Below are 131,831 nucleotides of genomic sequence, written 5' to 3'. Positions count from 1 at the left end.
GGTATAATGGTCGGGCGGGGCTAGTAGGACGTTGTAGCCCCAACTCCAGCGGAGCAATTGGCCGAGCTGTTGGAAGATCAGGAGATAGAGTATGCCTCGGGCTCCGACCTCCTCATCGTTGTCGTTGGGTACTTTGTCCCAATGCAGCCCTTTGAGTGTTTTGGATAGAGATAGAACGAGCGAGATAGGGAGAGAGTTCGAGTTGCCGAAGACGCCCATGGCGATCAGAAAATTAGCTTGTCTCTTTTTGAACTTCATCACTCTCCCAATCGCCCATGCGCATGCGTATGATACCAACGTCTGAACAACGAATATTGCTGGGATGATGGCCAGATCAGCCAGCTTGTCCGCCGTGAGCTGCGAAGCCAACTTTGTGAAAATCAGGCATGGTGTGAACAGCATGACATTGAGGTTGGCCATCATTTTCTGAGCCTCGGCATCAAACATGCCCTGTCGTGCCACGATGTACCCCGGCAAGCTGACGCACACGACTTCTAGCACGGCTTCAAACACAAGGAGGGTCAGGTGGCCGAAGCTTGGGTGCCCGGAGTGTGGAGCCGGCTTCTTAAGCAAGTCGATTACATTGTCGGCAAAGGGTATCTGATCCCGCCGAACCAGACTGCTGAGAAGTTGGCGATTGTAGATCGAGGTCGGACTGGTGAAGTAATCGGACAGAGGCATCTTGTGGCCTTGACAGACGCCTCGAGATCCGCAAGGGAGGGGAAAGTCGGGGCTCGACAGAGGACGGATCTGAGGAAGAGACAAGAACTCGGCTTGTACTCGATTGGCAGGTCGCTGTGTACGCCCAAACTGCTGGACACTGATGCAATCTCCTGACGGTAAGGCAGTACCAGCTGCAAGCTATCGCGATGAAGTCGACCCGGAGGCCGTGCCGCGGAAGAGGTGCAAGCAACGGTGCTAAATCGATAACAACAGGAACACAATCCACAGGAAGAAAGAGATTCACAAGCAAAGATACACAGCTGGTCAAGGTGAAGTGCGGACGGCGTCGAAGGTTGGCAACACGGTCATGGCGTACACGATGCACGGTGGCATTTGATTGGGGCGCCCGATGCTGCAATCGCTGTGCTGCGCCATGATGAACCAAAGGAATTCGTGGCTGGGCCTCGGCGTCATTTCCCAGTTGGCTTGCTTCTGCTTCAACCAGTTTAACCTGCGCCACAGCGTCCAGCTATTGGCCCATGGCACCGAAAACAAGTCTAGCACCCTTAACACGTGATCATCTGCGTCGAGTGTCTTTCACTACTCCTCCCTTCGACGTCACCAGCGCTCAAGGTCAACTTCAACTTCACCACGGAGGTGCGGAGTAGTCGTACCCAGTGCACCGTCGACCCAGTTAGGAACCGACGTGGTTCCCCAAATGCCATGTGTCCAGGTCCAGCAGCCAGTGAGTGAATAAAGAGGCAGCTACGAGCTGTTCCTGTGCCAATCGGATGGCTACCGCTGTCTTGAGTGCCGACACCGAATACGAGAGACGTCGATATAAAGCCAAGTACGAGTATGTATTTCACAAGAGGGAATCATATCACAACGAGATCAACTTCCATTGTCACCTCTATCTGTCTCTGTGTAGTAGCGTTTCACCATGCGTGCCATTCATCTCCCTAGTGTCCCTTCAGGACAAGTCCCTCCGTTCAACTTCCCAGACAACCCGGCATCCCCCTCTGATCTACGATACACAGCAGCCGGTTATCCAGAACCTGTCTGCCCATCATCAGCCTCAGAACACATGTACCTGGTCCGCGTGCTCCTCACAGCCCTGACACGAGGCGAGCTCACGTGGCAAGAAATCCTCGACCCATCGCGCTTCCAACCCCACGGCGGCGCAATCCCCGGACACGACGTCGTCGGTGTCATTGAAAAGGTGTTTCCATCCTCCAAATCGTCCGCAGAGGCAAAGTTCTCACGCGGCGATCAGATCTGGGCACTTCTGGACTTTGACCGCGACGGCGCTGCCGCAGAGTATACCCTCGCCAAGGAAACCGAACTCAGTCTGGTGCCAAAGAAGACGCATGCCAACGGTATGTCCGACGAGGAATAGGAGGAACGACTTGCGACGCTCCCCTTGTCAGGGCTCACGGGTTACCAAGCTCTCTTTACGTACGGGGGACTTCCCCTCCCGACAGCATCGACAGCCGCGCCGTCGAAGAGAGTCCTCATCCTCGGCGCAGCAGGCACTGTCGGCCTGCCTACGCTCCAACTCGCAAAAGCAGCCAACATGACCGTGATCGCCACAGCCAGCGCCGCCTCCTCCGACCTAATCGCCTCGCTTCTCGACCCATCAACAGATACACTGCTAGACTATACGTCTCCGGGCTATGTATCCGTTGCCTCCTCTTTCCGCGCCCTGAATCTTCCGCCGGTGGACCTAGTAGTAGACTGCATCGGCGGCGAGACACTCTCCTCCTTGCTCCTGACAACAACGCCGCCGCTCTCCCCCATCATCCATCCCAGTGGAAGCGTTATCACAGTTGCCGCTCCCCTGGAAGTCCACGGCGGGTCCACATCTGCACAGATCACGAAGAATTGTGCAAGCGCGGGCGTGGCTGCTGGGTTCTTCGTCGTCAAACCTTCGGGCGAGCAACTGGACACCCTCGGTGGTTGGGTCAGGAAGGGAAAATTGACCGGCTATGTCCAAGGAGAAAAGGCATTCCGGCTGGGAGATGGAGAGTTAGCGATGCAGGTTGCGGAGGCAAGGGGCCGAAAGGGTGGTGGGAAGGTCGTGGTCAGGGTTGTCACGCAGTAAATTCTGGGAGACAGGGATGGCGGACTTCGCGTCAAGAATCCATTCTTCACTCAAAATACAGCTGACAATCATGTCGGTGGGGAAGCGCTGAAGGCTCTCCTCGAGGTTGCTCGTGAGCTTCAATCAGAGCAAGTAAATAGTACCACAATCCGGTTCAACAAGCTATTCGTTCCAAGATCGAGTGCTCGTATCGAATGGGTAGAAGGAATAGTGGCAAGGCTCAGCTCGTTCATCGGAGCCGGAACCGAAGATGAGTCAGATAGCAGGTGTGCATCAATAGATACTTCAAGGTCCACCCTTTCTCCAGCATATCCGTATGTCCATGGCAGCCAGTGCGGCCCTGACTGCCCTGGCCAACGCCCAGTGCCAGTACTTTTGCCCCCCAAAGGAGCGCTCGCCACCAAGATAACGCCGTGTCGTTAGCCGTACAGACCATTGCACTTTTACACCCTGTAACTGACGTTCACCTCCAGAAGCACCCGCAGCAACTCAAGGACTCAAAACAATAGGCCACTTCTTCTTGTAATCGGGCGTGAACGGAGCAAAGCACGTCGAATCACCCTAAGATCCTTGCTTCGGGTCTGGCCCGCTCCCTGCCTCTGGTTCTCCTTCACCTTGTGCTGGTTGTTCGACAATAGTGGCCTCGGCGTCCCCGTCGGCAGCCTCTACCTTCGCCACGGCCTCCGTTTTAGCCTCGGCCTCGGCATTCGCCAGTTCTCGCTCCATCCGTCCTTCTTCTCGGGCTTTGGCGGCTTCATCGTCACCAATTACTTCTTGTTTGATGGCTGCCTCTTCGGCCGTTGCTCCGGTAGCTTCAGGTTCAGTTGTTGCTGGAGGAACATGCGGCGCGGGCACAGCAGTGGCGCTTTCATTTTCGGCTTCATGGGTTGTGGTTTCCGCGACTGTGGCGTTGACTGCGACCAGCGAAGGCTCTTCATCTCCCGGAACCGGCGGTGAATCGGGAGGGGTACGTTGCTGCTGTACTGTACTAGTCGCTTCCTCCATCGGATGTGGCAGCTCGTGTTGGGCTGCCGTAGCCGCGAGGATATGGCCATTCGGTGCGTCGGCGTCCCCCATCTCGACATCCACATCATCAACTGCTGGTGTGTCGTGGACTGGTGACTGAGGCCCAGCAACCGCCGCAGCACCGTTGACGTTTTCGCCGTTCTGGGGGCTGGGAGTCGGTTGCCCGATTCTTTCTAGATCATCATCCACATTCATCTCGTCTGCTGCCTCATCGGGTAGGCTTGATGCCTGTTGCGGTGTGCCCATTCCACTGCCTGTCTCGATACCCGAATCGTTGCCGCCCACATCCATGATGTGGCGGTAGTTTTGCATGACGCGTCGTTTTCGGCTGCCTGATGGGCGACCGTTTCCGTCTATCTCCATTTCGTCATCTTCGCTGTCTGATAGTTCGCCGTTCTTTTGTACGTATTTATCTGCTCTGCGCTGAGTGCGGCGCTTGTCGGTATTCTCATCCTCGTCGAGATCATCCAAAGCAGCTTCTTCATCATCGTTCATACCAAGCGAGTCCCGGGGAACGTCGGTCATTTGTACCGACGGGGCATGCGCGGTTCGCTTCATATTTTCAAGGACTTGCGTGAGGATTTTGTCCAAATATTCTCTCGAGTTGGCGTTGTCCATGTTGGATGGCCGAACATCAAGTTCATAGTCTGGGGCGTAGTACTGAGGCGGCGTTAGCAAAGATTGAATGGTCACCCGTGTCCTTGACTTACCTCGTAGTAGTCGTTGTATGGAAGGTTTGCTGTCATTTGCTCCCCCACCAGGCAGCCGGTCTCGAAAGCCCAAGTTCTTGCGACGTTCCGCATCGTGTAGCCACCTCCTCCAAGGATGAGGGTGGGGAGGTTGAAGGACTTGACAAATTGCACGCAGTTTGCATGACCCTTCATGCTAAGATTAAAGCAGCCTAGTCGGTCACCAGAAAGAGAATCACCTCCGCATTGCAACACGACGGCTGATGGCTGGTAGTACTCCATAGTGGCCCGAATGACGGGCTCAAAGATGCCTTTGTACGAAGTATCATCGATTCCGTCTCGGAGAGGGAAGTTGACAGCGTAGTGTTTGCCCAAACCCACTCCAATATCCCTGAGCTCGCCGGTACCGGGGAAATATTCGCCATATTTGTGGAAAGAGACAGTCATTACTCTGTCTGTGGTGTAGAAAGCCTCTTCCACACCATCGCCATGGTGGACATCGATGTCGATGTAGAGCACTCTCTTGTGGAACCTCAGAAGCTCGATGATGCCGAGAACAATGTCGTTGACATAACAAAACCCAGAAGCCTCTGATTTCTTTGCGTGATGCAGACCTCCAGCCCAGTTGATGGCAATGTCTGCCTTCTGGCGGTTCAACCTGGCGGCGCCTTCCATCGAACCACCCGCACTGATTCCGCAGAACTCGAACAGGCCGTCAAAGACAGGACAATCATCTCCGACGTTGTACTTTTGCTGCTCTTTCTGGTACGAGTCCATGTTATCCGGGGTGACTTTCGCAAGGAAATCGATGTACTCGTCGGTGTGAAACTGGGTCATCTCGTACTTGGAGGCGGGCTTCGCGCGGTAGATCTCCATCTTCTTGTAGAGGCCATAGTTCATGACCAGGGAATGAGCAAGCCGTATGCGGTGAGGCTTCATGGGATGGCCCGAGACATATGCGTAGTTGCCCACGTCCGAGTCGTAGAAATAGGCGACTCTCTTCTTGTCCTCGCGCTTGTGGTTTGGAGCATCGACTGGGGCGAACGCCATGCTGGCCTAAGCGCCGTCGAGGCGAAAGATCAATAGAAAGGACGACGCGGAGGGCGCGCAGCGAGATGGAGAAGAAGCGCAAAGAGGATTCCTTTCAGTTGCTCAATGGTGAGGGATGGCCAGATGGTATTCTCATGGACTTGCACAGACAATGGCACGCTCCTTCTCAGGTCGGCGACTGCGTTGTCCTGCTGGATTGTCCCGAAGCCGCACAGATGAGGGTGTGAGCAGGTGAACCGAGTTGCGAGTCGCGACGTGAACCGCAGGTTGAAAGTCCTAGAAGCTGCTCGGGCCCGTCTATTTCTTGTCTCCAACGCTTGTCACTTGGACCTGCGGTGCCTGCGGAGGAGCACCAGCCCCAACCAGCCAGTGACGAGCGGCTCCAACGCCGCTAGCCGCTTCCATCGTGGTGTGGGTCTTGGAGATGTGGACGCAAGTTGGATGCGTGCCTGGCATTGCATCTGCATCTGCAGCAGCTGTTGGTTTTTAAAGGTAGTTCATCAGACACTGTGGTCAATTCGCGGATTGACCAGAAAAGCGTAAACACTTGAATTACCACAGATTCTTTCCAACTACGGCTCAGGCGGTTCCAACCTAGCTGCGTTCCGAATCTACCGATTGATCTCTGCCACGGACTCACCTTGACCTGAATTATCAATCTTGGATTCCTACAACACACAGTAAAACCCTGCCCGTCCTCCCTCAAGGTCGCCTTCATCCTCACCCTCACCTCCGCTGCATCACGATGGACCGCTTCAACCGCATGCTCGCCGCCGCCCAAATCGGCCAGCAAAGTGGCGGCGACACCAACCTCGTTGACAACTCCGAAACCGTCTACATCTCCTCCCTCGCTCTGTTAAAAATGCTCCGCCACGGCCGTGCCGGTGTACCCATGGAAGTCATGGGTCTGATGCTGGGCGAGTTTGTAGACGACTTCACCGTCCGCGTCGTCGACGTGTTCGCTATGCCTCAATCAGGAACGTCCGTCAGTGTCGAGTCTGTCGACCCGGTGTTTCAGACGAAGATGATGGACATGTTGCGCCAAACAGGTCGGCTTGAGACGGTGGTGGGATGGTACCACTCGCATCCTGGGTTTGGCTGTTGGCTTTCAAGCGTGGATATCAACACACAACAGTCCTTCGAACAACTGACACCTCGCGCCGTCGCCGTGGTGGTCGACCCCATCCAGTCCGTCAAGGGCAAGGTCGTGATCGATGCCTTCCGCCTTATCAACCCGCAGGCTATCATGATGGGTCAGGAACCGCGACAGACGACTTCCAACCTCGGCCACTTGAACAAACCCTCGATCCAAGCACTCATCCACGGTCTAAACAGACACTACTACTCGATTGGCATTCAGTACCGCAAGACGGGGCTTGAGGAAAACATGCTCATGAATCTACACAAGGAAGTCTGGACCGAAGGGCTGGAGCTCCCCACGTCATTCAGCAACGAGCGCAAGAGGAACGAAGAGGGCTTGCAACAATTGGTGCATCTAGCAGAGGGTTACGAACGACGGGTACGGGAAGAAAACGAGCTGACGCCCGAGCAGTTGAAGACGAGATACGTGGGCAAAGTGGATCCGAAGAAACACATCGAGGATGTCGGCCAGAGGTTGATCGAGGACAACATCGTGGCTGTCAGTCGGCAAATGATCGACAAGGAGGCAAGCGTGGCTAAGAGGCCGATGCAAGCTAACGGCAATGGAACGCACATGCATGGCGAAAACGAGGAGATGGAAGTTGACGAGGACCTGTAGGAGCGCAACCGGCACAGCTCATGAATTACTTGCACCAGGAATTGTAGGCAGGAAAGGGCACGGTACGGCATCGGTGGGCGCAGGCTTGGAATTCTATCGTCGGGATGAGAACCACCATGTACGGCGTTGGCTTCCTCTAGAAGAAAGAGCTGTCTTTCCAGCACAGCCACTTCGAAATACCGACCGGCGATGCCGGCGATTGTAGAAGAGACCTTCGTGATAAAACCTGCTAAGGATCGTGTGGGGATTAAAATTGATAATTACTGGAAGAACATCCGCTTCACTCCTGCTGGGGTGGCAAGAGCCTTGGTCGGGCCTATGGTACATGTTTTGCCAGTTGATTCTGCTTCCTTGCGCAACCGGGTCACTAAAGGGCCGGTCGCCTCGACACCCGGATTGCCGTCCATCTCAATGTGCGTTACCTGCGGCACGCACAGCAGCACGTCGCGAAGGAGGTCACCGCAGAAGTCCGTGTAAAAATCCAGCGACACCCGGTATTTCTCGAACATGGGCAAACTCGGGTCCAGCTCGACAAAGACCTTGAGCGTCTGGACGGCGGAAAGCCTGGACAGGCGCTTTGCCAGCAATTTGCTCACGCGCCACGATTTTGGCGGACTGGTCCAGCTTGATCCCACTGTCACCTCCATCTTCGTTAGCATGGCGCGATACATGGGCCGCAATTCTTGGATAACGGGTGCAGGCGTAAAATCCTGGAGAGGAAAGATGCGGAAGCTCGTGGTACTGTAGAGCACGTAAGCAGCTTCCTGGTGGGTGCGCTTATTTGTAGCCATTATTGCGGTTCGGCATGGTCTCAGCCGACCGTCCACAAGGCGATAGCCTGGCTTGCTGAACAGTATCAAGCGGTAGATCCTGTTACGGATCTCTGCAGGAAGGTCGAAGAAGGGAAACGGACCGCCCTCAAGCGTCAGCGTCCCCACAGTTTTCACGAGCGACGCAGCTTCAGTCAAGGTGCTTCCGTTCTGCTTGTCCTTCCTAGAATATCTCTTGCCATGATCTTGAGGGATCGGAAAGGCGTTGACGAGGCCATCCTTCCACGACGGCATCGGAGCTATTCCTTGGAAATATCGCAGCAGTCGTAGAATGTAGGGCCCAGGGCAGGACAAGGATGGATGCGCGCACAGTTCAGCGCTCTGAAACTGGCGCGCTCATACACTCATCGTGATGGATGGGCGGGCAAAGGGTGTACCGTCCTTACGGGGCGACTGAAAGATCATAGGCGGGCCTCTCGTGCGCTCTTGAGGAGGACGGCGTTTGTGGTTTGTTCTGCCCAGCTAATACAACTCCTCGAACATATGGTGTATGTCTGTGAACGGCGAGTCAAATTTTCCTGGGTTGAATATCAACTTTCTTATGAAGAAGAGAAGAAAGAGAAGAAGAGAGAAGAGCGAAGAGAGAAGACTAAGTGAGGAGGCGAGAAAATCGACTCCGCTTCCTGCCAAGCGATTCGGAGAAAGTGCAGTGAACAGCATCCGAGCCGCAGTCGAAAGTTTGTCGTGGTCTTCTTAGCTAGGGCTTATTCTCTTCGGCCTGACCATATCGCATCTTCATCACTGCCTATCGAGCACGAGTGGATGGAGAGATGCTCAGACGCGCAGCCTTACCTCTCCTGAGAGGGCGCACTGGCATCCGGCCTCAAATCCTGCAAGCACAGCTGCAGACCCAGTTGCGATACTACGCCAAAGGAGATCGTCCGAGGGAAGCAGGATACCAGGTGCCCGGGAGCACGAAGCAGCCGGTGCAGCAAAAAGAGCCTCTACGAAAAGTCCCTTTTGTTCAGTCCACGCCCTCTCCCAACGCCGAGCCAGATGCGTCACGAAACCCAAAGCCGCATCCAGAAGCCACTCCATTCGGCGAGGATCCTACGCGAGACCTTGACGATGTCTCTCAGTCAGTATCCAGAGCGAGCGGCCGGTCGTTGAGGCAAGAAGATGATCGCATCAGCGAGGCCGAAAAAGACGCGAGCGGACAGCAACCGACATCTACATCAGAGCCACGAGAAGTGGATCAGGCACAGCAGCCTCTGCCTGATCTGACAAGGGGCATTCCCTCCACGTTGGACGCGGAGTTACGCAACGCCCAGTCAAGACAGGCGGCTACACAAGGGAGCAGCCTTAACATTACTGAAGATCCTGCTGAAGAGTTACCGGCTGGGACGCGCGGCCGCGACGGCGGTGACGTACCAAGAGAAGAATATGTTTCATCCAGTGACCGGAGGAAGAATGCGGCATTCAGGTACATGTACATCATTCTGGGCTTGGGGATCGTCGGTGGCTCCGTCTACATGGGCCGCAACTGGGCCGACGAGGAGGAGGAGAAAAAGCACCAAGACGCGCCGTCGGGCTGGGGTTTCACATCTTTCTACAACCGCGTCACCGCTCGCCTGGGAGACATGATGAGCTATTATCGTGATCCTGTGACCACGAAGTTACTGCCCGATGAAGACCCGGATCCGAATTTCCGGTTCCCTTTCGTCCTGGTCGTGAGCTTGGAGGACATGCTGGTGCATTCGGAGTGGACTCGTGAGAAGGGATGGCGGATAGCGAAACGGCCGGGAGTCGATTACTTCCTGCGCTACCTCTCTGCTTACTATGAGATCGTGCTGTTCACAAGTCAGCCGTCCGCTGTGGTCGATCAGGTGATCAGGAAGTTGGACCCTTTCTCCATGATTCGATGGCCTTTGTTCCGCGAAGCGACCCTGTACAAGGACGGCGGGTACATCAAGGTGAGTGTGAACTTATGGCGCCGACGACAGTAGCTGACCGACGCAGGATCTTTCCTACCTCAACCGAGACCTCAAAAAGGTTATCATCATGGACACCGATCCCCACCACGTCAAGCATCAACCCGAGAATGCCATCATCCTACCCAAGTGGACCGGTGACCCCAAGGACCAAACACTGGTCCAGTTCATCCCCTTCCTCGAATACCTGGCAACGATGGGTTTTGAGGACACGCGTGAGGTGCTAAAGTCGTTCGAAGGCACATACATCCCTGCCGAATTTGCCCGGAGAGAGAAGCTTCTCCGGGCCAAGTTCGAAGCAGAACAAGCGGACAAGGGCAAAAAGCGGCCAAAGAAGACACTCGGCGCCCTTTCATCAGCCCTGGGAATATCCAACCGCAGTCCAGACGGCCTGGACAGTGCCGAGGACGGCAAGATGCTGTGGGATCAAATCCGAGAAAGGGGCCAGAAACAGTACATGGAGCTTGAGAAGAAGATCCAAGAGGAGGGTGCCAAATTCTTGGCCGACCGCGAGGCAGAAGAGAAGAAGTACCAGGAGGAGATGTATAAGAGCATGAAGCCCACGGGCTGGTTCTCCGGTCTGCTAGGAGGCGGACAGAAAGAGGCAGAGAAGTGAGGCGATTTGATTCCTCGTTGCTCAGTGGGAGGAGATGTCTTTCTGTAGGCTTTGGCTTCTCCCTGCAGACGACCTCCCCGTATGATGTACAAACAATTGTGGATATTCACGGCGACCAGCGAGTCGACCACGGGACATGAGACTGGGGAGGCCCTCAAAATCAGAACACTATCTCCCTTCATGTACACTTTAGGATTTTTGGTGTCGGCAATAGACATGGCACGAATCTGATCGTGGGGTTTCTGATTTCCAGAAGCCATAGCGCTTTTCCACAGTCTCCTGAAACTCGTCCGTGTCCTAAAGGAGTATATGCGCCAGCCAGCGTTGCTCTGTGTGTGACGAAGGTTGACGATGAGGTAGCAAGTGTTTAATATCGAAGACGCGCGGACCATTAGACCATAGTGAGACCCGCTTACACAGTACGAGGTACTGCGAGAAGACCCGAGGATTCTCTCCCTACCTAAGCAGTATCGGACTGAGCGACCGAGTACGGCGTGTTTGTACCAGTGTACTTTCTACAGAGTTCCTGCAAGGGCACATATCGCCCGAGCATTGCATTTAAGCTCCTTAGAGCTTCTAAATAAAGAAGTCATCTATGCACGCCTCTGCTGACCTAAGCTTCTTGCGGTGACCCCCAATGATTCAAGTGAACGTCTTTGCAATGCCTGAAGGCACAGTATGTAGGCGATCCGACGGCTCGCGTTGGGGCTCTGGAGCCCGTACCATTGGTGGTCGTTCTCGCTTCAAGGCATACAGTACATGCTAGCAGCTGGCTGCCGGAAATGTTACGCTAGGTATGCGAGAGGATCTCGTGGAGAGCATCACGTTGGCAGTAATTAGAGGTGGCTTAGTGGATGGCGGTGCCCCTACGGGCTAGAGTCACGACTTGCAGGCGCGGTCGGCACGAGCGGCTACCCAAGAGTTTAGGCCACTAACAGCTGTGCTAAGATTCTTTCCCAGCGCTGACAACCTTGAGCCTCTCAATTCGTCTCTCATCATCACCTTAGTATCGAATCGAGGACGTTCCATGTCGGCGCCGCCCATCTCCCACGATAAACACAAAACGATCTCCACGCCCTAGCACTTCCTCTCGTCAATTGGTGCGTCAACTGGGGAGCGGCCCGTGGCATTCGCGACAGAAAAGAAGGGATTGTTTCCTTCTTCCCGTCGCGAACAAACGCGTTCATGGAGGCATGGAAGATTGAAACAATCACCATCATGTCGAATCTTTCGAACCTGTACTAGTGGCGCGCTCATCAACACCGCGTGGAGACTTCAGCAGTAATGTCGTCCGGAGTGAATGTGCACCCGCCATTGCAAACTGGTTCGTCAATCTCACACGAAGATGATATTCCGCCTCAGCCACTAGACCAACACGAACCTCAGTATCAGAATGGCCTGGGTCTAGCCTTATCACATGACCGGTCCGACATTGATAGTCCTATCCAGCCGCCAGAAACGATCCGCCCCGACTCGCAAAGTAAGCCTGCCGTCGCTTTTCATCAGCTGCCGATCGAGGTATTAGAAAGGTGTGTCTCCAGCATTCCACCATTTACTCATAGCTTGCCCGGTCTTTGTCCGAAGGTGGCTCGCTAACATTGAGCAAGGATACTATGGATGGTCGACGCCAACGTCTTCGCATCTTTGGCCATACTGAATCGCAATTGGTACAAAGCGGCACAGAACCGAGAACTCTACGCCCACCATCTATCTCGATGTCCATCATACGCCTTGTCCAACACGATCATCACCGGTCCGTTCCGCAAATTTGATCTCTACCGCCTGAAGACCAAGTTCGCTGCAGAAGTTCGCCGCAACCTGTTCGAAGCATACTTGAGGCCGCGCCAGAGTCTTGTCAACTTGATTTCCGTGAATGCAAGTTCTTCTGCCGCCTTGCCGGGTGCGGAGGCATTCCGGTTTTCGTTTTCTCCCAATGGCCAGACGATCCTCGCCCTCAGCTCATCGAGGATATATGTGATCGATCCAGTCACCGAGCCTATCACTGTGCGCCATGAACTCAAGACTATGAGACGGCCGTTAGCTGCGTCAATCACGGATGACGGCACAATCCTGGCCGTCTTGTCATCGAAGCATCAAGCCAACGTGTACCATCTGACAGCAGAAGGTGTCAAGCACGTGCAGGTCTTGGTCATGGATAACCCGCCGAGGACGATTGCGTTAGCTCCGGAGGGCACGGTGCTGGCTGCTTCTTATGAAGGTGGGGTTGAGGTCTTTTCGCTGGCTCCCAACGCCTTGTCGACTGACCGACGAGCTGTTCGAAGTGAAGGAGTTGACACCCTGAACTTCTCTGGCGACGGGTCGATGCTTGTCGGCAGTACTCAGAGTCTGGAGGAACCGTCAGCTGTGGTCATTACTGCTCCATTCTACACCGAGAACGACCTGCCGCCAAAAGAGGTGCACAGTCGGATGTGGACGACCCAGATTCTCTTTCCTCAAATCAGCAGTATCTGCAGCCACGCTGAACTACTGCAAGGACACACCGAAGGCGATGCAAATTGGATCTTTGCTTATGATCACACCCTCATGTCGTACAGGGCAGTGCGGACCGATGACACCAGAACAGGCGTGGCCTACTTTTTGAATCCCGCAACGAACCGTCGATTCAGCTTGCCAGTCCCATCAACTGCTCCAACCGCCACAGTGTGTGGGACCCTCGTTGTCGCTGGGTTTAGTGGGAGCGGCCTCTGGATTTATGGAGTCCCCGAAAAGCTTGACGTTGCTCCGGACATGGGCTCTGTCGTGGAACGTCATGAGCACCGTCTGCAAGGCAGAAACTTCCCGCTCACCTCTGCAACCGGTCATGTGGAGCCTCTGATGGCGTATTCGCCCTCGGTATCTGGAGGCAGTGATGATTTTGAGGATGACTCGCTTGCTGCGAAAGTTGAGTGGCGTGAGAGCTTGTTCGTCAAATGCCAACACATTAGGAGTCTGGATGGTGCTACTGCAGCAAAGTGGGTGGAAAGGTGCGAAGATAGACCGTGCAGTTTCGGCGGCAAGAGATTGGTTGTTGTGGCCCCTGGTGGCATCGACCAGTTTGCTGAAGAACTCGGAGATGAGACCATGCCCGTCGATGGGTCCCGCCTCTCGATCTTGGACTTCGATTACTCGCCATCTACAGGTCCCGACCGTGAAATCACTATTGAGGTCGGCGAGAAAGAACCAATGCTCCTTACTGAACAAATTGGTGACATGGAGATCGAAGTTGCAATGGAAAGACGACGAACTGTGAGAGAACGGGCAAGAGGGGGAATCAGGGCACCTCTGGGTCGTTCAGCCACTATGGCCTCGGCGAACCAGGGCTCGAGGCTCAGGAGTGTCTCCCAAGCGTCTTCGCCTTTGGATATCGACGCTCAAATCGCTCTGGCCAATGCTGTACCGCGCGCACCTCAGCCCGCTCAGCAGCCGTCACCGAATCTGCATCGCGCTGCCACGGCTGCTGGGTTCTCTACAGCTCGATATCCTCCCCGGCCACCTCTCGCGCAGCAACAGGCTGGGTCCCAACCTCAGCAATTGGACGGCTGGGAGACACCCCCTCCGCCCTATACCTCTCCGTCTCTTCGTGGCCACACCCCGGTGCAGTTGGGCTCGCCCCTTATCCAGGCTCGTCCAATGGGAGTGACGCCTATGCAAATGGCGGGAATCCCAGAAAACGGGCACGTCACGCATGTACATCCAGGAATCGGCCACGGCCATCCCATGCACCACCAAGCACAATTCGCGCCTGTCCCGATGCACGTTCCCCCTCAACCGGCTCATGTAATGCCGCAGAACGTTCTTCCTCCTGGCCGCAGTGGACCTCAATATCAGGCTTCGGTGCCCACATCGAGACCCGACCTGGCATATGCTCCAGCAGCTGACACATTCAAGCCTCCGAGCCCCATCTACCATGGTCCCCCTGCAGGCGCAAACTTTGCTCCGACAGCTTCAGAAGGCTCATCGAGACCGGTGTCTCATGAGGGCCGGATATCGCCCTACCAACAGACAGCGGTGTCCCAACGACTACAGAATCCTGACCATTCAACTCCCGCCAATCTTACACAACCGTCTCACAATGCGTTCAATGCAGCTCAAACACAGCAACCTTCCTCAAGCTCAGTCACATTGACAGGGCCGAATCTACAAGCCCGTCTGCAGCAGCCCGTCCCGCCAACTCCGCCATCGTTCCAGCATATGTCTCATGTGTACGACGATACAAGTCTACCTAACGCGCAGCAATTTGCAGCCCTCCCTGGCACTCAGGCAGGTCCATACGGTGTGGCGCCTCCGACAGCCGACCAAATGGCCAACCTGAACCGTCGAATGTCCAACACGACACGAAAACCCGTGGCACCCATCACGACCAATGGTGCTCCTTATTCAAATTCGGCGAGGCGTGATCTCAGTGGTGGTTCGGGTGTACCGCCATCGCCACCTCCAGGTGCCTGGGGCGCCGCCGGTGTCCCCGGTTCTCCCTCGTTCAACCAAGCCATCAACGCTCCCAATGGTCTAACGAGGGACAATTCGAGAGGAAGTGGTCGGTCGATACCTATTTCTGCGTCTACGCCAAACTTGCATGCTGCTCCGTCAGCCCGTGCTCAGCGACCGGGGATGGGCAGATTAGACACCATCGACAGTATATCCAGCTCATACGGACCCGGGGAACCAGCTCCAAGATCGCTCAGTATTACGCAGCCACTGTCCCAACTGCCGCAGTCGCAAGCGCCACACTATCCATACCATCAACATCTACCACAGCAACAATTGCAATACCAGCAGACGCAGAATTTCCAGCCAAGGGCTTGGACGGGCGACAGTGACGGTGTCAGCCCGATCCAGGACGGCGGTCGACGAGTGCTGTCCGATCCCACGCTGCTAGCCTCAAGCAAGAAGAGAGGCAAGCGGAAGAAGGGCGAAGAAGTGCCACCACGGAGCCAGACCCCCAATCCGACCAGCTCGGGGGGAGTGAAAGAAGCAAAGAAAAAGGGAAGTAGATGTGTGGTCATGTGAATGCAAAATAGATGTTCAAGCAACGAGACGAGCAATGTGAAGAGTGATGGTGATGACCAGGTAAAGGCGCGCTTCTTGGAACACCACTTGTGGACCCGTCGGTCTTTACGTCTATTACTCTGCTGGGGAATACAGTGCGGCAGACATTTGCGTGGCAAGAAGCCTTTCAGCTGCGTTGAGCGAAGATTTGGGTTCAGATCCTTCCCCGACAAACGTATATTTTCTATTATATCGCAAATTTTGGGTAGGCCTCTATGGGACCATGCATGCATAGCGCGATCAACAACGGGGAAATTGCAACATGCTCTCTACTTATCCTAGGATGCGTTGTCGAAACCCTTATCACCCGGTGCCTCTCCGAACCCTTTCTAGGAGGAGAGCTTCGGCGTGGTGGCCCCAGTAGCTAGCTCACCATTTCAACGCCTGTTCCCATTTCTGGACAAATGCCTCGACGGCGCGCACGAACGTCGCGACGTGCTCGTCCGCGAGCATGATGTTGAGTGCTACAAAGCCGCGCTGCGCCATGTAGATGCCCTGCTCGAGCATGTGGTGATAGAACAGTCCTCCCAAGACGTCGCGGTCTGGTCCTGCGAAGTGGACGGCCATCAGACTTCCCACGCCCTTGACGAACATCTTCGGCGGTCGCTGCGGATGCTCCGCCACGTGCAGTTCGTCCGCAATGGGAGCGGCTGGCACGGTCGCGTCACGCAGAATGCCTCTATTGGAAAGGACGTCCATGACTTGGCTGGTCAATTTCTCGCCGAGCCCGTTCAAGGCGTCCACCTTCTCCGCAGTCAATAGCCCACAGCCCGCAATTCCCGCGTTCATGGTGAACACATTATTATTGAAAGTGCCTGGATGCTCAAGCTTGCCGGTCCTGGGATCGTACAGCGCCATGATGTCCCGACGTCCTCCGAACGCCCCGAAACTCATGCCACCGCCAATCCACTTCCCCAGTGTCGTCAGGTCGGGCGTCACGCCGGTCTGCGACCCGAGCCCGTGGTAGTGCAGTCGCGATGTCATGACTTCGTCAAAAATGAGCAGCGCGCCGTGCTCGCTGGCTAGGCGACGCAGTATGCCTAGGAACTCGGCAGAGCCTGCGTAACAGCCTCCGGACCCGAGCATGGGTTCTACCAGGATCGCGGCGAGGGAGTCTTTGGGAAGTGACTGAACCAGGGCCTCCGTGCCGGCGACGTCATTGTATGTGCTCAGAACGAAATCGTGGGGCAGGTTGATGGACGGTTTCCCCGAGGGCGCCCGTCCTGAGATGGTCGAGCCGTGGTACCCCTTGTTGAAGAGCAGGACTTTCTTCCTCCCTGTGAATGCCAGGGCTGTGGCCAGGGCCATCATATTCGCCTCCGTGCCCGAGTTGACGAATCTGACTAGGTCGATGGAGGGGAATCGCTCACACACGATCTTCGCTAGCTGGGGTTCCAGCGCGTTGTGCCCGCCGTAGTTCCATCCGTTCTCGATGGCCGATTCCAAGGCGGACCTGATTACCGGGTGATTGTGGCCATAGATGGCAGCGGTGTACTCTCCGAGGAAATCAGTGTAACTCTGCCCGTCGACGGTGGTGAGGTGGGTGTCCTGGCCGGAGGAGATCGTGAGCGGAAATGGTGTGGTGTGCAGAACTGTGCGAGTGTTGCCGCCGGGGAGATAGTTGCATGCTCGATCGTGGATCTTGAGCGACTCAGGGTGTGATTTTGTGTACCGAGCGTGCGCTTGCTCGAGGGCCGCGTTGAGGGAAGTGGTGATGGTCTCTGAAACAGAACCCATGGTAGATTTCGTGCGAACAGCGCAATGGAACTGGAAAACAAATCAATTACCTCTTCTATATGAATATTGACAATGAAACATGACAAGAAGAATATCACTCGAGGGGTCAAGCTGAAAGTGGTGGCTCAATTAAGCATCACACGCTGTCGAGCGCCCTTTGATCATTGATAGCGGCGTTGAGAGGTCGCTGTCCCTCGCAGATCCCCGCATGCTGACGGGCGATTACTTCGTACAGTAATTAACTGATGAACTCAGCGTGCGACTCTCTTTCATTGGGCAGCACAACAGAAGATATCATGATCGCCGTTGGAACTCAAGAGTGTAAACTTCTAGCCTGACTTGAGAAGAATGTGGCCTTCGCGGGCGTTGTTGTCAGCAAGGCGTCACGTTGATACGAATCGCTTTGAGGGACAAAGGAACAGGAGAAGTCCTGAGAGCTTCTCCTCAGGATTGCATGCAGCTGCAACAGCTCAGTCGTCTCATTGGACACGGACTTCAAAGCGGCAGGCTAAGGTCACCTTAGGGATAGGTGAAGGTGAAGGTGAAGGTGAAGGTGAAGATGAGCTGAGCGCGATGTGTAAATGGCAGACGGATACTCAGCGTGCAGGTGACGGCCAGATATTTTGACTGCAGCTTTGCGGAAGTCGCCATCTGCTGGTCACATAACACATGAAATGCTCCTTGTCTGCAGCCAGGGTCGTACACAGTAGTTTCTCCATCAGCTCGACCTTCTCTGGCTTTTTTCTCTGCTTTGGGATTCATCGCTGGCGATTCCTCACCAAGCTCTATTTAGCTTCATTAGCTTCTCGATTAAGCCTCTTGCCCACCAGGGACCGATCCGGCTACTTGCAGGGCAGAAGCCAAGCAGACGATTCCGCCCAAACCATGGGTCCCTCCGGAAGACGAACTTCGGCCTTGAAGGAGTCGCTGCACGCTTCCCCGGATGGCCGTCGTATCTCAGCCCATCCTGAGGACGAAGGCGAAAGCGTCTCAGCTTCACACCGGCGGCTTCGCGAGCATCCCGCCCACAAATCTCATGCCGCGCTCGACACCCATAAAGCGAGTACGGTAAGTACGCATCGGTGTCCAATCCAGACTGTTCCGACGCTATGTCCCCTGCCGTAAAGACCTCATCGCTAATTACGTCCGTTAGGGCGTGATTTGGACGACAGAACAAGCTCAAAAGCACGGGTTCTCTGATGAGCCGGAGAAATGTACGTCGATAAGGCCTCTCGTGGCTGTTTGATTACTGGCTCGATCCTAACAACGCACAAGGGGCGAATCTGGGTCAAGGCGCTCCAGAAGTCGGTGACATTGATGGTGTACGTTGTAACAAATCAATCTCCAGCTTCAGCCTAGCTAAACGGCCCCCAGTGTTTCCCTCGGCCCAAGTCCATTCCCTTGAACGACAACTCAGGAGAATATGGCCCGACAGCCGGCATCAAGTCTCTGCGGACCGCAGTGGCGAACCTTTATAACCACGACTACCGACAAGGAAAGGAGAGCCAGTACACATGGGAGAATGTTTGTATCGTGCCGGGTGGTAGAGCTGGCTTGATCAGAATCGCTGCCGTGCTGGGCAATGCGTATCTCGCCTACTTTACCCCCGATTATTCAGTATATGAGCAGGCGAGTATTTCGGTCCTGCGCGTACGTACATGCTAATGAATCCAAGATGTTGGGCTTGTTCCGGAGTTTTGTTGCCATCCCTACTCCGCTGTCCGCTGCTGATGGATACCATGTCCATGCCGATAAGATCAGGGAAGAACTCGCAAGAGGGACATCGGTGATGTATGATTTCCAAGAGCCTCAGCGGAGCTCTTCTACGTCGCTCATGCTGACACCTCCCAGCTTGACCTCAAACCCTCGCAACCCGACCGGCCACGCCCTGCATCCCGAAGAACTCTCCTTGATCCAGGATATCTGCCGCGATAAGGCGACCTTGATCTTCGACGAATTCTATTCCGGCTACCGTTATGACACAGACTGCGACGGGAGCACTATTTCAGCGGCGTCCAACGTTATTGATGTCGACCGCGATGATGTGCTCCTGATCGATGGCCTGACCAAGCGCTTCAGGCTACCAGGCTGGAGGGTCGCATGGATTGTGGGACCCAAGGATTTTATCAAAGCCCTCAGCTCAAGCGGGAGTTATCTCGACGGCGGCTGCAATGTGCCCTTTCAGGAGGCCGCGGTTTCGATGCTCGAGCCCGCACTGGTTAGAAAAGAGATGGCGGCATTGCAGAGCCACTTCAAAGCGGTACGGCGGGCGTATCCCCTTAATTGTAAAGCTGACTAGTACTGTACGGTGTACTGACCATTTGAACGATTAGAAACGCGACTACGTCCTCAAGCGACTCGGCGAAATCGGGTTCAGACTAGGCGATCAGGAGATCCCCGAGTCTACGTTCTACATCTGGCTGAGCTTGGAAAAGTTGGAGCCTCCGTTGCCGAAGAACTCGCCAATCGACATCAGCAACGGGTTGGCTTTCTTCGATGCTTTGCTCAAAGAGAAGACGATTGTCGTGCCGGGCATCTTCTTTGACCTCAATCCAGCAAAGCGGCGCGACCTGTTCGACAGTCCCTGTCATCATTTCGTCCGAATCAGCTATGGGCCGACAATGGAGCGATTGCAGATGGGTCTCGACGGTATCGAGAGGGTCGTCAAACGCGCTAGAGGCGAATTTGGACATTCCGACAGTGCGGTTGACGATGAACCCGATCAGAAGAGCAACCAAAGACCTGTTCAGTCTTCAAAATCGCAGGCAAACAGCGGCATAACGGTCAAGGGGAACGCCACGAGTAAGGACGACATCCGGGACGACCAAATGAAACATAACCGACATATTACAGATGATACTAGAGGTTCTAGCGATGATACATTTAAAGTTACAGGCTCTGGACCCATCCGACCGATCATGGCCTCTTCAACGCCTTATCGAAGATTCACACTAGATAGCGATTTGCCATAACTTTCATGATGACGGTCAATACTATGAGACACGAACGTGATGTTCTGCAGCTCCACGCTATTATCGTCCCAGCCTCTCATGCGCGTTATAACGGAGCTTTAGGGGGGCTCGGTAGCTCTGGTAATTTGGGCGTCGGCAGCTTCACCTTCGGTACCCCGACTTTCGGTACCTTGACTTTCGGGAGTTTGACTTTAGGCAGCTTCACCTTTGGCAGAGATAAATCAAGCCCTGAGGATCAGTTCCTTGGTTAGCTTTTAGGACGTCTTCCTTACAGAGTGGGGGAGGCGATAGCTTACAGGAGTGCCAATGTGAGGTCACCGTGGATGCTCGCCTTGAGCTCGATCTCAATGTCCAGGTTCAACTCTATGCGCAACTTGAGGCCGTCCTGATCCATGGGATCCTTGCCGCTGCTGTCCTTGGTGTCGACAGGTTGTGCCGTCTCGAGCGGTTGCGTGGGAGGCGCCCCACGCCAGGGGATCTCTCCCCGAAGCATGCGTGCGTACGTGACGGGACCGGTCATTGACTGTGACGGTGGCTTTATCCGATCGAACGGTTGCGCTTCGGTAATGTCTCGCGGGTCGGGGTTCTTGAGCCATTGCGGCTGGTCTCTCTGCTCGGGATCTCTCTTCGCCACCTGCGTGCCGGGATGGTCTTGGGTCTCTTCAGCCTGCTCGTTGATCGAGGCCATCGACTGCGCAGAGGCATTGCCCGACTGGCTCTTTGCCTGAGCTTGTCTCTGTCGCTGGTTTTGTCGCCTGCGCCGTCTTGATTGTGACCTGGATCGAGACTCGTAACCTTGATCATCTACATCTGTCGTCGACACCTCTGAGTTGCTGCGGTTCAGGCCGGGCCGAGGAGTTTTCTCCGGAGTTGGTTGTTGCTGTGGCTCTGACATGGTGGTCACAAAGTGATAGGGAGGTCAGAGGCAAGAAAGGATAGGGGAAATAGGCGGCTAGCAAGTAGGCGAGTTGATGCTGAGGGTGCAAAAAGGAAACACAAGTTAAGGTCGAGAAACTCGCATGCGAGCAAGACCCTCGGCCAGGGAGAGAAGACTGGGAAAAGCAGTCAAGGTAGCAACGACATCATCGTGACCAGGGTCTACTTTCCCCAGACCTGTTTGCGGTTAACTGCATCGGTCACGGGCGTGTGCCGCTTCAAGCGGCAAGATCGTCCGACTGTGATCAGAAATTGGGCGGATCAACGGCTATCTCGTCGATGGCGCCATGGACCAAGATTTTGGACACTTCGAAACGTGGGTGGCTTCGGAAGTTGGAAGGATCCCTGTTCAGTCTGTGGCACTCCCAGCCACAGGCTCACCCTGATTCGAGGACCGGAACGCTCACGGCCCCGTCTGCCACAGCTCAATCGTGGCGCGCGACCATGGGTGCGGGGTGTGGCGTTACCATGACGTCGTAACAAGGCTGGATAGTGTCGACACTCTGTGATACTCGTGCTTCAATTTCTCGGTAAGCAAAGATCAAAGTGATTATAGCGAAGTCCGTTCTAGCCAGAATGCTGTGGCTATACAATGTCACAAGTCCGCTTCAGTCGGCACAATTCTCACGTTGACGCGATGTGGAGTGATTGAGGCCCCTCGTCAATCGCTTATTGTGTACCGACAGCCGTCGATCTCCGACCAGAGTCAGACAGGGCATCGACGATCGAGTAACGGTCGGATCTGTTTTTGGCCGTTACTCCTCCCAGTTCGGCTGACCAGTGCGCGTAACCTGCTATCCGACACATGGCCCCCAGCCACAGCCCAGAAATGGTCATCCCTCACCACTGTGATTGGTCTACTGGCGAGCTGAAACCTGTTCACCTCGCTCGGGTCCCCCAGCCTCGACGGAGATCTTTTGCACAAGTTGTGGCGTCAAGCACATGGCTCGCGAAAAGCAGCAACAACCGACGTCATCAGCATGCGCGTCCGAAGACAATCGGTGCTGGTCTTGCCCCGAGTTGTCCAGCTTCTGACGTCTCAGTGGGGTTGAAGTACAATTCTAGGTTCTTGCCTACTTTTCTTGCAGACTCCGGGACGATAGACCTGGTCGTCTTACGTCGACACGCTCTTTTGTCTGCAGCCTCCCCTTCTTCATCCTCTCTGGGACATCTCCTTCTAAACTCTCAACATGTCGGAGCAGGAAACCAAGAGCACCGAAGAATCTCAAATCGGCGGAAACCTCGACGCCGCTGGATCTGCCTCAGGTGCTGCTAGTGTAGGAGCCAACGCTTCCTCCAAGAAGTCGGAGGAGAAACGAAAGCCCAAAAAGCTCGGCCAGAAAGGACAAGCGAACGGCGACAAGGGCGACGCAGAAGCAGAAGTAGACGGCGGTACAGACGAGCCTTCAACACCAACGCCACAACCAAAGATGGAGCAACAGCAATCTCGCTCCAAATCACGACAAAGCCGAGGCCGCGGCTCCAGTGCACCACCTAGCGATGTCGACAGTGCGTACCGAAGCGACGTCTCGCAAAAAGGTGGACGACGGAACCGCAACCGCAACCGCGGCAAGACTCAAGCACAATCACAAGCTCAGACGCAGCAACAAGGAGGCAAGGGCGGCGGCCTCCTGGGCGGCGGCGGTGGCGGCCCTCTCGATTCCGTTGACGAAGTCGGCGACACAGTAAATGGTGTGGCCGACGGCGCCGGGGACCTTGTGAACAACACCGTCGGCAACGCCCTGAGCAAGCCGCACGAGGCGGTCGGCGGTCTGCTCAAGTCGGGCGGCAAGGGGGAAGAAAAGGACGGCGAAGACCCGGGTGAGAACGAGCAGCTGAGATTACGACTTGATTTGAATTTGGACATCGAGGTGCAGCTCAAGGCTAAGATCCATGGTGATCTTACACTCGGCCTATTGTCAGTACCCCAACATTGCTTCTGCGCCGCAAATGCTAACGTCTTATAGGAACTAGTGCTTGATTACAGCCGAGAAGCTTCCTCAACATATCCCGCTATACCAAGCGAAGTTTGTTAGTGGTACCGATGTGGCCAGAGAACTGGAGAGGGCTCGGAGCGGAGTTGGCAGTGCTCAAGGGCAGCCATGGGTCTTGCTTCAATCAGAATGGGCCAGGTGCTTCTTGGGATGAGTTACGGCGTACCAATTTTGCATCTACTTCGAGTTGCGATACAGGTCCATGTATGTAATAAAACAGTGATGATCATGAAAGTTAGGAGTAGAATTGTTGTTGCGGATCTCGACTTCGTGCTCTCCCTTTCCAACGCCAATTGCCAAGCCTGACCGGATTCTCTGTTTAATGTGGTGCTCATCGGGTGGTCAACCACACCATTCAACTGACATTGCGAACTCGTTCGGATGCCATGTCGCCTGGGTCTTCAAGGCTTGAGACTTCTGCGCCCACTTGCTTGCCATCATTTGGGAGCATGCGGCTTCACAGTTGTCCGCATTTGCAGCGCACAGATTTCCCTGCGGCCTCAGTCCACATCGGTGCTGCATCATGACCTTGATAAATGGCGCACCTCAGCAGCCAACCATCCTATATCCGACACGATATATGCTCTTTCTACTGCGCCAGGTCGAGCCGCGATAGCGGTGATACGCATATCGGGGCCCTCGTGTCTTGATATCTACCACCTGCTTTGTCCCCGCCGGCCAGCACCCAAACCTCGAACCGCAACCTTACGAAAACTGTACGATCCTAGCGATCCAGATCATGTCGAGCCTCGAGTCCTCGATACTGGCGCGCTTCTCCTATTCTTTCCAGCGCCGAACACAGTGACTGGAGCGGATGTGCTTGAGCTGCATGTCCACGGCGGTCCAGCCATTGTCCGATCGATCTTGAATGCCATCTCCAAACACGGACGATCGTCACGCGTTCGAGACGGCGCCATCAGACATGCCGAACCCGGCGAATTCACGAAGTGGGCATTTTACAATGGAAGACTGGACCTCACACAGGCCGAAGCACTGGGCGAAACCCTCGCGGCCGAGACGGAGCAGCAACGCCGGCTGGCTGTCAGCGGCACTGACGGCGGACTTGCAAAGAGATATGAGGAATGGCGTACAATGCTTCTCTGCGCGCGAGGCGAATTGGAGGCTCTGATTGACTTTTCTGAAGATCAGCACTTTGACGAGTCACCTGCGGAGTTCATGTCCTCGATCTCGGAACAAGTGGTCGCGTTGAAGAGACAGGTTGAGTTACACCTCCTTAACGCGTCCAGGGGGGAGCTGCTGCGCAACGGTATCAGCATTGCATTGCTGGGTGCGCCAAATGCAGGCAAAAGCTCGTTGCTCAACCGCATTGTGGGCAGAGAGGCTGCGATTGTCAGTGCCGAAGAGGGCACCACGCGTGACATTGTCGATGTCTCCGTGGATCTCAACGGCTGGTTGTGCCGGGTGGGCGACATGGCCGGACTCCGCTCAAAGGAGCAGAGCGTCATTGGCTCGATCGAGCAGGAAGGCATTCGCCGGGCCAGAGAACGTGCCCTCCAATCTGACGTGGTTGTGGTGCTGCTGTCGATCGAAATGGACGCCGACAGGAAGCCCACCGTCTCTATCAACGGGGAAGTCCTCGAGGCGGTGCAAGAATGCCATGCCACGGGGAAGACTATTCTGGCTGTTCTAAACAAGATTGACCTTGTCGTGGACCAGCCTCGCGCAAACAAAGAGGCGGCCAGAGACCTGCATACACGAGTCTGTCAGATACTCCCTATGGTACCTGCAGGACGTATATGCATGATATCCTGCCGACGCGCATCAGATGATCCCACCGCCTCCGACCCGGACCCGGGTAGCATTCAAGCCTTCCTCACCGTCCTGACCGACGCGTTCAGTGAGTTGACGACAGCATCAACTGGGGAGATACGAGACAACAGAATGACTGCAGCGGAAGCGCAGTCGTACTGGACGGCATCCCTTTCAGTTACGCACCGCCAAAGCACGTACCTATCAGAGGGCTTACGTCATCTGGACGACTTCCTCTCCCTTGCTTGTTACCCACAATCACAACCGTCGCAGGCGCAGTCTTACCTGCCTACGGAATCGGACGGCACGATGGAATTCGCCCATTCGTCAGACCCCAATGGGTACCACGGTGATCGCCACAAGAATCTCGACGCGCCAAATATAGTATCTGACCCAGACGCACATGCACACGCAGATGATATCGTTGATATTGTCACTGCCGCCGAACATCTCCGGTTTGCCGCCGATTGCTTTGCCAAGATCACGGGCAAGGGTGAGTCGGGCGACGTGGAGGACATTTTGGGTGTGGTCTTCGAGAAGTGAGTAAGCATGTTTCTTTCACGTTCTCGCCTACTGCATCCCCGTCTAGTTCCGTCGTTGTTTTTCACCGTATGGGGAAACTTCTGTGCGGCAACTTGTTGGAAACTTGAGACCGCAGTTCTGTGGCTGCACTTTGATTCTGGGGTATCTGATTCTCTATGTCTGTACAAATTGGGATGGTTCTGTTGATCCGCATTGAGCTGTCTTCGCCCACTGCAACTGGCCTGTCCGACTCATATCCCACAATCCCCGAATATGTTCAAACGAATGAATTAGAGACAGGGCTTCCCAAACGGGCCCCAGCGCAATGCCTCCTCCTTCACCCCCAAAACATTCCACATGCCCAATGATACTGCCAAAAATGCTCGATTTGTACTGCGTTCCTGCGCGTCACAGTCCAACCCTTGTTGCTTCCGGAGCAGTGTTGAACCGTGTTTCCACTTAAAAGAACCCCAACGCCAGGGAAATGCCGCTAAGGATAGGTGACGGGTATGTGCTGATTACTTGTGCTGTACAGGTTTTGTGTTGGAAAGTAAAGCCGTTGAAGAAGAAACCGCTACTCAAAGGCCGAAGGGTGGAAAACGAGTGGGTCGTGATCGAGACCTGGATCACCAGAAATGAGAATGTTGCAGACGTGGAACACAGTTCCATGGGTGCGCAACGTCGTGAAGGGGAACTTGGGTGTATTCAGTTGTAGCCGCCACGGCCCTGCGCGGCTTGCTGTCAGTTGTATCCACCGCGACCTTGAACGGGCATGGGAGTCCTGTTGTACCCGCCACGACCCTGTCGGTTGTATCCTCCGCGGCCCTTCTGGGGAGCAGCCGGGCTGTTGTATCCGCCTCGTCCGATGGCCATAGTAAGTGCGATTGTGGTTGGGGTAAGAATTACAAGGAAATTGATATTGACGTGTGCTTTTTGTGCTCCGGGGTTTGGTGTTGGGCTCTGCGGAAGGGATGGGCGTCGCAGACTCTCTGGGAGTGGAGCAGACAAAGGAAATAAGGAAATAGACAACAGGAAATAAGGGTCGCTGTCGGGGAAGTAGAATGGCTTTGGGACGGTCGGTCGGGCCTCAGGAAGCCTTGTTGCAGAAGATAGGAAATCGCAGAAATAAGGAAAAGTATGGCTATTACCTCAAGTCTGGGTTTGTTGCTGGATGCTGAACTGGAAAATAGCCGTGCGTGAACAAGGAAAAGATGCTAGAAATAAATGGGATGAAATTTGCTGTCAAGAGAGTGTGGTGTGCTGGTGGAGGGAAACATTCAAATTCTTAGGGTGAGGCATCAACCGATATATATCTTTCGAGACGGCATGGTGGCAGTAAGTCGTAGTCGTCAGGGCCATATGCGAACTGGACTGCGCACGAAGAACCAGATCCACACCGAACCGACGCACTGGTGTGGTTAAGCCCAGAAGGGAAGGGTGAATCGATCGGTGAAGGGGGCCTTCAGTTGCGATCCGGGTTCCTGAACGTGCGATGAGGTAAATTTGGGGGCTGACGAGGCGGCCACATAGGCGACCAAAGGCCCTGATCCCAGCCAGTTTCGTAGGGCTGACGGCGCGCACAGAAACGGAGAAAATGGACTTTTGAAAGAGTGACATGTGGAGCCTCAGGCAGTCGACACCCCTGCCCGGTTGATGGGCCTTAAGGTGAGCCTGGCGTGCATTGCCTCTCGTGATTCTCCCACTCCCTGCACTGACACGAGGTCCTTTGCAGGGGGTCTTGAGCCATTCACGTGGAAGATACGCTCCGGAGGCGTTATGTTGCACTTGTCAGTGGGCAGTGACTGTTTTCCAAGAAAGTGGGTCGCGGAGTCTTGAAGGTGTGCTAAATTCGACGATTGACTCGAGCGGAGAGAGACCGTGGGTTTAGGGCTGCAGTGACGTGCATTAGCCGGCACATCCGAACGATGTTATAGGTGGAGAGCGAGCAAATACACCGCTAGTGCTCACCGCGAACACGAGTCGCATGGGAGGCTACCGAGCGCTCTCGAATCACAGACACTAACTGCTTGGATAGGGTTTGCAACGTCCCGCCTAGCTGGATCTCTAAAGAACCCTTAGTGGATTCGGTACCACTCGCCCAAGGCGCAGTTCAGCGACAGGAGAATGATTTCTCCTTTTGGCCAGGGAAAGTGTCCCTAAACCACCTCGTCTCGATCGACTCGTTCAGGCAACAGTCTGTTACATTTGGAGGAAACAAAATATCTTTGAAACGCCGCTCACGTATTCGCACAACCAGTCCGCCAGCGGATGCTTCCGCCTTGAAGGCTACCTTCCGAAAGATACGACTCACCACTCAGATCCGTTCAAGATAGGCTCGAGCTGTAAGGCTATTGAACCATCGAGTCACGGTTCTTGGCCTCTGAATTCGTAGACTCAGCGACGTCGACGTCACAAGAACCCTGTGCTGTGCTGTGTTGCGTTGCGTTGTACCACGCCGTGGTTCGCCGTCTAAGAAAAGGCTCTTCTGACCCGCACATGTGGATTACTTTGCGATTCCACACACAGAATACCTCGAATGATGAAAGTGATAACCCGGTACTCCGCACCCAACAGCGACGGACAAGTCCTTGGTGGGGACAGGCATTAGAGCCATATGTCATGACCCGTTCTGGATCGCATGGCTACTCATCTCGCATCGCAGCAGCGTAGACGAGTGGTTGCGTAGCAGTCATACGAGTAAGAAGAGCCGAGAGACCGATGGCTCACCGAACATCGTCTAGCTGAAAGTTCCTGCAGCGGCGCAGTCTCCGGCAGTGGATTAACCTTTTCTCCGGCTGGCCTATGGTGTTTTCAGCACGCTCATCCCGACAGAGGCGCGATCTCCACACCGCGAGGCAGACTCCATCGTATGGCCGATGATGAGCACCGACGTCAGTGCTACGGCCTCCGAATCGCTGCTGCACACGAGAGTGTTGAGTGTTCACGATTTGTGGCCTGGACGTTGAGTGTGGAATCATGCCTCCACAGAGACCGAGCGAACACGTGGCTCTAGAAATAGAAACCGGAAAAACTGTGGACCCGTGAGCGCTAAACCACATCTGGCATCCAGCTTCGATCGCTTTCCAGTTCGAGTTGACGCGCTGACTGAAAGATGAGCAATGAGAGACGCGCTACCTACGAGGTACGGTGCATGCACACCAGATCAAATCGAATCACTGTACCTCGCCGCGTCCTCGACTTCCCGCAGAGCTCCTCCATGAATCAATACTACACAGATCAAGGACGATCCGTCGATCTTGCCCGCTGAAGCTCTTTCCGCTCGCTGGATGCTTCCTGATATCGCAGGGCGCACCACCAATTACCGAAGTCACAAAGGGCAATTATCGATGCATATCAGATTGCACTTCGCACGTATCTTCGAACCACATGCTGGGCAGCCGGCCTACCTGACTGTATAGAGCGCCTGACAACCCTGGGCCAAATAATGTCAGCGTCTCTGCGCTTATACACTTCCAGACACCACCAGGAGGGAGCAGCCTATACGGCAACTTCCCATCGCGACTTGGTATGAGGCCGGTTCGCCTTGAATAAACACTGTCTTGTTCTGGCACGCCATTGCAAGATGCCTTACCTCAAGGTCAATATCCGAGCCCTGTCGATCCGGTACGGCATCCCGGTTGACTGGTGGTGCCAGCGATTAACCCGTTGTTGGCGGGCAACCTGGAGATCATTTGTCGACGAGAGGCACCTTTTAGAGCCAGGCTGTTCTCAGCCGTAGGTTCATCGGCACACCATTGGCAGCCAGGCTCGCAAAGCGAGAGGCGCCTGTGACAGGGGTTCGTGCCAGTCATCTCTTTGATCCATCGAAGGGGCCTTTGCATGTGTAACTCATACAGGTGCACATGAGACGAAGGACGTCAACCTCACATCCCTTTGCAGAAAAGCCAGCGACGTCGGAATTAGACGCAGACGCGGCAGGAATTCAGGCAACACGATCTGCGGTATTATGCCTCGCCGTTGTCCTACAGTGTCAAGCGCATCATCGTCCCTCTCAGCTTCGGAGCTACGGTATATCAGCTCCGCTCGCGGCAGTGCATTCATGAGCCTTGTCAACCTGACATCCGAATTCCTCGTATGATCACTCTGATTCGTTTGCAGACGAGGCCACCAGAGCGCCAGGAACTGTCTCCTCCATTGAGCGTATCTTGCCCTTCTGCCGCCGTTTCGAAAGTCCAGCCAATGTAAATGAAACGCATGCGAGTCCTAGCACTCGTTGAGGACCTTGCCGATGAAAAGGTAAGAAAAGCTTCAATCACCTTCCAGACGCGTTCGGCTCCCCCGTTGACCACGGCTGTAACATGAAATGTATGTTGGCGGCGGCAACGGCTGAGGAACCCTCATTCTCTTATGTGGAAATAATTCAATGAGGGAGTGATTCAATGAACTAGGCGGAACCCGGACGCGGCTTGTTCCTGGACGTGCTCCTCCAAGCCTGACTGGAAACCCTGGATTCCTAACCCGTCCTCTGGAATGTGACACGCTCTTTCGTCCCAAGTATTCGACAGGCCATACAATAACATGGCTTCCTGCATTCAGATTCTGCCATCTTTCAAACTTTGCATTCTGCATATCACCGTCCACTGACCGCAGTCATTCCTTTGCCCTGTCGGCTCCTTTCGTCGTTCCTTTCGTCCCAAGATGCGAGCCTGGAACGTCATCCTCGTCGCCACAGGCGCAACAGCCCAAAGCGTCAGCTATATATACACTGCAACGTTCACAGAGACGGCATTGGAATTTGTCACCTTCACGACATGTCCCTGCCCCACAAGTACACCAGGCTTGTCTAGCTTTCTGACGACCACGACTCCACCTCCAATCACGACGACATCATATACCGGCGGCCCCTTACTTCCCTCGGACACTGTCGCTCCGTCTCCACCCATCCCGACATTTACCACCTCTCCGGCGGGAATACCGAGCGTCTCAATTTCTCCCTCCTCGACGACCAGCTCCTCGGGGATCCCAGTGGTGACCAACGACGCGTACATTGCCACAATCCTACGCCACCACAACATCCACCGCTCAAACCACTCCGCGGACCCCATGGTCTGGAACACCAATATGGCGGATATTGCGCGCGAGATTGCCGAGACCTGCGTCTACGGACACGTCACGTAAGAGAAATTGCCATTTATGCGCAGCGCACCATTCTCTGCTTCTGTGGACCCTTCTAATTTCGACGTGTAGCTCCGTCGGCGGCGGTGGCTACGGCCAGAACATCGGCGCCGGATACCCGCCCACACCGCTGGGGATGGGCAACTTCATCACCGAGGGCCTCTACAACGACGAGGTCAACAACTACGTCTACTATGGCACGGAGCCCGATGTGACCACGCTCAACCAGTGGGGCCACTTCAGCCAGATCGTGTGGAAGGGCAGCTTGAGCGTGGGCTGCTACACCGCCGACTGCTCGAGCGGAGGCTTGACGAACGCGGGCCCGCCCATCCCGCCCTACTTTACCGTCTGTAACTACTCGCCGGCCGGTAAGTCCACTTCTTTCATCTCTCACAATACATACTACCTGAATCGAGCGGGCCACGTGTGGACAAAACAGTGTGGCTAACGGGTGTTCCAGGAGACGTGCTCGGATCGTTTGCTGCGAATGTAGGCGTGTCGATCGGACTGCCGGCCGTGCATGGTGATTATTGATGGTTCGGAGACGCATGACCAAAGCCGGGAAACGATACACGGAACAGGGGGAGATAGATCGGGGCCATCGCATCTCGCTCTCGTGGCTAGATCCTCAATATGGGGGGAGGTGCAGATGCCCTGCAATTTTACCTTCGAGGGATACATACCTCACCAGCCTACTCCGTATTTGCCCTAGGTGCTGTGCCCACGCAGTCCTCGCCTGCTACCGGTTATACCCGGCAAGTACCGGGAATTTTTACATACTCTACAGCATGGATTAGCACAGAAATGCGCAGTACAGAGTGGTAGCTATTCGATTGATGTGCGTGTATATCAACTTACCGGCGCGGAGGACAGAATGCGAACTAGTAGACAAGAGTGCATTGTCTTACACGGATCGGATCAGATCAGATCACAGTGCATCTTGACCTTTTCGGACCACGGCCTGTCTCTTCCCATCGCGCTTGTTGAACTTGACGAAAGAGTTCGAATGCACCAGCCGCAAGCTCGGCCTTCACCGTCCAGGAGGTTTCGTCGTGTTCATGGCCTTGACGTCAAACATGCGGGAGAACTGCGTCACAACCTTGCATACCTCCAGCACCGCCGTCTTTCGCCCCGTACACATCATGGGCCGCGGCTGAACCAGACTTCCGCCTGGTCGCAGCACGCCCCCGTAGCCGGCGGCGAATCGGTCTCCGGTCCAGCGTTGTCGGAACAGGCCTACGTCCTCGCCGTAGATGCGAGGTCTGTACTCGACGGCCCACTGTGAGATGCCGGCTTCCGTACGTGCTAAGAAGAGTGGCTTGTAATATGGGCTCCCGAGGGGAACGGTGCAAGCAAGGGGACGCCCACGATGGGATGTGCCCCTGGAGACTTCTTGAAGAGGACATCCAGGCAGGGGATGTGTCCTTTCATTGGGTCGTACGTCGCCAGCCTCGATCTCTCGGCAAAGTTCGGTCAGGATGCGGGAGTTACAGGCCACGGTAAGGATCATGGCTCTGAAAGTCCCAGCTGTGGTGTCACCCAGCAAGGGCGACTCCCATTGCTTCTAGCTCCAGCATTGGTCTCGCGGTATGCTGACCCTCTTTGCCGGGGCGGTCGAGGATTCACCGTAAGATGTCAGGCCGCGTGGATTCACGGCTTTGGCAAAAGACCAGCTTCTTATGCATCAGTTTTGGTGATACTTGTCGAAGCTGACTGGCACGTATACATCTGACTTGGCCATAGGATTCTATGCTTGAAGGGAGCTGGAATAGAGTCTCTGTCATATCCAAAGACATCCTTCGCCCAAGCCGGCTGGGGGTGAGGCGAGCCTGACACAGAAGCATACGGCATCAAGGCGGATAGCTGTCCCAGATGAGACGTTGGATTGGAGACCATGATAAGACTCTGTGTGAGGTATGTGAATCTTTTCCAGGAAGCTTCGGTGTCCGTGGGTGAAGTCCCCTTAATTCCCGATGGCGATTCTGGTATCGAGTACTTGCCAAGATGGACGCCTTCGTCAGTCAATCCCTAGCGAGGACAAAGACCGTTGACAGGAGAGCCAGATCTCTGCAGCCGGGGCTTCTCTTGAAGGTACCCCCAAGCCAGACGACTCACGTCGGCTGTGGTGCCGTGATTCCCGGAAGGAAAGCGCATTAGTACCCCGACTGATAGGAAAAGGTCCGCGATAGTGTGACATCGTGACCATCGTCCTCTGAAATCTCGTCATTACTCTGGGTCTTATGTTTGTCTTGCATGCTGGTGTTGCCCTTGTACGACTTCTGAAAGTCACGAGCCATCTCGCGATCTTTCTCTGCCACAGCGGCCATTTCAGGAACCCCGCCTTCGACAGGTGGCTTCTCATGATCTTTGCCATCATTGAAAGATCCCACTTCGCCGGAGCTGGACTGGTGGAGCTTCTCCTCCTTCGATTGTTGAGCTTTCTTTTCCCGCTCATTGCGCTCCGTCCTCCACTTCATCCCCCAGAAGTATACGGCCCACAGCATGGGAGAAGTGAATATCAGAAAGAAGGTCAGGAAAGTGAAGGTCCATCCTCTGCCCATGGCGTTAATCATCGGCAAAATAGCAGCGGTTGCGCCTGCTCCCAACCCGCACCTAGCGAGATTATTTGCAGCTGTTGCCGTTGCCGGGGCCTTTGGGTAGAAGTCGACGAGCAATGTACTCGTGACGTTGAACGCCATCGACATACTGAGGCTAGTAAAAAACAAGACGACGAGCAAGGCCGGGAGTGGTCCGTTGACATCCAAGATCCATCCGAATATACACACAAGCACCGCGGTGATGTAAGACGCTGGAATGGCGATCTGTAACCTTGCTTTTTCTATCGGAAAATTGCTGAGGTCCTGGTTTCGGCCTTTTCTGATCTGCACCCCCAGCTTCTTGCACCAACGAGCGAAGTTGCGATCCAGTAATTGCCCGTTAGTCAACGCAGCGCACAAGGATCCGAATCCAAAAGGGATAAAGCAGAGACCGATCTGAAGCTCGTTGTACCCGTAATTTGCCTCCAGCTGCGAGGGCATCGCTGCCGTGACGTCGTAGAAAGCTGCAAACAGGAAGGCGTTATACCACAGCAGGAGCGCATTCTCCTTGTCGAACATGACGTGAAGAGATCGCAGGGGATTCGGAAAGCGGAACGTCTTTTTCTTACCCAGGCCAGATTTGGATCGTAGTTCCGCCACTGACTGCTGGTCGTCGGGCCGAAGCTTTCGTGCTTTGCGGATGGCAAGATAATTCATCAACGACATATTCCAGCCCTTTGGCGGGATCGAACCGTTGCCGACCTGATTGCGTGCTACGAGGCTATCAGTACCAGCATGTCTTCCCGCACGAAGGATCACATTACCTGTTTCTGGAAAAAATATGGCAAAGACACACATGAAGGCCGAACCCATGATCATTAGGAACCAAAAGATCGAACGCCAACCTAGAAACTCGGCGAGGACACCTCCAATGACGGGACCGATGGCTGGGCCGAGTAGTGATCCGGCTAGAGTGAATCCCATATACTTGCCGCGCTCGGCAGGGGTGGCGACGTCAGCGACGACAGCACTGCACATGGCGATCGTTGCGCTGGAGCCAGTGCTCTGGAAGCAGCGTAACACGAAAAGAGCCGCATAGCTATTCTGCAGCGCAAGGCCGATGTTCGCGAGGATGTATATTACAAAGCAAACTGTCAATCAAGTTAGGCCGAGCATTTGACTGCGTGCTTGATGGGCGTACTAGCATATGCGGGCCGCCGACCCGCAGCATCGGCAAGGTCTCCAACAAACGTAGGCGCCAGGCCTTGAAATATCTGTACACAGGTTCATCAAGGGTTATGCTTTACCGGATAAGCAGAGCGTACCATGTAAGATGTCAAGGTCAAGTTGATCAACGTGTTGGAAACATGCAAGTCTTTCGCCAAGGCATTCAGCGCAGGGAAATAGATCTGACCCGACACAGGAGAGAAGAATCCAGCCCAAGACGCCATGAAGACAATGAATATCTTCTGCTGCTTCGTAAACACCGAATATACTGGTCCCGGTTCGGTCGCCGTTCGTTGGGCCACGACGGCATCCGCAAGCTCTGTTTGAGCAGTCGGTATCCTCTCGAGCGAGCCATGGTCTGAAGAGTCTCCAATGCTGCGGTGTTCCGACGAATGCACAGACTGTGAGTGTGACAGACGGGTTTCCGTCACCCGCTCATGGTTGTTCTTGGGCGTAGGGCTGGTGTGTGTCACCGAGTCCTGTATCTTCGGGACATTATGATCCGCGTCAAAACGATCTCCCGACATCAAGGGCTAGGCGTGCGATCGCTCTAATCACTAATCTTCCTCGATTGGTGGGTCAATATGTCGTGTTTCGGCGGGCTCTCTACTCGATTAAGCATAACAGACAGAGCATTCGGCTAAGACCTCGAGTCAAGCGCGGCGCGAAGAGGGGAAAGGGAAGTAGAGAGTTGTGGGAGAGGGATCGAATGCCGACAATAATATCATAACCACAGTGAAGAGAAGGAAAAGACGAGGACAGCAGGGGCAACAGCCGGTTCCGGAGACTGCGAGGATCTTTATCGGCCATCGTGCAAAAAGACGAGCTCCGGCGAATTGCAAACAAATGATGATGATGGGAATTGCTGGGGGGTATGAAAAATCGCACATCGCCCAGAAGGGAGGTCGTTACTGCTGTATGAGCACTGTTATTTCTGTTGTACTGACCGGTCTCTCGCCGTGGAAGTTTGTAAATACAAAGGTTTTTACAACACGTGTACTTGGCCATCACACCTCATTGTACTGCCCGTTGGTGCCGATGATCCGGCGGGCAGACTCCGCCCAATATGGCCACCGCTTGTTCTCCAATCTTCGGCCTTTCTCCAACCGCCATCACAAACGCGTTGCTGCTCGTTCACCGCCCAGTGCGCATATCGGCGCGTCGACGCCGATTCTCGCAGTTCCCGACACATCAGCAGCAAACCGCGTCACGGCGACCACGTAATGCACGTTCGGAGTCCTTTGCAGATGAATGCAGAACCATCGGTCCGCTTCCGGTTCCCACGTCTCCACCTTGACCGCTGGCGATAAGACGATCCCAGGGCTGCGAGCACAGGGAGGCGCACGGGCAAAACCACAGACCGCAAGACATGGCCACGCTCCGGCACCAGCGAAACCAGGCCAGTTGACATTCTACCCTGCCTACACGTTCAATGCCTCGGCGACTTGGTCGAAATGGGTGAAACTCACCTGTCACGACGTCCACACGGTGCTGAAACCAAACGACGAGTTCTCGACCGTCACCACGACGACTGGCAGTGACTTCGATGTGATGAGTAGGACGTACGGACGCAAGGAACAGCCGCTGCTACTGTTCTACCTCAACCACCCGATACAGTTTGTGCAGGTGATTGGTGTAGTGGTTGTGCTAGACGAGTATTTCGAGAAGTTCTGGCTGCTTACCGTAGACGACGGCAGTGGAGCGACGATCGACGTTACGTGCCCGAAACCGGAGAAAGACAAAGCGCAGGGGACGATTCTCATAAGCTTCAAGCACGGAGTCGAGCCCAACCCGACGTCTGCACGAGATGATGAACAAGTCAGCGCAGAACAACACCTACAGACCACCATTTCCCTTCTCCGAATCGGGACCGTAGTTCAAGCGAAAGGCACTCTCACAACCTTCAGGCAAACCCGCCAACTCTCACTTATCCTTTTGAACGTCGTCCCCAGTACCACCCACGAAATGGCGCTCGTGTCTTCACGCTCACAATTCCATGCCTCAACACTTTCACGACCCTGGGTCCTCTCTCAGAAAGAACAGACTAGACTATGCATGGCAGCGCAGGGTGAAAGAGACGAGGCAGTCGAGGTAGCGAGAAAGCGAAGGAAGAGAGAACATCACAAACGGGCTAGGGAGGAGAGGCATCGGAAGGTTGTCGAGCAGGAGTATGCGCGGGAAGAAGAGGAGAGGGAGAAGGAGGCGGAAGAAGCGAAGAAATGGGGGGACAACTTGAAGAAATCTCGCCAGAAAGCCCCAACGCCTGAACAAGAGGTCCGGATTACTGTTGAGTGATTGGCGCTTCTGTTTGCTTCGCTATCAGCACATCTTGATCATTCTGCATTGGGCCCATTGTATAGAGTGGCCAGGGGGCCATTCAGTAGAGACAGACTCCGCGCAGATGACGTCCTTCAAGCTGCCAGATGCGTCTCCACAAACAAGTCGTCGCATGACGAGAATGGCTCGAATGGACGTCGAGGAAGGGCTTGTGAGACGGGTCGGGAGATTATCAAGGAAGGCATTATTTGAAGAATAATATTTGAATTCTCGTCAATGCACAGTACAAGAAGGACATCTCGAAACTCTCCTCTCCCCCTTGAACAGTGCGTTCGACTGGACTAGCAGGATTCTCACCAAGACAACGGGCGCAACCTCCAAAATCGATGCCGCCTGACTTGACTCCCAATCAAGACGGACCGGCAGCACGTCAGAGTTCGCCGTTGCTTCGCGCTCACCGAACGCTTGTCCCTCGCCTCTCCTTCATTGTGACTTGTCCACCAGCGACTCCTCCACGCGTCCACTGGCTCTAACTTTCTGTCCGCCGTCACTCCCAGGCACTGAAACGCAAGGTAACTCCACCCAGCCAGTGGATGGGAAGCCTTTTCTTGCCGTACTGAAAGTCCAAGTCAATCGAAACGCACAATGTATTTCTTGTGGATTAAAAACACATTTCTCTATCCCGCGTACTCGCGCTCGAGACTGAAGGTTGCGAACTTTACAAATTGGATCCCCAAACCCATAATCGCCGAGATCGCGGAGGAGAATCAAGAGAATTTTGGTGTTGCTCTGCAAATGCTGAAACAGGTGGCAACTCGCCGGGTATCAATGCACATCTTCTTTTCTTCTATCCATCCCCAGAAGCGGCCGTCGTTCAGATATTAGTGACTAGTCGAATCGCATTATGTTGTACACACGTGGTTGGTCGAGGGGTTTGGCTTTCACTCGGCACTTTTGTCCGGGGATCTCGACCGTTCTCGTTCGATGCTCGGCTGTGACTTTTGCGTGGGAGGAGAAGCTGGATTAGAAGGAGGCGAGGCGGGTCCATCATTTTCAAGAGCGGCAAGGGCACTGCCAAATTTGTAAGTTGACTGCAAAGCATGCCTGTCGAAGCAGACTTACCTGAACGCATTTGTGCTGGATTCGTCCTTCTTCTCTTTCTGAGCTGGAGGTGTCCCAGTACGACTGCTCGTGGCACTGTCATCAGCACGACCCAGCAGCCCACCAGGTCCGAGCCCACGACGTCCACTGTTTGTACGTCCACCCATCAGGCTCGGAGGGCCACCGAGGCCGGACGTGTGGCTGGGATTTCGAGCGTTGCGGTTACCCAGTCGTCGCAGGTCGTCGGTACCAACGCGATTTGAGTTGTCTGGGGGAGGCACTTGCCCGTAGCTGAAATTTCGTGCATCACCACGGCCCATGGGCATGCGGCCACCACCACCGCCGCCACGGCCACTCTGAGCAGCGAGTCGCCTGAGTTCGTCTTCGCGGGCTTGACGTTCAGCCTCCTCTCGGATCTCGGTAATGGTCTTCGGGCCTTTGTTGTCTGCCTTGGAAACCCAGCCCTTGGCTCGCAAATCCACCACATCCATGAGCATGAATCTGAGGCGGCTGGGAAGGTCCGGAATTGCAATCATCTGGTTGATGCGTTCGAAATAGAGATCCATGCGACCTTGTGCCTTGCTCTCTGGGTTGTCGAGCTGTTTGCCGACTGTTTGCAGCAAGCTGGTCAAGCTCTCGATCTCAGCTTCATCAGGGGTACCTTCGTAATCGACAAGCTTCTTCACACATTCGTGCATGATACGCTCGGTCAACATCTGCAACTTGAACAGTTCACCGATGAATTTGACGAGACCCAGGCCACGACGCTTGGCGGCCATGGCAACATAATACTCGTCAGATAGCATGGCGGCTTCCTCTGATTGACCTTCTGGCTGAGGGGGCAAGTTGACCTTCCAGCCACGTTCGAACTCTTCTTGACATCGGTTGAGCAGATACTTTCGGAACAGATTGCCGCCGGTCACGACGTTGCCGTTCTTGTCCTTGATACCCTCGTCTCTGATATCGGCGCTCATGCTCTCCAACATCCGTCGGCAGAACTGGGCATACATGCCTGCCCAATGAGCTTCATCAGTGGCCTTCTCGAAGGTGAGTTGAATGACTTGACGTAGGGTGCGACCGTCGGTCTCGTGCTTCGATTGACCAGAAATCTCGAGAATCTGATCGGCAATCCTGTCAAACTTCTCTGGTGTCATCTTGTTCAAAAGCGACTTGGTCTTGCGCTGGACCATTTCTGGGTCCATGAGGCCTTCACCACCGAGCGCAGGACCAGAAACCATAGTTTGACCGACGCTCCGTGGCTTCCAACCGGTGGCTGATACCTCAAGTGCGCCGATGTTCATGCCAGCGGTAAGAGGCATGGCCTTATTGTCTTCTCCATGGCCCTTGCCACCTTGTTTATTCCGTTTGCTCTCCGCGCGAGAGCCTCCACGGCTTGCGCCACCTACACGAGGAGATCCAGGGATAGGACCGAGAGGATTGTTGGAGGGCGTTCGCCCCATGGGAGGTGCCATCTGGCCACCCGGACGACCGAATTGGGCGAAAGGATTACTGGCTATCGCTCCGCTCCTCAAAGCAGCGTTTGAAGCAGCGAACCGCTGCTCCGATGTCGTACCGGGGGGTAGTGTTGGACGGTTCATGCCACCAAAGTTGCCCATGGGCCCAAAGTTCATGGGAGCGGGTCCACGGGCGGAGGCGCTGCGACCTCCCATGCCAGAAGGAGTTCGGGCTGATGCGCTTGGTCGGGCAGAGGCATCTCCATCGCCCAGTGCTTCCCGGATGCGAGCATCCCAATCGAGAGTTGGTTTCTCCTTGAAGACGCTCTGGAACTGAAGCAGGAACTCTTTGTTGTATTTGAAGCCGCGATCAGCCGGAGCATTGGCATTGAGTGCTGGGTTTGGGGACGCAATGTCTGAGGGATAGACGACTTTCGAGATGTCGTTGAGCTTTTTAGCAGACTGCAGTGCTTTCAGCGTGGCGCTGGGTTCGGGGGGCTCCACAGGCTTCCTGGTGTCGAGCGTCAGCTCGGCAGCCTTGGCACGACGTCCAGGTGCTTTTCCTGGAGGAGGCATTGACACATCCGAGACAGGCGTGGCAGTGCCGCTCTCAGCAGGGGTGGCGCCAGCGGGGCTTTCCGTAGATGCAGGAGTACCAAACGGATTGCGCTTGAGCTCAGCAAAGAGCTTCTTGCTATCGTCGTCTCCCGACCCTCCCTCAGCCTTCTCCTTCTCACGAGCAAGTTCTTCTTCTTCGGCCTTGCGCTCCAATTCCCTCATGTTCTGCTCGTAGGCGGCGGCCTCTTCTTGTGCCTTCTTCCGCTTGGCCTCGCGTTGAGCAGCCTTTCGCTTGTTGTACTCTTCTTCACGACGGAGTTCCTCGGCCTCTCTGGCGGCTTCTTCGGCCTCCATCTCTGCGGCGAGGGCATCAAGATCGATTTCATCTTGGTTGTCTGCCTTGGGCGGTTTATCTTCGGATTCAGCTTCCATGCGCTTCTTCTCCTCTGCCTCTGCCTTACCCGCAGCCTCAGCTTGCTTAGCGGCCTCCGCTTTTTCGGCAGCCTCCTTTGCTTCCTTCTCGAGCTGTTCCGCCTTGGCACGAGCTTCGGCTGCTTCACGTTCAGCCAGTTCGGCGGCTTCTTTGTCCATTTCCGCCTTTTCGGCCATTTCCTTCTCCAGTTTCAGTCTGGCTTCGTCTTCCGCAATCTTTTTGGCCACTGCTTCTTGCATAGACTTCTTCACCTCCTCGGCGGACTTGACGTTGACGCTCTCTGAACGCGTGTGAGCATTGTCAGCAGCGCTAGTGGTGCGACTGGGAGGTGTAGGTACGGACTGAGGCGGAACTATGGCGGACACTGGGGTGGAGGTAGCTGGAGAAGCAGGCGGCTTATTGAAAGAGACGACTTCGCCGGCAGTATTCTTGATAACAATTGCTGCACTTTTCTTCGGGGGGAGGGTGAAGGCTTTCTGAGAGGAGACGCTCGGAGCTCTGTTGGCAGTGTGAGGAGGGCCAGTCGGCGCGGGAGTTGACGGCTGTTGGCCAATACTTGATCCAGGTCGATCAGGAGCAGATATCTGGGATGATTGTCTCGACATGGAGGGAGGTGGCCCGCCTTGATTGCTGTAGGAAGGCTGCATGCTTGGCGCTCCATACATACCCTGATTGTATGGTGGACGGGGGGACTGCGGCTGCATGTTGTAGGGTGGGTTGAACTGACCCTGCATCGCCTGCGGGTTGTACATTTGCATCTGCTGCATGTACATTTGTTGAATGCTAGGATCAGCTTGGGTCATGGGATAGGCCTGCGTTCTTACAGTCAGAACTTGCTCTTGAAAACGTTCAAAATTGCCCGACTCAGGTGATAAGTCAGTGTAGGGAAGAGGTGCATTGTGGAGAGCTTGGACAGGGGCCTGCGCAAGTTCGGGGGCAACTTGGGCAGGTTGAGAAATCGCAAGATCGGGGCGATAGTGGTCAGAGGCAGGATCTCTGCTGAAGAAAGGCGATCTGTCCTCGTGTCCACCTCTACCAGGGCCTTTACCACGACCAGCTCCTCGAGCGGGACCGCGGCCTCGGCCTTTCGTAGGCTTGCCCCTGTCTCTTGCAAGTTCTCCGGTGGGTTCTCTTGGAGGGTCACGAGAAGAAGGAAACTGCGGGTGGTTCTTTACATGTTGGGGTCCCATAAAATATCCATTGGGCTGTGGCATCCCGGGCTGCACCATGTGTACCTGTCCTCCCATGTTCGGGGTCCCTGGCTGAGCGTTGACGAGCGCGGGGCTTCGGGTGCCCATGGCGGGAGATCCTTGATAGGGAAGAGATTGGCCTCGACCTCCTTGGTAGCTGTTTTGGAACGGGCGACCATTTGGCGGAGGCCGAAATTGCTGCTGGGGGGAGTAGGGCGCAGGCTGTTGCTGGTAGTAATTGCCTCGGCCGCCGCGGCCACCTTGGTAGCCTCCACGGTGATTGTTGGGTCCGGCTGGGGGAATTCCGGGACCGCCCGCATCACTGTGAATGGATTGCGAGGAGTTGCGCCTCATGTGGTCCTGCTGAGGTCCGAATTGGATGGGTAGGGGTCGAGACATAGCCTGCAGAAACGCGTCAGTGTGTGTTGGTATAACAGGAGTCGAGCTTACACTTGGATCATTGTGATCGGTCTGTCCAAATGTATATGCATGTCCTTGACCATTGAAGCCCTGAGGGGGCCGACCTCCACTAACGGAAGCGGGCTGGGGGATGGGAGAGGGAGAATTGGAGGGTGAGGTGGCTCGAGGGTTCAGCTGGCCGACACTTAGATTTGCCGAGTTTTGATGTGCCAACGAAGGGGGTGTGCCCATCGCAGGGGACCCCGCTGGGTTTTGCATTCCCATCGCACCGAACTGGATCGCAGGCTTGTTCTGGGGACCACCCGGAGCACCTCCGTTCGCCGCAAAGCCGGTGACGCCAGCAGGTGTGACTGTCATCGAGGGCTTGCGTGAGTGATCGGGAAGAGAAACACCGCCGTTGACAGTAGGTATGGCAGGAATCGTAGGGTTTCTTCCGTTTACGGAATCACTATGCCCATGCGCGGGCGGAGCGCCTCCAACTGCTGCAGACATGTTGGTGGGTTCCGATGCATTGGGCGTGGAAGAAGAGGCTTTGGAGGCGGATGGGAACGAGGTTCGGCCTTGGGCAGCCAAATTCGATCCGGTCGCGAAGTGTGTAGCAGTCGATTGTTGTTCGGAGGGATGAGGTCGACTCGCAGAGAGATCTTGAGGATTCGATGTCATCAGAGGTGATGAAGGTTCTTCAGGCAGCGATTCGGATGTGCAAAAGCAGACGAGGAGGCTGAGACGCTGCAACGGCAAACGCGATGGGAAAGGTTCCGCGACTGTCGAAAAAGGGTCTGCAGAGGTTTTCCACTACGAGGCGACTGTCTCGAGTGAACGGAAGCCGCTCTTGTGCTTTTGTGGAAGAGGTTGGGGAAAGAGTTGTGTGAGCTTCTCTTTTTCCAAAGGTGAAGGCAGTGCAGAGAGGAGAGTTCACGGCCCAGGCAGAGATCCGACCACTCGGGGAGGGATCTTCGTGCGAAGGCGCCGAAAGAATTGTCCTGCTGTAGAGGAACAAGGGGGCACGACGATAGTGTCGATGCCAAAACCACCTCACGATACGCGAGGCGCAAATCAATGTGGTAGCAGCGGTGGTTTGAGCAACAGGGAGAGATGCGCAGTTGGAAAGGAAGGCGCTGCTCCTTACGGGAGAAATTTTTGGGTGGCTTGGCAGTCACCCGTTGCAAACTGGAAAGTCACTACGAACAGTCAGTCAATCGACAGGCTGATCCCGTCCGTCACTCAAGCCGCCGCCACGATTCCACCACCGAATGTTACTACAGTATTGCGCAGGCCTACCAGCAGGCTTCCCAGTTTGTCGTGCACGAATAGTCACCGAACTATATCTTCATATTCACAACGTTGCTGTCATGCGGCTGGCACACGACCGTAAAGGCTCGTATGACCGCGACGGACTGCCTTGCAGCCGAAATAATTAGTCACCCCCTTACTCCGTATTTGCTAGCCCTCTCTCTGTCGCTCCGGCCATTCAAGCCGACATTCTGCATGCGACTCGTCCCATTTGAGGCATTCTGTGCCATTAGTCGTGGAAGGAAGCCGTCTACTCTGCTTCCCCTCGCTCTGGCGCGCATGCGATTACTGGCAATTCGGCACCGGGCGCTGGACGAAGCACGGTTACGAACACATAGGCGAAAGGCCTATTTCATTCTAGCGGAGTTCATGACGCAGTGGGCAAGGCTCATTTCATTCAGTCTCGTCGAGCTCCGTCACAAGCCCCTGTCGAGTTTCAGACATCAGCATTTTCGAGCTCCAAGTCTGGCTCATTCTCCCTTCTTGCGTGCATTTTCGCCTGCCATAGTCCCTAATTCAGACAGATCCTCGCCAGGTCAGCGACCGTCGCCCGTTCGTAGGCCACCCGTTCGATGTGCTCTGAAGACTCCATGTGGCAATTGACGATCGCAGGCTAATCAACACATCATTCTCTCGGCACAAAACGCATTTTGGGGCTCTCTTAACTCCGCACTCATTGCCACATGTCGTGTGCGAAGTGCCGTGAGGGGCCTCGGGTCATCCACTGAGCGCAAAGAAATTCGTAAAAATGGTTGCCGAGAATGAACGCTTTGGTATTACTTGCATTCTCCGAACGCAAAGGGATATGCAGGTCGTCAGCGAGCAAGTGGACTTCTCAGCCGTTGCGGGGAACGAGACGAGCCTGGAAAACCACAATCACCGGCGCCTCTTTCTAGCTGGACGTTGCAGCTGAGGTGTCTCGCTCGACCCGAAGATGAGAACTCCCTCTGAAAGTGCTTGCATAGGGCGTAGCCATGCATGATCCAAGATGCCCGAGCACCCTTTGGCGTGGAATACCGTCATTCATTTTATTCTGTCATGAACATCAAGGAACTCTCGGCCGTCCAAGCGCCACGCTGAATCCTCGAACACAAAGAGCTGTAACCAGAAGACTTCCTCTGAGAAGGTTCAAGCTTTGGCCGTCTTCCTGCCCTTCTTGGCATTCTTCTGGAATGCTTCTTCTGGCGGCTCATCCATGTCCTTGCGCTTGCCTTTCTTCGATCCACCGCCGTACTTCGCCTCCAGGTCGTCGAGGAAATTCTGGGCCCTGCTTTGCTGGCGTTGCTGGATCAGAGCTTTGAGTGTATTGTCGTCGCCCCCTCCTTTTCTTGACTTCTTGCTGGCGACTTCATTTTCAAACAGCTTGTCCTCGACGCCCAACTCGCGAGCAAGTTCCATTGCCTCTGCTTCTTCCTTTTTAGCATTGGTCTTCCGTTTCTCTCGGCTCTTCTTGCTCTCCTTCGTAAACCGGTCGTAGGCTTCCACCTCGCCTCGAGCGATGGCATCCTTAATGATGTTCCTGAATCGCTGCTCGTCAGCCAACACCTCGCTACACATGACGCTCTCGAAAATGGCGTCCATGTCTCCTTCGTTCTGTGCATATGCTGCCAGCACATCGTCTCTTTCTTCGTCGCTACCCTGGTACTCCTTCTTCACCTGCTCAATCATCTCGCCTCTCACTACATTCTCACTCTGTTCGCGGAAGAAGTCGACCCAGTTGAAATCATCATCCTCCAAATTCGCGCTCTCTGCAGTGCTGCCTGTAACGTCGTACCGTTTGCGTCTGCGCTCGTCACTCAGGATAGCATAGGCAAATGCGATCTCCTGGAACGCTTTGTGAGCGGTTTCTCGGTCTTCTGCACGGGCTTTGTCTGGATGGTGCTTGAGCGCCAGTTTGCGATAGGCGGATTTGATGCCATCGGGTGTAGCGGATTTCGAGACTTGTAGGACTTTATATGGATCGACAGTGGGGGGATCCTTCACCGCAAGTTCTTCCTCTCCGTGCTCTTTATCCTCTGGTGCAGCCGGCTTCACCTCAGGTTGAGACTTGGATTTAGCTTTCCGAGGCATGTTGGGCTGCTGGGAGTGTCACATGAGCAGAGTCTAGCGAAGCTTAATATCGAGGCACTGGGGAGAGGGCGGGGTGAAAGAGGAAAGCAGTATGCTAGTGCAGGAAGATGGAAGCGAAGTGAATGTACGCAGTCAAAGCGCTCGTTCGCAGGTGTCTAGATCAACACCAGTCTAGGGACCGAAGCGCGTCTCAACACGCTACCGAAGAGCGAACGTGACAGGCGTGAGGATAACGTCATCGCCGAGCCTTGTTATCCCATTCAACCTCACCTTCCACCTCACTCTGCATTCAGTTTTCTTGACCATACTCGTCGAACATATGTCGGCGTCAGTTTCAGTCCCGAGTCTTCTTGGGCCACCCCGCAGGCAGGGTTCTTCCGGTTACTTTGGGTCCCGAGGTCCCAAGACTCCTCCATCCAAAGCTGGTTGAGAGTACGGCTCGCCCAAAAGCCTCAAGGTCTGCGAACGTGCATCGAGCGTGCGGCTGAGAGCACCATTGGCCGGAAACATTGTGACAGCGCTTGCTCTCGAACGCCTCAACTGCTTGCAATTAGGCCACATCTACTTTCAGCACGGCAGATGCCCCTCACGATTTGTCCCCAAGCTCGTACACGCTGAGCTTGAAGGTCTTGGCAGCTCTTCGCGACCAGTCCAAGTAAATCAATTTGTGTACAAGCAATTGATTTCATACGCTTGCATCCCCGGTTGGGTCTTGGCCTCAACGCGCTGACAGAGCGCTGACTTATTGCCCTCAGACGTGCGGAACGATGTCTCCCTAGCACCATCGCCACGGGGTAAGTGGGCATTGCAAATGTATTTCTTTGAAAGACCGTCTGCATACGAGGTGCGCTGATTTTAGAATGTCGCTTTTGAATACGCTCATGACTAAGAGCTGGTTCCTTTGCCATGAGAGACGTCTATCTGCTACAATTCAACTGCTCTTTATAAGGTCATTAATGGCGAACCCGTCCTTTTCCCCACAAGTCATCCATGACCGACTCAAAGTCTTATCGATCACTTTTCCGGTGTAGAAAGCGGCGTACAATGTCAGAATTAGCGAAGCGATCTTCAGGATCAGAGTCGCCAAATACGCAGTGCCGGAACGACACGCCCTCGCTGAGGCGAAGGGCAACACCTTCCCCAAACCACGAGCCCGAGAACAGGTACGACAGACGCTTCGCCACGGGCCTGGTGGCTGCTATGGGGTCCAAAACGCCTTCCCCCAACATTATGTTCGTCCCAATGTCCAGTGAACCGGGAAGAAGAGCTAAAATACGCCCTGATCTTCGAGCTTCGGCAAAGGCACATGTGATGTACGACTACAAGCGCAGGACTGCCGAGAAACGTCTGGCAGAGTGGAAGATGTCAACACCGAAGACTTATTCGCTGGGACCAAAAGAGCCCTTGGTGGAAGCCCCGGCCTTCAGCCCTCCAACATCGGTTCCAGAACAAGTTCTGAGTTGGCAGGTGGTGGAATTCCAGACGAAGGAAATCCAGTCAAAGTTGGAGGCGAAAACTTCCTCCAAGAAAACGACCCAATGTGAACGAACTGGTCACTCGTCTCAGCAGATCTCGTCGCCTTCATCATTACAGCCTTCTGCAGCCACCGTCTTCGATTCCGAAAGAGCGCCCATCTTTACCCAACCCCGTGGCAGCAGCTTGTTGGATGTCTTCTATGCACTCCCGATCCAAGTCCAACCGTGGGACGAAACGCTAGTCATCCGCTGGCTCCACTACGACCGTATTCCCTGGTGCCCTGTCAACGGCCAAAGCCAGTGGATCCCGTTTGTAACACAGTCCCCGGTCCTTATACACACGAATCTGTATTGCTGGGGCATGCACTGGCATGGAAAGCTCACGGGAACTGACCAACGCATCTTCCTCAGCCAGAATCCACGAATTCTTGAACATAAGATCGTTGCCATTCAGATGATCAATGCATCGCTCGAGTCTCAGCCGACCGTTTCTGATGAAATCCTAGCCGCAGTGGCCATCTTTATCAATGTCTCCTTGCAGTTTCTCAATCGGGATGAGGCCGCAAAGCATATGGTGGGTTTGGAGACATTACTCAGGCTCCGAGGCGGGCTCGAAAGCCTTTCACGTATGGGTACGATTGGCGTCCTTCTGCAACGGATGATCAGCTGGAATGATCTCTTCTTCGTGGAGCTTTTTGGAGGTGATCTCCGTTTCTCCCTCCTTCCGCGTTGGGAGGAGGCGTGGAAAGCTGTATATGAACCTCTCATTGCCGATCCAGTGACCCACCTTGAACCGCTCCAGGCACGCTTTGCTGGGGATCCCGCTTACGAGATCATGTCAGTCTTGCGAGAGATGCAAGTGGTCTGCTACGATATCCTAGCGCGGCCACTGGAGACATTGACCGCGGCGGAGAAGACTCTGCGGCATGACAACCTCTTCCGCTTTGAACGTCGTCTTTGTCTTGCCACGCGCATCACGTCAATGCCACATCGTACACAGATTGGTCCACAGGAAAACAACAATTCCCTGTGGCGAGCAGTCGCCTATGCCGCGTTGATGTATGTGCATCATCACATGCGACCGGGATACGCATTGCATTTGGCACAATTTCGAGCATTGTCCGTGCAGCTTCGTGGAGAACTATTTTCCACGAACGCTGAGAGCTGGGACGCCGCGCCAGCGTTGCATCTGTGGGTCCTCGCCGTGGGAAGCTGGGTGAGCCAGAGGGAGGACTGGATTTTGAACATGCTTGCAGAGGCGTGTCGAATGCGGAAGTGTGTGACTTGGAATAGGTTTGAAACGATGATCAAGCTTTGTCCGAACTTAGGACCTGCGGATGATGAGAGGTCTAGGATTGTCTGGGAAGCTGTAGCCCGGTTACTATAAGCAGGAACAATGCAGTCGTGGAAGGTTCAAAGCTCGGCGGCGGCAGGATGTACCTGACCGTTTCAACGGCAGGTGGTTGTCTGACGAAGTCCACTTACCCGAACCGTTGGCTTGGAACCGGTAGACTGTCCAATTCGATGGTCGTCCGTGCTTCGGTTCTCGTGGTCTCCCGGATCTGATCTTGCAAGGTTGCGCGTCGACTCACCAACGAGTGTCTACGGCATATATGTCATCACGAATTGGGCTTTATAACTCGAAGTCTCTTTGGTTTCATTATAGGCGGGCATCTCTTTGCGTTGCCCTTCTTGATTTCGGTCTCTAATCTGTCTCCGCTTTGGTCTTCTAGGAAGGAAACCCCGTCTGTGCCCGTGACCACCAAGTTTCAAGTGAAGCTATTCACTTGCACACAGCACGTTGACTCCTATTCTCCATGAGAGAGTGGTGGTTCCGATGGCCCCATTGTGTAAAAACACCTCCTGCTGCGAGCCTTTATCCGTTGTGTACACTGTATATATCTTGCATCTGGGACGTAGCACTCCTCCGCCGCACTGCTTTGTCTCGGATGCGCTGCATGAGAGGCGAGACAGTCCACGCGTATCGCCCAGGGTACTAAGACACCGCGAGATCGCGCGGGAGCACATAGCCTGTCCATGTAAACCGGTGGGTGGTCGGTCGGCGTTCTGGCAGTGCTTCGGCCTCGAGCGACCTTTTACTCTTGCCGACTTCCAAGCTGACGTCTGGGGCTTTCTGCAGTCGTGGAAGGAGGGACCGTCCATTCTCGTGCTAGTGGTGTTTGGAATGATCCACCGAATATGGTTGACAGCGGAAGCATTCTAAGAACGGTTCTCTGCCCAATAGAAAGAGACCCTTACTTATGTGGAAACCTGTGTCTCTGAACCCGGCTGGCAGCAAATGACCTAGTCAAACATGTAAGAAGGCCGCTCCCAGCCGCAGACGTGTGAATGCGTCGGCGTTGACCTTCAGGACGTCTGCTCGCGGGCAATCCGAGTGTGCGGCCGCTTGGGTGATTTGTACATTTCGCAGAGCACCTCAGCCAAAAGTACTCCATATCACTGCAATCGAAACCGCCAGCACTACCATCACGATCGAGGCAATTGCCGAGCGTGGTGTGGCCGAGGGTTGGCCAACCAGGACGCCAGAGACACTCGAAAAGACGCTGGCGGCGCCCGAGGTCACGGTAGAAAAACCACCGCCCACCACGGATGTTACAGTCGAGTACACCCCGCCGCCAGCGGATGTTATGGTTGAGCAAACAGCTCCGCCGCAAGGATTGTGCGTCGTGATAGTGGTCACACTGGTGCTCGGTTGCGTCGTGATGGTCGTCACGCTGATGCTCGGTTGCGACGTGACAGTAATAATGCTCGGGCTGTTTGGGACGGTGCTGATAATGATAACGCCTCCGCCGCCCGCAGTGGTCGGAGCCGGAGTCGGGGTCGACGTTATCGTAATTGTGGATGGTTGGATTGTGGTCGCCCTGATAGTTGACGTCAGACTCGGTTTCGGTGTCGACGGAGAGTAAGGCGAAGATCCATCACACACTTGGCCTGCTGGACAGCAGCCCGGCGTCCCATCGCGGTTTTGCCAGTAACAGACGTTGGGGTAAGGACAGCATAGTTGCTCAAATATACTGTTGCCTGCGCAGTATGGATTTTGATCTGTTCCACAGGAATTCTGAGAAAGAGATTGTATCACCAGGCCTGAGAGAACAGTCAGTAGCACGAGGAGCATCATGCCGGCCACACAGCAACGGGGAAGGGCAGATCGTTAGCCATCTCAAAACGGGGAGGCTGGGGATTATATCTAATGGGAAAGACCCGGAGCAGCATGGAACTTGGACAGCGATGTGCTTAGCTACTGTAGGTCAGCAGCTCCAGAGGTGGAACAAGGCATAGCTCTCGGATAAACAGCCATGGTCCAAGGTTGATGATGATGGTTACGACTGCGGACGCCTTGGAGCAGCTTGAAGCTTGAAAACGGACGAGAGCGTCAATGGTCAGCAGCCAATAATGAAGCTGAACAGGCTTGTTCTAAGGGTGAGCCAGTCTGCTTGAACACGAGGTGCTGTAAGTAGCAGCTCTACTGCATGATGCGTAGCACAAGCACCACACATTACCACCCATTCATGACAGGCCAGGTCGAGCTTCACACAATGCGGCCTCGGGTGGCCCCCACCATACTGTGTAGGCATCGCGGGGCTTGATAGGCTTCGGCGATAACAGCGATAGGCGTCGCATGCCCCACAAAAGGAAACGGGCGCTGCCAGGCTGCCTCAATTACGCAGGCGGCGGATTCCGTCTTTAAGTACCTAGGATACTCCGTAGCTGGCCTTACGCCGTCGACAACGTCGCCTGTCAGTATTAAACCCGCACCCAAGCAGCCTTGGTCATTCCTCTGAGCCCGCAGCAAGCGACTCTGTCGTGATGTCCTAGGCAGATCTACCCCGGCATGTGCCTACCCTAAGCTTCAAGCACCAGCTGCTTCTTCAGACCCTCCTTTCCCTTCTTGAAGCCCCGAGTCTCGGCAGAGGCTGTGCAGGTTCATTTATTGGCCGCTGCCCTGCGTCCCGCCTCCGGCCAAGAGCAGCTGCCCACTGCAGTGACTGGGCCGACGTGATGATTTGATCTACCAGCGAAACTGCGAGCCACTCGCTCGCTACTCGTGATGCGGCTGCAAGCAATATTGTCGGTCACAGTCAAACTCTACTTACTCCCAGTCTTTATGAGCACGCGCCATCTCGCACTCTTGCTTACCGTAAGTTGTTGCATGTAACATCTTGACACTTGCGAAAAGGAGGCTTCCACCTCGTCATCACAGGGCCCCCGTGCGGAGAGCTCATCCAACCCAAACATGAGCCGGCCCTCGTCGAGGTCTCGAGCTCCGATGAGCATGGAGGCCCTCTTGGACGAGGAGAACCGAGAAGTTCTCGCGGCCCTCGATCGAGACATAAGACGTGCCTCGAGTCCTGTGCCCAAGTTCAGACCGATGAGAACCGCGACCCCTCCTCCACACGTCCGCAGTATGCTTGATGTCGACACCCCTTCTCCTCGACGCAGCTCAATAGCCGGAATCGGCGTGGGAATCACAAGTCCCACATTTTCAAGGAAAAGTGGCAAAGAGCTCGATCCCACCGACCCCAGCAGCTGGACCTCTCCCCATTCCAGCAAACCAAACTCTCCCGTCCTCACGAAAGCCTCCCCCATCATCACGCGACAGCGAGACTCCTCAGAAACTGATCGTCCGATCGGGCTGCCTAAGATAGGAACAGACGACAAGCGTGGTTTTGAGCAGAATTATCAGTTCGATCTCGCGTCGATCCCCTCCAGTGGTCCTGTGTCGCGTTCACCCACGAATAGCAAAAGTCCACGCGGAGGCTCACACGGGGCAGGGCGCGGAAAGCAGAATCTTGCTACAGCTGCTGCCAGCCATTCGAGATCTCCCTCGTCCCCATCTCGTAAGCCAGAAACTTCCAAGCCAGGACTTCTCGGTCCTAATAGTCCACCCGCGCCGTTGACGACGAACTCTGGCACCGTAGTGGATGGGCAGGCGCACCTTCGATTGACCCAGGCGAAGTCGGGTAGTTCCTCGACGCTCACCAACGACTCAGAGGACCCGGGTAGGGTCACGAAGGACGACGCGAGTGGTGAGGACGAAGCTGCAGATAGCGAGGACGACATGAGCAGTGACGAGGACGAGACTAGAGGTCGGTCAGAAAGACGGAAGCTTTCCTCTAACGGCAGTGCACCGGATGTGAAATATCCTGCTTCGAGCGCTACGCCATCACCAGAGGATGTCAAACGAGTATCACATTCCCAACAGTTTGTCAAGTCACTGCTGGAGCCATCGATCTCCATCACCAGTCCGAGTGGGGAGAAATTAAACGATGGTAAGGGAGGGACAAGTACCCCAGCCAGACGGTCGTCGGTGGCGTCCGCAACTGACGACGAGGATGACGAGGCGGCAGCTATCAGGAAGGCAAAGTCGCTAGGATTGAACGAGTCTCAGCTTGACACAACAGTCGCTGGTCGGCACGTGCAAATGGTCCTGCGCGGCAATTGGGCTCAGTTCCATCAGGAAGCGGAAGATGGAAAACGGGCGACCAGGCTCTATCTTCTCTGCTCCGATCTGAGTGTCGAGGCAAGCTATGCGATGGAGTGGGTGGTGGGAACGATGATGAGAGATGGAGACACCCTCCTGGCCATCTACGCCATGGAAGACGAAAACGCTGCAAAGACGACCGAAGCCGAGAGAGAAGTTCTGACTGCGGAAGGGAATAAGGCTGGTAAAGACGCTTCAGATGTCATGGCCACCCTAACACGGCAAACGACGCAAGGTGGTGGGACCAGTATCGGACTGGGCAAGGAAGCGAGGTACATTCCAGCAGTTGAAGCAGAGAGTCTGACTGGCAGCGTCGACGCGAGGAAGGTCTCCAGGAAGGAAATGGATCGGCTGAAAGCTGTAGAGGCTCTCAAAAACGATTTTCTGAAATTGGTGCGGAAGACAACGCTGCAAGTGAGGTGTATGATTGAGGTCATTCATTGCAAGAGTCCGAAGCATTTGATTCTTGGAGCGGTCAGTCTGCTTTGCATCTGCTTGTGACAATGGCTAACTCTTGTTCCAGATTGACGAACTCGACCCGACACTTTGCGTAGTAGGTACACGCGGTCGCAGCTCTCTGAAGGGTGTCCTCCTCGGTTCTTTCTCGAACTACCTCGTCACGAAATCGTCCGTGCCCGTCATGGTTGCTCGAAAGAGAATGAAGAAATCTCATTCCGGACCTTTGATCAGCAGCTCCAAGATACGCCTGAGGAATAACTTGACGGCCAGCAATTTCCCGCTCAAACGAAAGAGTCTGACCCAGGCAAGAATTGACTAGAAGTCGAAGACAAGTAGCGTCAGACGCAGGAGACGTTCAGCGGCTCAGTCGGAAGCCACAGACTCGAGGGTGGATTGGGAATCAGAAAAGGAGAACCATAAACAAAGGTGGCAAGCGAAAGAAGCCGAATGGGAGGAAGCAGCCACCGCCGAAGGTAAAGGGAAGCAGATCGCCCGACGTTCTATCTGGACGGACGCCAAAAACCACGACGCAGGAGCGGACGAGGCTGAGCAAGCAGCCAACAGTAGCCCTGGATTGTTCCGGCGCATGCTCGAGCGGGTAGAAGCTCACAGTCCTCGCAGCTCTGCCAGAAGACTGTCCATACACAGCGACCCAGGAGAGTGCGGCAGTTCTGCTCACCCTACGACGAGCATCCCTGGCTTCTGAGCTGTTTTGTTATCACTGTCTCGGATGGACCTTTCCTGAAGGTAGGGGCGTGTAGTTGGAAGGGCTGGCGTGAATCTCGAAAAGGTTGAAGGAGGGAAACGACACACTTTAGGGAACAGGAATTGGACCTGGACCAGGACATGGACATGGACATGGACAGAGCAGGCTTCCAAAATTCAAAATGCGTTATGATGAGCAACAGCATCGGAATAAGACGACGAATAGTTATACCCTCAGCGAGACAGTTTATCGACGAACCGTGTGTATAGGTTCCCCAGCATCTCCTTTAGAGCAGTGTCTCAACTTGACATACACGGTACAGATATTAGCCACTATTCTGAGAGCATGACCGAAGACCCATTATCCTGGTTTGATCTTCGAGTCCCTACTTGCTGCTGCTAGTTTCCATCTTTGAGATTCGCCTAGACGTCTTCAGTCGTGATATGGCACGGCTTCCTTGCCCTTGTCGCGATGCCTGGCTGCTTACCGTCTTCGTCGTCGGCCGACGCGAGACGGCATTGGCGAGCAGCGAACACGTCGCTGGGTAGGTCGTTGATCCTCTTGCAGAGAAGTCAACCTGCACCGGGCACACACAGCTCCCAGACACGACTGCCAGGTTTGTGTGTCCATTGCGGAGCCAATACTCGCATCTGTAGACGAGTGTCCCTTTCCATTGGTGGCTTCGACGGCCTCCATGGCGGATGCCTCGTATGCCGCTGTTTGGGGAGTTTGAGGAACCCCTTCATCCATGGTATTCGATCCGGGTCGATGGCGTACAGGTATGGGCTTGCGTGCGGGTGCGCTCTTCAAGTGTTGTCCTCTTCAACGACGACTCACCCACAATGACTGTACACTCAGCTCATCTCAGCCCCGCTCAGCTCACCGCGACAAGTCCACCTCCATCATCCTCTTCTTCGGATTCCGCGGCTGCTGTTCCTGCCGTTTCCTCTCTTCAGGCGATATGTCGTCTATCCTCGTTTGGGGTGCGGGCGTGGATGCTGGTGCGATTGTATTAGCAGCAGCCGTCGTTCCACGGCTTCCACCACCCCCAGCGCCAGCGCGCTCAGACGCAGACGCATTATGATGCCCCTCCTTCGCGACGGCCAGGATGTCCGCCTCCAACCCGCCGACATGCTCCCACGGGACGCCCGCGTCGTCGAGATTCCTCAGCGCCTGGCTGTCCTGGACGAAGGTCCCCGGTTCGCGCGCCCCGAAGATGACCTTCCGGATCCCGCCCTCAGGGTTGCCGTGGCGCGTGGCGATGATCCGCTGCACGCAGGGCGTCGCGCCGCTGAGGCGCAGCCCGCACGGCTCGAGGGTCGTGTATAGGTGGACGTTCCGCCGGGGTGTCAACAAAGCGCCTAGGCCCGCGTTCTGCTCCTGCTCCTTTCCCTGTCCCTGTCCCCGTTCCTGCGTTTGTTCTGAATTCTCACTTCCCCGCGCCAGCTTCGTCAGCGCGTTCTGCTCGGCATGCGTATTGCCTTCGAGTTCGAGGGTGTAGCCTGTGGAGAGAACTTCGCCTGTCGGGGGCGCGTCTTCGTTGCCTGTCCCTGTGTGGGCGCCAGAGGAGTCGGTGGTTGGGAACGAGACAATCACGCAGCCGACGCGAAAATTGGTGGGTTTGGGTGGGGAGAGGCGCGCGAGCGAGACGGCTTGCCTTAGGTAGTGCAGGTGTGTTGATGTCGATGGGCCAGCGTCACGGGCAGGATCAGGAGGGGACATGGTTGTCTGGGATCGGCACGAGGTCTCGAAGGGAGTACGTTCTGCTGCGCACCGTACAGACAGGAGAATTATCGTCAACCCGCCCCCAGTTCACAAGATGACGACTGCGGGGAAGTGACAAGGCTGCAGTGCAAGGCTGGCAAGGCTGGGGATATGTGCGTAGCTGCGAGAGCAGACATCAGATGTCAAATATCAGACTGGTATTCACAGATTGACGAGTGAGATCAACTGAGGAGCGGAACAGCTCTTCGTTCTCATGTTCGATTTCCCCTGATACTACTCCGTAATCCCTGCGTACATGGCCTTGACTGTCTCGTCCACCACATGTCGCCAGAAAGCCTTCGCGTGTTCATTTGCGCCCTTTATTTTCCATTGTTCTGTTCTCTGTCCGTCACATTCCTCGCATGCCCTGCTCCATACCGAATGTCCAAAGTCGAGATCCCACCACACCCCACAAAAGAATTGCTTGACCTCTAGCCGCAAACTCACCCGGGTATCATAAGGGAAATTTGGCTCAATGCGGCCCCCAGAAGCGAATCACACACGTGCACCAAAACAACGAAAACAAATAGAATCCGCCTCAAGTGTACGGTACCGCCGAACCTTCGGCTGCTGTCAGTCTTGTCGGAGAGTCGACCATGCTTGAGCCGGCCAACAGAACTGACAATTGGTCAACGTCGCTTGCTGCGGCAGCTTTGACAGGCTCTTTTTGGCGCGCTGCATCGGTCTCCCGTTTTTGCAATCGAATCGTCCTGTCCTTCCTTTCTCTGATGGTTTTTAGCAACCCCGAGACCTGATACTCGAGATCGTTCAAATCAACAGATTCCTTGCTGTTGACCAGTTTCTTCTTGTAGATTTTCAACATCCGCGCGGCCTGATCTGTTGCCATGGCCAGGCTACCAAACTCGGATGTGTGGCTCATGCTCTGCCTACGATGCTGTATTGTCGCCTGCGCACGCAGGTCCGAGGGCACGGAAGGGGCTCTTCGCAATCGGCCATTGTTAGCCATTTGCCGCTGCTTGGGTGTGGCTGGAAATGGTATCGCTGGTGGGGATGGTGATCGTTCCGAAGTAACCCCTGCTTTTTGCTCAAGGTCCTTGCTGAGCTCAGTTCGGGATCGTTGGCTTCTTAGTTTCGCTCGCACCGGCGGCGAAGGCGAACGCCTGGGGTCAAGACTGGGTGTTTTAGGCGACCTGGCGCTCCTCGGCCGTGTCTCCACGTCGCTAGTTGGTACCTCGTCTACATCTTCAATCGAAGTGGCAAGAGCAAGTCTTGATGTCTTGCGCTTCAGCCGTGCAGGCGACAATGAACGGGCCGAAGTCGGCGATAGTTGACCATTGGCTCCTGACAGATCCGCTATCTCAATCTTGCTCAAGACCTTTCTCATTGGTGGGAGCGAAGCAGGACTTCTTTTAGCCGCCTCGTGCTCCTCGTTCACCGGTCCCAGCCCGACAAGCTGCTCCTGCGAGAATCCTGCAGTGGCTGATGAAGACTTCAAGACGTTCCAAATGAGAATTGTTCCATCCAGTCCTGTGCTGACAAACAAAGACCGAGATGCAGACTGCTCGAGGAGTGCTACATCACTCACTCCCTCTGTATGGCCAGATTCCCTCACGAGGAGGGACATGTTCTCACGGTATAGTCGAATTGACTTGTCGATCGAGCAGTGTCCGATGAGCATCTTCTGCGCACCATCTGTGCGGTCCTGACCGGAAAAGGTGATCATCGAATTGAGAAAGACGGTGTCGTTTGTGTCAGGGTCTCCGGTCTTTGACGAATCGAGCAAAGTACCCGTCGAGACATCGACTCTCGTGACGCACCGGTCCATGGTAGAAATCGCGAGGGCGCTCTCGTTAAGCATGGCCATCGACAAAGGAGAGCTCTTGAGGCTTAAGACTTTGGTCGTAAGGTATGCGACCGACTTCGAACCACCCTCTTCTCGCAGCACTCGATCACGGATCACCAGTGAGCGATCTGCTGAGCAAGACAGTAACCTCGCACCTTCGTTGGAGAACAGCACCTCATTGACTGCTCCAACATGATCATCCATCGTTTGCATAAGCGAGAAGGTAGATCCGTTGATGTGAAACAATTGCACCATCCGGTCCCTGCTGCAGGTTGCGACGAGTGAAGCAGCATCGAAGATGTCAATGCACGATATGACCGTACTGTGGGCCCGGACCGTGTGATTGACTTCCCAGTTGCGACTGTCGAGCAGTTTCAGCACTCCGAAGCGATCCGCAGCAATAAAAGAATCGTGGCTTTGGAGATATCGCATCCGCGTAAGTTCATTTTCACAACTGTCATCCTCGGACTCTGTGGGATCAAGAGATATAGACTCTTGCCTCAGCAGAACACCATTGGTATTCCAGAACTTGACCTCAGCATTCTTCGAGTATGTAAAGAAGTCGCCTCGACCTGCAGTCTCAGGAAGGGCCTGCACACCGAGTATCACGCTCTTGTGAGCCGCAAACGTGGGTGACGGCTCATCCAAGCTTGATGGACCATTGCTCTGGATCTGCAAGCTGCCATTGTTGTCCAGGGTTATGGTATGACCCCTGAGGCCTCCGATCGCAATTATGCTCTTTTCTGTCTCTTGAAGCAGGCCCAGTGAACGGCGAATCGAGAGTCGTGGGGCTTTCAGCCGCGGTCTCCTGAGCGCCGAAGGAGTCTCCCTGCAGAGAACATCAAAGTCCTCACATTGCACACCTCGCGACGTGCCCATGAGCAGCTGTCTCGAGAGAGGGGTAAAGGCAATCGAGCTGACAGCAAGGTCGAGTTTCTTGAGCACCTTCAATTCCAGCACATTTTGAGCCATGTCGACAAGGCAAACATATCCGGTGTCCGTTCCGATGACCAAGGTGCTCTCGTCGATCGGGACAGTGCAAGTGAACGTGCAGTCAACCATGGAGCCTAGAAGTACATTTCGGCCCGCCAATGGCGTGGGACCTGGACTCGAGGGCTGAGTGTCCATCGACTTGTATCGAGGTTTCCTTGTGGGCGACTGTCTCGGCGCCACCTCATTTACACCCCAGATTCGAACACATCTCGTGCCCACCGTGATCAAGCTATTTCCGCAGAAAGTCATGTCGCAAATATTGGCGGTGCATTTGTTCGCGGAATGGAGAGTCAATTGGCCCGTCCGAGAATTGAACGACCATATGAAAAGAAAGCCATCCTTATAGTCGCCGAGCGTGGCCAGGTACCTCATATCTGGGCTGAAGGCTACGCAGCGCAGGCCATAAGTGTGGTCGGTGACGATGGAGACGGGTATCTCACAGGAAGCGTCCTCCGCCGTGGAGAAGAGTAGCACCCGAGGATTGTACCCTGCCTCTCCCACGGCTAACCACCGCCCACCGCGACTTAACGCTACGCAAGCAACAGTCTTGATACGTTCTCTTGCGGTCCATGTCTGGCTGCCGTTTTCGTCTGACCAGTCTCGACCCGCCGAACCACCGTTGTAGTCATCGAGTCGCTTTCGAGGCGTAATTGTGCTAATCCTCCTCTTCGACGAGGTGTTTGCTGGAGAGCTATCATAATAAGAGGTAGGAGGATTCAAGGACGGCGCAGTCGGTCGAGCTTTGTAATATCGATGTGTGGGTGTTCCATCGGAGGCGAGCTGTGAGAAGACGGCGACTGCGCCGGCGCAATAGGCGTAGGAGTCTGTGTCAGAACAACATGCTAACCCGCTGGGACTGTTGGTCGTTGTGCCGATGACCCTCTGTAGTTGAAGGGTGTATTCCGGTGGTCGGGTTTTCCTAGTGATTCCAGCTCCGGTCTTTGGGATGGTTGGCGACGCATTGGGTGTTGCGCGCAGTGACGTGGCTTGGGCGTCTGCTAGCCTGCTTCGAAGGCTGTAATGTGAGGACATGTTTCATATTGCTGATGGGCCCAGTAGTTTCAATGAGACGCTGCGGCCATGAACGGAGCCTTTGTGGAGGGACGCGACTCTCATTCAGAGTGTCAAATTGAGGCCAAAGTCACGAGACTTTCCTGGACGGAGTCCCTTGCACGTCGCATCAGCTGGGAAGCTCGATCTCATCGCAGGCATCCGGGGTGCGTCGCACAGGTGAGCCGAGTTTCAGGACTGCGGACTCCAAGGTTTGTGTTGCCCTACCGCTCATGTTTACACTTGCTTACCCGATACGGAGGTGAGCCACATTCCTCAAGCCTCGCGGTGTGGCGTCAGCCTCAGCCATGTGCGCTACCTTGTACGAGGTGGGGTAAACTGAGCTCCACGGACACGCTGTCGGTACGTCGCTCGCCGGATCTGATTCAGCTCTTCCCATGATCGGCTGGCGCCGTTTGAACACCAGCACCAGAATGCATCCGATCACCGATATCTCACAGCAGTAAGAAAGGCCGGCGCGCAGCAGACTTGTGCATCGCTCCTGAAAGGCTGTGCAGTGACATCTTCATCTTTGACAGATACTTGTCGGCAAATCAGGCGGTCCGCTATCTGATGATGACTTCGGCTGTGTTCGCAAGAGGCTACACTTCTGCGTCCAGTACAAGAGCAGAATACATGGACTGCTGCAGGAGCCTCACCTACGAGCATCACTGCCATGATGTCATGGTCATGCCGGTGGAACGCTAGCAATGTCGACACTGAGTGCACATGGCTGGCACGTGCCAAAGCACCGAATGATATGGTTCTGCGAAAGAGGGCGCGCAGGTAGCAGCGTGTCCTGGCAGGCTCTGACGACTCAGTTGCCGCACAAGTATTGCCAACTCCGGACGTCCAGGGTCCAGGGGCATCTCAGCTCGTGTTCATCAAGTGCAAGCAGTGTTATAGTTATGTCTTTTCCGCACTTACAACCCACGTCGACCAATGATGGATGCTTGGGTGGTGCATCCGGTCACGTCTTGGATGCGTCGCCCATCCGTAAAGACGGATTCTTGTCAAGGCATTCGTGGCTGGGAAACCAGGCAAGAAGGGTAGAGGAATATACGACGTGTTCTAGACTTCGATGGAGCTCTGTGTGCGAGGTGTATTGACGACCAAGAGTGGATGTCGTGCGGGCTGTCGTGTCGATGATCAGTTGCCGGTTCTTCGTATATTACGCCATGCCACGCCAAGAGCAATACCACCTTGGGCAGGGCTGACCGATCGTTAGGGGATACGACGCTGTGAACGAATCAGTGTTATGGGCAGCCGGACGGTAGGGCGACAGCTTGATGGCGCAACCTCGGGTGGAACAATGGCAGCCTGTCTACGGAGTACGCCTGTCGTAATCAGGGAAACCCCTGGTCCAGCTCTCTGGGACAGAAGGCAGCTCACGTATTCTCCCCAACTAGGGTATGATATGGCCCACGCAATGTCGTGTCCGAGTCCGTAGCGGTTGGTTTGTCCTACGGACTGGAAGATGCAGATGCAGGCTGACACGGTCTGAAGCTCTTGGGAAGGGTCTCGGAGTCTAACTACTATGAGTGGTTCCCCATCGGCGTTGCTTGAAAGGGTTTCAGAGCGTTCGCGGGGAAGAACTGTCGAGGGTGGTGTGCTGTTGCGCCTTCGCATCGCGAGGTGCTGGAGTATTACACATTCTACCGCCGACAAATCCCACGCGCATGGGCATAAGGGAGGCTTTGGCCGCGTCACTTTCAGAAACCCGAGCGGTAATTGCCATCCGTTATACTCCGTACTTGGTAATGGTCTTGCACACCCACCTCGATACCGTGCGAGATATTGGGCTCAGAAGAGGAAAAGAGCCGGCGGTGCGCGCAGACATGTGAAGTAGGGCAGCTATTATCTGCGCAAATCTGGTTTGTACGCAGCCATTCATGGTCTCTCAAAGTTAGGCTTTTCTTTGCGACCACCGCTGCCCTATGGGAATGTGTGCAGGGCATACCCAAATAAGGCAATCGGCTGAGAACCAAGGGTTTGCAGCTGGCAGCTGGGGTGGGCAATTAGCTTGGCGATCGGCTCGGAGCCGTACCTCGTAGATGCTTAGAACCTTCCAAAGTCTAATGTCCATCGTTGAGGCGCCAGAGGACGCGCGTGAGGACAGGCCTGAGCGTAGGAGCTTGAAGAGCGCTGCAGGGTCGACCAGTTACAACCAATTGCGGGATTGTAGGGTTGCACCTGCTGGTGTGGCAGGACGAGGCGGCAAGCATGGTCGAGTCAGTCTCGCAAGTTGACGCCCGTGTTCGCGGGATGGAAGGTCCCAAGCATCATTATCGCGAGTGTTAGTCGCCAGAGTATATGCTGTTTCTGGACTGAGCCCGGCTGGCCGAGAGAGCCCTGAGGTTTAAGTTTCTCCTACCAAGCAGTCGATGACACGTACTTGCGCCGTCGGGAAAACCGGGCATGAGCATGTCCTCAAGGAAGGCCTTAACGTTAGACTTGCACCGAGTCGTATTGCCTTTTCGTCTGTCTCCCGCTGTCCGCAGGAGCGACAGTGGCCAGTGAATGAATTGTCACGGTAATTTCTTGTTACTGGAGAAACTCGCTGGTTTCTCCAATCACTCCGTGGTACACGCCACTATTCTGTACTTTCAATCGGCAAGACCTGCAGGCCTCCCAAATTGTACCTAGATTTCCCACCCTATTGATCCTTCTGTCGACTGGGTACCACATCACACAAGGTTCTTCCCTGAAGCCCATTGTTGATAACCCTTATAGAAGTCATGGCTCTCGCTAATAGTGTTCCTCATGCCTGAGAATTTTCCCTGAGACACCTGCCGTCATACTTTCATTAGCCGCTAGTCGTGCGAGACGCCAAACCCGTCCCATCCCATGCTGCGCCTTATGCGCTTTCGCTGAAGTGCATTCGACAAGAAGAAGACAACCCGGCCTCCAAATGTTGGTATCTCAAAACTTCTCCGAACGCCGGGTACGAAACCAAGCCCAAATCGTAGAAACGTATACTACAATGAATCCTCGAATGAATGCAATGCGAACTCCGAATTGAGGTCGACCGCATTTTTGTCAAAGTAACATTCGGGCCCATTGTAGAGCATGTTGTCTGATGTTGAGAAGGCGTCGAACTTGTCGAACTTGTCGGGCATCAGCATCTCGCTGAACGACTGGTCCTGACACGACCTTAGAGTGTTGAGCTCCGCGGTCAGCTCCGATATCCTGCCGTTGAGCTTAGACACTTCATCGGCCTGTCGGGTATATGACTGCAGGAGATCTTGGTGCTTCTCGTGAAGGTCTTCTAGTTGGCGCTCGAGGCCCTTGACGTGCTTTTCTTTCCGTTCTCTAAAAGCCCGTTGGGATGCGCGGTTTTGAGCTCTTCGTCGCTGCTGGCGGTCAGTAAGCGTTGCCGATCGCGGAAGCGTTGGGTCGACCTACCATGTGCATGTTGGGAATTGATTCCTTGTCCTTGGTTGTGGCGGCCGAGGTGCTACCGGACCGCCTTCTTCGTCGGTCACTCTGATCAACGGTGGCCGCGTTGTTATACTCCACGGGAATCTTGGTGGTCTGTGTCGTCGGGTAGAAGGAGCCCGCTGTGTTTCCATACTGATACATGTCGTACTGCATCGACGCAGGGTTGAACATCATTTGACTCATTTGCTTCCTGCGAGTCAATGACGGACCCACAAGCATCGACACGGCGGTACTTACGTGAGGTGAGTTGGGACTTGATCCCTCTGAAGTGCTGTCAAAGTATTGACCGGCGGTGAAGAGCGACTGACTTGGTGATTGTGACGGTGAGCTCACAAAGCCAAAGTCCATGTTGATATCGTGGTCCCAGGTCGACGTCATTCGAGGCAGGAAGTGGTCTGTGATGTGCTTTTTATCTCTTTTCGAATATTGAGAGCCAGGTGGTAGAGTAGATTAAGCGCGTCGCGTGTGTAAGGCCTGTGACAGAAAATTGTCGGGCGCGTTTGGTATTTTATCAAATGTGAGATGCAGCGGAAGTCCAGGGACGGTCAATGCGAATGAGATATAACTCGCTTTGGGGGGATCTGATTGCGGCTATCCAGGACGCAGCGGCGCTAGTGGAACATCCGAGGATCATTATTCTCCCATGCGTCCAAGTGCGCTACAATATTTGGCAGCACGCCCTGCGTCCCCAGCCCGAGCGTCATGAACTGGTCGTTTGCAAGGTGTTTGGCTGCTGGCTCAGAAAGCGCCCGGCGTAGCTGGTAGCGGCCTGCTTGGGACAAATGTCACTTGGGAGCCTGGTCGGTTGACCGACGGGAAAGGTTGCAGGTGAAAACAGATCTTTGCCCAATTGACGTTGGCAGGTGCGCTCTGATCCAAACGGACTCCTTTCGCCGACTACCCAGAGAGGTTTGGCGCTGGCCGTGGAAGCGTGTCCAAGAAATCTGGAAGCACGTTAAAGACCTGCCTTCAAGTCAGCAATCCCGGAGAGGGCCACCCGCGGGCGGGTGCCACTAGCACAGTAGGAGCCCGTCGTGTCAGCGTACGCGTGGGCGGGTGCCAGGTGGCCTGATTGGCAGAACAGCAAAGTCATCAACTCAAGGGGCTGCATGGCCGTCCGCGAGCGTGAAGCTCTGCAATGATAGCAAAATCCCCAAGCAGTTTCCCTGAGCTGTGACTGGTCCAAACCGTGGTACTAGGCAGGCCTAGTAGAGGAGCTTGGAACATCTCCGCTTTCCTCTTGTGGCAGGTGCCCTTAACCTTGTTGGGCTTGCCGCAAAGAATACGAGGTACAGCCGGCGATTGCCAGCCGCAAACCTGCCTTGTACGAGTACGACGAGACTGTTGGTCTGTCATCCATCAACAAGCTCGAAGTCAGTCCATATCAAAATACCAGTTATTCAGAGCCATAGGAGTGATATGTTCTCATCTGACTGATCTTCTTGTTTCTCGTGTGCGGTCGATTGCCAGGCACGAGCATGACCTGTTGGGATTTCTCTGTTCTCATCCGTGATGCTCACGACGACCAGCCAGCCTGACGGAAGTTGTTCGGGGCCTGAGTACTGTACGTAGTCCGTTACACGATAGCGGTCGAAATCCCTGCGTCCATGAGTACCCCCCATGCAATTGATGCTGCTCATGTAATACATTTCTTGCTGACTGATAATTGTCTTGACCGCTCTGATGTGTAGTGCGTCGGCTCCCTAGTAAGCCACGTCAGACGCGGTCGCTCGCAAGCGCAGCCGTTCAGGTGTCTGGACCTCGTTCCATGCATGAGTTAGCGGGGTTCTCAGACGTGGTTTAACTTAGCGTCAAAGCCACAAACTTCTCGATGCGGCAAGTGCTAGGATGTTTCTTCAACTGCGTCACAGTGCATAGCGAGGGCCAGTCGAATGCGGATGCCTCTTCCGAGGTCACTAAGCCGCAGAACGTAATGGGTGCGAATCATTGTGATTCGTCTGCTGCCACTGTCAGTCGGGAATCTGGTGGTTGAGTCGTCCAATGACCAATCGGCCCGGGTCCACGGAAGCCCCTAAAACGGTGCTGTCTTGACGCTGCCCCGGCGCTCCTTCCAACTCAACAAGTCATGTGCTCAATTGGTGCAAACGAACGGTGAGTTCTCGATAAAGTCTTCTGGCAGACCCTTCCCAGCTCTCCCTGAGCTCAAAAAGCAGCAATAGTCGTGGGCAGGATTGAGCTTTGCGGTTCTGGGTTGCTACCCTTCTTGGCACATGCCATGTTGGGAAGTGAGCCCGTGGTGTATCTGATGGTGCATGAGGCGATCTATCATTGGCTTCTACTGTACAGCTACTGCTCGGACGCATTCGCCATTGTTCGCTGTATCTCGCTGTATTTGCGGATGGTTGCGGGCATCAGCCAGGACATAGCGTATCCTATCTGCACATGAAGCGTCCAAGACTTCAAGGCATCCTGCCCAGTCTTTCTGGTCCGTACGTCACGAAAGTGATAGTCCCTTCCAAGCTCTCGACCCCCGTGCCCTCCTCAGACCCTGTTGAATAGGTATCGGTCCCTTAGATCGGCTGAAACACCATGTGGTCGGTGACTGTGGAGTCGGAGGACCACGAACATCTCTCCGTCCTCACTCCTATCACGGACATCCCGGCGATAGGTCCAAGACTGACACCGCGGACACAGCCGACGTCATGTTCCCCCTGCACTGCGGAATGAGACGTACCCACAGGAGCTGAGGAGCGTTGCATGAGATTGAAATCTCAATTAGAAAGGCCCCACATCTCAGGGCATCCGGTCCAAAGCTGGTGCCAGTCCTTATGAGTCCGTAGCGCTCAACCACTGACAGAACTTCGCATTGTTACAGCGCGGCACTAGGGCACCACAGGAAAGGCGAAGACGTCGTTAGATGTGTCTCATCCTTGCTGCTGCAGGACTCCCAGTATGGAAGCTGCACTAGACCCGTTGAGCGTAGTGTCCTCGTCAACTTTCCGAAGCATTTCTTAGGTAACTCTTGACCAAGTGACTTCTGCAGGTACGGAATCACGAGGATTGATTGAGTCAGCTGGAGATGAAAGACCTAAGGGAGGAGTTTCTTCCACCGCTCCTACTGGCGTAGGCAGGTCTAACTTTCGGAGCGGGAAAATCAACAACCAGTGACCACTGACCCGCATCGCCAATTGCGCTTTACCTAAAGTCCAAATACAAGTAATCACAAAGCACGGAAAGAGTGACGGAGAAAGCAGGGCTTCATAAGGCTAGCATTGGTACGAGTCCCGTGCCGCTCATTGCCTAAGCTTTTGCGCTCCAACCCGCATATTTGTTTCCACCGCCCCGTTATCGTTGTCATCTAGCCGGAACAGGAGAAATCTCTATACTGTATAGCAAGTTGCGATGAGCTGAGATTCCCCTCTGTCAGATTGCGGTGGGCCCATACCCAACAGCGCCAGCGGTGAGCGAGGAAGTAGTACCTGAGCAATGTACCAATTGGGTTGTGTACCTGTACTTTTTCAATTACAACGACGCGTTCTTTCGTCTGGCCCTTGCTAGAGAAAGAGCAGTGAAGTGTTGAATGGCAAGAGTAAGGTGGTTGCGGAGTACTGCCACGCTGCTGGCCCAGCGGGAATTGAGTCCCGGAGTTCTTCCGCAGCCCGTAGATAAGCCGGAGACCACGTGTTACCTCGTACTGTACGAGGTACGCGCAAGATGAACTTCGAGCACCAACGGCTTCGACTAGGGCTGGCCCACTATCTCGGCTAAACAGTACAGTGACGTTGAACATCATCTGCCCGGCGATCATCTTTCCTAAACATGGTTGCAGGAGAACGTGGCTTGATGTCGTACAGCAGTACGAGGTACTCCATGTTGCAGGGGAGACAGGTGATTGAAACAACAAGGCCAACGATTCGGAGTAGTTCATCTTATACCCCCATTGTTGATGCAGAGCTGATGATCATATCGGAGTCACGGCCCAAGGCAACGGCTTCACCAGGGTATGGGCGAAAGTCGCCGAGGAGTTTTGGGATCTCTTGGCGATGAATTCCTATCTCGTAGTTGTACTGTTCTGAGGCTGATCCAAAGCCTGGTCCCTTGGTCTTGTGCCTCGCCCGATCCCAGCGGTCACAGACAGCCGAATTAGCACGAGCCGAGACCGCAAGATATGTGCTTGAGATGCGAGGAAGGTGATACAAGTCGGGTCTATACCCAGACACTCGTGCCTGTAGCGAACGAATATCACATAAAAACGAACACACTGGTCGTCGGCTTGATTCCCTGTTACGAAATAACGTCGATGCCGATCTGTGTTCTAGGGGAGACAGTTTGGACGGAGAAAGACACATTCATCTGACCTACGGGCATCGCAACGGCTCCTCGGGGCCAGTCGATTTTGCGACTTCTGACCTTATGCGGTCAACATTTTGGCGAGGGATTGTGCACAGCAATGAGAATGGAACATATACATAGTACCATGTGGCGGTTTCAGGACCAAACATCCATGCACATCAATGGGGAGAGACAGCAGCAATGCAACGAAGCCTCTGCGATGGAATGCCTGACTTCAGAGCCGAGATGCTCTGTTCACCTCGTTCACTTCAGAACTCTTCTGTTTAACGACGCCGGTGTTTCTGGCACCGGCATTGGTCGTTCACTGATGACGCCTAATCCAAGCTCAGACAATGTCCCATGCAAGACCGACATGTTCTCGTCTCTGAGTTTCAGACTGCATCTCGCCCGGACGGTTTCGAAAAGCGAAGGTGCGCCTCGGGTGCTACTTGTGCGCAGGCGAGTCGGACAGAGTACGGCTTGCTTGTCGCACCCAGTGCATTCTGGCCGTGGTGGTAGCGAGTCTGTTCATGGATCATTGACGGAAGACATGGTCACACATGAGTCGGTAATCAATCGAAGGCAACCAAACACAAATTATGACATAGAACGTGGCCCGGTGTCAGAAGATGAATGTTGCCCCTGAAATCGTTGGATTGGGGAGGGCGAGATGAAGCGATCGAAACGATACAAGGGAAACCCTGACCTTTTCAATCTTCTGAGTTTGCGTCGCATGGCAAGCCCCTGCGAGGGAAGGTGTTCTAAGAGTTCTTCTAGACCAGATTGGTGCCTTAGCGACGCTTCTCCAATTCCCCCAAGGTCCACTTTGCCAGCCACGGTTTGACGGTGTCTTCGTCTTCAGCTTGCTACTCGTCGTTCAGCCAAAAAAGCCTGCGCTGCTTAACTGCTTTGGCCCTTGGCCTCGAGCTCCTCCAGGCCGGATGGAAACGTGCCCGTGGCTCCCCGGCCATTGAGGTCTTTAGGTGCTCGATTTTAATTGCTGAAGCTTCGGAGCTCTCATCTCCACCGCACCTTCACCACGCTGGGTGCCACGCTTCAACCACGCCCTCCACCTGCTCGGCGCCCAATCCAACACCTTTGCCATACTCTATCTGTACAACACGCCAATACCTGACCACGCCGCGTTGAGGGGGATTTGTATACTTTTTTGTGCAAAGAGTGCAGGGGGCTGTCAACATCACGGCTGACCTGCCGTTGCGCACAAACGTGCAGTGTGCCTAGTCTCGAGGTGCGCATGCGAACGTGTTGAACTCAGATTGATTCTCTGACCAAGGGGACAGTTACTATATTCACTTCTGAACGACGGTCTAATCCTGCCTGATACACTCCCTAGTCGTCACCAATCTAGCAGCCGCATGACGAGAACAACCTGTTGAGAATCGGTGCCAGACGACCTCTAATACCACACCGCCGGGCTCAATCGCCTGCGTTGCCGATCCGTACTTCTGCGGCTATTGTCGCGCTCTTAAGATGGGCTGCACAGGATCGAAAGTCGATGTGCGTGAAAAGGAGGCTGCGCAGCGGAGTGCAAAGATTGAACGTCGGTTACGCAACGATCGAAAACAAGAGTCTCGGACAGTGAAGATTCTACTGTTGGGTATGTGGCTTTCATCTCTGCATGGAGGGTCCGACGCATTCACTGACACGAAGCACAGGCGCGGGCGAATCTGGAAAGTCCACGATCATCAAGCAGATGCGAATCATTCATTCTAGTGGCTTTCAGGACGATGAGCGTGTCCAGGTGAAGGCAGTGATCTTTTCCAACATGGTCATCGCGTTCCGAGTACTGTACGAGATTCTGCAGGACGAAGGCATCGAATTCGAGAAAGAACAAAACGAAGCATATGCCGACTACCTCGAGAACATCAATGCCGACGTTGACGCACACGAGGCGTTTCGAGACAGGAAAGTGAAGGAAGCCATGTCTGCGCTATGGAAAGACGGAGGCGTACAGAAAGCTGTTTCCAAGGGACACGAATTTGCGCTTCACGACAACCTCAATTTTTATTTTGAGAACATCAACCGTATGTTCGAGCCCGACTGGCTGCCGAACGACCAGGACATGCTCCATGCTCGACTCAGGACGACCGGCATCACGGAAACAGTTTTCGAACTCCGGGACCTGACGTTCCGCATGATGGATGTGGGAGGCCAGAGATCCGAACGCAAGAAATGGATCCACTGCTTCGAGGGGGTGCAATGCCTCCTCTTCATGGCGGCTCTGTCTGGTTACGACCAATGCCTGGTCGAAGATGTAAACGCCAATCAAATGCACGAGGCTCTGATGCTATTCGAGTCATTGGTCAATGGCGAGTGGTTCAAAGACAAACCAATCATCCTATTCCTCAACAAGATCGACCTTTTCCGGGAGAAACTCCCAATATCGCCTCTTTCGACTCACTTTCCCGACTACACCGGTCAGGACGGCGATGAAGAGGCCTCGAAGCAGTTTTTCGCCAACAAGTTCCGATCGATCAATCGAAACAGTCATCGGGAAATTTACATTCACTTCACCAATGCGACCGACACAAATCTTCTCAAGCAGACCATGGCAGATGTCCAGGATATCTTGATACAAAAGAATCTTCAACGGCTCGTCTTGTAAGAAGACTGGAGCGAGATATCTCGGGCCAAGCATCAAGCATGCCTTTGCAGACACCTCGCCTGGTGTAACCGCTCCGACCGGAAAACGCCGCGCCATCACGCCAGGATGACAATGGTCAGGGTCGCGATGGCGTTTGTGCCTGTGATGTTGGAGTGTTCCCCCGAAAGACCCTATTACGATCGATACATCATAAAGGAGGCCAGATCCCTCGTTTCGATATTATACAGCAGCATTGGCGCATGGCGGATCTTGCATGGCGGAAAAGCGCTTGCTTTCTGGCGTGAGGAAGTCTTGACGATTTCAAATCGCCGACTACTGGGAAGAGAGGAATGGTACACATAAAATGATCATAGACGATGTGGAGGAAGCCGTGCTTCGGCCTTTGTGGAGGATGAGGCCGGATTCGTGCTCGAGCTGGGGATACAAGATTTGTTTCACAGGGCTGTATATTGGAACAGCGTCGTCTTGGGTGATGGCGGCCAGCAGAGCCACTGCCTGTCTGATGAAGGCTCATGAGCGACGTGCGTCTGCGTGGCACAGGACCGCAACATGCAGCAATGTACTCTTGGGACAAGACTAGCCAGGTCCGCTTCTGATGCGGCCCATAGGCTATGTACCTTCTTGATATGGACAGCACAACGGCCTTTGCCGTTGCGCCTTGTGTTGTTGGAGAATATGGATCCTGTGTGTGATGTGTCGAAGGGCAGCATCTGTTTTCAGTTCCGGTCAGGTCGTGGTTACAGTAGTTCAAGTCCTCGAAAGCGAAAGCAGCTCTTCGTTCCAAGTCAACTTCATTCATCACTTCTTGTTTCGGTTATTGCTCGTTGAGGCCGAACTTCTTGCCGCATCAGTTGTTTACAATGAGAGCGCGCTGGGATTCCGCGCCAAGGCTTTCTTTCCTTACCCAGCAGCCAGGTTTTCCGGCTTGGACGAGGTTCATATTCTGCGACTGGACACCATCTGTGACAAGAGCGGTCGCATGAACCGACTGCATAAGTTTCTCCCGCCAGCAACTGGATTACACAGTGTTAGTGCAACACTTCACATGTGGCCCATAAGAAAGTTGGTGCTCTTTGAGTTCTACATGGACCCAGAAGATCTCGTGGCACAACCGGGATCGCACAAGGATGGAAACGATATTCGAAGATTCCTGCCTGTCCACCTCCGTACGGAGGACTCGTCCTCGGAAGTGCTGCCTCAACGGTGATCTGCCGGTGGCCCACAGAGCGGACTAATGAAATGTGCAAAGCAAATCGACACTTTAGAGCTACAATTCCTGCCACTGGCACAGGCCCTTTGCGGAGAGCATCGAAGCTTCTCATGGTTGATGCGATCCTGGCCGATTCTTGAAAAACAAAAACGAAGCAGATGTTTTACCACACTGAACATGACAGCGATTTTCCTCTCCGACGCAACACTCCAATGGCCGAAAAAGCCGATCGAAACATCCAGCTCAATACCGCCAGTCACCTGATCCTGACTCCAGCCCACGAAAAGATACATGTCACTAATACCACGTCAGACTCCTTCACTTGTGCCCTTTCATTTTGTGCAATAGATCACTCGCAAGGGAGGTGCTTGGCCTGCGTTCTTCCGACATCCTCCGGCCACCTGTTGCCTCGAGACCGAAGATGCTGTCCTTCCTAGTGGCATCGCTCGCAACGGCAACGCTGCCGTTCCTGGCGTTCGCAGTCGCAGCTCCGCCCTCTGCCACAGTCACACTGGCACGGCGGTTTGCGCTGGCGGCCGCCACGTTTTGGACTGCCTCTGCTGCAGCCGCTGCATTGTCTTCAAGTGCCGCTTGCGACGCTCGTCGATCTCCCTCCATGGCGCTGGAGGCGGCGCTGTGACGGCGATAGAACCCGCTGTGTTTCCGCAAGAACTCGTCGTAAGTTTGATTCGCCTTGTAGCCAGCGCCGCCCGTTAGGGCATGGGGCATGGTGAAAGTACCCGACATCTTTGAAGGCAAGTACGAGATTCGGACAAGCGTTGGATTGGAACACTTGAAGTTCGACGAAGGTGCCCCAACGATGAACACACCACCGATCCAGCTGCAGTTGCTTAGCCAATCAATGCGGGTGGAGGAGGACTGAGGAGCTCTACCAACAGAAACAGCAGGGGTGGTTGAATTGCGCAAGAGAGGTTCGAACACGAAGGTCGGTGGTGCTCGCTCGGACGGAGCAGTGTATATCGTTCTCACACGATTGAAGTGAGGAGACAGAGGCGTGACAGGGAGATGGACAATTGTCACGTTATATGCTTGCCTCGTCAGCCCTGGAGGAGAAACTCACCGTCGCCTATCTATGCCCGCTAAGCAATTGCTCCCGCTGCTTGTACTCATCTCATCGAATGTCAACCGTGGAAGATGACTGGTGAGGCATTCTGGCTTCCCCCGCACTTCGATGGCCAGTTGATGGAACACGAAGCGGGAACGAATAATGAGGTGTCGCTCTCGGAGAAACCAAGTTCCCCAGCCAGTGGCTGTCTGAGCTCGCTCGATTGCTCGGAGGAGCTCTGTCGCCTGATGCATGCTGCCAGGGTTGCTGAGGTGAGCTGTCATTGGCCTGCCGGAAGACAAGGAGCAGCTGAGCCTGATCGGCCCGATGTCGCAGCCTCGTGAATCGGCATATGTGCCCATTTGCGGAGAAATGTCCTTCCGTTACCGAGTGAGTTGGGCTTCCTCACATGGTCGTCGCGTACCATTGCATCACCACCTCGGAATGCCTCGGATGCAGTGCCCTGAACCCCCCCTCCCTCCTCCCAGGTCCTCCTTCGCTGTAACGTGTATCAATTGGACCATTCTACCAAATTCGCAACACAAATATTACACAGTACTCGGAATCGAATCACTTCAAATTTATAGTTGTCTCATACAAGGCTCGTGTCTGTATCGCTTTAAATATTCCAACCTCTCAAACCCACGTCCTCGATTGCCTCGGACATACCTCTGAATCAGGATTGATCTGAGTGCAACAGTGTACCACTATCCTCTTTCGCTGTTTCATGCAAGGATTAAATCCGCGGTTATTTGCCTCAGCAGTAGTTCAAACCAGCATCGGCATCAAACCCATCCGGACATCTCCTTGCGCGACAGGTCGTCCTAGCCCACGCCGTCCTGCCGTCTTTACCATCTCTCGCGCTCGTCTCGCCCCTCAACCCACCAGCTCCCTTATAAACAGCTTGCATCGTTCCCGCTCGATCGCATTTGTTGCCCATATCTCCTCATCCAAGCCCGCCATGGCTTCAGCAACGAGCTTCTTCGAATTTACACCAAAAGACAAGCGCGCGCAGGAGTACCCTTTGTCGCAGCACAAAGGCAAGGTCATCCTCGCTGTCAACACCGCCTCAAAATGCGGCTTCACACCTCAATTCAAAGGTCTCGAAGAGCTCTGGAAGAAGGTGTCGCAGAAATACCCTGACCAATTCGTGATCCTCGGGTTTCCCTGCAATCAATTTGGAAACCAAGATCCTGGTTCAGACGACCAGATTCAGGAGTTTTGTCAACTCAACTACGGTGTGACCTTTCCAGTCTTGGGAAAGACGGACGTCAATGGAAACAAGGCAGAACCGGTGTGGGAGTGGATGAAGGCTCAGAAGCCGGGCCTGTTGGGATTGAAGCGCATCAAGTGGAATTTCGAGAAGTTCTTGATCGACCGGGACGGCAAGGTTGTGCAGAGATGGGGGAGTATCACCAAGCCCGAGTCGTTGGAGAAGGACATTCTCGCTCTCCTTGAGAAGAAGTCGGGCTAGGAGCCGAGCAGAAGAATATTGGCCTGGAAGCGATTTGCTGGGTTGAAAGTCGTGGACGGACACAAGAGCAAGATGTTGTACCCTGGCTTGCGGCGTTCGGGACGGTCACAGACATCCACACGAGATCGAAAGGATCAAATTGTCATCGTTGGGAACCCAGTCGGACGTGGTGATGTGGAGCTTACACGAGCGAGAGAGATGCGCGGACGATACCCAAGTCATTCGAGTACCGACAGTTTTGTCAATGTCGATTATGACAGCTTTGCGTGAGCTCCATCCACTCTGAATATTGGGAAAAATTGTACGCAGGAATATCATTGTTATTGTTCAATCAACCATCCCACCAAAGCACGTGCCATCCCAACCAAACTCCGAGCGCCATCATGCTCATGCACATGCTACCTATGGTACAAGTCAGGACAGGCGCCTCCCTCCATCATGGTTATCGCTTCGCGGGCGAGATGTCCCGACCAGGCACCATCGAGTCGTGCTCAAACGGCTCCAACCCGGGACTCGACCCCCTCGCTTCCCACTGTTTGTAGGTCGCGTCTGGATTTCTGGGCCCCGTTATGACAAGTTCGACATCGCCTATATCGTCGTCGATGTGGCGGTTCTTCTCGGCTTCTTGGGCATGGCTCTGCTTGCGCTTGCGGCGCACAATGACGAAGAGGACGATGCCGAGGATGAGGAACAGGCTATACATTAACGTCAGTCCAAGTCACAGCGCAGGATGAGGGCGGCCGGTGCTGGGGCTGCACTCGAGGCGCCGTAGGAGATAGCGCGTGCCATCATTGCAGCGGCATGTATGGGTAGTCTTGGACGAAATGCCACTCACCATAGACCAATGATCAAGGGGACCCCTGTTGTCAAGAATTTGCTTGTGTACTTTTCGCATGTGTCGACCTCGTCATTGTTGACGCAGTCCGCTCTCTTGTGTAGTGATCGCCACATCTTGGGGGCTCCCTTCCTGGTGCTCGGTGGCTGTAGTTCGCTCGTATGTTTGTTTGTGTACTCCGTATTCCGTCCACAGGGAGACAGGGTCTGGACGGCGGTACCTCGGTAGAAGAATGTGCCTGATGCAGGCGAATGAACGATCAGAGAATCTACTGTCTGTCCAAGTTTTCAATTGCTGTGTAGAGTGAGGTATGCTAGACGAGGCAGAAAACAAGTCGAGTTGGTCTTGGTCTGCGGTAAACTCAAGTGAAGGATGAGTGAGGTCTGGCTGCGGCGGGAAGCATTCATTTCACCAAACCACGCCTGACCCCAGTGAACCCCCTGTTAGGCCCAAACAAAGCCCGTGCCGATGGAACGCGGAGAACGAAACCCATTCTTGAAACAGGGGCGGTTGTAGCCGCGCCAGCGGTTCCCTTGCATGCTTTGCGATAGGGGCCGTTCGTCGTGCCTACGTCAATGCCCGAGTCCCTTTAATTTACGGATCTCAATGATACGGCAGATTAGATTCGGTCTGTAGCGACGTCGATGCCAAGTTGCTGCTTGAACTTTGAGAAGAGCTTTTCTAAAATCTCACTCACCAGGTTGAAGACGACATCATTTCCAGGACTATAGAAAATCCGCCACCCAGACTCCGGTTGTATATACAGTCGATTCATCAAGACGCGAGACCTTCAATCCGGCAAGCACGTCCCTACAACGATGCCCCAAGTCCCTTGCTTGATGCGTCTAGCGATGTCTTGCCAATCTTCAATATAGCCCAGCATCTCAGCAGAAATTCGCCCAATTGACCTTCAAGCTGGATGGACCGTATTTGCACCTTCAGAGCTCTTCCTAAACTCCCTCCACCAATGCGTATGCTCTTGTATGGATTATCTTTTGTTTGCCTTGTTAGATTGTTTAATGCCTGGATCTCCGTCCTTCGTCATCGCCTAGGTAATCGTCCGCAAAGTCTTGCTCTTCGATTGAGTCAGTCGTGCTTATTCGTGACACCGCCAGCTGCTCAGCTGCATTGTCTACTTCAATGGACTCGCGCACCGACTCGCTCATCGCCGAGTCGTCTATGCTCTCCCTCGAGATGAAACTGTCGTTCATCCCGTTCTCAGATGCAATTTCCGCATCGTCCTCGTCATCATCCATGTCGTCGTCCTCGTCCTCTTCGGAATCTGTCGGCGTGAAGTCTTCCAGGTCTTGCGGTGTGTCTCGCCAATAAGTAAAGTCCGTATACTCTTCGCCTCCCTCTCTGACCAGCGTCGAAATCGGCGGAAAGAAATGGTCCACCAATTCTCGCATCGTTACGTAGCTGCTCCGGTATTTGTTCAGCGTCAAAAGATCCAGCGAGACTTTCCCATTGGTGTCGATTGTAAAGATTCGAGCTGAAGGGATATTGACACTCCGATAGCTCAGTGCATCCGTGAACCGATTGCCAAACCCAGCATAGAACGGATTCGTTTTGCCCGGAAACAGGTTGAGGATGTCTCGTAGACAAGCCATCTTGAACACCTCGGGTTTTCTCAGATATATCTCACGGCGCAAAGCGGCAATGGTCCGGTCGGGACTCATGATGACAGGGCCTTTAGGAAGCTTCCATCCTTCTTGGACGATCCCGTTGAGGTATGCCCGCGTCGTGTCGGCTTGGCCAACAGATCGGCTTGTCAGGTAGAATATGTTGTAGCCATTGGCCACGATGTCCGAGTAGAGCTTCGCGACCCCTACGTGGGTCCAATCTCTGCCTACCATGTTGAGCAGATGGCCGAGGGCGTCTGATTTTGTGATTGTGCCATCGATATCGGATATAACAATTGGCACATCAGCCGTCCACAAATACATGCACGCTGTACAAGTGGCTCGGTTGACGGTAAAGGACATTGTATTTTCGCCGGGCTTGAGCTCGAGAGATTTGAGCTGGTCGCTAGTCAGACGCAGGGTCTTTGCAAAGTTTCGGGTCTGGTCTCCCGACGCCCGAGGACTTGGTAGCTCTTCCGACTGTGCTCTCTGGTGGCCAGCGTTTTTGGCGGTAAGCTGTGGAGAAGCACTTCGATCGCTATCGCTGTGATATCCGGGGTCTGAGGCATTGTCTGCCGAAAGTGTGGTCGGCCCCAGGCTATAAGCCGCGGTTCTCCTGGCTGCGGCATCCCGGGCCTCTTCACTGCTGTAGATCCATAAGTTACCGTGTTCGTCGGTTCCAATCAAAGAACCAATATCGTAGTTGCCTTCAAGTTCTTCAGACAGAATCTTCCGAGCTACAGCCTCAGCTCGCAGGGCCTCGGGCTCAGTCGTTTTGTAGCCCGTCATATCAAGCATGAGATCTCCGGACTCAGTGACTTGAGATCGTATGTTCGAGGAGGAGAGTTTCTTGGAAAGGGTCATTGCTCGGTCGTAAGCTTGTTGAGGCCTTAGTGCTGGTGGGCTTGCGGACGCTCTTGGAGTTGCCGCTCCGTCGAGACTGGACAGAGGCCGAGTGAGAACGCCGTTGTCGTGGAAGGAAGCTTGAACAGAATCCAACTGCTGTCGGGTGGCAATTGGGAGTAGCTCCTCCGAGGCTGCTCGTTCCAACAAACCCGGGGTGGCTAGCACCGATTCAGCCAAAGGAGTCCCAGAGGGGTCGGTGGTGAAATCCGGCAGCGAGGAAGCTTCGCGTGAGTCACTGAGATTTGTTGCTCCTCGTCTAATCATCGGGACAGGAGGAGTGTCACGTCCCTTCCCTGTCTCAGTGATGTCCAGGTACGACGGCTCCGAGAGACCTGGAGAAGGCGGTCTATCAGACGCATCGATAGGGGGACTGTTCGCAGGAGATATGAGTGGAGAGGTCTGCATTGCCTCGGGGATGTCGTTAGACGTCTCGAAGACAAAGAAAGCTTCACCTCCGTCGCCCAGTTTCATGGCATAAGGCTGAACGACGCCGTTGACTTTGAATTGAACTTTCTTATCCGAAGGTCGTAGTAAAGAGAACTTGCCGAAGCGGACGTGGAAAGGCGAGCATGCTAGCGATCCATCTGTCTGCTCGATAACAATGACATCGATGGCACCGGACAAGGTCGCCGGGTTGATTGAGTTCCAGGTTTTGGAGACGCCGCTCCCTAAGCTCCGAACGTACTGCATTGCGCCAGCGGTTGAGTTCGGTGTAGACTGATATGCGAGGCGAAGTTGTCGGGATTAACACATAATGGCTGGAAGCCTGACGGAGAGCAGCACCCCACGGCCAGGCAACGCTAATATCGCAAGAGTACGAATCAGAGCTCCAGTGTGTCGCACCGGTCACGCCGAACAGCAGAAGCGGCAACGAAGCCTGGAAAGAAGACCGACTGCTATGATACAAAAAGGATGAGAGTTGAAGGATGAGGGAATGAGAAGCAACGTTGGAGTCAGTCAGACGAGAAGCGCGGCGTGATGCGTGATGCATGGCATGACACCATTTGGCATTTTGTCGGGACACGCGCCTTCCCCTTTTGGGCGTGGCCTTCCTTCCCCAGATTTGCTGGTCGCTTGGCCTGCATCTGGTTCTTGAGTTCACCTTGGGCTCACTTCATTAGCACTTGGGAACTGCATTTCTTCTGCCGTATCACTTTGTTGAGCCGTCGCCTGCATCCTCACATGCCGTCGTGCCAAGAAATGCAGCGATCCGGCGACCTGTAAATCAACTTCCCATTAAAGCCCGTGTCGACCTGTTGCCTCTGTTGCCGACATGAGCTCGCCAGCGAACCCTCCTGGGCCACTCACGCCTCCTGCAGAGCCAGCAACTCAGCCATCTCAACCGACACAGACCTCACAGGCTACAACACAACCTCCAGTCGAGGCGCTTCTCTCGCAGCCCTTGACCTCGCTGTCGGATGATGGCAGTTCTAGACGGCCACGCGACCACCGGTTAATGCATCTACTCCTCGCGTCGCACGGCATCAGCGCCTACCAGCAACGCGTTCCTCTTCAACTGTTGGATTTTGCGTACCGGTACACTAGTTCTGTCCTCAGTGACGCCCAGTACATCCAGACTGAAGCATACGACCAAGCCGACGGAGGTGCCCAGGCCAAGGGACGAGGATCGAAGCAGAATCAAAGTAAGACAGAAGAAGGAGACATCAGTATAGGCGCGCTACGAATGGCCATCGGCTCAAGGATGGGCTATCAGTTCCAAGCAAGTCTGCCGAAAGAGTTCCTGAAGCAGCTTGCTGACGACCGAAACCGGATATCACTACAAGCTCAGACAAGAGATGGCGATAAGAGTGGTCCGCTGGTGGGCGGTGTCCGACTACCGCATGAGAAATACTGCCTGACAGGGGTGGGCTGGGGATTAAAGGACGAATGGGACAGCGAAGGCGAAGAGAGCCTTGCTGAGCTAGAGGCACAACATAGGCCTGAGCCGGAAGATCTCATGCAAATGGACGAGAGAGAAAACGATGAGGACCTCGAAGGCGAGGGAACCATGGAAGATGTGTTTGGGCCCAGTGAGGACAAGGACGCCGACGGAGATGTTGAGCTGTCATAGAAGGACAAGCGAAGAACCAGCGCAGGAAGCAACATATCCGTCGCCAATAGGGAAAGGCTGCTGCGAGATCTACGAAGTCTCGGACGTACTACTGGCATCTTCACGTGCATCAGCGGCATTCGCGGTGGTGGAGGCCGCGATGGTAAAGCAGCTGGAGATACGTCTCAGTTTTCCGACAACCGATGGCCTCCCGACTGGACTGTGGGCACTATCTGGGAGGCTCAAACTACCTTGGATGGTGCTACTGAAGCTACTTCTTCTACTCAAGAAGGGTTTTCCGAAGCCATTCCGATGATGACGACCGGATTCCCCACCACAGAAAAGGAACTTGACTGGACTGAGCCCAATCACACATACCCACTCACTTGCCCACCCAACACCTGCACCGGCCTGTTTGAGGAGTTCCCATTCCCTTCTTCATCCACGGGACCGCTCCAAGGGAGGCTGCTCGAGTACAGTGTCTGGGAGTCCAAGTCCGACGCCACCAACAGTCTGGCTTATACTCCAGCATCCTTTCTTACTTCGCCAGAGTCGATTTTCACTTCCGAAGGACGCTGCCACTGGAGCCGGGAGAGCTTTACACCTCACTCTACACGGGCAGAGTGCCGACGGTCACTGCTCTCGCCGAGCACACCCGTGCAAGCTGAACAGCTTAATGCCGGTACCCGACCGGTGGCACAACCTGTCTGGCATTATTGTTCCTGTCACAAACCACCCTTGTTGTCATAGCGAGGTTCTGCTCAAGCTTCTACAGCAAAACGAGATGGCTATGGACAACCTATGGCGCTGCCGTATGCCAAATCCTGCTGACAACGAGCCCTGCTTCCTAGCGGTTGGACAGGGATCTGGTCTTAACGCACACCAGCGTGCCGCCCACCCAGATCAGTTCACTTATGAAATGATTGATCTTAGAACGAACAAGCCTTGCGGAATCAAGTTTTTCGATCTCTTCCGGCTCGACAAACATTTGAGAGCTTTTCACGATTCTGAGCTCAACATCGACTAAACTCGCCATGCGACTGGTCGTTCCGTCAGACTAGCAGCCTCAGGTGCCATGGGACAGCGTCCACGGGTTGTCAAGGCTGCTCCCTTAATTCTAAATACGTGGCAAGACCGTGCCCGGAACAACACCCCGTCCCTAGCTGATAATCACGGAGGCGGCTATGCGAAGAGAAAGGTGCGCAAGTCGAGATGAGACCGGAGGAGCATGTGGTTGTGATGGATTTCGCACCCATGGTCCTCATGATACTCTTATGGCATGATGCTAATGTAGTAGCTCCGAGACTTGGGAGGTGTATCGTCAGGTTGTGACCGTGCGACATTGTGGACGGTCCTACTTTCCCGGTGGCGTCTGTTCTCGTTCCTCCACAGATTGCAGAAGCGACATCTTTGTTGCCTTCAGCCACTGGCCTGATGATCCATCATTATCCAACCATAGTGCAAACCTTTCGTCTAATCTGTCACCGGCAACATGTTCATAAATGTAGTACGTATCAACCTGCCAAGGCGCCGAGTTTGCAGCGAGCCGGCAGTGCGGCGGTGGGCATTTTGCTTCCCCAACTTCTGCGCTGCCCACTTCGACTGGGCGTCCGATCATTTGAGAAACCGTCTGGATGGCTGTTCACCGTTTCTATGACTGACTTCCGCGAGGATACTCGAGCGCATGCCTGCCCTACCTGTGTCGTGGATGGACTCATCTAGATGGCCCCAGGAGTCGCTCGACTGGGCATCCTACGCCTACCAGCACCTCGCGCCGAGGGTCAACGTCAAAGGTCGAATGGCGCTGCTCGTTCTAGTTTTTGTCGTGGGGGCTTTCGCATGGTACGGCCGGTGAATGTCAATGCTCACTGACTTTGGCTAACAGGCTAGGCTGCTGTACCGTGCGTATCAGGTTCTTACTACCTCGAATGACATCTTGATCGAGAAACTCGGCCTCGACATCCCACCTGCGCCTGTCCTGATTCTCGAAGGAATCTCCTCGCAAGAGATTCATTTGTCCTGGAAGTATGCAGAACCATCGTCGTCCGTACAAGAGCACCATGTCGAACTCAATGGGTCCCTCATTGGGACTACGAAGAAGACCGAGATGGGTGCAGTCATCTCGGGTCTCTGCCCCGGTACCAAGTACGCAGTCCGCATCTTCTGCATAAGTACGAGCACCTTCCAAACCCCTAGCGCTGCCTTGCACGTCCGCACCCACTATCTTCCAGAAGACATCGAGGCGCCGGAATTTGATCCGACCGTCAAAGGCGTACCTGTCCGCAATGCCTCCCTTATCGCTCCCCCAGCTGCGCCCTCAATGGCTCGTGATCTGAGCGGGGGACAACCTCCGGGTAGGAGAGGCACAACTGGGCGAAGGTCGTCGCCGGCGGGGTATGTCGTCGATGCGCAAGGCCAGGACGGGTCCAGAGGCGAAGAGGACGAGGAGGACGAGAATCTAGCGGAGTTGTCGCAAAAATTCCAGAAAATTCAGCAAGAGATCGACGGGGTCGAAGCTCTAATAGAAGAGGAAGATAAAGATTTTGAGGCTAACATGAGGGTTTTGGAAGCACGCCGAGATGAGCTGAAGCAGGCCCTCAAAGAGCGCGATGAGCAAGCCAGTGATCTTCGAAAGCAAGTCAACAAGGCTGAATCTCTCAGTCGGACCGCTCAAAGCGAAAAGACCAAAAAGGAACGCTTGCTGCAACAGAAGGAAAACGAGCGGAGAAAACGGCGAGACGACATTTCTCGATGGGAAGAAGCGACCGCTGCCATGAAAGAAGAAATTGCCGGCATCGAGAAGCAAAAAGCCGCCATCGAGCGGCGGACCCAAGCGGAAATCAGGGAACTCCGTAGGAAGATCGAAGAAGAACAGAAGGAGGTCGCCATACTCGAGGACGACAACAAGGACAAAGCACTTCAGATCAAGGCCCTGGAAGACGAGCGTCAGTTGCAGAATACAGATGAGGAGACCGAAGAGACAAGAGAAGTCGATCGACTTGACCGTGAGCGTGATGAGAGATGGCGAGCCAGATTCAATCAAATGCAGCAGACCTATGCCAACCTTTGGGCTGAGTTACAATTTGTCAATCAGCAGGTCATGTACACCCGGGATCAAATCAAGCAAGTCGAGGGACGGAAGGCCAACACTATGGCATTCACGCCTATCGCACCATTGGATATGGATGCCATTCGGCGTGGCAACAGACCAGTCCGACGAGCACGACCTGCGGGTTCGCTTGGAAGTAGCATTTCCTCGCCACGCGGTCACTTCGCAGGGCCTGAGCCGTTCCCTCCGGGACTGCACTATACTTCGGTCACGACTTCTTCGCCAAACTCGAATGTGCAAGGATACTTTAATTTCTCAAACGGCATGACGCTGACAGTGCCTGGAGAGATCCCCCAGTCTACCCATGATGATCTCGACGCGGTTTCTTCGGTCCCAATGAGTCCTCGTGCAGATATGCTCCTGCCGGCAGATCTCCTTGGAGATGAGTCTGCTGATGATATTCCCGAAGTAGAGCTGCCTGAGCCGAAAGAGAAATCAGAGACCGGCATTATGCCATTTCCGAAAATTGCATCGCCAGTATTGCACCAGGACAGCGGTCGAACTGAGTCTCCAAGTGTCGGTTCGTCGTCCGGGCAGTCGTTCTCGAGTCCCATGCAGACGTCGGCACCAGTCGAAGTGGATGAGAAGTCGTCCAGCTCCGACAAGAAGTCTGAAGAACAGGCCGAGGAGTATGAAGTCATCCAGCAACCGAAGAAGCCAAAATACACGTCTATGTCGTCCATGTTTGGTCTGAACAGACAACGTGGGAAGACTCTCGCCGACCAGACGCCCATTCTTGGGTCGCTTAAACCCGGTCAAAGCCAGTCGTTTCCAAGAAATGTGGAAGGTTTCGATCCCAGGCTGGAGCCTAAACGTCGCCTTAGCTATGGGGGCAATTGGGCATTCCCGGGGTCGGCACTTTTGCATAGCAGCGAGGCAGAAGAGAAGGAGACAGCCGTGTCTCGGTTCGCTGCCACCAGGCGTGCGTTCGGTTTCGGCGGGTTCGGAAAGTCGGTAACGCCCTCTGCAAATTACGACCCTTTTGCAATCAGGTCGGGGTCCTTTGACCCTGGTCTTCGAGGGGATACTTCTTCTCCTCGGCCAGCATCGACTTACTCTTTCGACAAAATGCCGCGGCCGTCAATGGAGAGCCAATTCCGCGCCTGGAACGACAAATCACTGCTGCGAAACAGTCCTTTAGCACCAGAGTGGGGTTCATTGCATTCCTATTCTCGCAGCCATTCGCGGCGGCCGTCGATTGTCCACGGGTCTACGAGCAATCTGTCACTTGCACATGCCGAGGAGGAAGTAATCGAACCGGACCGGAAACCATCTCGTCCGCTGCAAGCACCCATTGGCACGCGTCCCACCTCAGCTCAACAGTCCTCGACACCCAAATTGAATCCAGCCGCTCCGTCATTTACCACTTTGTTTGGCCGGAGGGGTGACAAGAGCAAGGAGAAGGACAAGAACAAGCCCAAGGAGTCGAAGGAGAGGGTGAACGATCTGGAGGCAGGGTCTCCGCCTGAGTCCAGGAAGTCCAGAGACACCAATTCCCTTGCGGCAACCGTCTCCACCCTGGACTCTGAGACGCTTGACCGGAACCAGTCTGGGACCAGCGCTCAATTTGCCGTCGAGAACGCTCCAGCAAAGCCGACATTCATTTCCAAGATTACGCGCAAGGCCAGCAGCAATAAGTTTGGAAGCTGGAAGGAAAAGGGTGGCGGCTTGTTCTCGAGGAAGGATGCCGCCACCCCCAACGGTGACAACGAGGATGAACAAGGCTCGACCGATAATCTTGGAAAGAGTCTGGAAAGCATCTCCACCACGCCGACCGCAGAGGAGAAGAAGGCCAGCAGGACGAGTCTGAGCAACTGGAATTTCATGCGTAAAAGCAAGAAGGGGTTGAAGGAGGATTTGACGGCCAGCGAGATTAGTGAAAATAGTGAAAGGGCGAGTGAGATTGGCGAAGAGAGGGACGATGAGCTTGAAGCTTGAATTGAGGACGAATGTCGGTGATTCAGATTCACGTTGCTATCTAGCATTCTTCCGCATATCAAACTCGACAGTGATGAAAGCTTCGCCCTCTGAATTCGTGTTCTGACGCCGAGTGACTCAGATTTGCCTCACAACCTGTTTTCACCTTGCACAATCCTTTCCATACGCAGTACAACCACTCACTTTGCGCCCATTTGGGAGTTCCGAAAGTGTAGAGTTCGCAACCAAAAATGACATGGTTCTGGCTACGGACATCCCAACACGAATTTCCAGATGGCCAATTCAAAGTCGGTGTACATGGCATCTCGCGCCTAATCAATCTAATCCCGGCTTAGGTATGAATACGTGCGCAATTTTGAGCGGGACGAGATCCTGCTGCCAAACACATGGATCGTCGTCAGGATTGATGGACGAGGCTTTCACAAGTACGTTTGTCCACACTTTTGCAGGAGCATCGGTCGGGCACGCTCTACTCTAACACTCGCTTTCCATGTGCCGGCCCTGAACGAGACGCAGACTCTCCAGCTATTATGGCTTCAGAAAGCCCAATGACCCGAGGGCGTTGCGCTTGATGAACCGCGCCGCCACGCACGTCGTCTTAGCAATCCCCGAGATCACTATCGCGTACGGTGTGTCGGACGAGTACAGTTTCGTACTCCAGCGAGATACGACGCTCTTCGACCGGCGGAAAGACAAGATCGTCACGACCGTCGTGAGCAGCTTTACGGCGGCTTACGTGTTTGAGTGGAACGAGTGCTTTCCGCAAGAGGCAGCCACCGGAAGCCAGGCGGAAGGTACGACCTTAAATACAGAGATGCTGCCGACGTTCGATGGCCGAGCCGTATGCTACCCCAGTTGGGAGAATTTGAGAGATTATTTGAGCTGGAGGCAGGTGGACTGTACGTTCGTTGCTTTTCCTTGACTGCATTGCTTCTGATTTTCCTTTCCATAACATCTCACGTGGGGCATCCGATTCTGCTCTGTTACGCTGTATCATGCCGAGCTATGTGATGTTGACCGAAGTGACAGGCCACATCAACAACCTCTACAACACGACATTCTGGGCTCTCGTCCAGCAGGGGGGCATGACGCAAACTGCCGCCGAAGAGCATTTGAAAGGCACAGTCTCCAGTGACAAGAACGAGATTCTGTGGTCAAGGTTCGGCGTCAACTACAACAACGAGCCGGAGATGTATAGGAAAGGATCGGTCGTCTTTCGCGAGTACGCTCTAGAGGACGAAGCGAGCACAGGGAAAGATGGGAAGGAAGGCATGGCCGCAGATGACCCGGGCGTGGGTACAGCGACGTCAGACCCGATCTCGAAGAGGCAGGCCGACAAGATACGGAAAGCCAGACGGAAAGCCAAAGTTGTCACGGAGCACATCGATATTATCAGGGACGAATTTTGGGTTCAGAGGCCATGGTTGCGTAGCGGCAAGCCCGGTCGGCCTGTGGACGACCAACCTGTGTCCTGAAGCTTCATCGAGATCTTGCATTGATGCTCTGTATAGACAAGACTCCGAAGCGCCTAAAATAATCACAAACATATCTTCTATTGTCATTACCATGGCGCATCATATAGGACCTGAACAAGCCGTCGCTGAGATGGATCAATTCGAGGACTTAGCGACTTTCTCGGCTTTCCTGCGCTTGCGCTCCGCCTTTCGTGCAGCCTTCGCAGCAGCATCTTCTACGTCAGGCTCGGTCTTCGGGTCGATTTGCTGGCGCTTTTGCTCCTTCTCCTCGATCCGCCGGCGCCGGCGCTCTCGTCTTTCCTCTTTCGTCTCCACAACCTCGGGCTGCTCTCGTCGTGCTTGGTCTGTCCGAGGCGGCGTGCTGGCTCCAATCTCGGCCTTTTCTGATTTCCGCTTCTTCTTCTTCTTCTTCGGATTCTGCGCCCGCACTTCGAGGTATTCGCTTATTCGCTCAAACTCTTCAACAGGGCTTGCGCTAAGTGTACCACCCCGACGCTTCTCGTGTTGGTCACGGAGGGCGAAGAAGGCGCCGGCTTGTTCGAACTCTGCGTTGACCTTGTCCTCCTTCACTTTGGGGGTCTTGGAAGTGTCATCTGTCGTGGCGTCCCCCAGCACATCGCTCTTCCGTTTCTTTGACGACCGCGCAGGTATTTCGACTTTGTCGATCGTCCCCTCCATCTGCTGGCCCTTGATGAAGAAATTGTATAGGCCGCCATGTTTTCCAACATGTTCTCTTGCGAGTGGCGTTGATGTCCCGCTGCTTCTTTCGCTCTCACTCTTGCCGATATTTCCCAGCGCACTCTCGAATCCCTTCAACCACCACTCGTTGCCTGCCTGAGGCACATGTGCTTTCTTCCCGATCCCGAGTCTTCCTTGCCGTTGGGAGATGGAGAGTGGTTTCACGAGGCCAGTGCCGTTATTGCCAACTTTTGCTGGGTCGTAGGCAAGCCCTCGATGGCCTTTTTGCTTGTACGATTTTGAATCGAGCGAGTGACCGGGTCCTGCCCAGCCGAGGGCGAGCAGATGGGCGTGGGCGTCCATTCAGGCCCAATATTCGACTTGATGGTTCCCTCACATTGGATGTCTGGAGTAGTAGAAGGCAAGAAATAACATGTCAAGCAGAGCACACTAGTTGTTCGCTCGAATCTGGAAATTTTGGCAGCGGGACAATACCGGCAAAAGCACCGGGCGTTTCGCAGCAACAGCCAGTAAGACGAAGTGGAAAGGTTTATGTGACTGAGGGCGGTGGGCCGCAGTCACGTGGTAGGCCACGCCACAGCCGCGACACGAAATCTCAGGTGAAGCTTCGGTGACTGAATGCACCTTCTGGTTACATATGTAATTACATTATCCAACTAGAAGCTCTCTCTTAGGAGTCACCATGATCTTCACATGATCGTCTTTGTGGTTGATGAGCTCCTCAAATCCTTTCTGTACAATGTCGTCCAACGCAATCCTAGCGGTCACCAATTTCTCGAATCCCTTGAACTTCCCTGCCAATTGTTAGCCGCAGTGATACATAGGGACAGAAACAAAACTTCTACCTGCAACGTAGTCGTCGACCGTCCCCTTGAAGTCTGACTCGGTGTAACTCATAGAAGCCCGAAAGATGAGCTCCTTCCTCATGAAATGTTGCATAGGAACAATGCACTGCTTGGTGGTTAGATCTCGAGCTCTTACGCGGATCATCCACGAACCTCTGTCTCCCAGCCGGCGACGTTGACATACGTCCCCCCTCGCCGGAGAGCATCCATGCCATCCATTAGACCCGGCATGATCCCAGCACAGTCAAAGACGATATCGGGTCCCTTGCCATCCGTCAGTTCTCGACATCTGTCTCCGATCTTTACTTCCCTCGGGTTCAGGACGACGTCGATAAATTTTGCGGTCTGCTCTTGCCGTCTGACGGTAGGCTCGCTGACAATGATGTTGCCAACTCCGGACGCCTTCAACACGAAGATGACGGCAAGACCAACAGGACCGCCACCAAGTACGAGTATGTTCTTGCCGCGATAGTCATCGAACCCGGATATCCTCACCGCATGCATCGCCACTGTCAATGGCTCGATCAAAGCAGCTTCGGACAACGGCACAGAGTCAGGCAAAACGTGGCAGAGTTCCTCCTTGACTGCAACATATTCGGAGTAGCCTCCTCCATCGTTTGAATTATACCCCAGAAAGCCCCATCCTTCGCAGATATTTGTGTCGCTGCTATTGCAGGCGTGGCAGTTCGAGCAAAATACGCGTGGATCGACCATCACAGGCTGGCCGACCTCCAGCTTGCTGTTTGGCGCAACTTTACTGACCCGACCACAGAACTCGTGTCCCACGGTGACAGGCAAGACCGCCCCAGTCAAAGGATGTGGGCGCTCTTTCGTTGGAATGACCCGCGGCCCTGTTCGTAAATCAGATATACACTCGATGACAGTCGTTGGAAGCCCGACCTACCGACCAGGTATTCGTGCAGGTCCGAGCCACATATCCCACACCATTCGATCTCGATCAAAGCCTGTCCGTCTCTGATCTGTGGCGGCTCAACCTCGTCAACTTTGATATCTCTTCGCCCGTGGAACCTGGCAGCTTTCATTGTGTCAAAATAGCGCGAAGTCCTCTACACGGGCTCGTCAATGCTGTGGAGGGGTCTCAGGGATATGTACCCGTGAAGGCCAACGAGCACAGGCCGTGTCTCCGGCTGGAGAATATGCCGGTTCAGCCCCGACCGAGGTGCGCGCTTAGAAACCCTCCCCCACCGTCAACTCAATGATGACACGCAGCAGCCAATGAACGAAGCGGGATGAGGCCGGACTACCTTTCAGACGTTGGTTGGAAAGGTACCGATTCATGGAACCTCTACTGTATATGTACTGCTAATCCCGCACTGACTCTAGCCTACACGAAAGAGGAAAACAAGCAGAATGAGTGTTCAAGGGCCTGGTCATCCCCCTAATCGATCGTCCAAGGTACGTCCTCCTGCCTGGTGTATGGTGCTAGCCTCGAACTGTCCTTCATGATCTCAGCTTCGACGCGACCATTCCCCAGGAATGACCACATATTGCTGTTGAAGTATCGGAAGTTATAGTGCTCCCAGCGGACAACCTTCATGGTCTTCATGTAGTGGAGGTTCTGCCATCAGTCAGATTGCGGTGCACCTCGGACGGATCCTGCGACTTACCGAGCCTGCCCAAATCCATAACTTCCCACCCGGAATGTTATTCTTGTACCAGCTACTGCAAGTCAGCCTCGGGTTCCTCACAAGGTGGGTTCAGGAGTACCTCTTGCAGTCAAGGTTCCAGACGCTGCCAAGGTGCCATGCGTCGATATGCTCGTACAGCTGCTTTACCGGCTCCATCTTTACTTCCAATGCTCGAATTCCCTCCTCTTGCATCCGCTTAACACATTGCAATATGTACTCGACCTGCACCTCATGCGAAGGAAGAGCGGACCCATTCGCCCAGTTGCCGCGGACGCCGTTGATCACGAAATAGTTGGGGAATTTGGGCACTGTGACGGCCAGATAAACATGGGGTTCGGGGTTGAACTCGTCTGCCATGTTGACCCCACCAACCCCTAGCACCTTGAAACGCGGCGCGAAGGCGAGATTGAAACCTGTGGCACAGACGAGAATGTCGACCTCGTGGAGCCTGCCGGTGTCATCAACAAGTCCGGTCGACGTAATCTTCGTGATCTCATTGTGGACTGGCTCGACATCTGTATCGTTGTCAGCTGCATTCTGTGGTACAGTTTGAGCACTGACTATCTTTGACAAGCGCTTCCAGGTAACCGTCACCCGGTGTCAATCTTCGGCCTGCACAAAATTGTCAACGACGGATCTCACGAGCCTAACAGCCAAACCTACAGCCGGGCGCCCATTTAGGAATCAGTTTCTCCTTTAGCTCCTCATGGCCAGGTCCGATGCGACGATTCATTTCGTCCCGAATGAATTTTTCTGCCATTTTCGACGTCTCCGACCCTGCGATAAAGAGGTCGAATCGAGCATTGAATTCCGACTCGAGCTTGTATCGGTAATCGAACAGTGCTTGCCGATCTTCGCGGAAAGTCCTCTTCTCCTCTTCGGTATACCAATATTGCGCCTGCGAATTCTCCTTTTGGGACTCGTCTGGCGAGTGCTTCTTGTCTTCCTCTAGGATGTTGCCTCCAACAGCCGGCGAGATCCACGTCACCGATCGCATGAACGCTGTTACCTTTTTGGCCTTCTTTTGTACCTGCGGAATAATCTGAATCGCCGATGACCCTGTCCCGATCACCGCCACCTTCTTATCCGCGTAGTCAACCGCTGGGAACTTGTCAGTACCAGTGTACGGATGGGGCGCCAGACTTACAAGTATCCCAGTCTGCGCTGTGGAGCAGCGTGCCCTGAAAATCACGCAATCCCTCGATCTTGGGCCCTGTCACAACATCAGCATCCTGTGCATCCCATCAGAGCGTCAGAGTCCACATTTCCAGTCGTTGAGGAATCCAGTCCCATTGATGAAGACGTGGCACCAGTCGTCGACCTTTTGGCCTTCTACATCAGCTTCGACCTCGTCTACGAAAAGTCAGTTCCTGGAGTTTTAAGGCTAGTTCACATCTACTCACAAATGCCTTTCTCTTCTACCCAGGACGCCGACTGAACTCGGGAGTTGAGCTTGATGAACGGGTGGAGTTCGTATTTGGTTGCAAAGTCCTCGAAGTACTTTTTGATCTCGGGGGCGTATGCATAGAACGTCGACCAGTTCGGATTCGGCTCAAATGAATATGTGTACGAGTGCGCAGGAATATCACAAGCGCACCCGGGATATCGATTCTCAAACCACGTTCCACCGACGCCCGGATTTCTACCTCGATGATCAGTATGCTATGACTGCACTTAGCGGCCGACAAGGACTAACTTCTCGTAGCAGACCAGTTCATAATCCTTGAAGCTCTTTTTCAGCTTGTATGCCACCAACAAACCCGCCGCGCCGGCGCCAACGCAGATCACTCTGATCTTTCGTCGCTGAGAGTGCCATTGAGGCTCCACAGAATAACCAGGTTCGCGAACCATTTCGAAAGACTAGCGTTGAATACACACAAAATGACTTGTCGAGCCCGGGACAACATGCAACTCGAGACAAGATATAACGGACTTTCCCCACGATCCATTCAACAAAGTCAAGCAGTCAAGCCCCTCCACCTGTGCCACGCGGCTCATTCGAGCTCCGTTCCAAGGGGTGCCCACTGTACTCTCTGCCGAGTACCAATCAATCAACTCATCTAGGAGGGCTAGGGGCAAGGACGGGATGCCTTCTCTCTGCTCTTCACTACCCTCCTCCACCCATCGTACGAGTCGGCAATCGACTAGTTGCGGGGAAATCAAGCGAACAGCAGTTATGGGGAAAATGTGGGGCGGAGAATGAGAAAGAGGCCGCGAGGCTGCAGACCCCATGAGGCGCAGTCGGACTCCGTTGGAGAAGGGGAGCGGGCTAAGGTGAGATATCCGAACGAGGACCATATGAGAGGCCTGGAGACGTCTCTCGCAAGCGGCAAGGACAGCAGCTCATATCCTCGGTAGCATTGCGCTGACTCTCACAAACCACAAGATAACATAACAGAGCTTTTGCCTGCTAGCTGCGGCTTGGTCTTGATCTCCTTCCTTCCTGTTGTCAGCAGAATGGTCTTCCGGTCTGGGCCAGTTACCCCAGGCGTGGCCTTCATCACGGGCGGTGCACGAGGGCTAGGAAACGCAATTGGCGTATCGTTCGCAAAGGAGGGCGCGCGAGGTGTATGCTTGGTCGACATTCAGGACGATGCCACGTTCGAAGAAGGCAAGAAGGCCGTCGAAAAGTATGGGGCAAAGGTACGGCCTGAAATCGTCACTATAACATTAATCTCACTGCGATCAACAGGTCTTGTGTATACGAGCAGACGTGACCAAGGAAGAGGACGTGGAGCGAGCAGTGAATGAAGCAGTCAAGGAGTTCGGTAGAATCGATTACGCAGCGTCAGTTCCCTCTTTGCCCTTACCGTTCCTAACCGCCATGAAAGGAACGGGCTTCTGACGCCCAAGCAGGAACTTCGCTGGCATTTTTGGTAGTACATTGCCAACCTGGGATATGGATGCCGCTGCTTTCAGGCAAGTCATGGAAGTCAACACAACAGGCGTTTGGTTGTGCAACAAGCACCAGTTGAGACAGATGAGGCAGCAGGATTCCGTCGAAGTGTGAGAAAGAGGATGCCTGTATGACCCATGCAGCACTAATTGGATTTCATCAGTGAGGAGGGCCGGCCGCCTCAGCGAGGGTCGATTGTCAATTGCGCCTCCGTCAGTGAGTCTTCCTGCACTTTCAACTTAGAGACCGTGGCATCTGAGTCTCCATCATCGAGGTTTCGATCTGGATGGATCGCGCTGACAAACAGCGTAGACTCGATCCAAGCCGGTGCGGGGACCACGGGATACACGGCAGCCAAGCATGCTGTCGCGGGCCTTACGAAAGCCGTATGCCAGAAGACCCCGAAAACTCCGTCGTTCTTCCCGCAACTGATTGCTGTGTTAGGCCGCCCTTGAAGCCCGCGGCCATGACATTCGTGTGAACGCCGTGTCGCCCGGGTTTCTGCTCACCAAGCTGCTTGACCCCTTTATGGGAAAATATGGGTCAGACGAAGGGATGAAGCAATGGGAGGTGCATGAGAAGAGACAAGGCCGGAAGGCGACTTTTGAGGAAGTTGGTGACGTGGTGGTGCTTCTCAGTACGCCTCGGATGAGCCTCGTTGTGGGACACAATCTTGTCATTGATGGGTGCGTCGTATCTGGGCCTCGTCTGAGGTTACTGCTAATGGCTTGTTCAGGGGTTTCACCATCAACGAGAGGACGGAGTAGTGTGCTTCGCGGCTCTCAGCCCAATCGGTAGCTGTGCACGTGTATGAGCTGGACATCACGAAGCCCGCAATCACAGTCACGCCCTGTTCTTTCCGTGGTGTTCTTCCACTTTGGACGTTTTTGATCTGCTTGCCGAAGATCCCGGAGCGCACGAATAGCCCGTCAACAGACTTCTGTGGTGACGGGGTCGCTTATAACGACCAGCTCGCTTTCGGACACTCCATTGAGCCCGCTTCGAACGCGGCAATATCGTGTTGCATTTCGGGGAATTTCTTGAAAAACCCGGGCCGCATAGTCCAGTTTTTGAAGTTGTACGCGTACTCCAGGAATGTCTTGGACACCTACAATGCCATTAGCACGGTAAGACGGTATCAGAGAGGCAGCGGCCGATGCTGCTTCTCGGAAGAAGACCTACTTCATAACGATTCTGCACCTGGTTGTATGCAAAGATATCCCTATCGGGATAAGGCCAGTAGAAATTGAAGTTCTCGACAAATGCTGCGGAGAAGTCACCCGTCGAGGTGTACTTCTGGTATTCGAAGACGAGTCGGTCACGCAGACCAGGCCTGTCGGGTCAGCGTCCAATCACCACGGGGATCCAGGGCTGACGCACCATATGAGGAAGTCAATCACTGCAGGATGCTGAATTTTCTCCTGGGAAGGCCTCGGCCGAAGGAAGACTGGCACTCTATCCAGGTTTTCCTTTGTGGGATCTTCTCGCCACTGGATCAGCGTCTGGCAGACTGTAGTCTTGTGAGCATCTCGACTCCATGGCAACGCTTTCCCCGCTTTGCAAGCACATACCATACATGAGAGCGATCCTCTGCGCTTTGGAAGTCCATGTGCCGAACACGCGCTGATCGACCTGTCTCAGCGAGCTCCAGATGGGATGATTGGCTTCTGGGCCGACATTATCCCAACCCCATATCACCGCTTTGAACGGCACGTGCATGTCGAGTGTGGATGTGGTTGCGGTCCGTCTCTTGACGCAGTTCAGACAGTTAATAAAGGCGCCATTGGAGACCTCCCATTTCTCGAGGTCTGGTGCAACCTTGACCGCGTCGTACGAGGCCGGGAAACGATAGTCGAATGGGGAAGGCGCTGGCGACTGCCAGCCGTTGTAGCCGGAGGGAGGACCGAATTCAAACATTTCCAGCAGCGTATTCGGACTGAAGTCGAGGAATTCGTGCAGGGTCTCCGCTTGTACTTCATCAGGCACTTCAATGCCAGGATCAAGGGCAACATTAGTGCCATTGACCACCTCGATTACCTCCGACGTGCCCGTTGATGACACCGAATCGTGTCGAAATGCCGTGGCTGGCTCCTCGACGGTGGCCGAAGGACTCGCAGCAAAGGTCGATTGCTGACACATACATTTGGCATGCGGGCTGCAACCACAGGCCTTGGCGGCTGGTAGGCCTTCAACCTGATCCTCCGTGAGAAGCACCGCCTGATCGATGACCGTCCGCATTTTGACCAAGGCATTTCGGAGGCGGTTGTTGTCGTTGCGCAGGTTGTCGATGATGCGCGTCAAGTTTGTGATTTCGCCGTGCTTATCGCCGGCTTCAAGGCTGCTTAGTCTCTGTTCAAGATACGCGATCCTATTCTTGGTCCTTTCCCGCGTGGCTCGCTGAGCCAGTCGGTCCTGAATCCGCTTCCTCTCCACTCGGCTGTCGTCGGGTTCTCGCCGGCGAGATTTGGTCGTCTTTGGCGTGGCTGCCTCCATGGCTAGGACATGACACGTCGAATCCTTACTCAATGTTCACGAGGCCTCATGAGTTATTGACGACAAGTGATCCTGACATGGTGCTGCAGAGTCAGGATGTAAGTACCCTGTCGGGGATCATGGTGCGGAGACCGAGGCTTCGAACACCCGAGGGCAAAGGCTCGTCAAAGCGGGTCTCGAACTAACGAGGCCGGGGGAACCTCCACTTCACCCTAGGCTTTTCCTTAAAGGTCTGTCTCTCTCTCTCCACGCCTGGCTTAAGGAAGTGCTTCGTGGTACATACATACAAGTCGAAGCGGCCGAAGGGTGACGCGAGAATGCCTCGGAACAATAGGTCCGTTCTTCTATGAGTACGATGATACCTAGGATGCCCTCTGTCTAGGTATGATTGCGGTTTCTGTGTAATTAGTTGAAACTCTGGGGTTCCTGTCGCGTCGCCAGTTGGGACCGAGGCTATGATGTCATGTGCTTGTCCACACGTGCCTGCCCCGTCGCGCGCGAGGTACGGGCGTGACGGGCAGGTGCCTGCTGGATTGACACCGAACCTGACGCTCCCACTAATCTCTGTCCGCGGTAGCAGTCGACTGTCTGATACTGTGCCGTCTACCTAGGTATCTTCCGCTTTACCTACAACCAAATGTACACGTCACATTCAGACCTCCGTCCGGCTGTCTCAGGCTGCACCCGTTTCAAAGTACCCCTATTCGCACCCCATACAGAACATCGTCTCCGCTCTCCGCTGTGACTCCTTGAACCTCGAACATGAACATGACGGGCTGCCTCCTGTGCCTCGGAAGGTTACGGCAGAGCATATCGGAGAGTTTGTGCGAGAAAGACAAGTAAGACTTACAACGCTGGACCTGTTTTCGACTCGCTAGCGACCTCACCAGCTCGGCCGCAGAGGCAGATCCACATGTTTGCGTCCCCTTCCCTTCTGAATATCTCCTTTCCTGCGGTTCTTCCATCAAACCGACCGGTACGATGAAGCCATTGTCTCAACACCGCACCCGCTTCACGGTGACGCGACGCCCCAGCGGATCGACTGCCTACCTGAGCCAACGACGACAAGTTCATCAGTGCCATTGTCCACTCCAAAGGCTCGCAGGATGCGCGGTTCACAATCTGGCATTTTTGCTCAGTTCTTGGCCGAGAGTGCTTGAAGTAGATAGTCCTGGCCTCGATCACAATTCGGGGAAGCAGCTAGAGTTCGGCTTCTGCACAGGAGCGATACCAAGCGTCAGTACCGGACTCCCTGGCATCGCCACCGATCGTTCTGTGCTTGGAACCACGGAGCACAGGCCTTTTGAAGCAGAGGACAATCTTGCCGTCGATATGCTCGGCGTCATATCCAATCTTGAGCATCGTGCAACCGTGGCCTTCGACAAGTCGGATCTCTCCCGTGTTTTGTAGGTTTCCCTTGGCTATTCCATACCACTTGCACCACACCGTGGAGAGGAGGAGGTTGAAGGTGATCCCGCTCAGAAACTGGTTCATCTGGCTCCTTACCGATGCTTGTGATCAGAAGCTCGTGGATGGCACGAAAATCCCGAGCCCCTTTCATTTGCCATTTGGACAAGAGATATCGTTGCAGGCGCTCATGTAGCCACGTTGTATATATTCCACTTTCAGTCATAGGCGCTACAGATGATCCTCGGGGTCGACACAACTGGCTTATTTACCGTCCTACTGGACCGGCTCAATCTGCAGCTATTTCGCCATCATACAGGTGTCGCAATCTTTGATTGATTGCGAACGTGTAAGAAGCATTGGGCACGATCTTGTCAAACGTCCAATGGAATGCTAAAGCTGCAGAGAATACCGCTTCCTGTGATGCAGCAGCCCCAGGTTGGGCACCACTCCGGCGAGATCGGACCTTTCAACAGATTTCATCCTCACCTGTCATGTACCCAGTTTGCGACGTGCAGAAGCTCGAGCGTATGCGCGCTCGCTTTCTAACTCCTTTGGTATCTGAGCTGCAGATATGATGGCTTGCGCCGGGCAGGAAGGAAGCGAAAGGTGCCACGCCGTGCATGCATGACTAACACCCAGCAGGCGACATGGAGTCTGCGGGGGCATCAGTCAGTTGTCACACCCTGCCGACGTCAGCACCCGATCTGCAAAGCAGTCAATTACAGCTGCAGCTCGTTGAGTGCATCGACTGGTATCAAGGCCTAGCCTCGTCGCGATTTGTGTTTGCAGGCGCCTACGCAAGGCATTGCGGGGGATGGCACCAGTCCCTCCTTATTTCGACGGCATGTCCCAGGATCGATAGAGCATCTACTGCGGCCACGAGCAGAATCGCCCATACAACGGCTTCTAGAAGAGTCGGACTCCCGTATGTTTGAGTGCGTGTCGCCGAATGGAGCCTTCCCAATTTCAACCACTGGATTTCACTGTGTCCATCATCATATCAGCGTCGCCCTGCCCGTCCCGTGTCGAGCTTGGGGAGGGTCTCCATGCTGATTGGGAGATATTGCCATGCACGAATCTGCCACCTCACTACCGGTCGAGGCTGCAGCTCCCGTGTGATAAAAGGGAGGGTTGGCTGCTCCGCTGCCCGCCCCTGCTTCCCTGCACTTGCGAAATCATTGTCATGTCCACGAGAGGGCTTGGGGCTGAAGGGAGTTGTGGCCAATGCCGATGGTAAGCACAATCCCGGGCTGTTTGGGCAAATGTCTGGGATGTACTCGGACACCAGAAGCTGTTCGGACAGCTGGTATTGGGCAATGGCTGGAGAGTCAGTCAATCACAAACAAGCATGTCGCTGCATGGTCAAGCACAAAGGACGCAGCCTCACTTCTTTGGCCAGTCACGCTCTTCCAACACATTTCCCCGGCTTCTTGCGGTAAGTCTGGGCGTGCCAATGTCGAGGCTCTAGAGGGGATGTCGTGAGACTCAAGGTATTTCTCTTACCACCTCAATACTGGACTTCTTTCTGTCTCTCCACGGCCTGCTCACTTTCATGCCCAGCACGGCTCTCTGTGAAGAATGGATCCTCATCACCGCCGGCTATACGTCTGGCAAGTATCCCACCACATAATCGCTTCCGCACCGATTGTCACTAACAAATATCTAGGTGGTGTCAGAGCCCCCGGATCGAGTTGGTCAGTGGTGAAGATACGACATCAAGCGAGGGATCGATTCTGTTTCCTCGGGAGCTTCTCCGACGTCGCTCACGAACTTTCCGGAAACGGATCGCGTTGCACGATGAGAAGGAGATCTCCCTGCCCGACACTTCTGTGCAAACCTTGACGGAGTTCTTCATCTGGAGTAATCGACCCGACCCGCATCTCGAAGACCGCCTGAGTTTCCCGGAAGTCGTCCATCTTGGTATTTTCGCCTGGGAATACCAAATCTCCGCGCTCAGCAACCAAGTCACGGACAAAGTGCGGGAGAATCTTGCCAGTGGCGAATGGCAATTGCAAGCGGCCATTGTGGACGCTGTCTACCAGGCCACGGAACCCAACAGCCCGCTACGGGAAGTGGTTAGGTCTGCGTTGGGGCAGCTCTCGCGCTCGGTCATCGCGGGCGAAGAATGGGAAAGCACATTCAGAAATAATCGCGACCTTGGCTGGGATTATCTCAGGGCTGGGGACAAAGAGTGGGCTCGTCAAGACTACTTGTCAGGAGTGTGCCGGTTCCACAACCATGACGGCATCAAACGGCAAGAGGGTCTTTGTGATGGGTGTCCCTTTGCCGAAGCCGATTGCTATCCGGATTGGGAGGAGAGCGTCGGGCAGGAATTTGAGAAGTCGGAGCACGAACTGCCATCACAACCAGAGAATGCGGCAGAAGTAGCTGTCGAGGAGCCAGGAATTGGAGCGCCAGAGGCCGTATCAGAACCAGAGCCAATATTTGAGGAGCCAATGCCGGAGCCAGAACCAGAGCCAACATTTGACGAGCGACTGCCAGAGCCAGAGCCAGAGCCAATATTTGACGAGCGACTGCCAGAGCCAGAGCCGATACTTGAGGAGTCAATGCCAGAGCCAGAGTCGGAGACAGAGCCTGCAGTTGCAGAACCACCAGTCGGGGAAATACCGATCGAAGGGGTCCCTGTTGAAGAGGCAAAGCCTGTAAAGGTCGACGGCAATTCGGAAGCAGTCGAAGAGGCTAATGGTGTCCGCATGAATGGTCACGTCGAGTCAGAGGACGCAGAGGAAGTACTTGAGGACGCAGACGGCACAGAAACACCTCACGCCAATGGAGTCCGGGCAGGGTCCCTTGCGGAGGAGGAATCACTGTACCCGGAGTCGCTGTCAAGTGACCGGGAGAACCCTGTGGCGATACCCCAGGTGAATGGAACCATGGCGGCCAAGGGCAATGTGAAGGCGGTTGTGACGGAGGTGCCTGAAGGTGGGAATCGCAAATTGTCCAAGAATCAGAAGAAGAAGATGGCAAAGCGATTGAGCAGGAGCACCAGCGGTGGGAATTGACCTTGGCGAACTGGTTGGTGAATAAAAGCACGGATATTTGGGCATGTCATCGGGTTCGTGCTGGTGTTCATCTGTGCTGTATCTTTAGTGACACGCTCTTTTGACGGATTCCGACCGCTTCCAGTCAAGTAGCTCGAGTCCCTGACCCTGCATCGAATTGACTGTTCAGCATCGATTCATGTTGATGTGCGGGAACATTTTCAGCCACCCTCACTGCTTCATAGTAAGCTACGACGATGAGTGGACAAACAACGAGGGGCCGCTTCAGCCTCAACCGAGACGGGGGTTTGAGCTAGCCTTCAGGGCAGTGTGAAAGTTGCTTTTCCCGCCGCCACGTCATAATCGTGCAGATCTGGCCGAGGCTTTGTTGAAGTCACGGCAGCAACGAATCCTCATTTAACCGCAGACCATCTTCACCTGGGCCCAAATACCGTGCGATGCGTGTGGTGGGTGGTGCAGACAATGCAAGCTCGTGTTCGAGTGACCTTCCGCCGAAGCTTGTCGCGAACTCATGCATATCCTCACATGGCAATCGCCATCGGACTCAGCTGTGCTGTTGGACTTTCAGCTCAGCCCTCGACTTGCTACCATGCATCTCGCCTTCCGCTTGAGTTGATAAGCTGTGAAAGCTGCTGCTCCCACCCTTTGGGAACTTCTTGCACACCGCTTACCATTCTTCCGCATCGCCATCATGGCGTCTCACGGCTTTGACAAGCGTCAAGCCTTCTTCAAACGTGTAGCGGGCAAATTTGGTGTTAGCAAGAAGTTCCCAGGTACTCCAGCCCTTGAGAGGCTCGTAGACGCAGCCTATTCTCCGCGTGACAACCTGCCTGCTGCTGACCAACATGTCTAGGGGTCTTTGAAGCCAGAGCTGACGATGAGCGCAAACCCACTCCTGAGAACTACACGATGCTCCAGTTCTTTGAGTGGTATGTCCCGGCCGACCACCAGCACTGGCAACGCCTGCTTCGCGCTCTGCCGGAGTTGAAGAAGATTGGTATCGACAACATCTGGATACCTCCTGCTTGTAAAGCCTCGACGCCCGAGGGGAACGGTTACGATATCTACGACCTGTACGACCTAGGAGAGTTCAACGCAAAGGGATCTGTCGGAACAAAATGGGGTACAAAGGAAGAGCTGTTTGAGGTCTGTAAGAAGACGAACGACCTCGGGATCGGGCTATACTTTGATGCTGTCTTAAACCACAAGGCTGGCGCAGACAATTGGGAGACCACCAAAGTTGTCAAGGTCGACCCGAACGGTAGGAAGAGTGGAACAAACACTCGGTGCAACACTGACAAGCACAGACCGCACTCATGATATCTCGGGACCCTACGACATTGATGCCTGGGTAGGTTTCGACTTCGAGGCAAGAGGAGACAAGTACAGCAACCAGAAATACCATTGGTACCATTTCTCCGCGACAGATTACGATCAAAGAACCCAAGAGACTGCCGTCTACAGGATCCTGGGAGAGAACAAGCATTTCGCAACTGACGTGGACAACGAACGAGGCAATTATGGTGGGTACACAAGAGCTCCGGCGAACAATTTCTGCTAACCGGTTCAGACTTCCTCATGTTTGCTGACTGTATGTCATCCTGCTTCATCCTATTGCTGTTGAGATACCTTCATCGTAGCAACGTCAACTAGACGGAAATTTCAGTCCCTGCTTTTGCAAACGCTGACTTCCTGGACCGATAGTGGATTATGCGCATCCCGAAGTGCGGTCCGACGTTAAGAACTGGGGTCCATGGGTGGCGAAGGAGTTGGGGCTTGACGGATTCCGCTTTGACGCCATCAAGGCAAGTCTCTTGTCTCGATGTACCGGTCGTTGCTGACATGTGCAGCACTACTCGGAGGGATTTCTTCTCGAATTTGTCCAAAACCTGGATAAGCAGCTCGGACGAGACACTTTCTGCGTCGGCGAATTCTGGAAAACCTCACGAGACTCACTCACGGCATATCTGGACAAAATGCACCATAAATTCACCTTGTTTGACGCGCCATTGGTCGAGTCCTTTCATCGTGTCTCAATGACCGAACGAGCCGACCTCCGCAGCGTCTGGGACGGCACACTCACGCAAGTCGAACCGTGGAACAGCGTCACGCTCGTCATGAACCATGACACGCAACCCAGTCAGGCGCTTCAGATTGATGTCGCGGATTGGTTCATTCCTCTTGCTCATGCGTTTATCCTTCTGCGGATTGACGGCTACCCGTGTCTCTTCTATGGCAACATTTATGGCATCAAAGGCGGTGTTCCGAACGACTGGAGAGGTCCGTCAGCCGGGGGGAAGATCCCCGACATGGTCTTGGCTCGAAAGCTCTACGCCTATGGAGAACTCAATGACTACATGGACAGACCCAATTTGATTGGATGGGTCAGAAGAGGGACCTGGGATAGGCCGAATGGCTGTGCCGTCGTACTGTCCAATGCAGAAATGGGAGAGATTCGGATGTATGTCGGAACTGAACACAAAGGCGAGGTCTGGACCGACATCATGGGCTGGGAGTCTGGGGAGGTACACATCGGAGATGATGGCTTTGGAATGTTTTCTGTCGGGTCATGCAGTGTCAGTATCTTTGTAAAGAAGGATGCGCCGGGAAGAGAGAAGTTCGGGAAGTTCAACGACCGAATCTATGTGTGAGCTGGTAATCCGGGAGAAGGAGAATGCCAGGAAGCGGCTTGCCAGTGGTTGATGAGCTGAAATGGCACAACTGTCATCGATATCAACCCCTTGCTCTGCAGCCTTGTAGCCTTGTATGACCGCCAAGTGTCGTCATTCTGATCGATTTCTGCTCCGCAACAGTCTGGCTCTCCCTTGCTTTCCACAACTCCCGACGTCCGCTACTCGTACAGTCTAGTCCGTGTGAGGAAACTTGCCACATCGGTGACTCGTGGCGTAGCGGGATAGCAGATGGCGCCGTCTCCCCCAGCTGTCACAGACGGTTCCAAAACTTGGGCACCGTCCCATCTCTTCGACAATTCCAGTCCGGAGACTTGGAATGCAGTCCACTCACACCTAAAAGCAGATGAATTTCGAGCAGCGATAGCCTCAGCCTTTGAATTGCCTCAAGGTGATAGCTTCACATATCATGCCACGGCGAGCGTCAATCTTGCCCAGGCGGAGGCGGCCATCCGTGCCGGAAGAGTAAATGGCTTACATGATTGGTATGTCGAGCCCGCTGAGGCGCATACTAAGGGCCAGGACGTGAAGGCAACCGTTGCAGGTCAACCAGGGCTACGGACGGCGGGTTACCCGCCTGCAAGTGATATCCAAGCATATATTGCGCTATTTGACCCGACAAAAGCTGCTGCGAACAGTTTGAAATCATTGGCCGCGAATGCAAAGAAAGGATCACTCCGAGCTACAGTCGCAGAGTATCTTCAGAGCAAACGCCATCTCGACCCGTCAATAGCTGTCCCAAAGTACAAGCCTTCAGCTACCGCCAAGGTCCACGAAAACCCGTCTCTCGACTTTTGGGCATATTCCTGCATGGCCCTAGAGTACGTGGGCCCCAACGCCCAGACTGCCCTTGTCAAGACCTCGCACCACATCTTGCCAGTGTACATGCACCACTTTGGCTGCGTCGTGCCGTCATGGGAATCCCTGCAGATCATCTCGAAATCCGCCGGCGGTCGCAGCGTGCTGGACATGGGCAGCGGCAACGGATACTGGACGCTGATGCTCCGTCGGCTTGGGGTTCAGACGGTGGCGGTCGACAGTGGACAGTCTCGCTGGCGGACGACCTGGATCGCAGACACGGTCGTCACGGATGGGTTGCAATACCTGCGCAAACACTCCGGGTGTACCGATGTGGTGTTGTTGCTGGTCTACCCTATCGTGGGCGGTGACTTTACCCGGCGGGTCCTCGACGCGTACGCGGGCGATGTGATTTGCGTGGCGGGTACGCAGAATGGGAATGGGTACACCGGGTTCAAGGACATGATGGTCGACGAGTACATGAGCAGGGAGAGGCAGGGATGGCGCAAGGTCGCGCAGGTGCCGCTACCGAGTTTTGCAGGAAAGGACGACGCGCTATTTGTGTTTAGGAAGGAGAAAGTGGGGGAGGGCAATGGGTGAGGATGAAGAGGTATTCCACGGGGAAGGGCAGAGTGAGAGCTGGCTAAGCATTTCCTTTGAGGCCAGTCTCTAGTTTGGCTGGAAGATACTTCACCTGTCTCTGTCTATCTACTGGATGTCATCAGTATCTCGAGACCTACCAGGGCAATGGGTATTCCCTTTCAATTCATCGTCAGCCCAGCACGAGGCCCGCAAACCCCGACGCCTTCGCCATGAAAGAATTTTGGCCACCAAAGAGTATGCGAGGCAAACAAGATCAGACCTACTTGACGATCAGGCTGGCGCTCGGCACCAACTTCAGGTCCTTCAAGCTCTCTCCGAAGAAGTCCTGACCAAACACCTTACGAGGGAAGGTCTGTGTAAAACTCTCAACATCCCTCCCAATCTCCTCTCCTACCGCCGCGGCGACCTCGAACAGCGTCGTCTCGACTGGGAAGGTCTTCATGATGTTGCCGCTTGCCGTTTGCAGTCTCAGACGCGTCTCCTTGTACTCTGAAGCAGGCTTGGACTGTGTCGGAGCCGCAACGGGAACGGATGCTGCTTGGACCGGAAGGGCCTGTCCAGCCCGTTCGGCCTTTTCTCGCTCAGCCTTCAGTCTGCGCTCCTCCTTGTCAGCTGCAATCTTTGCCTGTATCCGCTTCTTGGCTTCGATCTCTCGTTGTTTTTCTTGCTTTTTCTTTTCGGCCTCCTTCAGTTGTTCCTTGATCCTCAGTTGCTCCTTGAGGTCTTCCGTCTCCTTGGTCTTTTTGCGATTGATCTGTTCGTTCCGCTTCTGGTCGATCTTGTCCTGCTCTGACTGGGCGGCCCGTTTCGCTGCTAGCTTCTCTCTGAGATCAGCCAGTTTCGCCGCCTTTTCTTCTTCCGTCAAGGGAGCGATCTCCTCAGTAGACTCTGCAAAGTCGGTATGGCCGGATTTCGATGCGTGGAATTCTGCTTGGGCGGTCCCTCTGAACTTCTTCCCACACTCGTTGCAGACCAGACTCTTCGCTTGTTCGGCCTCTTCCACGGCTTTGACCTGGGCTGCCGACTCCTTGTCGGCCTTGATTTCTTCGATTGATTTCGATGAGTTGGCGTCTAACCAGTCAATCGCGTCGGCTACTGCAGAATGTTAGAATGCGAGAAGTGGAGAGGCAGGCGGTTGTCTTACGATTTCCGCTGCTCTTCAGCGCCATCTCGCTCCGCTCTTTGTCGAAGCCCATCATGAGCAGCTGATCAAGATCTGTAGTTGCCATCGTAGCTTTCACCGCTTAGGCGTGCGGTATCAGTATCGGAATTCGCAATTGGAGTATGAGCAGTATGGGTAGATTGAGGGACAACCCGCAAGAGCTGGGGAGATGGATTCAGCAAGGGTATATCTGGTACGTGGCGAGAGCGTTGACGAAACCAGTCAGAGGCGTTGCGGTGATATTCGAGTGGCTGTTCTCTGAGGCTTTTCGAGGCAGCAATAACGTGGACAAACAGGCTGCGGGGAGTGCGTGATGCGTTGCGGGACAGATGTTCGGATGGCCTCGTACTGTAGCGGCCGCAGGGCTCAATTAGCGTCATCGTTTCGCCAAGCGGGCTGCCCCTGCGTGGGAAGTGACGGCCCCCTTAACCGCCGAGTGAGTTAACTGTGTGCCGCAACTCGTACTGCCAGCCTTTTAAGGTCACCAGCCACTTGCCGTTGCTGTCACTGCGCACCACTCGCTCGTCATACCCTTTCCCAGATTCAAATCACCTTGCTGAACAACCCGTTTACATTTCTATCATCTTGAACATCAAGTAACGGCCCTTTGCTGTACGAGTATTTCAGACTACCTATTCCCCCTGTCACGTTCCTATCGGGTCGATCGCCCTGACTTGCGCACCCTCTTACAATCGACACTTCAACATGTCTGTCGACCTTCAGCCAGCTGAACTGGGCTTTCGACGTCAGTATCGCTACGATCGCTACCATGGCCAACACTGACAGTTGAGCAGGCCCCTTCAACCACGAGGTCACTGAAACCCTCAAGCTCACCAATAGCAACAGTCAACCTGTCGCTTTCAAAGTACGATTCGATCTCCCTTGGCAACTCGCATGCTAATCATTGCAAATAGGTCAAGACCACAGCGCCCAAGCAGTGAGCCTTGCGCATACCCTCGTAGTCGACCACCATCTTTCTAACGCCGACAGATACTGCGTGCGCCCTAACTCGGGCATGATCCAGCCAAATGAATCCGTCGAGGTTCAAGGTGCGACCCAGGCAAATCAAAATGCCCCCGCTTCACGACTAACAAACCCAGTACTCCTACAAGCAATGAAAGAAGAGCCGCCTTTGGACGCCAAATGCCGGGATAAATTCCTTGTTCAATCTGTCCTCACTTCGCCCGACCAAGACCCCAACGTGACAACGCTCTGGCAAACCGTGGAAAAGACGGCCAAGAATACCATTCAAGAGCGCAAGATTCGCGTCAATTTCCTCCCTGCTGCTGCGGCGACCCCTAACGGACTGTCATCATCTCACGAGGAGCAGCCGCCTGCATACTCCTCACCATCCCCTCAGTTCGATACGCCTGCCCGACAGCCCTCGAACGCTGCTTCTACCGCCGAGACCGCAAAGTCGTCCTTGGCCAACGCCGCCGAAACCACTGGTGTGACCAACATTCCCTCTGTCGTTGCCAGCGCCGTACCGACATCAGGCGACGAAATGAAGGAGCAACTAGCAGCCGCAAAAGCTCAGATCCAGAAATTGACAAACCAGCTCCAAGATCCTCAGGTCCGGCAGAGAAAAGTGCAAGAGGCGAACGAGAAGGTGCAAACAGTTGTTCAGCAAAGCCAGGAATCAGGCGTCCCACTTCAGATCGTTGCTGGATTGTGTCTGCTCAGCTTCCTGATCGCTTACCTCTTCTTCTAGGAGAAATCATCTTGCTTGGATATTGAGTTCAGCTTTGACGCGAAAGGATCCATCAGGTATGGTTGCTCCCAGTGCAGCTCCGAGTCGCCATGATAGGATGTGGAGTCGCAGTGGACTTCACTAGACTGGCCGAGCGGAACTTCTTTCGTTGTGTGGTGCTTGTCCGCCAATGCCAGTGTCACCAGGTGCTGAGAAGCGAGACGTGGACCAAAGTGACGACTAATGGCGATAGGGAATAATGGAGGCATGTGGTGCTGTCTGGTTCCTGAGCTTTCTCACGTACACCTAGAACATGCAAGATCAAAATCGAGTCAGATCTCAAAATGAGTACACTCTGCAAAACGTCCGCCTGCTGGCTTGAAGGGTCAATGACCAGAGCATGGAAAGCGGTTGTGGAGGTTTTGACGTTGCTTCGTCTTCACTCTGCTCTCAGCCACACGATGTTTTCAGCTCAGGCTCTATTCGTTACAGGAAAATATGGGCGTTAGATATTCTGGCCCACATGTCCAATTATCTACTCCTTCGAGTCACCTTGCTAGTCCCCTTCCATTTCCCTCCGGTTCTCCTTCGGGAAGAGTGTCTGTCGCCTTCGCCACAACCCAGCGGAGTCTCCACGAGCACCAGGCCCATCGGTTTAAGAGTATGCTGAACGGCCAGTCCGCCTGGGTTTTCAACATTGACAGGGTAGGTGGAGATGTATAGAAGTGAATGACTGTTGAAGTAGAAGGAGGTCTGGACACGTGACAATTGTGCATTGCTAAAATCCAGGGCCCGGGTAAAGTTCGGCTATCTTTATGCCTGCTCGAGAGGCCTGGGCCTGAAACCCAACGAGGCCGAGTGACCACGTTCGAGAGGAAGGCTGCTGGCACTCCAACCTCGAAGTTCACTGACACTGCGCACATCTCATTCCCTCTCTTTCTTTTCAACGGTGCTTGCCTATATCGCTCCACCATGTCTACGGACATGGAAGTCGACCCAGCCCCTCCTGCGTCTGCAGACCCCATGGATGGCACTTCGTCTCCCACAGACACCAAGAAACCGGCCAACGCCGGCACCGAGGCGCGCACCATTCAAAATGCGGTCGCGGTGAGAAGTATCGAAGGGTGGATTGTGATCGCGACGAACATCCACGAAGAAGCGACGGAGGAGGATATTCACGATTTATTCGCCGAGTACGGCGACATCAAGAACTTGCATCTGAATCTGGACCGGAGGACGGGCTACGTCAAGGTACGGAGCGATCACCAGAAGTATCTGTGCAACACGACCGAAGGATTGACCACGTCTAGGGCTACGTCCTGATTGAGTATCCTACCCAAGTCGAGGCCCAGGCTGCCATCAAAGCCCTGAACGGCGCGAAACTGCTCGATCAAACCATCTCGGTGGACTACGCTTTCGTTCGGCCACCACCCAAGGATAAGGGTGGCCGTGGCGGCGGCATGGCGATCAAGGGACGCGGCGCAGGAGGAAGGGGTGGAAGAAGTCGAAGCCGAAGCAAGAGTAAGAGCAGGAGCCGTAGCCGGAGCCGGGACAGAGACAGGAGGAGAGATCGCGACGAAGACAAGATGGAGAGGGATGGATGAGATGGACGAGGAGTCTTGCCCCTGTCTTGTTATTCTGCTATTCCAAAAGTCGTGACGGCTTGTCACTGTTTATTCGTGGCGAAGCGATCTTTGACGGGAGACACGGGCAATGGTACTCCGGTTCGGGTGGGCCTATGTCTGCAGCTTTGAGCTCTTTTGTGGCTTCAGAATTCAGAACCTCGTGGAAAACGACCTCGACGCAGCCTGACCGCTTTTGCAGGATAACATTTCGCGCGCCGACGCACTGTCGGCACTTAGCAAGAAAGGTACCAGGTTTGTCAGCTCCTTCGAAGTTCTAGGCTACGGTTCGGCTGACATTGTGGTTTCAGGCTAATCAGGCCTCGGATGCTGGTTAACGGTTGCACATTCCGTAACTCCCTACAGCCTCGAGAAGAGGTCACGCGGAACCAAGACACTGAAAGTGAAAACGATTTTTATCTGAGATCCGGGAGACCTCGCTTCGAGCAGCTGGCTTCTCCGAAATGCAGCACTATGGTACAAGACAAACGACAGGATTTTGGAAGACCAACCTGGATTCTTCTGTCCCATCCTTCGTCCGCACAGAGCCCAACCGGTGGTACCGACGTGCGCAGTCATGCGTACAGACCTAGCATGATAATGCTTGCCAAGGGCGTTCCCCACTCCCACTCCATCATCTCTTGTCCTCGCCGAGTTCGGTCCTTTGGGATCAAATCAAGTCTTCGACTGGTAGCTCTTCCTTCTTCGACGGCTCAATCATTTCAACGATCGTCAAATCGAAAATGTCATGCAAATTCCTGGCTTTGAAAGGACAATTGGGTCTCCCACAAGCCGAAATTCTCGAGACGTTCGGACAGTGGTGCCCCAAGTAGCAATCGTGTTGACGACAACGGGATCCCTGGTTGCAGGGGCTGAGGCGAGCCGTGTTCCTCAATGCCAAATACACACCGTCCGATATTTCCTCGTGGTCGTAGGTGCAATTGATATTGCTGCATTGTCCCCGCATATGGTGTTCATTGCACAAGTGTCGGTTATTCGTTCGTAGTTTGAAAGCTTCCTCGTCGGCTGGAGCTGGTCTGGGCAGTTTGAGATCAATTCGCTGGTTCAGTGTGTTCAGCGCAACGGGGGCTAACACGGGGCGTGCCTGAGGGTTTGGCTCAGGCTTTGTCACGTCCTGTCGTGTAAAAGAGTTGGCAAAGTCAGTCGACTTGGACATAGCCAATGATGACATCGACGTAGTTGCTGGTCTCGGTGATGCTGACGAACCTTGCGTAGACATCATATCATCATATGACCCTTTGAACTGTCTCGGTAGACGTCTACCGGACTGCTGACCTCCATTGAAACGGTCTTGCCTTCCGCCACCGCCACCGCCACTGCCACCGCCCCCGCCGCCGCCAGCCCCTTCTCTCGGCTGTCGCCGAGGGAAGTTGTTGTTGTTCTTCCTCGAGTATGTCTGTGGCTCGTTAAACTCGTGCGACGCTGGTTGAGCCATGGGCTCCTCCATTGTCCATGGAACCGGGTTGGGTGCAGGGGCATAATCATTGACTGTAGCACTCTCCCAGCTTTGCTCCGCTGACTTTTTGGATTGGCTTGAAGAATGTGAAGAGGTATTAAGCTTGACAACTGCGGCAGAACTCACGTCTTCCACTTTATCAACGTTGCCATTGGCATCGCCGTACTCTTTGATAGCATCTTCTGAAACTGGTGCCTGGGTTTGCACCGTAGCCGGCGCAGAAGAAGTCTGTGCGACGAAAGCAGGAGAAGCATGACGAGTAGTTAGAGCTTCTTCTGGAGCCTGGACCATCGTACTGGGCGGACCAGGGTCGAAAGTTGATGGAGCTGCTTGTCCGATTGGTGAACTAGATGAGCCTGGCGCTGGTGATTGTGCGTAGGGAGACGCCGGTCGACCAGATGTGGCTGGAGGTGTGCCGTTCACACGCGGGGTTGCACCATAAACATCAACTCGGGCCACGGGACCTCGAGGACCAGCTGGAGGCGTTGCGATGGACTCAGGGACTGTGGCGGTCAGGGAAGCTCGAGGAGCAGCCCGAGCATTTCCATCGAAGGGAGACACAGAGGGAACTTGGGCAAATGCAGAACGTGAGACGGCTGCTGGCATTCCATTGACCTTCGGCACAGTGTCATTGAAGGAGATTGTCTGTCGGCGTACACTTTCCAAGCAAGAGAAGTCGACCGTATCAAAGGGAAGGATGTATTTATCGGGCAATCCTAGAGACGGTTTGATCAAAGAAGTCTTCAACCTCGTGAACTCGTCGTCAGCGTAAGTGGACAGGACGTTATAGTAGTCGGCTTCGCGTCCGAGTGCAAGGAAAAGATGGCGGCAGTGACAATTTTCCAGATACAGCTCGTAGAAATCTACCCTCTAGTCAGTGGGATCACATGGATATCTAGGACAATACTCACGCTTCATCTTTGCATCAACAGCGCCTTGACCTGAGCCACAGTCTGAAATCGTAATGCCTGGCTCAAGTTTGCTTGCATCTTGGATGAAAGTCCACAGCTGGTCTGGTTCCGGCAACAAATTGGCAGTTGAGAGGTCATGCGCGAGTCTTCCAACATCGACAAAGATGTGCACTATTGCTGAAAGGTTGTCGGACAGGTCATTCTTGTGTTGCGCTCGAGCGCACGTTTTGGCCTCCGCAATCAGTGTCTCAACTGCTCCTCTTACGCCTCGTGGGCCAGCAAGAATGAGACCCGGCTTGAAAAATGTCTGGTTTCCATCAACGAGGACGAGGACGTGCTGAACGCTTGCCTGGACCGATGGTCAGTGCACGACTTCGCAACCGTGAATTCGGACCAACGTACGATGCGACCTTCAGCGTCCGCTGCTCTCTTGTGCCAATGGCGTCTCGACTCGGTCTGGTCTTGCAAATCGTACTTGAGATCTTCACACTCGACTTCTTTCTCGGAGAGGAGCTTCAAGAGGTTCTGCTAAGGTCAGCCTGCCGTCCGTCATCTCGGAGAGGAGAGAATGGGAAACCTCAAAAAGAGCTGTCATTTCGACAGCTTTGCTCTTGTACTCCCTCTCCATAGTCTTGAGAGCCGCGGAAGGTTGCACAACGTTGTCGGCCATGGTGGCAACACGGTGTGAGAGGACCTTGATAGGAGCAATGATGGCAGGGAAGATGCACCTTCAACACTGACGTCCCACGACAGGAGACTCTGCACGACGACACGCTTGAAGTGCAGAAGAAATAGGTGTCTGAAGGTGAAGGAAAGGAGTGCAAATATATTTCGCAGTCCTTGACTTCGGAAGACGAAGGCCGCACGTCTTCGAGCCACCCCTACCACTCCATCGTCCCAATGTGTGCGCAAAACAGTCCAGCGGCCCTGGTTTTGTGCTCTGTGATATCAGCGATGGACGCGACCAGCCCAAGTTGTAAATATGGGGTAGGCTAGCAAACAATCGGATTAGTTTGGTTATGTCGCAGTTGGGCTTGGGCTTCCGGGATCTCCGCCTGTAAGCTTCCCTCAACCTCGACAAACCCCAATTAGTCTGGTGCTCAGTAGGTACCTACCCAGGACTGTGAATCGAACTGCGTTGGCGGCCGGGGATGCTGGCTAGAACCCGACTCTCTCTGCTATTTCACTGGAACTATACCTCAGCTTTGTGGAAAGACGACATAGATTCCATCCTTAGGCTTCGTTGCTGAGTGCGCGGGCATTTTGCCCTGAGGTTCGCATGGAATACCAAGCATGAACAGAACATGCAATGGCGAAGACAAGCTCAACGTGGAACACAGGATGATATCCGGATCTACACAACATGCGATGACCTATCCCGAATATACCAGAACGCCTGAAAGACCGGCAATGCCTGGCTGCTGCAGTCTCGAAAAAACAATGTCCACGAGCGTTTTCCTGTCCATGCTTTGTACTTCAACATTAAACGTGGGAAGAATCCGTCAGGAGAGACGACATTATACAGTACTTCAAGCTATCCCAGCTTTACTCCCATCGTCACTTCAACCGGGCCAACTACGAGCTCCTCCTCCACGTCTTCATCGACGACCATTGCCGCCACAACTTCATCGAGTATGATAGCCGCCATTGCCTCCGGCGGACTGACTTTTACGAGCAGCTCAGTCACTCAGCTCGCTGACGTGAAAACCTCGAGCTCAGCTCTCTCGGCTCCAGCAACTAGCACACCAGCAGGCACAGCAATTCCTGCTGCCGGGACGGACGGATTTTGGATTACCACAAGCTCCCCACTAGGAATCTGGAGGCGATCTCTTCAATACGTGGCGTTCTCGGCCGGACTCATGTTCTTGTGGATGTTGGCGAGTCGGCAGCTCAATTCTTCATTGATCCTGATGGTCTCTTGCGTTCTGACTTGGCCTATGTTCCTGCCGACTTCAGCCAGTCATATCAAGCTCTGTCGTTCACTTCCACTATTCCAGCCAACTCCGCGAGATGGATAATCGACCTCAATGGTATTTTGTCGCTGCAAATGTACAGTGGCGGCTTTTGCACAAATCAACAAGGGCAAATCTTCATCACTTTCGGTAGTTCCCCACCATTTAGTTGCCTAAGCATCACTTTGAATGTGGTATTCATTGCATCTGGTGATTGGAATGTCATTGCCCATTAGCTTGAGTGCTGACTCTCCTGCAGATCCCAAAACCATACGCATGAACATACTACCCTCGACAACCTCGACATCTAGCTCTAGATCGTCATCAAGTCCCGGCCGCGAAACAACTGCAGACACGTCGATCTCTCGGGCCGGGACGCTAAGGAGCGCCAATGCGCCGATATCTGGTGGCGACAGGGTATCAATCATGACCACTTCGAGGCCTTCAAATCCCTCCACTGTCCCGGCTACCTCCGTGCCTGCTTTACCGTCCACCAGCTCAACGACTATCAGGAGAACGTCCACTGCAAGCTTCGACGCACCTCTAAATTCCACTCTGACCCAACCACCAATTGGAGAAAGTACCCGATTAATGCCCTCGTCGTCTGCGACCTTCTCCCCAGCCACGACTTCTAAGGCAACCTCCACGCGGTCCACCACCAATTCTCTGATCTTGTCTCCAACCCAACCGCCATCGGGCCCTAGTGCCCAGCTATCATCAGACGACCCATCTGTTGTATCCGCGTCATCCATCTCCCACGGCATTGCTTCTATCGGAGGCAACATGACGAACAGTCCAATAGCTACCAGTGAAACCTTGGCCCCATCCTCGGGCACCAGTGCAACGACAACAATCCTATCTCTGCCCTCCACGACACCGAGCAACAATTCCAGATTGAGTTCAAGGAGCAGTGCCCCATTCGCACTCCACACAACGTCGACCACACCCTTCGGGCCTCTGTCCACGTCAGCAACTTCAACCACCGGTAGTGGTATGTATGCCGGCCTAGCTAGCACAAACGAGACTCCGGCAACAACCAGCAGTCCCTCTAGGTCTCAACCTATGCAGGCGGACTCAACCAGCCTAGGGCCTTTCAGACTCCCCAATGTTGGAGCAGCGGGCTCTGTTACGCGGGCAACCACAAACCAACCGGCCATGGATCTCGGAATCACGTCGAGGACGCCTTCCATGGTGGTGCCTGTCGACAGTCCTCCTGCGTCACATACAAGCCGCTCAGCGAGTTGCACTGGGGCATTCACCAAAGCAAGCCTTCAGCTCCCGTCAGCAGTATCACAAGGGCCTACCACTACCGCTGGAACTCCACCCGTTATGGTTGCTGATCCTACATTCTTCGCCACCAACCCGTCTCCGCTCGCACCGCTGTCGACGAGTGAGCCACCAGCAAATATTGCCTATGCCTCGCCAGAACTCTCAGGAGCGGCTACCTCAAGTATAGGCATTGCTGGATCGCCGAGAGCTTTCCGAGGCGCTAGATGGGCCGACAAATCCGTCGAAGCCTCCTTTATCAGCAACAACATCTGACACGATCGTTGAAGGCAAGAAGATTCGCCGTGGATTGGCGTATAGAGGTCGACACTTTTATTGTGCTCGGCGCCTTGACAATTGAGTGGAGATTGACGATTGAGTGCATAACGAAAGGAGGTGGAAGGTCGAGCATTGTAAGATTATTGGTTCCGAATGTATTCTTATTTGAAACCCGACTTCTCACCAAAGACGAGCGACCATGGCCTGCTATCGCTGTAGCCATTTCGACACTCTAGAAGACGGGGGCGCATGCAAACCTGCAACCGGGAAAAGGTTGTTCTGCGCCGACTCCATGGACATTGCCGGTTTCACACCTTTAGCTTCCGGTGTGCTGATAGATCTTAAGAGGTATAGGAGAGCACCGCTTGTGTCGACCGATAGGACTATGTTTTGTGATAGTCTTGCGAGTCGCTTTCGGACTCGAAGTGGCTCCCACGTTCGCCGGATAAATAGCGTCGCACCAGGATCCCCCGTAGCCTTGCAGGAGCTCCCAGCTGTTGTTGCCGAAAGTGGTTGGGAGGTGGCTCCCACGTGAGCATATGATTGGCCTTCCGGAGGATCGGTTCAAGCTGCGGTATTTTTTTTGGTTGCCGTCCGATTCATTTTCGCAGATCTTCAATCCCAGAAACACATCGTGTCCCTTTATTCTCAGAAAAAACATTCAGGGCATCGTCGTCTGATCATCCATCTCTTTCGGTTCTGCATCGCGTCCGTCTAGATTTCATTTAGTTCTAGATTCTTCCTCTCCGCTCATTCACAATGGCTGCCGCGTCGCAACAGGTCGGTGCAGCTCTGCCCGGAACTGCTCCTGCGCCCAAAGCTCTTTCAGGCATTGACCTCTACAGCAGATTCGTAAGTCGGTCTACCAATGTTTCAATGGCAAACACTCACTCTTCCAAGGCCTTCGCTGGCGCGGTCTGCTGCTCAGTCACTCACGGTGGCCTCACCCCCGTTGACGTGTAAGTCACGAGCTCCTCAACGCGCCGGAGGGACGCTGACACTCCACTCCACTCAGCGTCAAGACAAGAATTCAACTTGACCCAGTCACATACAACCGCGGATTGATCGGGGGATTCCGACAAGTGATCGCAAACGAAGGCGCTGGCGCTCTCTTGACAGGTGTTGGCCCGACCTTTGCAGGTTACTTCCTTCAAGGCGCCTTCAAGTTCGGAGGATACGAATTCTTCAAGCAGCAATCGATCAATCTCCTCGGCTACGAGACCGCCTCAAACAACAGAACCGCCGTCTACCTGGCATCATCTGCCCTTGCCGAATTCTTCGCCGATATTGCTCTCTGCCCCCTGGAAGCCACCCGCATCCGATTGGTCTCTGAGCCGACCTTTGCTTCTGGTCTGGTTGGTGGCTTCAGCAAGATCTTGAAGAATGAAGGAGTTGGCGCCTTCTATAGCGGCTTCGGTCCTATCTTGTTCAAGCAGGTCCCCTACACCATGGCCAAGTTCGTCGTCTACGAGAAAGTTGCTGAGGCGGTCTGGCAAACGATGGACAAGAACACTGCGTCGGACGGCACCAAAACGGTTGTCAACCTGGGCTCTGGTCTGATCGCCGGTTTCGCTGCCGCCCTCGTCTCCCAGCCCGCCGACACCATGCTTTCCAAGATCAACAAGACCAAGGGTCTTCCAGGCGAAAGCACCACGAGCAGGCTTTTCAAGATCGGCAGGGAACTTGGTATCCGTGGCAGCTATGCTGGTATCGGTGCTCGTCTCTTCATGGTTGGTACTTTGACCGCTGGTCAATTCGCCATCTATGGTGACATCAAGGTGAGCATACACACCCGAGCAGACGAACCATCAATACTAACTGCCAGCAGCGTGTTATCGGCGCCGTCGGCGGTGTCGAGATCTCGAAATAGGCACAAAACGGTGAATAGGTTCGCATGACTTCTGTCCAGGTATGATTCCAAGGCATGTTCACGTCTTTTCACATGGGTGGATTTAGCATGGCAGGCTTAGACTTTTCGGAATAGATCATGCTGGCTGCAAAGGATCCAGACGACATTCTGCAGAGCTTCTGCACAGGCACCGGATGTGATAGACATTTCTTTCTGCTTGCGTGTCTTGAGCTAAGGTTTACTCAAGAATAAAAGCAAGAGCTTTAGAATAGACAGGGGATATGTACCAACAAATAATGGCACAGTGTGACTTGGGTTTGAGCCTTTGCCGATCGTTCTTTTCTAATCATGTCCTCAAGTACTCCGGCCAATGCCCTAGCAGCTCCTGCTTTCTGCAGTGTTACCCCAACCCATCCTATCTTTACTGGAGGGAGCCTGAGGCCTAGTCGATATCCTCTGATAGATGAGTCCGATAGCTATATTCTGCGAGCTACTGTACCTTCAAAGTCTATGTTCCTGAGCATGACATGCAGATATCTCAACAGCGTTTCTCTCGAAAGACCCTTCACCAATAGAGCCGGCAGCATCAGGTAGCATTTTATGGGTGGAGACAAAGTCATTACGGTACGAGCTGGCTCGATATACCTAGGCATGAAGCTAGCTTGGAAACGCCCTTTGCAGCCAACTAGAACGAATGTTTGCCAGGTGAAAGCCGCGGTCGATCTGCCTAACGACTAACCGTTTTTGGTCTAACCGAAGCAATAACAGTTCTCCGAAACCACTCCTTGACTCGCCGCCAAAAATTCTGAACGATCTCATCTGTACACGTTCGACAGTCATGGCCGCTTCACCCCCTCTCGCTCTCCCTTGACCTGCCAGCACTCGCGATACATCGATTCAGCATGTCCACCGTCATTGAGACGCAATCCGCTCGTAGGACACAACGGACACAAAAGGCCGTAACGGCCGGCAAAGAGGGCAATGGTACAAGCAAAGAGCGGGAGCAAAGCCTGCAAGACAAGTTCTTCTGGACATACACGGAGGAGCCTCATCGAACACGCCGACAAGCCATCATCAAGGCGCACAAGGAGGTGCTCCAGCTATGTGGCCCCGAACCGCTCACAAAGTACGTAGTGGCGTTCGTCGTCTCGCTACAGATTACGTGTGCATATCTCCTCAGAAGTACTCCGTTCTTCTCATGGCCGTTTTTCCTTACAGCATATGTGATCGGGGCGACAGCAAACCAGAACCTCTTCCTTGCAATTCATGAGATCAGCCACAACCTAGCATTTCGGACAGGCATCTACAACCGGCTCTTCGCCATATTTGCAAATCTCCCCATTGGGATCCCATACTCAGCAGGCTTCCGACAGTATCACTTGACTCATCACAAGTCTCTAGGTGTGGATGGTGTCGATACAGATCTTCCTACGGCATTGGAAGCGATCCTCCTCGACTCGGTCGCAGGAAAGGCATTCTTCTGCACATTTCAACTCATATTCTACGCGATCCGACCGATGATGGTTTACAAGATACCATTTGGACCGATCCACTATTCAAACATTGCCGCTCAGATCATCTTTGACCTTGTCGTTCTCCGGTGGCTCGGCTGGAAAGCTTTGACCTATCTTCTGCTCAGCTCTTTACTGGCCGGATCGCTTCATCCATGTGCCGCTCATTTCATCTCAGAGCATTATGTTCTGGCAAAGTCGACCCTCGAGACAGGAAAGATGCTGAAGGATGTGCCCGTACCGGAGACATTTTCATACTATGGCCCATTGAATGTCCTTACCTACAACGTGGGATATCACAACGAGCATCACGATTTCCCAGCGATCCCGTGGACTCGCCTGCCCCAGGTCTTTGAGATCGCACGCGAGTTCTACGAGCCGCTGCCATGTCACCAAAGCTGGCCTTTGGTGCTGTGGCATTTCATTACGGACAAAGAAGTTGGCATGTGGTGTCGGGTCAAAAGAGCCGAAGGCGGGAGGATTGTGAGAGGGTGGCTAGAAGATGAAGTGCAAAGTTGATCACGAAGACATGATGATAGAGATGCACATTGATGAAAATAGAATTGTACAAAATGCTGTACTGAATGCGAGCCGACTGATTGCGTGGCGATGCCGAGTTCGTGACTGCCAAGTCACAGACTCGAGTCAAGATTGAGCGAGTATTCGGCAATCTCGTCTCCCTCTTTGATTGTGCTTTTATTTCTGATCTGCGGCTCATTCCTTCTCACTTTGCTCACTTTCCGCAACATGTCATCATCTCGAACAAGCTCCCTGTCATGTCGTGGCATGCGCGGTCGTGGCAGAGGAGCGAAGTGCCGTGGTGGGTGGCGAAAATATGGTCTTGGACGCAATCAGCCGTATCAGCATTCAATCACTTTGCGAACGCCGTCTGTGACACCCCCTCATATCAGCTCTGTGCGGTATGCTACAATCACCCCTTCCACCAGCTTCGTGCAGGACGACCAGAGCGGCTTCCAACCACGAGACGACGACTTCCTGGAGCAAGTGGTTATGGCTGTCGATATAAAAGAGGGAGGAAAAGTCGGCTGTGCATGCTTCATTGCAGGAGAAGAGCGGTTGTTGTGTATGGAAGAAGTCATTGGTGGCGGAAGTGAGATTGTCGAGAGACGTGAGTACACAATCTTACCGCAGTCGGACCATTGTTCACCTTTCTCCAGTGAAACTTGATCTTCAGCCGACCACAGTCATCCTTTCTCCTCGGTCAGGTGCTACCGCCGACAATGCCAATGATCGGCTTGGCCGCAACACGTCGCTTGTTGATGGTGGTGAGCATATGGTTCCATTATGGATCTCCATTTACTCATGACAAACAGATGAAGGCCAGCCTCCTCTGCCTTACCAGATTGAGATGCGACCTACACCCGAATTCCACTACGATGCTGCTCTCACCAAATTGGCCGGCCTCCGTGCGTTCGCCGAGGACAGTACCGCTGAGCTTCTCATTCCAGGCGAGTCGATGCTATACGAGGAGGACTTGCAGCCTGAGGAGCTTGGTCTGACGAAGGGAAGAGGCAAGCTGATCCAAATTTCGGCATGGCTAGACGTGGAAAACAAGATCAGCATCGGCTGTGCCGGTGCAATCATATCCCACTTGCAACGAAGACAAGCCACAGTTTATCTGCCCAACGGTCGTGACGCCAACCAGTCATTTCGTGTTGCCAGGCTCGAGATGTTCAGTCTAAATGCAACCATGCTTATCAACACAGATACTCTGGTCTCACTGCAGGTCTTCCAACCAGAATCACAGCCCAACGGGTTCAATCTAGGACCAGGTACTTCGGGAGCAAAGGGATCTCATTCGATCTATGACTTGTTCCTTCAACATGCGAAAAGCCCACAAGGGAGAGCTCAGTTGCGAAAGGCGTTCTTGAGACCCTCGCTGGAAGTCGACTATATCAACTCTCGCCTCGACTTCATCTCAGTATTCGTCCGCCCGGAAAATCAGTCCGTGCGAGACAAGCTCAGCAAGAGCCTTGGTCGGATCAAGAACATGCGGAATACAATCACCCTCCTCCACAAGGGCATCGACAGTGGCAAGGCAAAGCAAAGTGCATTCAAAAGTGGTGTCTAGGAATCACTGCTAGGGTTTTGCTATCATGCCATCGACATTGCCGAAACCCTAGGCGAGGCGCTCCGAGCGGAGCGCCTTCCACTGTGCGTCAGCGCTGCTAACGTCCTCGATCGGAACAGCTTGAAGAGGATCGGACGGACGGTGGACGATGTAGTGGATCGTGAATCGTCCATGGACCAGCACCGCACCGTGGTCAAACGAGGCATAAATCAAGAACTCGATAAACTCAAGGCGTTGTACGACAGCATGGAAGATTTATTGGTTGACAAGGCCCGTGAAATCCAGATGCAAATTCCGCTCGAACTGAGCTTGGAGATCAATGTCACCTACATTCCGCACATGGGCTTCCATATTACGATTCCAAGAGACAGCGCCACTGGTCAGGCCGTCTTCAGCGGGCAAGATCTAGGGTGGCAGCTGATTTTCACCACCTCATCTCAAGCCTACTTCAAGGACGAAACAATGAACGGCCTGGATAATGAGCTGGGAGACTTGTACTCCGCGATTTGTGAGATGGAGGTGGAGATTGCCTACGATCTGGCGCAGAGTATTCTTCAAGACGAAGATCTTCTCATCGCTGCGTCTGACTTGTGCGGTGAGTTGGACTGCTCATTGGCATTTTCTCACGTCGCGTACCACTGCAAGTTGACTCGGCCAAAGATCACAAAGGAGAATGTGATCATCATCGAAGGAGGGAGACACTTGCTGCAAGAGATGGCGGTACCCTCCTTTGTCGCCAACGACACTTATCTTGTCGGCGGCAATGGATCGGATGGCACAGATGGACCTAACATGCTATTGTTGACTGGGCCCAACTACTCGGGCAAGTCTGTCTACCAGAAGCAGGTCGCTTTGGCAGTCTACATGGCTCAAATAGGATCTTTCCTGCCAGCCGAAGCCGCAACCATCGGCATCACCGACAAAATCCTAACTCGCATTACAACCCGGGAAACTGTGTCGAAGGTCCACTCTGCTTTCATGATCGATATGCAGCAGATTGCCATGGCCTTGAACTCGTGCACAAGAAGAAGTCTGGTGGTGGTTGACGAGTTTGGCAAGGGAACTGACACATGTGACGGCGCCGGACTTGCAACAGGAGTATTTCAACATTTGCTATCGTTGGGAACCAATGCCCCAAAGACACTGGTGGCCACCCATTTCCACGAGATTTTCGACTTGGGTGTTTTCGAGAACGCCACGAACCTGTCCTTGGCGCATATGGAGGTGCAAGTCGAGCCGCAACATGAACAAACTGCCGGAAAGCACCACAGCGAGATAACATATTTGTACAACCTTCGTCCCGGCAGAAGTAACTTGTCCTACGGGATACAATGTGCGGCTATGAATGGCGTCCCCGTAGAAGTCGTGGAGCGAGCTGTTGAATTGGCTCGATTGGCCCAGCAAGGTGAGGATTTGGTCGCAATCTGTTCGGCCCTGACAGAAGATGCGAAGGAGGAGTTGGAGCACGCGCAAAACTCTGCTCAGATATTCGTGGACCAAGATTTTGATCGAGACTGGACCAAGGATGAGTTGGTGGCTACGTTGGACGCCATGCTTGAGGTCGTGACAGCTACGGAGATCAACTTGTCGGATTGATCTCAGCTGCTATGGGAGGTTGATTTCATCCCCTTTTCTTTGCCCCAATTTCTGCACTTCGAAACGAAATCTGGCGCGACAAACAGGATGACGATTGATCCGAGCCAGTTCCAGAAGATATCCGAAAAATTCATTCTCACGCTTCCACTCATGCCTGTCCCTCGCATTAGATGGCCCAAGAACAGGGTGCTAATCATGAAATCGCCGGCACTGAGTCGGCGGAGGGCAATCTTGGCGACCTCTTCGGGGTCTTGCGGTTTATCGTCCTTCTCGAGTTGGAGGGTCAACGAGGGTTTGATTTTGTTCTCGTTTTCTAGGCCAGGCGAGATAATGCCCACGGGAAAGAGGATGTGCACTTTCATATCGGCATCGGGGACAGGTCCAGATGAAGGATTCTGTCGTGAGCCGTTGTAGACTTCGACCTCTTGATTCAGTGCGTCTGCCAGTGCTCGCATAGCGGCTTTGCACGGCGAGTACGGCGAGTAACCGGCCACGGGGAAAAAAGCGAGCACGGAGCAAGTGAAGACGATATGTCTCGTCGTTCTGGGTCGAGAGGTCTTCTGCTCAGGGCTTGACGGTGTTTTCCACATATTGATGGCCGCGTGCGCCATCCATGCGCAGCTCCAGTAGACGGTATCCATCTGATCCTTGAGTTGCTCGACCGGCGCATCCGCAAAGAAGGATGGGTAACAGTGTCCTGCGCAGCAGAATATCAGGTCCGGCGCCTCTCTGTTGTTCCATGCTTTCACCTCTTGTAGAATCTCCGGGGCGGACTCGGCACGGCGGAGGTCGTAAGATAGATGTGAAAAGCGCTGGTGCGGGTGTTTTGCGCGCGCTTGAAGTGTCTTGATCGCACTTTCCAGCTTCGGTATGTCCCGCGCGACGATGACCACGTTTGCACCTCGGCACGATAGTTCTTGCGCGAGTGCGAGTCCGAGACCTTGTGAGCCTCCGGTCACGACCGCGGTGAGCCCTTCCACGGGGAACTTATTGCGCGAGGAGAAGAGCATGTTGTAGACAACTGGGAGGGAGATGACAAGCACTGTGGCAGCGAGGAAGTATTCTGAAGACCAAGGCATGTCCAGAAGCGCGAGATAAATTGTCAGATCTCTGCTTGGTGTTGATATTGTATTCCCCTATCTCGTCCTCCAATCGCATCTGCAGGTGTTCGGTGGCCTAAACATGACGTGCCAGGGGTGAAGACAAAATAATTGATGGAGATGGCAGTTGGGTGACCGTCCGGGCGAGCTCTTACCGAACTGGAAAACGCTCCGCTAACGAGAGGCATCGTTGCGTACGCCAAGTCCGGCCAAAAAAAGTTTCGACTGCCGTCTGCGGCCCGCATCAAGACGCACTGATCTTGCACCGTTTTCGCCGGAAGTAACATTCTGGGCACCCTGAAATGGCGAAGAAAGGGAAAGCCCCACGTGCGACAACAGCGATTGCACGACCGCAGGACACTGACCGATTCGATGCTGAAGAAACTTTTGACGATTCTGAGGATGACTTCTTCCGGGGACGAGACAAAGTCATGCTGGACGAAGAGCCCGCCGCGAAGAGAAGGAGAAGACTAGAAGAGCAAGAGCGACATCTACAGCCATCCGACGAGGAAGTATATCTCGACCGCGCCGAGGAATCTGAGGATGAGGATGAAGCACACAACGCCGCGGAAGAGGGGGAAGAAGACGACACCTACTGGGGAACATCGAAGGCAGACTATTACAATGCCGATGTCATCGAGACTGAAGCGGATGCCCTTGAGGAGGAACAAGAGGCGCGGAGGCTGCAGGAGAAACAGCTCAAGGCCATGACTGAAGCGGATTTCGGGTTTGACGAAAGTGTCTGGGCCGGTGACAGCCAGACGGAGAAGAGGCCAACCGTCGAGCGTTTACCTGAACTGCAAATACCGGACACTGCGACCGACGATGAGCGGTTGAAGATCCTCAAGTCGAGATACCCTGAGTTCGAACCTTTGGCGAAAGACTTCCTGGAGTTGCAATCTACATACCAGTTACACAAGAAACAGGCGGAATTGGAACAGCCAGAGGATGGTCCCACTGTCAAATTCAGAGCCTTGTCTGCGTACCTCGGTTCAGTTGCGATGTATCTTTCGCTGCTCACGTCTACCAAGAACGGCTTGGCACTTCCTCCGGGAGAGCTACGCCAGCATCCGGTCATGGCGAACCTCGTCCGGTGTCGGCAGCTATGGCAGGAAGTAAAGTTCTTGCGCAAGATCGACAACCAGGCGCAGGAAAGCCACATCAGGGACGAGGTACCTGAAGCAATGGAGAAGACACCGCCAACACCCGAGAGGAAGAAGAAGGCGGAGGAGGGCAAGAAGCGGAGTTCGCCCCGACCGGACCCTGTATCACCAGAACCTCAAACTGCAAGCAACAAACGGAAGAGAGAAAATAGAGCGAAACAGAACGACCTCCAACAACTGCTCGCCGCGTCACTGAAGAAACCAACTGAGGCCGAATCAGATTTTGGCGACGAAGCGCCTCTGACCCTCGAAGAAGCTGAAGAGAAGGCTCGGCGGAAGAAGAGTCTACGATTCTACACATCTCAGATCGTGCAGAAGGCAAACAAGCGAGGGGAAGCATCGCGACAGGCGGGCGGTGACGACGATGTGCCGTACAAAGAACGCATACGAGACAAACAGGAGCGGTTGATGCGGGAAGCCGAGCAGAGAGCACGATCCAGCGCAAACAAAGACGAGGCTCTTGGCACTGACGATGAAGGCTCGGACCGTGGCCAGGAAATCAAAGATGAGGATAACGAGTACTATGATATGCTGGTGTCGAATTCGAAGCAAAAGAAAGCTGGCAGGCAAGCCAGAGCAGAAGCATACGCCGCGGCCACTAGACATGGCGCGCAGGTCTATGAACAAGAACAAGTCGGACCGGACGGCAAGAGAAAGATCAGTTACGTGATCGAGAAGAACAAAGGCCTGCAACCGAAGAGGAAGAAGGACGTCCGCAATCCTCGAGTCAAGAAGAGGAAGAAGTTTGACGAGAAGATGAAGAAATTGAGCTCGATGAGGCCTGTCTACAAGGGCGGCGAGGGCAGAGGAGGGTACGGTGGCGAAGCGACGGGCATCAAGACAAATGTGGTCAAAAGTGTCAAATTGTGAGAGATCAATGTACAGGTCGTCCATCCAGCTCACTCGTCCAGTTTTTGCTCTGTCCACCGTCCATTTCATGCAGTTCTCGACTTGCCAGTTGTTGCGCGTAAGGTGGGGCAGGCTGATAAGGCGAAACACTGACACTCGCTGACTTTGATTCCTGGTATTGGAACGTGTCGGCATGAGACGGTACGCGTTGGGTCCGCCGCCTCCGACGCAGAACGAACCAGCCCAGCCCAGCACCCAGTGCGATGGCGCCGAGTCCACACCCGACTCCAATACCTGCTGCTGCCCCGGGCGCCAAGCCGGGAGAGCTGCTTTGTGAGATTTCTTGCGCAGTAGGACCGGTGCTGACGGGATCGGACGTCGCTGCAGGTGGCGTGGTTGTGGACGAGCCGGACGCAGTCGATACAGAGCCGGTCGTTGCGCTGCCAGAGCTTGTGCTTGACGTCGTCGCAGAGATTGTGCCCGAGGCCGTCACCGAGGTAATCGTCGCAGTGCCGACTGTGGCGGTATCGAATAGTTCTCGTTGCAGGGGTATTGTTTCTGCCAAGCTCGCGTCAGGTTGGTGGTCGCATGCAGATAGCATTGTGTTGAGGACTGTCCTGTCAGCTCCAATTCCTACATGGTGGGTCGTCCTTACAATTCCCAAGCACAACCGATCCCTCATCTGACTGCAGACACGAAGCGCAGGTACTCGCATATGTTGGGAACGCAGTGTCGTTGATCGAGCAATATGCATACTGTTTTGCAGGTTCGGGTGAGAACCACGATGTTTGAAGGACTGGATACAATCCAGCACAGTCGGCTTCGCATTGCGGGAGATTTGGCGTGCTTCCGTTGCCCTGGAACATGCAGTATTGCAGGGTATATTTCATGTTGACTGTTGATCAGCTCTTGCCGATCGCCAGTTGGGAGCGCCTTCCTCACATAGAAACCAGTAGATGTCATTGTTCTGCGGCGTACTGGTGTCGCCATTTTCCGCAGAACTCCTACTCTCGCATTCAAGGCAGCTGCGAAATAGCACGCCATTTGCCGTGTTCCAATACTCCTCGTCGCTGCAGGACAGGTCCGAGCTGTAGGTTAACGAAGGGCCATTGCACGTGTCCGCACATAGGGATATGTTCGTCACTTCGAGGCAGTGCGACCGCGAGACCCAGGTTACAAAGAAGAGCAGCAAGGTCAACATCACGGCAACACGACAAAACAGCGACCGAGACAGTACGAAAACCCCAACAGGCCGGGCATGAAAGGAAGAAGGAGAGGAAGAACCTCACCTACAGAAGGAAGAGACGAGTGGGCATCCAGGCCCCCAGAAGCACGCGCTTCGTCCGCTCTACCATCCACTTTCGCAGACGAGCGCATCGTGCCACGGGTTGGGGGCCACGCGCACTGTGGTACAGTACCATGAGACTCGGCCAGCAACAACATGGAAAACAGGGGCTGAGTTGCAATTTCATACACAGGGGCGACGTTATGCTTCAGGCCATCGACAGGTCTACATGGAGCCAATTGAACGAGATGAGCGGTTGCTTGGCGGGGATCAGGCGTGCCAATACTCCCCACCGTTGGCTGCTCCGGCTTCTCTCCCCGACCGCCGAACGCGCTCCGGTGGCACAGCAATGGCTTGACGATGGCTGTTCAACCCGCAGTTTCACGGGTTGTCGATTTGCAAGCTATGGGTCGCCGTGTCTGCATTTGAGGCACCACGCCACTCTCAACAGGGAACAAATACGGAGTACTCCGTACTGTGGTACATTCAATCCATGGTTCCACTCGTTTACCCGACCGCGACTACCAATGCTCCGTGTACAAACGAGTCCCATCTTCTCACCTCATGCCTCTCCCTCCTTTGGACCACAGGGCGCAACATGGATCTGCCAGTACTTCTGGAACGTCTCTGGGAGATCACCGCTGTCTGGCCTGCTCTCATCCTCGACCCAGTACTGAGGATGAGTGACGCATTCTGCCAGGATGCCTTCCTTTACACCGGTGGTTTGATACTGCAGGAATCTCTGGGTGACCTTGACATATTGATTAACACCTTCGTGGACGTCGATCGTGGCGCCGGTCGTGAAGCTCAACAGCCATGGCTCGATCAGCGGCGCGTCGGTGACGGATGGGTGGGAGGTGCCCACTGCAGGTGATCAGTAATTCATCCGCGGACGATTGGGAACAAGTACATACAGGAAGTCATGAACCACGCGTCTTTGCCTCGTTTCAACACGCCTCGGACGACGTCCTTGACAACGTCAAAGTGCGCTCGGCCGAAGAAGATCGAACGTCGACTCGACCAGGAATTCGAGTGAAGAATCAAAGTCGGGACACGGACATCATGATTGAGAGGACCACTTTGTTTGCCGCTGCAGTCTAATCAGCTCCAGTCTCGACTTCACCAAGTTCCCGACTTACGGATCAAGCACCACCGCGCCCTGGAATGGGAGAAGCTCTGATGGTCCATTCCTCAGAGTTTGCAGCTAAGGAGCGTTAGCGGTATCAGGCGGCAGAGCAGACAGACATACTGCTAGCGTGGCTCCAAATGAGTGGCCGCCAATCGTGGCATTCTTGATGGCAAGTCGTCCTTCCCATTCATATAGATGCTGGCCTTCGTGTCGGGAATTTGATTTGAAAATCTCGCCACCAGCGCCATGATTGATCCGCTCCAGCACGCCCACAGTTTCTTCGACTTCCGCTTGTCGGAAATCAAGCTGAGCCTTCTTGAATGTGTCGCCATCGAGGCCGGAATCAACCGTCAAGTGTCGGACATCAAAATGCAACAGTGTCCGAGGCGGCTGGCCGTGTCTGATGATCTGCGTGCCCGGTCCGCTGCCATCTCGATGTTCGATGGCCGCGACAACAAAGCCTCGACTTGCGAGCTCTCCGACGTACTGGGTGTACTGAGTCCGGGAGCTGGCCATGCCATGGGAGAACACCATGACGGGTATTCCCTCGTCGACCGTCAAAGGTTCGGTCTCGAACCCCGGCGACTGCAAGAGGACTGGAGAGTCATGCAGCGGAACGTCGACATGTGCTGGAATTTTTGTACTGCCCACCAAGCCCCATAAACCGAAAGTGATGAGCGAGTTGGTGACAAAATTGCTAATGTGAGCAAATCGAGCGTAACCTTCGCCAACGATTGCACGCGGCTTTGGCACCCACAGATGATGCGGTTTCGAAGAGACCGTGCCTCTTCTCGTAGGGTAGTACAGAGTGAATAGAACAGTCTCGAGCTACGATCGTCAGAACATTCTCCTGCAGCCACGTCGTACTCACCTGGAAAGCCGGATGCCCGCCATCCTTGAACGTGGCGTTATTGATCGACCGAGTCTCGACCGGGACCTCCACGTCAATTGTGCCAACGCCAAACGGACCCGTGTATGCGGGCAGGTTTGATGAAAGCAGTGGTGACGACGAAGACAGAGTACGAACGACTAAGAAAGTGGCGATTCCGCAACAAAGAATGTACCCCCATGTCGAGCGAGGTTGGATTGTTCTCCATAGTCTTTGGCGCAATCGCTCCCATATCAATGACCCCATCTTTGCGACACGTCACGGGCAACACTGGTAGGAATACTAAAGATTTGGAAAAGGCTCTTATGGTCATGTCCAACTGGGAAGTATCTTGGGGCTGAGTGCGTAAGCGGCCGCTGCCCCTGCAGTCATGGTGCGATCCGGCGCCGATGACATCATTTAGGAGACCTTGCTCGACACCTACGGCTTGCCTCGTACGAGGTACGAGTTCTTCGAGCGGGTGTCGAATTCCGGAAGGATGCCTTGGATCATTCAGAGCAAAACCATCCCAGCAGCACGCAGTTTTCGATGAATTGCCTGCGCTGTCAGTAACGCTCAGGCAATGCCGGAGACGGACGAGCGTCACACCCCTAATTTTCCAAGGGCGCCTGCCAAGCCTGCCTTTGATTATCCATGCGTCTAACTGCGTCCTTTTGCTCCTGTACTCAGCACTCTCTGGGTTCCAAATCATCGTATCATTCCCGTCCCAGCGGTAAGCCGCTGTCACGCCTATAGCGATCTGCCGTTCGACAAATCATATCCTCGGAACAACTCTAGACAGTGGTCCCTCTTCTACACCACCTAACCCACCACGGTTGCAGCAATTTTGTGGCGGCTATACCAGAACGAGGGGGCCGTTGTAAAGAGGACACCAGTCTGTGATCATGTTCGCTGGATATCTTGTTCCACCCGCCAACCCTTCTGGAGGGACCAGGTCTTGGGTGCCAGTCTTGAAAGATGTTGTGTCGGATTGCTCACGGCTGCTTCATACTTCGTTTTCGCCCGCTTACTGATATTCTTCAGCCTTTTGAAGCAATTGGCGTTGGTCTTCTCCTTACACTCGTCATGCTTCCTCGAGCCAGTCAATAGTACCAGGACCCGGGCTCTGCGCGGTATTTGCGCTGCGCCTACACGCGTCAACAAAGTGGGCGCTGGACCGTCACGCCCTACCAAACGAACTCATACAAATCGCCCTACATGGGCACGTGGAGTTCTCAGACAATCAGCCTCATGCTCCTTCAATGTTTTATTTAATCGGGTAGCGCCGCTTTCTGGGAGAGCAGCTGCCTCGAATCATATTGGGATGAATAGTCCACAACCTGCGGAAGTTCCTGCGTCTGCGCCTCAGTGTGCGGTGTTGGCTCGACCCTTTCCCTTTTTCTCTTGCTGTTCGGCATGTTTCTTCGGAGGAGGATCAAGGGCTCTTTGAAACCGGCGCAACATGCGCCCTAGAACTTGCTCTCCGCCCCGGACTGTATGGACAGAGGCATTGTTACCCCACGGGAGATCTCACCGCAGCCAAGCCACCAGAATGCATTCTATCGATCCGATGGAACGTGGGAATCCCCTCATCTTGGAAGCATATTCCCTTTACGAGGCGGACAGTCAGCCAGCTCCACACCAAAGACGCCCAGCTTTTTCTGTATACCAAGCTCCCGATCGTTGGCTGGTTTCTGTTCTAGAAGCCTGATGTACGTTTCTTGGCTTTCCTTGGTTCCCCGGGTTTCCATCCATTTAAACCACGAAAAGCGGTCGGGGCAATTCTTGTCGAGGCGGGAGGGTTCGTCTTGTAACCTTTGATTGGCTGGAAGAGCGGATGGGCTGTATTGGCAACATTGGCAGGCTTGTCCTGGCTGGGAGCGGCTTCAGTTCAGCCGGCTTGGTATTGAGCTGGAAGCGATCACGTTCTTGCGGGGGATTTGGGGCCCTGTGAAGAAAATTCGGCAGGTAAGTGCTTACACCAGGCAAATACTGAAGATGACAGCGTCCAACCCGAGTGCTGCAGAAAAGGGCGGGATGGCAAAGCATGAAGCAGCCAAGCCTTCCGCCGAGACCGTCTCCCGAGCCACCTTCCGCCTTTGTCCAGGGATCCAGGGTGGATCTGGCAGTTTCATGACAGGGTCGCCGTCCTGCAAGACCACTGTCCCCATCCATCTGATCAGTCTCCATATCCAGACGAACCCCGGTGGATGGAGTCAACATTACCCTGTCCTACTTCTCCATGGCCCTGGGTTATGCTACCCCAGCACCGCATCCTGGCTGGGTTCACCGGACTTCACAGCCTCACCTAACTACCAAAGCATCGATGTTGAACCTAATCTCTCCAAGCCCCGACATGGCTCCCCGCAGATCTCACGCATGGAATCCGTAGTTTGGCAGCCAGTTACTACATATCTTCCACACCAATGGGAGATTGACTCCAAGTGACCTTGCTATCGTCTTTAGCCTGAACTCTAGCAAGGTGACATTACACCTGGGGAACCGGCATATAACGGACGTTGCACCTCTCTTGTCCTCTGTCCGTCGCGTTGCTCCTGCCCAGAGACTGCCTGCTACCAATCTATTATCGCTAACATGGCGAGAGGAGACGCGGGCTATCGCTTCTTCAAGCGGATCGTCCACAATGAGGCCATGGCGCAGGACCCCCCCGAGATCTATGGCTGGAGGGCACTTTTCCTTGCAATGAGTGTACGGCAACCTGCTGTTTCCTGACTTTGGCAAGATCTAACTGGGTCGCAGTCCGGCTTTGGTGCTATGCTGTTCGGGATGGACAGCTCCATCATCTCTGGAGTTGTCGTCTTACCCGCCTTCCTCGCTCGTTTCGGCTTAGACGGTGCTGGGAGCAAGGCCGCGCTCGCCAACCTACAAGCCAACATTGTCTCAACGCTCCAAGCAGGTTGTTTCGCCGGCGCCATCATTGCCGGTTTTATGGCCGACCGGATCGGGCGCAGAAGATCATTACTTGTTGCAGGCACCGTTGTTCTGGTCGGTGTACTCCTCCAGTTCAATGCGTGGGGACACTTGGCAGCGCTGTACGTCGGCAGGTTCATCGCAGGCCTCGGGGTTGGAGTCTGCTCTGTTGTTACACCATTATACACTTCCGAGAACGTCCCCAGAGCCATTCGCGGTCTTCTCACTGGTACCTATCAGTTCTTCATCGTCCTTGGGGGCATGTTGGCGTATTGGATCAATTACGGTTCAAGCTTGCATCTGCCTGGGGATAGCTCCTGGGTCGTACCACTGGCTGTGCAGGGTATTCCTGCTGTTCTCCTGCTGGTGTGTATGTTCTTGTGCAACGAGTCCCCCCGATGGTTGGCGAAGCAGGACCGATGGGAAGAAGCAAAGGCCATCCTGGCCAAAGTCCGCATGCTGCCCGCTACTCACGACTACGTCGAGGCCGAATTCGGCGAGATGGTGACTCAGCTTGAGAACGAACGCGCCCTGATGCGCGGGGCCGGCTTCAAAGACCTCATGAGGGAGATGTGGTTGATACCTGGAAACCGTCGACGGGCCATCTTGGTCGTCGTGTTGATGATCTGTCAACAGATGACTGGAACGAACGCCATCAACAATTACGCACCGCTCATATTCCAGAACATCGGCGTCCAGGGCCACAATACCGGGCTGTTCGCTACGGGCATCTACGGCATCGTCAAGTGCATCAGTTGTGCAATCTTCCTTCTATTCTTGGCAGACACCCTGGGACGACGCAAATCGCTCCTCTGGACCGCCATTGGTCAAGGCTGTTGCATGCTCTTCATCGGGCTATATATCAGAATCTCTCCGCCCATCAAAGGCGAGCCCGTTCCCGCCGTGGGTTACGTTGCCCTGGTTTGCATCTTCTTGTTTGCAGCGTTTTTCCAGTTCGGATGGGGACCAGTCTGGTACGTTTACGTCCGGAAAGCGCATTCTTAGCTGACTGTTTGCAGCTGGATCTATGCCTCCGAGATTCCCACTGCTCGACTCCGAGCTTTGACTGTCGCTCTGGCCGCCGCGACTCAATGGCTTTTCAACTTTGTTGTCGCACGTTCGGTACCGGTAATGCTGGTCACCGTTGGGTAAGCGTCAATCTGCTTGAGAAGGTTTCTTGCTGACGACTCTAGTGCAAATGGTTACGGCACTTACCTCATCTTTTGCTCGTTCGCTTTCACCATGTTTGTCTTTACCTGGTTCTTCATCCCTGAGGTAGAGGCATCCGTTTGCTCGAGACAAATCCATGCTAACAGATCATCGCAGACCAAGGGACTGTCACTCGAGTCAATGGATGCGTTGTTCGGTGTCGCGCCTCATGACGAGGTCGCTTTGGAACGGGGTCAACTCGGTTCGGTGAAGCCAATACGGGAAAGTTTGGAAAAGGACGTTCAAGTCGAGCAAGTCGAAAAGTGAAGGGCGGGCGAATGGCATTCATGGTACCTGCTTTACATGATGTGGCTGTAACAAGCTCCAAGTTGGATGCATCAGTGTCTGAAGTGCGAAATATGATTGACAATGATACGTGCTTCATGACCAAACCAAGCAAAGAATGATTCGTATTGCTAGAGTGATCCCGCCGTATCTATATGTGCTTGGAATCGATTTGTGGTAAGAAAGTAAGAATAGTTTCGCTCGGTTCCACCACGCCGTTTATCACTGGGCACCACACTCCGGGAGCCGTATTGAAAGAACAAACGTAGAAAAAACCGGAGCCGTGGCAGACAAGAATCAATGAAAGTAAATAATATGCACTGCCACCACCATGGATCTGCACCGCTGGAGAGTCTGATCCTTCGAAAGTATCCCGTCACAAGAGCCAAAGGTCAAAGTTTGAAGTCGGAGCAATCTTTGCCATGTCGACTACTCTGGTATGGAAAGCGGGCGAAAGTTGTCGTCGGGCGTCGGCGTCTGCTGCTTCGTATGCGGCGTGATTCCCCTGGAGCCGGGCGTCCAGCAACCGTTTGTAAAGTTGCTTGATTTGGTCCCGCTGATCCGGGCTCAAGCTCTCGAACTCATCCCTCAGCTTTTGGAATCCTTCGGTCGGGATCTGAGACATCCTGTTCAAGCTGTGGAGGACTTTCTGAGGCATGCTGTTCTTGAGTGCTTCATCTCGAGCCTAGTTGAAGGCCTGCTGATCGTTCTTTCTGCGGGCAGCTATAAACTTCCGAAGCAGGTCGCGCACAGCCGTGAGGTTCTTTTCGCTGGTGCCAATCTCGGATTTGACTTCCTCGCGTAAGCGTCTAAACTCATCCAGCAGCTTTCCTTTTGGCTGTGTGCCTTGTCGGGACTGTCTCTGGGTAAAGGGAGAGACGGCCGCGAGGTAACCGTAGTCCTGAGATGAAGTTTGTAGAGCCGAAGTAGGAGGGGCTGGCGTTTGGGTGCGGGCTGGCAGAGGGGGCCCGAACTGATCCTGATCTAATCCACTCCGAGGAAGGTATTCATCGATAAAAATCTGTCTCTAGGGTGCCCTAAGAGGGGACTTCACAATGGGGTTTAAATCACCACGTGAGCGAGAACCTAGCTATTCAGGGGAAGGGGTACACTCTATACCTTAAACTAGGCTTAGGTTTAGAGTAAAAGAATAGAGCTATTATAATAATACTAGTACTAGTACTAGTACTAGGGTTAGGGTTAGGGTTAGGGTTAGGGTTAGGGTTAGGGTTAGGGTTAGGGTTAGGGTTAGGGTTAGGGTTAGGGTTAGGGTTAGTGTTAGGGTTAGGGTTAGGGTTAGGGTTAGGGTTAGGGTTAGGGTTAGGGTTAGGGTTAGGGTTAGGGTTAGGGTTAGGGTTA

The 131,831-nt window shown here is 54.2% G+C and overlaps 51 protein-coding genes across 51 annotated transcripts in view; 27 read left to right on the top strand and 24 right to left on the bottom strand.

The window, feature by feature from the left end:
- The window catches only part of A1O7_08048 (uncharacterized protein), a gene marked incomplete at both ends in the record, with an annotated part of 1,806 nt that extends 1,125 nt beyond the window's left edge, over window positions 1-681 (bottom strand). Inside the window, one exon of the mRNA XM_007762043.1 lies at window positions 1-681. This exon is cut by the window's left edge and continues 1,125 nt beyond it. Coding sequence (XP_007760233.1) covers window positions 1-681 — 681 coding nt within the window.
- A 925-nt stretch (window positions 682-1,606) lies between these two features.
- On the top strand, window positions 1,607-2,767 carry A1O7_08047 (uncharacterized protein; the record flags this gene model as incomplete). Its single annotated transcript, XM_007762042.1, has 2 exons — window positions 1,607-2,042; window positions 2,094-2,767. The coding sequence occupies 2 exons, from the start codon at window positions 1,607-1,609 to the stop codon at window positions 2,765-2,767; spliced, it is 1,110 nt and encodes a 369-aa protein (XP_007760232.1).
- Window positions 2,768-3,328: 561 nt separating this feature from the next.
- On the bottom strand, window positions 3,329-5,532 carry A1O7_08046 (histone deacetylase 1/2; the record flags this gene model as incomplete). The annotated part of the gene is made up of 2 exons (XM_007762041.1): window positions 3,329-4,453; window positions 4,504-5,532. The coding sequence occupies 2 exons, from the start codon at window positions 5,530-5,532 to the stop codon at window positions 3,329-3,331; spliced, it is 2,154 nt and encodes a 717-aa protein (XP_007760231.1).
- A 745-nt stretch (window positions 5,533-6,277) lies between these two features.
- A1O7_08045 (26S proteasome regulatory subunit rpn11) lies at window positions 6,278-7,291 on the top strand (the record flags this gene model as incomplete). The annotated part of the gene is made up of 1 exon (XM_007762040.1): window positions 6,278-7,291. The coding sequence occupies one exon, from the start codon at window positions 6,278-6,280 to the stop codon at window positions 7,289-7,291; it is 1,014 nt and encodes a 337-aa protein (XP_007760230.1).
- Window positions 7,292-7,551: 260 nt separating this feature from the next.
- A1O7_08044 (uncharacterized protein) lies at window positions 7,552-8,355 on the bottom strand (the record flags this gene model as incomplete). The annotated part of the gene is made up of 1 exon (XM_007762039.1): window positions 7,552-8,355. The coding sequence occupies one exon, from the start codon at window positions 8,353-8,355 to the stop codon at window positions 7,552-7,554; it is 804 nt and encodes a 267-aa protein (XP_007760229.1).
- A 536-nt stretch (window positions 8,356-8,891) lies between these two features.
- A1O7_08043 (uncharacterized protein) lies at window positions 8,892-10,668 on the top strand (the record flags this gene model as incomplete). Its single annotated transcript, XM_007762038.1, has 2 exons — window positions 8,892-10,034; window positions 10,081-10,668. 2 exons carry the CDS (start codon window positions 8,892-8,894, stop codon window positions 10,666-10,668), a joined length of 1,731 nt encoding a protein of 576 aa, XP_007760228.1.
- Window positions 10,669-11,952: 1,284 nt separating this feature from the next.
- On the top strand, window positions 11,953-15,675 carry A1O7_08042 (uncharacterized protein; the record flags this gene model as incomplete). Its single annotated transcript, XM_007762037.1, has 2 exons — window positions 11,953-12,197; window positions 12,276-15,675. The coding sequence occupies 2 exons, from the start codon at window positions 11,953-11,955 to the stop codon at window positions 15,673-15,675; spliced, it is 3,645 nt and encodes a 1,214-aa protein (XP_007760227.1).
- A 408-nt stretch (window positions 15,676-16,083) lies between these two features.
- On the bottom strand, window positions 16,084-17,451 carry A1O7_08041 (uncharacterized protein; the record flags this gene model as incomplete). Its single annotated transcript, XM_007762036.1, has 1 exon — window positions 16,084-17,451. The coding sequence occupies one exon, from the start codon at window positions 17,449-17,451 to the stop codon at window positions 16,084-16,086; it is 1,368 nt and encodes a 455-aa protein (XP_007760226.1).
- Window positions 17,452-18,336: 885 nt separating this feature from the next.
- Window positions 18,337-20,423, top strand: A1O7_08040 (uncharacterized protein; the record flags this gene model as incomplete). Its single annotated transcript, XM_007762035.1, has 7 exons — window positions 18,337-18,519; window positions 18,605-18,665; window positions 18,727-18,773; window positions 18,826-19,092; window positions 19,127-19,242; window positions 19,303-19,711; window positions 19,785-20,423. The coding sequence occupies 7 exons, from the start codon at window positions 18,337-18,339 to the stop codon at window positions 20,421-20,423; spliced, it is 1,722 nt and encodes a 573-aa protein (XP_007760225.1).
- A 292-nt stretch (window positions 20,424-20,715) lies between these two features.
- A1O7_08039 (uncharacterized protein) lies at window positions 20,716-21,318 on the bottom strand (the record flags this gene model as incomplete). The annotated part of the gene is made up of 1 exon (XM_007762034.1): window positions 20,716-21,318. One exon carries the CDS (start codon window positions 21,316-21,318, stop codon window positions 20,716-20,718), a length of 603 nt encoding a protein of 200 aa, XP_007760224.1.
- A 1,231-nt stretch (window positions 21,319-22,549) lies between these two features.
- Window positions 22,550-23,326, top strand: A1O7_08038 (uncharacterized protein; the record flags this gene model as incomplete). Its single annotated transcript, XM_007762033.1, has 1 exon — window positions 22,550-23,326. One exon carries the CDS (start codon window positions 22,550-22,552, stop codon window positions 23,324-23,326), a length of 777 nt encoding a protein of 258 aa, XP_007760223.1.
- A 563-nt stretch (window positions 23,327-23,889) lies between these two features.
- On the top strand, window positions 23,890-25,666 carry A1O7_08037 (uncharacterized protein; the record flags this gene model as incomplete). The annotated part of the gene is made up of 2 exons (XM_007762032.1): window positions 23,890-23,971; window positions 24,036-25,666. 2 exons carry the CDS (start codon window positions 23,890-23,892, stop codon window positions 25,664-25,666), a joined length of 1,713 nt encoding a protein of 570 aa, XP_007760222.1.
- A 4,638-nt stretch (window positions 25,667-30,304) lies between these two features.
- On the top strand, window positions 30,305-31,229 carry A1O7_08036 (uncharacterized protein; the record flags this gene model as incomplete). The annotated part of the gene is made up of 2 exons (XM_007762031.1): window positions 30,305-30,780; window positions 30,854-31,229. 2 exons carry the CDS (start codon window positions 30,305-30,307, stop codon window positions 31,227-31,229), a joined length of 852 nt encoding a protein of 283 aa, XP_007760221.1.
- Window positions 31,230-32,934: 1,705 nt separating this feature from the next.
- Window positions 32,935-35,072, bottom strand: A1O7_08035 (uncharacterized protein; the record flags this gene model as incomplete). Its single annotated transcript, XM_007762030.1, has 4 exons — window positions 32,935-34,091; window positions 34,143-34,469; window positions 34,520-34,592; window positions 34,644-35,072. The coding sequence occupies 4 exons, from the start codon at window positions 35,070-35,072 to the stop codon at window positions 32,935-32,937; spliced, it is 1,986 nt and encodes a 661-aa protein (XP_007760220.1).
- Window positions 35,073-35,796: 724 nt separating this feature from the next.
- A1O7_08034 (uncharacterized protein) lies at window positions 35,797-36,840 on the top strand (the record flags this gene model as incomplete). Its single annotated transcript, XM_007762029.1, has 1 exon — window positions 35,797-36,840. One exon carries the CDS (start codon window positions 35,797-35,799, stop codon window positions 36,838-36,840), a length of 1,044 nt encoding a protein of 347 aa, XP_007760219.1.
- A 923-nt stretch (window positions 36,841-37,763) lies between these two features.
- On the bottom strand, window positions 37,764-42,470 carry A1O7_08033 (translation initiation factor 4G; the record flags this gene model as incomplete). The annotated part of the gene is made up of 3 exons (XM_007762028.1): window positions 37,764-37,893; window positions 37,945-41,960; window positions 42,009-42,470. The coding sequence occupies 3 exons, from the start codon at window positions 42,468-42,470 to the stop codon at window positions 37,764-37,766; spliced, it is 4,608 nt and encodes a 1,535-aa protein (XP_007760218.1).
- Window positions 42,471-44,399: 1,929 nt separating this feature from the next.
- Window positions 44,400-45,341, bottom strand: A1O7_08032 (uncharacterized protein; the record flags this gene model as incomplete). The annotated part of the gene is made up of 1 exon (XM_007762027.1): window positions 44,400-45,341. One exon carries the CDS (start codon window positions 45,339-45,341, stop codon window positions 44,400-44,402), a length of 942 nt encoding a protein of 313 aa, XP_007760217.1.
- A 1,044-nt stretch (window positions 45,342-46,385) lies between these two features.
- Window positions 46,386-48,203, top strand: A1O7_08031 (uncharacterized protein; the record flags this gene model as incomplete). Its single annotated transcript, XM_007762026.1, has 1 exon — window positions 46,386-48,203. One exon carries the CDS (start codon window positions 46,386-46,388, stop codon window positions 48,201-48,203), a length of 1,818 nt encoding a protein of 605 aa, XP_007760216.1.
- A 1,050-nt stretch (window positions 48,204-49,253) lies between these two features.
- Window positions 49,254-49,967, bottom strand: A1O7_08030 (uncharacterized protein; the record flags this gene model as incomplete). Its single annotated transcript, XM_007762025.1, has 2 exons — window positions 49,570-49,967; window positions 49,254-49,518 (listed from the first exon to the last, which is right to left on the bottom strand). Exons 1-2 carry the CDS (start codon window positions 49,953-49,955, stop codon window positions 49,254-49,256), a joined length of 651 nt encoding a protein of 216 aa, XP_007760215.1. The 5' UTR covers window positions 49,956-49,967.
- A 1,104-nt stretch (window positions 49,968-51,071) lies between these two features.
- Window positions 51,072-53,097, top strand: A1O7_08029 (uncharacterized protein; the record flags this gene model as incomplete). The annotated part of the gene is made up of 2 exons (XM_007762024.1): window positions 51,072-52,793; window positions 52,843-53,097. The coding sequence occupies 2 exons, from the start codon at window positions 51,072-51,074 to the stop codon at window positions 53,095-53,097; spliced, it is 1,977 nt and encodes a 658-aa protein (XP_007760214.1).
- Window positions 53,098-54,363: 1,266 nt separating this feature from the next.
- A1O7_08028 (uncharacterized protein) lies at window positions 54,364-55,206 on the bottom strand (the record flags this gene model as incomplete). Its single annotated transcript, XM_007762023.1, has 1 exon — window positions 54,364-55,206. The coding sequence occupies one exon, from the start codon at window positions 55,204-55,206 to the stop codon at window positions 54,364-54,366; it is 843 nt and encodes a 280-aa protein (XP_007760213.1).
- Window positions 55,207-55,786: 580 nt separating this feature from the next.
- A1O7_08027 (uncharacterized protein) lies at window positions 55,787-59,077 on the bottom strand (the record flags this gene model as incomplete). The annotated part of the gene is made up of 1 exon (XM_007762022.1): window positions 55,787-59,077. The coding sequence occupies one exon, from the start codon at window positions 59,075-59,077 to the stop codon at window positions 55,787-55,789; it is 3,291 nt and encodes a 1,096-aa protein (XP_007760212.1).
- A 2,996-nt stretch (window positions 59,078-62,073) lies between these two features.
- A1O7_08026 (uncharacterized protein) lies at window positions 62,074-62,884 on the bottom strand (the record flags this gene model as incomplete). Its single annotated transcript, XM_007762021.1, has 2 exons — window positions 62,074-62,448; window positions 62,501-62,884. 2 exons carry the CDS (start codon window positions 62,882-62,884, stop codon window positions 62,074-62,076), a joined length of 759 nt encoding a protein of 252 aa, XP_007760211.1.
- Window positions 62,885-68,320: 5,436 nt separating this feature from the next.
- A1O7_08025 (uncharacterized protein) lies at window positions 68,321-69,455 on the top strand (the record flags this gene model as incomplete). Its single annotated transcript, XM_007762020.1, has 2 exons — window positions 68,321-68,447; window positions 68,506-69,455. The coding sequence occupies 2 exons, from the start codon at window positions 68,321-68,323 to the stop codon at window positions 69,453-69,455; spliced, it is 1,077 nt and encodes a 358-aa protein (XP_007760210.1).
- Window positions 69,456-70,983: 1,528 nt separating this feature from the next.
- Window positions 70,984-71,394, bottom strand: A1O7_08024 (uncharacterized protein; the record flags this gene model as incomplete). The annotated part of the gene is made up of 1 exon (XM_007762019.1): window positions 70,984-71,394. One exon carries the CDS (start codon window positions 71,392-71,394, stop codon window positions 70,984-70,986), a length of 411 nt encoding a protein of 136 aa, XP_007760209.1.
- A 1,298-nt stretch (window positions 71,395-72,692) lies between these two features.
- On the top strand, window positions 72,693-73,205 carry A1O7_08023 (glutathione peroxidase 2; the record flags this gene model as incomplete). Its single annotated transcript, XM_007762018.1, has 1 exon — window positions 72,693-73,205. One exon carries the CDS (start codon window positions 72,693-72,695, stop codon window positions 73,203-73,205), a length of 513 nt encoding a protein of 170 aa, XP_007760208.1.
- A 442-nt stretch (window positions 73,206-73,647) lies between these two features.
- A1O7_08022 (uncharacterized protein) lies at window positions 73,648-74,156 on the bottom strand (the record flags this gene model as incomplete). Its single annotated transcript, XM_007762017.1, has 2 exons — window positions 73,648-73,900; window positions 74,041-74,156. 2 exons carry the CDS (start codon window positions 74,154-74,156, stop codon window positions 73,648-73,650), a joined length of 369 nt encoding a protein of 122 aa, XP_007760207.1.
- A 900-nt stretch (window positions 74,157-75,056) lies between these two features.
- On the bottom strand, window positions 75,057-77,258 carry A1O7_08021 (uncharacterized protein; the record flags this gene model as incomplete). The annotated part of the gene is made up of 1 exon (XM_007762016.1): window positions 75,057-77,258. One exon carries the CDS (start codon window positions 77,256-77,258, stop codon window positions 75,057-75,059), a length of 2,202 nt encoding a protein of 733 aa, XP_007760206.1.
- A 583-nt stretch (window positions 77,259-77,841) lies between these two features.
- A1O7_08020 (uncharacterized protein) lies at window positions 77,842-78,639 on the top strand (the record flags this gene model as incomplete). Its single annotated transcript, XM_007762015.1, has 1 exon — window positions 77,842-78,639. One exon carries the CDS (start codon window positions 77,842-77,844, stop codon window positions 78,637-78,639), a length of 798 nt encoding a protein of 265 aa, XP_007760205.1.
- A 1,663-nt stretch (window positions 78,640-80,302) lies between these two features.
- A1O7_08019 (uncharacterized protein) lies at window positions 80,303-83,665 on the top strand (the record flags this gene model as incomplete). Its single annotated transcript, XM_007762014.1, has 2 exons — window positions 80,303-80,460; window positions 80,509-83,665. The coding sequence occupies 2 exons, from the start codon at window positions 80,303-80,305 to the stop codon at window positions 83,663-83,665; spliced, it is 3,315 nt and encodes a 1,104-aa protein (XP_007760204.1).
- Window positions 83,666-83,938: 273 nt separating this feature from the next.
- On the top strand, window positions 83,939-85,140 carry A1O7_08018 (tRNA(His) guanylyltransferase; the record flags this gene model as incomplete). The annotated part of the gene is made up of 4 exons (XM_007762013.1): window positions 83,939-83,952; window positions 84,001-84,090; window positions 84,182-84,564; window positions 84,695-85,140. 4 exons carry the CDS (start codon window positions 83,939-83,941, stop codon window positions 85,138-85,140), a joined length of 933 nt encoding a protein of 310 aa, XP_007760203.1.
- Window positions 85,141-85,275: 135 nt separating this feature from the next.
- A1O7_08017 (uncharacterized protein) lies at window positions 85,276-86,181 on the bottom strand (the record flags this gene model as incomplete). Its single annotated transcript, XM_007762012.1, has 1 exon — window positions 85,276-86,181. The coding sequence occupies one exon, from the start codon at window positions 86,179-86,181 to the stop codon at window positions 85,276-85,278; it is 906 nt and encodes a 301-aa protein (XP_007760202.1).
- A 306-nt stretch (window positions 86,182-86,487) lies between these two features.
- On the bottom strand, window positions 86,488-87,727 carry A1O7_08016 (uncharacterized protein; the record flags this gene model as incomplete). Its single annotated transcript, XM_007762011.1, has 4 exons — window positions 86,488-86,633; window positions 86,685-86,790; window positions 86,838-87,535; window positions 87,589-87,727. The coding sequence occupies 4 exons, from the start codon at window positions 87,725-87,727 to the stop codon at window positions 86,488-86,490; spliced, it is 1,089 nt and encodes a 362-aa protein (XP_007760201.1).
- Window positions 87,728-88,083: 356 nt separating this feature from the next.
- Window positions 88,084-90,184, bottom strand: A1O7_08015 (uncharacterized protein; the record flags this gene model as incomplete). The annotated part of the gene is made up of 9 exons (XM_007762010.1): window positions 88,084-88,263; window positions 88,313-88,364; window positions 88,413-88,848; window positions 88,895-88,945; window positions 88,997-89,434; window positions 89,481-89,546; window positions 89,597-89,686; window positions 89,737-89,975; window positions 90,030-90,184. 9 exons carry the CDS (start codon window positions 90,182-90,184, stop codon window positions 88,084-88,086), a joined length of 1,707 nt encoding a protein of 568 aa, XP_007760200.1.
- A 606-nt stretch (window positions 90,185-90,790) lies between these two features.
- A1O7_08014 (uncharacterized protein) lies at window positions 90,791-91,996 on the top strand (the record flags this gene model as incomplete). Its single annotated transcript, XM_007762009.1, has 7 exons — window positions 90,791-90,976; window positions 91,026-91,120; window positions 91,190-91,339; window positions 91,393-91,445; window positions 91,542-91,615; window positions 91,674-91,915; window positions 91,966-91,996. 7 exons carry the CDS (start codon window positions 90,791-90,793, stop codon window positions 91,994-91,996), a joined length of 831 nt encoding a protein of 276 aa, XP_007760199.1.
- Window positions 91,997-92,187: 191 nt separating this feature from the next.
- A1O7_08013 (uncharacterized protein) lies at window positions 92,188-93,722 on the bottom strand (the record flags this gene model as incomplete). The annotated part of the gene is made up of 4 exons (XM_007762008.1): window positions 92,188-92,337; window positions 92,412-92,562; window positions 92,610-92,739; window positions 92,801-93,722. 4 exons carry the CDS (start codon window positions 93,720-93,722, stop codon window positions 92,188-92,190), a joined length of 1,353 nt encoding a protein of 450 aa, XP_007760198.1.
- Window positions 93,723-96,684: 2,962 nt separating this feature from the next.
- Window positions 96,685-98,155, top strand: A1O7_08012 (uncharacterized protein; the record flags this gene model as incomplete). The annotated part of the gene is made up of 2 exons (XM_007762007.1): window positions 96,685-96,737; window positions 96,799-98,155. The coding sequence occupies 2 exons, from the start codon at window positions 96,685-96,687 to the stop codon at window positions 98,153-98,155; spliced, it is 1,410 nt and encodes a 469-aa protein (XP_007760197.1).
- A 691-nt stretch (window positions 98,156-98,846) lies between these two features.
- On the top strand, window positions 98,847-100,806 carry A1O7_08011 (alpha-amylase; the record flags this gene model as incomplete). The annotated part of the gene is made up of 6 exons (XM_007762006.1): window positions 98,847-98,928; window positions 99,009-99,416; window positions 99,463-99,678; window positions 99,726-99,746; window positions 99,860-99,912; window positions 100,006-100,806. The coding sequence occupies 6 exons, from the start codon at window positions 98,847-98,849 to the stop codon at window positions 100,804-100,806; spliced, it is 1,581 nt and encodes a 526-aa protein (XP_007760196.1).
- A 270-nt stretch (window positions 100,807-101,076) lies between these two features.
- Window positions 101,077-102,243, top strand: A1O7_08010 (uncharacterized protein; the record flags this gene model as incomplete). The annotated part of the gene is made up of 1 exon (XM_007762005.1): window positions 101,077-102,243. The coding sequence occupies one exon, from the start codon at window positions 101,077-101,079 to the stop codon at window positions 102,241-102,243; it is 1,167 nt and encodes a 388-aa protein (XP_007760195.1).
- Window positions 102,244-102,505: 262 nt separating this feature from the next.
- A1O7_08009 (uncharacterized protein) lies at window positions 102,506-103,475 on the bottom strand (the record flags this gene model as incomplete). The annotated part of the gene is made up of 2 exons (XM_007762004.1): window positions 102,506-103,341; window positions 103,391-103,475. The coding sequence occupies 2 exons, from the start codon at window positions 103,473-103,475 to the stop codon at window positions 102,506-102,508; spliced, it is 921 nt and encodes a 306-aa protein (XP_007760194.1).
- A 638-nt stretch (window positions 103,476-104,113) lies between these two features.
- On the top strand, window positions 104,114-105,119 carry A1O7_08008 (uncharacterized protein; the record flags this gene model as incomplete). The annotated part of the gene is made up of 5 exons (XM_007762003.1): window positions 104,114-104,153; window positions 104,203-104,273; window positions 104,323-104,345; window positions 104,399-104,457; window positions 104,509-105,119. The coding sequence occupies 5 exons, from the start codon at window positions 104,114-104,116 to the stop codon at window positions 105,117-105,119; spliced, it is 804 nt and encodes a 267-aa protein (XP_007760193.1).
- A 951-nt stretch (window positions 105,120-106,070) lies between these two features.
- On the top strand, window positions 106,071-106,702 carry A1O7_08007 (uncharacterized protein; the record flags this gene model as incomplete). Its single annotated transcript, XM_007762002.1, has 2 exons — window positions 106,071-106,349; window positions 106,409-106,702. The coding sequence occupies 2 exons, from the start codon at window positions 106,071-106,073 to the stop codon at window positions 106,700-106,702; spliced, it is 573 nt and encodes a 190-aa protein (XP_007760192.1).
- A 688-nt stretch (window positions 106,703-107,390) lies between these two features.
- Window positions 107,391-109,778, bottom strand: A1O7_08006 (uncharacterized protein; the record flags this gene model as incomplete). The annotated part of the gene is made up of 4 exons (XM_007762001.1): window positions 107,391-109,060; window positions 109,109-109,457; window positions 109,511-109,633; window positions 109,686-109,778. The coding sequence occupies 4 exons, from the start codon at window positions 109,776-109,778 to the stop codon at window positions 107,391-107,393; spliced, it is 2,235 nt and encodes a 744-aa protein (XP_007760191.1).
- Window positions 109,779-111,233: 1,455 nt separating this feature from the next.
- A1O7_08005 (uncharacterized protein) lies at window positions 111,234-112,250 on the bottom strand (the record flags this gene model as incomplete). The annotated part of the gene is made up of 2 exons (XM_007762000.1): window positions 111,234-112,017; window positions 112,135-112,250. 2 exons carry the CDS (start codon window positions 112,248-112,250, stop codon window positions 111,234-111,236), a joined length of 900 nt encoding a protein of 299 aa, XP_007760190.1.
- A 1,114-nt stretch (window positions 112,251-113,364) lies between these two features.
- A1O7_08004 (uncharacterized protein) lies at window positions 113,365-114,475 on the top strand (the record flags this gene model as incomplete). Its single annotated transcript, XM_007761999.1, has 4 exons — window positions 113,365-113,457; window positions 113,506-113,564; window positions 113,621-114,383; window positions 114,434-114,475. 4 exons carry the CDS (start codon window positions 113,365-113,367, stop codon window positions 114,473-114,475), a joined length of 957 nt encoding a protein of 318 aa, XP_007760189.1.
- Window positions 114,476-115,356: 881 nt separating this feature from the next.
- On the top strand, window positions 115,357-116,484 carry A1O7_08003 (sphingolipid delta-4 desaturase; the record flags this gene model as incomplete). Its single annotated transcript, XM_007761998.1, has 1 exon — window positions 115,357-116,484. One exon carries the CDS (start codon window positions 115,357-115,359, stop codon window positions 116,482-116,484), a length of 1,128 nt encoding a protein of 375 aa, XP_007760188.1.
- Window positions 116,485-116,712: 228 nt separating this feature from the next.
- On the top strand, window positions 116,713-119,653 carry A1O7_08002 (uncharacterized protein; the record flags this gene model as incomplete). The annotated part of the gene is made up of 4 exons (XM_007761997.1): window positions 116,713-117,094; window positions 117,144-117,251; window positions 117,300-118,034; window positions 118,071-119,653. The coding sequence occupies 4 exons, from the start codon at window positions 116,713-116,715 to the stop codon at window positions 119,651-119,653; spliced, it is 2,808 nt and encodes a 935-aa protein (XP_007760187.1).
- A 2-nt stretch (window positions 119,654-119,655) lies between these two features.
- A1O7_08001 (uncharacterized protein) lies at window positions 119,656-120,732 on the bottom strand (the record flags this gene model as incomplete). The annotated part of the gene is made up of 1 exon (XM_007761996.1): window positions 119,656-120,732. One exon carries the CDS (start codon window positions 120,730-120,732, stop codon window positions 119,656-119,658), a length of 1,077 nt encoding a protein of 358 aa, XP_007760186.1.
- Window positions 120,733-121,055: 323 nt separating this feature from the next.
- A1O7_08000 (uncharacterized protein) lies at window positions 121,056-122,786 on the top strand (the record flags this gene model as incomplete). The annotated part of the gene is made up of 1 exon (XM_007761995.1): window positions 121,056-122,786. The coding sequence occupies one exon, from the start codon at window positions 121,056-121,058 to the stop codon at window positions 122,784-122,786; it is 1,731 nt and encodes a 576-aa protein (XP_007760185.1).
- Window positions 122,787-124,612: 1,826 nt separating this feature from the next.
- On the bottom strand, window positions 124,613-126,314 carry A1O7_07999 (uncharacterized protein; the record flags this gene model as incomplete). Its single annotated transcript, XM_007761994.1, has 5 exons — window positions 124,613-124,914; window positions 124,965-125,140; window positions 125,190-125,254; window positions 125,300-126,007; window positions 126,051-126,314. 5 exons carry the CDS (start codon window positions 126,312-126,314, stop codon window positions 124,613-124,615), a joined length of 1,515 nt encoding a protein of 504 aa, XP_007760184.1.
- A 2,328-nt stretch (window positions 126,315-128,642) lies between these two features.
- A1O7_07998 (uncharacterized protein) lies at window positions 128,643-130,454 on the top strand (the record flags this gene model as incomplete). Its single annotated transcript, XM_007761993.1, has 5 exons — window positions 128,643-128,756; window positions 128,808-129,952; window positions 129,998-130,126; window positions 130,172-130,253; window positions 130,305-130,454. The coding sequence occupies 5 exons, from the start codon at window positions 128,643-128,645 to the stop codon at window positions 130,452-130,454; spliced, it is 1,620 nt and encodes a 539-aa protein (XP_007760183.1).
- Window positions 130,455-131,831: the final 1,377 nt, after the last annotated feature.

This window comes from Cladophialophora yegresii (assembly GCF_000585515.1).
Source record: "Cladophialophora yegresii CBS 114405 chromosome Unknown aczIN-supercont1.6, whole genome shotgun sequence".
In the NCBI taxonomy this organism is placed as follows: domain Eukaryota; kingdom Fungi; phylum Ascomycota; class Eurotiomycetes; order Chaetothyriales; family Herpotrichiellaceae; genus Cladophialophora; species Cladophialophora yegresii.
Note: the sequence above shows the minus strand (reverse complement) of the source record. Positions and strands in the feature narration are given on the sequence as shown.